This window comes from Lytechinus pictus, chromosome 3 (genome assembly GCF_037042905.1).
Source record: "Lytechinus pictus isolate F3 Inbred chromosome 3, Lp3.0, whole genome shotgun sequence".
In the NCBI taxonomy this organism is placed as follows: domain Eukaryota; kingdom Metazoa; phylum Echinodermata; class Echinoidea; order Temnopleuroida; family Toxopneustidae; genus Lytechinus; species Lytechinus pictus.
In genome coordinates, this window is record NC_087247.1 from 44,049,481 (window position 1) to 44,155,425 (window position 105,945).

The 105,945-nt window shown below is 34.9% G+C and overlaps 3 protein-coding genes across 3 annotated transcripts in view; 1 reads left to right on the plus strand and 2 right to left on the minus strand.

The window, feature by feature from the left end:
* The window catches only part of LOC129256294 (homeobox protein Hox-A5-like), a 19,450-nt gene extending 6,412 nt beyond the window's left edge, over nt 1-13,038 (plus strand). Inside the window, exon 2 of the mRNA XM_054894539.2 lies at nt 12,740-13,038. Coding sequence (XP_054750514.2) covers nt 12,740-13,038 — 299 coding nt within the window. The remainder of the gene's footprint in view (nt 1-12,739) is intronic.
* Nucleotides 13,039-28,839: 15,801 nt separating this feature from the next.
* On the minus strand, nt 28,840-82,110 carry LOC129256293 (homeobox protein Hox-A7-like). Its single transcript, XM_054894537.2, has 3 exons — nt 81,416-82,110; nt 59,274-59,498; nt 28,840-28,976 (listed from the first exon to the last, which is right to left on the minus strand). Exons 1-3 carry the CDS (start codon nt 81,966-81,968, stop codon nt 28,840-28,842), a joined length of 915 nt encoding a protein of 304 aa, XP_054750512.2. The 5' UTR covers nt 81,969-82,110.
* A 4-nt stretch (nt 82,111-82,114) lies between these two features.
* Nucleotides 82,115-100,592, minus strand: LOC135153430 (loricrin-like). The gene is made up of 2 exons (XM_064095984.1): nt 99,887-100,592; nt 82,115-82,350 (listed from the first exon to the last, which is right to left on the minus strand). The coding sequence occupies exons 1-2, from the start codon at nt 100,590-100,592 to the stop codon at nt 82,115-82,117; spliced, it is 942 nt and encodes a 313-aa protein (XP_063952054.1).
* Between the last annotated feature and the right edge of the window lie 5,353 nt (nt 100,593-105,945).

The window sequence follows — 105,945 nt, forward strand, 5'->3', positions numbered from 1 at the left end:
AACTTTGTATACAAAATGCCAATATTACGCTGTTTAACACTACGTAGACTAATTCCTCTGTCTGGGGGAAATTTGTATACACAAAAGGGGATACCATAACCTGGTCTCTATTTCTGCAATGAAACCATTTATATTCAGGCTCAAGGCTGCATGTAAGCTCATCCTTTCCAATTTCATTAGGAGATCAAATTACCCTATTTCCCCTGTTTGTGAATCAAAATGGCAGATGTAAGTCAGAAATGATTAGGAGACCTCGGAAATCCCTCTGCTAAAAATGCTCGTAAATGACTCTCTATTGTAATGGGATAAAGGCGTTTAAAATGTTATCCGTTAAACGTCCGTTTGAATCGGCCAGTGACATGGAGTTACTCTTGGTTACTGGAGTATCTTCAGTAAAAAGATAGACATACCAAACGTACACCTTAATGATATTTAACTCACAAAAAAAAATGATATTTAACTCACTAAAATTTACGTAGTCTAGTGACAGGAGAGTCGAATTCGGGATTACTACAAATCTGTATAAATTGTTTGATATAAATAGCTTCTTGTTAGATCTTTTTGATCTCTTTATTTATTAAATTATCATTGTTCAGTCATTAATAAGAATAATTAAGTAATAAATATCATTACCAGAGGCCATCGATCATTGCGATCATATGACAAGAAATAACTTGAACATGTTGAACATTGCTATGGTGCATTTTTCCATAATATGATCATGACCAGAAGACATTCGTAATAATGAAATAAGAAAGCTCAGCCGAAGCTGTTTTTATTGCTTTATTTGCATAACCTTTTAGCAAATGTTTTATTTTTTAAGGGAGATAATATGTGTCCATCTAATCCAAACAATAAGATCTCATCCTATGTTTCGAAATGGACATGTATACGCTAATTTCGTGAACTTTCATTATTCTGTGCGGTTGACTAAAATCATCAATTATCAAGTTAGAAAAATTGAACAACGAATTCTACTTTCATTTTTGGTAAAGGAAATTTCCTAAATAAATTTATGAAACTTTGCCACAGACAAAATATGATAAAACAAATGAGGGGGTAAAGTGTTATAAAGAGTTCATTGCTTAAAGTGACGACGAAAATGAAAAGGAAAATAAAATTTGCATAATACGTCACAAATGATACGATGAAATACTTCGCGATATGCATACCAAGAGTGCATTCAGGTCTCACATACGAATTATGAATCAATTTAAATTGCTAACCAATATTTGCATTGGTAACGCATGTTCATACCTGAAACAAAACAGCCCATTTTAATGCTCTGATTAATTCCAATGATACGTTTCCTTTGAAACAAAGGTAGGAATCACATTTTGTTTGTCTCTTGGAATGGGTAGATCAAAACGAGTTATGCATGACCCAATAACACGATTAATGTACTATATCGCTCTCAAATTGCCTTCTTATCAGTGAGAATGGCAAACAAGAGAGCGGAAGAGATGGAGGAAATGCAGAAAAAGTGTGTTATACCTGAAAGAGAATAGATAAATTTGAATATGAATCTCCTTAAAATAAGATAAATAAATACACATGCAATGCTTATAGTCTGCTTTTGGAAGTCACGCGATTTGCGATATACATGTATCTATTATATATATATGTATATGTATATAAACGAAACCTCCCACATGCATTTTTAACATGTTTCAAGAGGAGATCATTCCCAAAGTCCATCCTTAATGAAGAAACTTTAGCATGTGTCAATTCTATAATGCTCATAGGATTGTACCGTGGTAAGCTAAAATACAACTTGTGCTCACTTTTCAACTGCGGGCATCAGTTACATTCCAGATTTGTTCCAAATGAAAATGAAATAAGCTCAATTATGTTGATTGGAATGTATATCAAGTAGTTTTTCGTATGAAATAAAATCTTCTTGAATTTGGATTGTAATAAGATTTTAGAATAGTTTTAAGAATTTAACATTTAATTGCCGTTATAAATACTTCATAGTGTGTGTAATCAGCTAATACGGGTTAATAATATTGCTAGAAACTGCAATAATTATGGAATTATCCTTGTTAATATAATGTCACAAAAGTGACCAAATCATTTGTCAGTTTCTTCATGCTCATATTCACACAATTTCAAAATTCAAATGTGCCAATAAAAGCGAGAAGAAAGAAACTGAGATTGAAACGACTTACGTCTGTTCTTTTATGTTCTTTTATTTGGATGTGGGTTGAAAAAGGGAGTATTTAAAGAGGAAAAATGCATTCTGGCAAAATGTATCTGTTTGTAGGTGATGCTTCTTTGGCATGCATTAAAAACTCGGGAGTAGTGAAGAGTCGTTGCTGATCCCTCTTATGAATCCCAACTGACTAACAAGATCCCCAAAATTTAGCTAACCACGGAACATAATTAACTTTATCAAAACCTTATTTCATTCAAATTGGCTGCTGATTCCACCATAAATCACTGTCTTCTCATAATCTTTTAATGGAAGCTTCTGTATTGTGTCACGCATCTTGGATAGTGCATGAATGAGATTTTCATATGTAAGTCTTGTAGTCCCATTGAAAGGCTTTCTCGTAGTTCTTTCTTGTTTTGTGCATCTCGAATCACTAATAGATTTTAAATTTTTATGTGTGGGTTTTAGATTTTCCCCCCACAAATTTGGTTGTTTTGTCTTTCGAAGTGTTTTTACATTAAACAAAAAACGAGAAGGATTAGAATTAGTCACAAGACAGAAGAGAACAATACAATATTTTTATTGCTATGTTGGCAAATGTAAAAAAAAATATTAAGTTAATCGACTAAAAATAGCAGAAGCTTTCTAGAGAAAGAGTCTCAAATACTGCTGTTGCTGTTACTAGTGCTACTATTTCGACTTCGCGTACTTCTACTACTACAAGTAAAATCATTTTTATAGGGTATGAAACACTAGTGCGCCTAAAAGAAAATAATATCATAGATGAGGTGTTACCATCATCATCAAGACCGTTACCGAATATATGAGAACATGAATATCCATCACCTGATTTTATCAAGATGGGTCATCATGATGAATGTGGACGCCATGTTCATTTTACGAAGAAATTATCGGGGAGGATTTTCTGATGTTTGTAATCCAAAAAAAAAATATTGGGCTGTGGACGAGAAATACAAAGCAAATTTCTTAATATCATCTGATACCTTTGTAATTTAATAATACATATTCATGAATTTGACGAAGTTTTAAATATTGTCATAATTGTCGGCTCTTTCCATTTATTTCTTTCCCGTTTCTAATTCCATGATGTTTGCTGTACAATACAAGCTAGAAAAGTCTAATGTTGACCAATACATTGGGTAGTGATAGGAAGTAACCGATATTCTTGCGATGTAATTAATGTTAAAAAGGATATTGCCAAAAAATAGTTATGAATGGAAAATGATGTTTCTTGTCCAATCGTATAATAAGATAGTTTTCAAAGGGTCATGGGCGATAATTTCAAATTTCGTGTTTATATAAGTAAAGACAGATTTAAAAATTGTTTAACATGTTTGAAGAGGCACATATTTTCATAGATCATGTATATTAGTGTTTAATGTCTGCATGGGGAATAGATAATCAAAAGCCTAATAAAAACATCGAAATCATTTCCAATATTTTATCAAAGAAGAACTATTGAATACAGAATATTCACAGAAAATGTTATAGAGAATATCGATAACAAAGAATAAACATTTTTTCCCATTATTCCTAAACTTAACTTCATGGATCAGGCGGATGAATACATACAAGGTCTTACAAAATATTCTGATATACAAAAAACAATGATTATATAGTGTATTGATAGCCGCCGTTCCATGCTCGTTGACATTATTATTTGGGTATTGATCGGAGCCTACTCTTGAAAGAAGGGAGTTTCACAGAACGGTGCGCAAGAGCGCGGGCATGTGATGGTCCCAACACATCAACAATATGGCAAGCTCACGACAAAGGTCAAAGATCAACATGGGAAGCTGCACTTGGCATGCTTGGTATAGAGAGAGAGAGAGAGAGAGAGAGAGGGGGGGGGGGGTGTAGCCAACGATGAAAACTGAACTACCCATGGTAGCCACTACAGCCGTAAGCTGTCGGGGCCCTGATAACGATTTTAACAGTGGCTGCTATTTTAAATTTGACATTTAAAAAAAAAAAAAAGGGGGGGGGGGTTCACCACAGAATGAAGGTCAGTCATTTTGGTCACGAGAAATTTGACAAGCAAAAAAAAAGTTTTCACAAGATGAAGGTGAGTTCGCTTACGTTTCTGCCAAAGCATACCTGTCAGATTTTCAGGGGGTGTTGCCTATGGTAAATAACACACGCAGCACCCAACCCCAGGTATATCTTAGGAAAGCACCCTCGCTTCCCAGGGCCATGTAAGCTGTTCTTCCAGCGGTACCTGCATAGCAAAACATGTTAGTATCATACGCTTCTATATTCTATGTTCTCTTACGTCGAGCTCCTGACAAAGAAAGCAGGGATCCGAACCCACAACCTCCTGTTCATGGGGCGGATGCCCTACCACTGAGCCACCATTCTCGGTTAGATAATGTTTGCTTTAATGTATGCGAACTATATTACCATGATTACTGTATATTATCAGATCGGTGTGTTTGCTTATGTCCGCCATATAGCAATGATAGCTACATGTATATAAGACATTCATTTCACTTAAATATGAATTGAGTATGATTGTTTATCATCACATCAAATGGAATGGAATAAAATGAAGGAATCTCTATTCACTAATAATTTGTAAACTTATAAAGTTATGTATTCCATACCTGTAATTGTCATGATCTTACTAACATTTTCGGTGGATGACCTTCCACACGGATTGCACCAAATAAATCAATAAGATTAATTTCATAGTTTGCATACTTTTTCATCTTGTCTTTAAATGTAAACATTATTTTTGGACCTTTCATCAGTTTTACCCTGTGATAAATAAAACCCCGTTTTACTTGGTTAATTAGAAAATAATTTACAGTATCTATCTTTATGAAATATGAATATGGTCTGCATTAGAATATCCCATGACACATTAAATCAATTCTATGAAATTACAATCCATGTCGTTCAAGCATTTTAATATTTAACATATTAAATTCTTGTCAGAATGGTGATGGAATTTCCGAGGATGTGATATTAGAAATAAACCAATCTACCTGCCCGTCTTAGTTTTCTTGCTAATATTGCGTGTCCAGAATCAAATAACCAGCACTTGTGTTCTAATTGAAAGAGAAAACCACTTTCGATCAATTCCCTGATTTGTCCAAAGGCATTCCTTAGGAACCCCAGCAGCATTACACCCAATCCCCTATCCTGGGATGCTCAAAGAAGACGCTGAAAGAAGAAATTACTTAAGTGTTTCCCTTTTCATTTCAACATTCCCCTCACGTCGAAGTGAGTCTACATGAGATAACCGCCAGCGACTTAGGCGCGATAAAGGGAAGTTTTTTTTTTCTTTTTCCCGAAGACAAGTATTAGCGGGTTAGGAAATGAAAAAGACATCTTCGGAGCAATTTCATCCAGTTAGAACTTTCGCCAGGAAGGTTGGAAAGGGATTGTCGTCTCCTTTCTAGTTTAGAAAAAGAGAAATTGATCAAAAGCTTGTGAACCCCAATCGTGGGAATGCATTCCTTCTCGCCGATGTAATAGGCGACCAGATACCCCCGACGTGTGGTGGTCATGGCATTAAATTCGAGGAAGACTCCTCGCGACGTAGATCCTCTTATATGCGATGAGGAGAGGACGAGAAAAAATGTAGATTTTTATTTTTTGTGGCAGGAGATTGTTCGCTAGGAATATCACGCTGTCTTCATTAGTCAGTCCATGGGCATCTCACTCGTATAAAGAGAGGAAAATATTATGTCAAGAGGGAATTTCCTTAAATTAATACCTCATCCGTGGATGAAATGGCCGTAAACGGGGTAACGATGCTCGAAAGACAATATTTTTAAGAATAATATTTTTGTGGATAGAATTGTAATTTTATACAAAGTGTACACACTAAATGATATTCCGGGGAGGAGGGCCAAATCAAAAGGCCGATACAAACATGAAATATTCAAGATTTGGGGAAGGTTGGCGGATATTTGAGAATTATGGTACATGTTTTATTCCTGCTAATCTCTTTCCTCTACCGTTATCTTTGTTTGAATTGCCATGTAAGATACAATGTTCAGATCTTCAATGTTTTTTTTTTTTAATATAGCCCAACTCCATTTTATAGTCAGGAAGTATTACCTTTGTACACCAAATGGAAAATAGTGAAGCGCTCTTGCTTACAGAAGAAAATAATAATTTGACCTGCGACCGTAGACCCATCTATTACATCTCTTGTATGTCATTAAGCCCCTCCTGACAGGTATCCCGATTAGGCTCAATGAACAGGAAGTCTATACTAATATCATTATTTAGTCGCCGAGTTAACTCTGAATGTCAATGTAGCATATTGACATTACAAAACGATGTCAATCAGTGCTTTTTATTGTATTGGAATTTGGAATATCCCCAGCGAAACAAGAATTCAATGGCAGTATTCACGGCAATGAGTTACCACTTCCACGCACTTTGTTTGTGTCTCCCCCTTCTGCTGTGGTTGTTGTTGTTTCCAATAAAGTCACATTCTCTTGTACCTCAATCCCCGATTATATCCACCATGAGATAGTATAGGCCTACATCAAACCATGTACCTCCACACGCACACACACAGATCTTATTTGACACCTATCTCAGATTTGAATTTCCCCTATAAAGAAACTGTAAATTATCCCGATCCGGTTTGGAAAGGAACGGAAAACACTTAAAATGGTGTACTTTCAATATAGTAGTTTGATCTAGTAAAAATTATTCCCTAAAATATCAAAATATATCCGTGTAATGGATTTTCATTTCATATCATTTTAATGCAAGTCATGAGAGGCTTACATTAATGTTGAATCAAAAATAGTCTTAATTTATTCATACAGCCTTACTAGGCATGTAACTGTATGATATCAAATAAAATACTCTTTATAAATACATAAATGGCAATGTATTAAAAAAACCGATCTGATGTACAGCAAACACACATGACTTTTGGGCCCATACATTTTCAAGTATTACCCCGTATTGCAAATATTACTTGCAGATAAATTATAAAGCAATTAAAATTTTGACAAATGACTTTGCGGTTTTCTCATTCAAGCTGGTTTTATCATCAGGCAGTGCTGGATGCCTTGCTGTTCTTGCTAACAACAATCATCACAACTCAAATAATAATGCAGTATTTTGTCATTTGTCTTGCACACATTGCGCCACACTGCTCTTAGGGTGTGAATAATAATAATAATAATAATAATAATAATAATAATAATAGTAATAATTATAATGATAATAATAGTAATAATAATAATCATTAATGAAATATAAGATACCTGAAATTGTTGTATAAACATGATAGTAACATGTAATAGCTCTGATCCAAATAAGTAAATGCAGTATGCCAACCCTTCTTCGAGACAACTATTAAAACGCATAGTACAGACATTTAGTAATGTGAGCCTTTAATATCAATCATAATAATTATTCCACTTTTATCGTCGCGCCCAATACATCGGGTCGATATCTCCGTGGCTTCTAAAAGAGTTATGCGAAATCATTGAAAATTGAGAAGAAAATATATAGGGTTAAATAACGAGTGTTCGAGTTAAATTCTGAAAGCAAATCATAATTGAAAAAAAAAATACGAAAATAGATTAAATGCTAAACATTTCCTCTTCATGTGAAAATAGAAAGTCGTCTGTTGACATACATATATAGCGATGACACTATAGGTATAGCGCAGTGAATGATACATGCTAAATAATTGATAATCCAAAACGCAAACATTACAAAATCACAGACATTGTAATATTAAAAGAAGGATGGCAAACTGTCATTTTAAAAACAAATAATGCTGTTTTATTTCGAAGTAAACTAACTTTTCTCTTGTTTAGTGTAAAAAGTATTTATCATAGCTATAAAATGATATAGGTGAGTCAATGCGCTTAGAAACGCTTGGTTTATATAATTCTCATGAATGAAATTTGTTCCTATATTATGCGGAAATCAGCACAAGCATGTGACAACAACGTATAAACGTGGATCATGTTAAGATTAACAAAACCCCCAACCTTATTGGTAACTATTTCATACCACATGGGTTGCAATAGATAGCTGCCTACAAAAAAATCAACGTAGGAAATACAAACAAAGGGGAAAAGGACTAGACATGTCCATGGATGCTAAGGCTAGAAAAGCAATCTATTTCCTAATTTATCATGCTTCTCTCTATCAACGCAAAAAGTGCGTTTCCCTTTTTTCCCTCCTTCTTCTTGTGTACACGCGCTTTCCCCTTTCTCTTTTGTAGGCAGACCAATTTATTTGCCAATATTCTGTTGACATCTTAAAGATTTCATTGGAATTTGACTTAAACAATCTTCTGATACAAGACGTGTGGATTTCATATTTCTTCCTTAGTCGAAAAAGATCACTTTTGATTTCACCTCGGTGTATTTTTTGCAGAAGGCATGCACTTTCTGTTGTGATTGAGTCTGATTAGATAAAAGAGGTTTCGAAAACTGGTCCGGAGAACGTAGGTTTAGAAGCATATGAAGAGAGAGAGAGAGAGAGGGTGGGGGGGGGGGGGGAGGGGGTGCGCTGTATTTAAAGTCAAATTAAACCTGACAAAAACATCTTTTTAAACGTAAAAAAAGGTTGAATTAATTGCTATACATGTATATAAATTATGTAAAAAAATAATACTGAAAGATTTTGGTGAAGAAGGAACATTATGTAAATGGAGGTTTTATAATGTAAAACGTTTTTTTTTCTGATTTGAAATAACAGATTAAAAAATAAGATCGAAATAGAAATTGAAGTCTGGATATCCATTTTTTCTCACTTTATATGGACATGTGACTAAAGGTACCTCAGGATTAAAACAAAAATGAATCAAATGTATATTTCATTCAATTTCGAATCAATTCATTTATAAAATATATTGATGGGAAGAATCACATGCTGTGTAATGTTCATATTATCCAATCTCTTGATTTCATTGATGATGGTCGATTTCAGCTCGAATTTTAATTATAATTCAGTAAGAACTAATTTTGAAAACAAATTTTGGAGTCGGAAGGTAAGTCAACTGATGACAAATGGACAGTAGCTCACAAACGAAACGAATCGAGTAAAAAAAAATATATTTTTTCTATTCTTTTTCTTGCTTTCAAGAGAGTTCTAAAATTTACGAATTTCACCATTGCATGAGTTCGCGTGCTTCTGGAGCATAAAAGCTTGATCGGTTCGCAGTGGCCAAACCACGGAGGATCATCGGCCCAGCAACCCACTGACTTGCGGTGAGTGATCATCACACGCAGCAAGGGGAGCGGCATGGTCGCGTGTGCCTTTTATGTTGGTGCATCAAATTAGCTGCTTGAGCTCCTTCGTCGTTTCCCAAAAAACCATTATCGTTCTTCCCTAGGCAACCGATGACATAATATTCATTAAGCACCAGATATGGATCCTGTAGATCAATAATACCTCTGCAATAATCAATCAAAGTGCTTATTTTCTACCTCGATTTTTTCTTGTCAGTTTTGAGTGTAAAATGGTTAACTTTCATCCATCCATCCATCTCTCCTCCTTCCCTTTTTACTCTTCAAATAATGTATTTCATAGAATTTTCCCTAGTTTTATCATTTTTTTGCGGGGAGGGGGTACATATCACACTGAAAAGGAGAGAGTGAAGGATAGTAAAGTGGAGTTTTTTCATTCATATTGAAACAAATTATCCGTGCAGTTCTATGTATATTTTCCATTCGCGTAATGAAATAAAACGAAATTAAATGAGATAAATGAGTGCCTTGGGGGTGATTATTCCAGGACAACCCCCAGTGGGGAGGCATTGTGAAAATTGATCTGATCGGCTGAATTGAGAACAGTCATTCCAATATCGTTAAGTTATTCAAGTCAACATGTTATAATACAGTGAACAATTCTGTCTATATACCTTACACTGCTATGGCAATAAGTCACTTTAAATTCCTTTATAAAGATAATCAAACATTGAAGGTCAGACAAGTCGGCTAAATTTAGTTAGAAAATGTCCATCATTCTAAATAGTAGTAATGTTGACAGCATTGATGTCCAATTCGTGTCTTGTCTGCATGTTATATCCACTGACATACCAGCATACCGTCGCATTAGAATTACCCGAGTATCATGCTACCTGCTCACAACTACCTGTGGTAATTCTAGGAATTCTCGAAACTACTTTTCTGTTTCTTATATTGTGACAAGTGAATTAAGCCAAACATTTTATAATCAAGAATTTACCATCCAAAATTAAATTGTGTATACTATTAAGCACCATTTATTTATTTCATTTTTTTAGAAATGCAGTTTCCTATCCAAACTTAAATTGATATAAATTTGTTGCTAAATAGTAAGGCCTGCCTAGAGCTGATATTGTTTTTTTTCCAGTTATTTTCATATTGGCGATAAACTTTTTTTTGTAGTTTGATGCAGAAAGAGCAATATTGTTTATCACATTGAGGTCCAGTCGCAAACATTTATGATCAGCTACCATCAATATCAAAACAAATTATCTGATTTAGTGCGTAGCTTATTGTTGAATAAATTCCCCCATTAATATTTGAACATGTTAGAATTGTCTTCATCAAAACAGACACACACCCAAATAAACCGTATACGACAAGAACATGCTTTACCATTACCTTGGTACCTTGAAGAGCTATCATTATTTGTTTTGTTGTAATGTTACTTTCCAACAAGGATCAGTCTCCGGAAAAGGTATAAATCCAAACTATAATATGCAAAAAAAATAATGAATAAAGTTCTATTCCGGTTTGTTGATAAATAACAATCAGGTTGAAATAGAAACACAGCAAAATATAACTTCTACTGACGTTTTGCTCAAAGACCTTTATCGAAGTCTTCTGAAAAGTCTTTGAAAGAATTGTCAGTAAATTGCAGTATCCTTATTTTTTTTATAACTCATTTATATATGGCCAATATCTATTGCGTCAGGTGCCCGTTAGTAACTACATCAGAGACCAAGAGTTGAATGTGACTTGAAGTCATACCTACACAGAGCCCATCCACTGAGCATGATATCGGACCATAATGGCCTATAACACACTTACATAATATGGGAATTTTTAAGTGCGACTTGAAGTCAAACTTAACTCGTTGTTACACACTCGTAACGTCTTTGGTTGGAATTATTTGCTTCTGTGAACAACCATGGCAGCGATTGGGAGACTGCATAGACCCCCACCCCCAAAAAAAAATACTGACGAGGGCCAAGTGAGCCCCACAATCAAACTCGCTGATTCTAAGTGTGATTTAAGATGCACTCCACCATACTATTACATAATTATACTTGACATATACATTTTGCCCCAAATATAGCACGAGGTCCAGTAAACAGATGAGTGGAATATTGATTACTTAATTGCGAACATCCATATTTTAACACATTTATAAAGGTTGCTTAAGTATATAAGGGTCCAGATTCCCAAAACAATCGATCATCAAATTGGACATAAATGTTTAAGTCACTAATTATTATTTGTCTTAATCAAATCACCTTTATTTCATAATATCTTTCGATCACACATAACAAAACATATACTATTTAGTTTTAAATGTATAACATATGCATTAACAAAACAAAAATAATAATTCGAATATAATCAGAACATAGTGATACAACTAAATCAAAATCAGCGTTGTGATCTCCTATCAGCTATCAAATGATTCAAATTTGCTATTTTCAACAGAGCGATTCTAATTTAACATAATTATGCGCCATCATTACGACCATAACATTAATTTTGTTAGAAAATGTATTAAACATAAGATAATCAAAGTAGATTTAACCCTACGATTCCTCAAAATCCAAACAGAAAATCATTGTAACTTAAAAGTTTCTTATTCTTTAAAAGTTAAATGTCTTACGTCCACGATAAAACTCTGTAGTAATCGGACATTTGCGTAATGAGCCAACATTTTTGAGGGGGCTCGATAAGGCGTATCGCGTAAAATGAATTGTTAAAAATGCGAGCGAGCGAAGCAAACGAGCAAAAATTTAGATATTCCTATTACAAAAAATCTAAGTTTGTGATAGATTTTAACATAATATTCAGAAAGTAATATTATATTTCACCCGTATCCCTTTCCTTTTGTTTCCTTTTCTCTTTTTTTTCTTAGTCATGAAAATTGGGCATTCAAAAAATTGCTTTAAAAATCTTCGATTTCATAAATTCTACCAGAATACATGGCCACTGTCAACAACACAATATATCATACATTGCATATTCATAATTCCCCAAGATGCGTGTTTCTATATCGACAATATTTTCACCAGGGAGAGAAAATGATAATTGAGCAATGCCGAAAAAATATGTTTCCTACCAAAGAAATGTTCGAAATCAACAAAGATTTTGGTTGGAGCCAACAATTCATTTTCTTAGAGGAAGCTATTAAAATGGTTTAAGATTGTCGGTATTAACATGCTTTAAGATGGTCAGTCAAAAGCATGCTAAGGCATTGAATACTGTTGGACTTCTAAAAAGAACAATAACAATGTTGGTCGAAATGCCGTTATCATCCAATGTCATTAAATCATGTTATATCACCTTTTAAAAAATAATATGAAAAGTCTTCCTTTTTGTTGTCTATATTTTTCAGCAGCGGCGGCGGTGAACGGTACAGAGCCCAGTAAACGATCTCGCACAGCCTACACCCGTTACCAGACGCTTGAACTTGAGAAGGAATTCCATTTCAACAGGTACCTCACACGTCGACGTCGAATCGAAATCGCACACGCACTCGGTCTGACGGAACGACAAATCAAAATCTGGTTCCAGAATAGGAGGATGAAGTGGAAAAAAGAGCACAATGTCAAGAGTATCTCACAGCTGATCAGCCAAGAGGCAGCAGCAAACCTCGCCGGTGCGACGGTGACGCCGCCCTCGGGTATGCGCTGATACCTCGCAGGTACGTCGCTTTCAGAACTTGAAATTATGACGTTGCACCGCCGTTGACATTCGGCTTGATTATGGTGAAATCGTCGGACTTAATATGAGTACAGCACAGAGTGACTTTTGACCATGACAATTACTTGTATGATAATGTTGGTAGACATACTTTTTTTTCTGTCCATCATGTGCTGATAATGAATTAAGTTATAATTATAGAAGACATTGTACATTGATTAAAAAGAATAAAGATGATTGAAAGGGAAAGTTAAGTAACGCAGTGATTACATGTGCATTGCATTGTTCAGCAGAAATGTTTTGATGGCGGAGACTTTGTGATATTGAGAAAAAAAGTTCAGAAAATGCCACGAGTTGAGAGTCATGGGTGATGAATACCCAAAACGTTCTTGCACGTCAGCCCGACTGTTTGATCTCATCGCGTGGTAGACTAACACAAGATAAAGGGGCTTGATGTTTGATGAATAATAAAGATTCTTCAATAAAACAAATGGCCCATTAAAATGAAAGGAGAGTGGAATGGCAACGGGTACATAGACTGATCGGCAAGGTAGCGACAGTTACTGCAGCCAGGGTGCAACTAAAACGACGGTAAAAGGCGACTACTTCGCCGCGTTGAGCACGATGCCGAAATGTGGCAAGAGGCAGAAGGGGACAAGGCGACGTATCCACGAGACACCAACACCCTTAGGCGGTCACATGCAAAGGAAAATATTGCCCAAAATGGTGGCTGAATGATGGATTATTTGTCCGCGGGCGGTTTGTGTCCACAGACTGGCTATTTCTCACCGACAGTTTTGTGACTGTTAGCTGAAATGAATAATAATCCGTAGTTTCCCGTTTCTTTAGCACCATTTCGCACCATTTACATTGATTTGTTATATTTTCATGCCGTGTACATAATAATGTAATTCAATCAATATTCATGTCACAAACTGCATTCTTTGCAGTCTCCTATCGCAACCGTTGAAATTGCAGCTTTGTTTGTTAGAAAGCGAGGAATAATCGAAAATGCTTTCCAACACATTGAGCGTGAAAATCTTTCTATTCACACTGAAAGGGGCATGGCCGTATGTTTACAGGTACTTTTATTTTATTTTTTTAACCTAGCTGATTACAATTTGTATAGTACTTGAAATATATTTGTGATAAAATGAAATTTAAAGGAATACTTACAAAATAGGTATTTAAGCGGATCAAGAAAAATTAGTAAATGATAAAACACAATTTAAGAAGTAAAAAAATAATGAAGTTAAAAATCAAATTGTTGTTGTTCGATGTCTCAATTTCAATGTTAATCATTGGATATTCCACCAAAGAACATTTGCACACACTGTAAAAATATCACTTTTATTCTAAAAAGGAGAATCTGTGAAAATATTCATGGTTATTTTAATTCAATGTGTGTTATAAATATACATAATATATATATATATATATATATATATATTTATATATGGCAAATTGGATTTGAAACCATGCATCCACTTCGTCGTGTTCGTAAAATTCCGAAATACATAGCGCAAATAATCAGTAGGCCCTATAATAGTTTACTGTACGCAATGCGATAAAAGACACCGCCAATTATTGTCAAATTTTGCCAAATGTATTCATTCTTAATACATTGTAATACGGGAGTCGACTGTTTTTTTTTTTGGTTTCCTATGCGAGATCCCAGTTCTTCGAATTCCTTTCGCAACTCTTTGATATAACTATGACTTCGTATAATAATATTGAATAGAAATGAATAACGTGTTTCGTTGATTTGGTTTGTAGTAAGATTCAGGTATTATCATTTTCGTTAAGATGAAAATGCATTGAAATTAGTAATAATTGTGATTAATATTTACGTCATGACATTTTACATACTTATTTTACATACAGTCCTACGAAGTTTAGAAAACTAGTAAAATTTTCTTTCGCTCATTAAATTAAAATTAGGTTCCGGGTATTGGTAATTGCCATTTACTCGCGAATTAATTAAAAGCAAAAAAGGGGATATTTTCATTATTCCTTACACAATGAAATTATTTACTTTGGAAAAAATCTAAGAAATCCAGTGCGAATGTATACAATTTTCTAAAATACTCCAAACTGGTTTGCTCTCTTTATTGCATACATGAGATTCATTTGATAATCAAATGCAAACCTCAAAAAATCAGAAGCGAAATGTTGAAATGTGTAAAAATGAAACCTAGGCAGTTTAGATTGCATTTCAAATGAGAAAACACTATTATATCGGCGAACAAAAAATGGCCTTCAGAAAGTACGGTGTGAGGTAACAAACCAATCACTATTTATCTTCATTCCTTCAATCTTTCTTTTGCGTTTGACATGTTTGAAGATCACCAAACTTTCTTCTCATACGTCCGTCAGTTTATACAGATTCGGGATGATTTAAGCAGAAAGAAGGAGAAACTGGCGAAAGAAATTGATAAATCCCAAACCGACAAGTTATAAAAGAAATAGTCTGTATTGCGGTAACAATATGGAGGGTTTACGCGTGTGGGTGTGGGTGTCGGTGTGTGTAAGTTAGCGCGCGTATGCGTTTAGAGATGTGCGTGCGTGAGAAAGTCCTGCTCAAATTGTTCTAAATTGCAGTCGACAGTTTAATGGGCATATTGGGTCGGGCTGTTGACACACAGTATAGATGATAATGGTGACTCAAAGGAAGTATACATTAGATAATGGTGTAAGGGTATTATGTTTGAGGCAGGCGACGAAAACATTTGAAATGCTTGGGCGAAACGGTTCCAAATACTAGGGCATGGCCCGTATGGGTATGTTTCGGAATGGTTAGGCTGGGATGTATAAAGAGTGTTTGAATCGGTACAAGATATTGAAGCTATCTCCATTGTATCATCATAAAATTGTTTTTTTTATTGTTGAATGCCGCTTGATCGGTTTGTTCTCGCGGTTCATAGAATGTGTTAAATAACTCGAAGATAAATAGGTTTATATAACATTGTGGTGCATCATTTGAAGAAAAAAACGTTACTTTTCAAAAATTATATAATCCTGCAGTCAGCCTGAGTTAAAGAAAATGAAATCTTCTCTTTCGCTTAGAATTGTATCTATTTGTTTTCCATGGTCATAAACTGATAAAATTATAATTGAAATCAATTTTTGCAATTGTAAAATTGCATTTTTAGATACTAAACCTATATGTCATGTACAAGAACTTTACCTTCTACGCATATAGTCAAACAAATGAAATGCCCGAATGAAATTTATGATGGTAATGACAGAAATGCTGACAGATTAATATAAAGATTTCAAATGGTATAATATCTTTCTTTGCCCCATTTGGTACGAGTAATGCCATGTATGCTAATGATGTTACTTGGAAGGAAGAAAAGAAAGGATTGACATTAACAATTCTACTCCAAACGAGAATCGATCAAAAGCCCTAAATCTATTTACTCTCGATTGACCTGAAATAACCCACCTAGATATCCAATACAATGTTATGAAATATAAAATAGCATCCGTTTCCCCCTCCTCCCTTAACGCTCACGTCGGTCTAGCTATGTGCAATTAAGGATCCGGCTCGCAAAATGCAGGGCAATGCGTTTCCCCACGGCTCTATGTCCCAAAGTGGAGATTCGAAATGGAATTCAATTTAGGGATCTTCCGCATTTCTTGATTATTTTGATTTGGTAAACCAATTCGTATTCTTCGCTCGAGTCACCCCATGGTGAATGTTTTTAATCAGCATTATTTGTGTTGTGTTACTTTCTACCGTAGATATGAAATAACCGTCTATTTTCATGTCTTAATTCTTTTCGTCAGTTTGGGACATATACTCAGTTTATCATTTGGTTTCATCAAAATTCTATCTACTTTGAACTCCGAATAACAAATCATTGTTCTCATTAGTTCAGAAGACGCCTTGGATATTGTCTTATCTAATGTCATGGTGTTTCAAACCACTTTGAATTTTTGTTTGCTCCGTACAATTTGGTTGAGGAATTTTTAATCAACCTTTAAATATTTGTAGATGGCAAACATCTCTTTTAAGGACATTTGTCTGATTTGTAAATGGAATTAGTGGCAACATTACACGTTGTGGAAGAAGTTTATGGTGGCTATGGATGAGAGAGTAGAGTTATAAAACCAGCAATGTCACTCTGAACAGGACATGTATTTCTAGCCATCTCTGACATTTTGCAAATTTTTTTTTAGGTCGTTTTCTTTTTCCCTTCTTTTCGTTCACAAGCGTATTTTTTTTCAAGTTGTTGAGTATATTTCAATTTTAAACTATATTCTAAATTGATGGCGTTCCTGTAACACCGATAAGGGTTGGGAATGCATTTATAATACTAAAACTGCAAATCAAATTAGAAACAAAAAATCAGGGGAATCAGTGACCAAAGGCAAAATGTTCATTAAAACATACAGCCCTTTATTCTTTTCATGAATATGCATTGTGGTTTGCTTCATAGTAATGATTTCGAACAGTAAGGCCAAAACATTCAAAGCGAGAGGACAACAAATCCACGAAGAATTCATTTAATGTTTAAGGATATCATACAATCCTATACGTGGAATGAATGTATTCCGAATAAATGCGTCAATCAGCTAAAATGCATACATTGGAATACACGGATTTTATCCGTGACAATGTAATATACTCTGATATTATCTAAAATATTATTTCAGATACTTCAATAATGTAATTGTTGTTTTGGTTTCCCAGGCCTTACTCTGTAATTCATAAAATCACGACAAAAGTATAACCATGATGTTGAGAAAGATTGAAATTACCTGTGCATTTTCTTATAGTTGATTATCTGTTTGTACAGTCTGTAAGATATTGTAAACTTTCTTATCGTTTGATTGTTCGGCGATGAAGTTTAGTACTTTGAATGGAACACTATGTAATAAAAAAGAAAATACGTCGATACATATTTATTATTGACACGAATTATCGGCCGTTAAAAACAGCCTGACTTTGTTTTTTATTTTGTATTTGTAATGACTTGTTTACCTGTTGTGATTTTTCTTTAAGAAAAAAAATATATAAGAGTTTATAGAGTATTTAAAATAAGTGATGTGCTCAAAGAGAGGAAGGGGGTGTAAATGGGAGGAGGCGAGAGAAAAAAAGGGAGAAAGTGTGTTTTTATTGGTGCGCGTGCTTTATAATAAAAGAGAGACAGAGAGACTGAAAAAAACACAATGTATTAAAGTTGGAAAGGGTGAAAGAGATATAAAATTTACATGATCGAAGAAGAGGAACTAGAAAAAAAAACCAGAATGAGAGATTGATAAGTTGAGAAAAATAAGAAATAGTGAGAAAGATAGCAAGGGCGTAAGAGATAGAGAGAGAGAGAGAGGGGGGGGGGGGGGAGATAGAGAGAGGGGAGGGATAAACAGTTGTGCTAAAAAATTAGTGAACCCCACCACAAAATGCTCTCGTACATGCTGATTGCACAATGCAAACAACTATGACAACACTGCAATGTTCGGCGAGACCATGGAAAGAAACTTAATTGAATGTAATATTTTATCACCTGACTTCACAATTTTATATATATTTATATTTGAAAATGAGCAGAACTTAACACTTTAAATCTGTTCATTTTCTGGTGGGATTCACTAATGGTTTAGTACCAATACAGTGATGCTCAAAAGTTAGTAAACCCCACCAGCAGATGATCATATTTTAAAGTGTTAAATTTATGTCATGCTTTATATATGTAATTGTGAAGCCAAATGATAAAATATAACACTAAATAAAGTTTGCTTCTCTTGGCTCACCAAATATTGCAGTGTTGTTGTTTATACGTTTGACAATCAATAATCATGGAGGGGTGCATTTTGTGAAGGAGTTCACTAATTATTTAGCACAACTGTATAAATGGATATATATGGGGTATAGAAAGTGGACAGACAAAGGTCAAACCACAAGAGGAAAATGTTAAAATGCACATCATAATTATCGACGATTGATGTAAATAAAAATAAAAATGAAATAACAAATGGTCCTACCATTGAAAAGAACCTTTCTTGCTTATATATATTTTGCCTTGAAGCGCGACTATCATGGGCCTACAAGGGTAGGATGACGTAGTATTGATAAAAATGAAAGTTATTGTCCAACACCATATCGACGTCATAAAAACAGTGTGCTCCAATTTCAACACTTATTTTTAAGCACCTCGCATTGGCATATGCCGCTAAAATGAAGAACAAGAGTCATGCTAGGGTCAGGCCGACCCACGCCAGTGTACGTTTATAATAGCTGTTCAGATAGTATCGGGTGCGGGTACCTGGTTTCACGGTCATGACGGTGAGACGTAAAATCAGGCATAGAAAACGCTGTTGATAAATACTAGGATTACACATGTATGCAGATTTAGAGGGGGAGGCGTTTACTTATACAAATAGTGACAAATTTAGAATTGTAAATATAATTAGGAATTCATTTAATTTTTTATGGACCTAAAAATGTAAAAAGATTTGGTTGAAGATCACTAAGGAGATAGTATCAAATAAATAGGTTAAAAAACACATTAAAAACGACTCTCTACCAAGGGTCGTGATCAGGTAATGCTCGCTCCAAAAGGGCACATTGAAACCCAGTGTCCTTAAAATGATACGCTACGAATTTATTCGAAGAAATATACAAACATTTTGGCAAATGAATATCAAACTCTGAAGAATTCAGAATACCGATTTGTATAATTGTAACTCATCAATTAATGTGTAGTAAATAATACTGTCATGGTGTTTAAGAAGCGATCACTTAGACACAATAGATATTCAAATATAGATGAATATCACTGAAAAATAGTCTCGGTTCAGTTGATGATTATGTGTACTAAGAATGAATTCAGACACAAAAAAACAGTAATGATACGGTACAAAAATAGCATAGTAAGAAAAATGCACACTCTGATATATTTAACCTAAAATGTACCTAGAAATTATTGTAAATCGATTAATAATAAGAATGGCTTTAGTTGAAAAATTTAAGAAACATTAATCTTTGAGTTTACATACATATATGTTGTTTTTCTAAGCTAAGTCGATAGGTTGGATTGACCTGTAAGATCAGGCGATGTTCTATCAAGGATTGAATTAACTTCACAAACCGCCTCACCAGACTAACCGCAAATAAATTATTTTCCTATTTATTTTTTGCCCCGAGAAACATCCATGAAAAATTGTTACAGGTCGTACAATTGTGGTCTGTATACAACTTCTGTCTGGTTCAGAAGCTTTTGAAAAAAAAGCTGGTCAGCACTATTTTGAACAGAGAGAGGATTTTAATGGAAGGGACTCGTGATTTTGTTCTATCAATCGACTTTTAGTCGACTAATCTTCAACCTCTTCCCTGCTTGAAACTGAAGCATAAATTTCTAATGAGATAAATGTTTGTTTCTGACATAAAAAATAGTAGCGCTTCATCTATTAACTTTTAGTCTGCATTTCTATGTCCTGTTATTCAATTGTCTTGACAGTCATTTACAAAACATTCACTAGGTATCAATTTATACTGATATCAATATATATATCTTTTACACATTCGAACCAAAAGTGTTATAAGTTGACATATTTCACTTGAGGATTGAAACAATCTTTATTTGCAAACGAGCACTCTATAAAAAGTATGCTGTATTGAGTAAATCTATAGTCTATTGGCAGATTGGGCACATTTGATCAATACTATAAACACAAATTTATTTTTTAAAGATTGTTCACATTTTAATCATCCCATCTAAAATGATAGCAAACCAACAGATAATACACCAATGCCACGATTAGAAAAAAGGTAGAATGTTAGTTTCTTGTTCCTCATATTAAAAATATAGATTACCAAGGCCAGGGAGAATAAAACAAAGCTGTAACTTGTACGTGGTCGTGGAAGACATCACAGGGCATACTATCACGTGACATCGATGGCAGCTCACAGAGGTCGTGCTTTACATACAGGTATAAATAAACAGAGTGGTAGCTAATAAACATTATACTCTGACGCAGACAGTGAACTAGTCATCACTAAACTATGCCAACTCATCAATTAATGAACTGGTACTAACTGACATAGCACATGAGTAATAGATATGGAAATATTAAAATCACATTATCCCGAACGTTTTTCCCTACCAAACTCTAGAGAAAGAGAGCGCGAAAACAAGTCCAGAACAACAAAATAGAAAAAAAAATCGTCATGGCGGGTAAAAATAGAATCAAACATCGAGGTTGAACTGAATTCCATATTCGGAACTATCAAGTTTCATGATGTAAATTCAATTGTCAATTTTGCATTGAAATGAGTGGTGTCTGTTTCATAATTTTCAAACTAATTGTGAATCAATTTCTAACTGATCAACAAAGTTTCCATCATCCTATGAATCTTTAAACAATGTTTTACATTATGAATGATATTACACATGGGGTTTAAATCCAGACCAATCATAAATTCTATTCCACAGTTTTACAGAATGATATAGGTTCGATCTATTCGGGGGTATTTAATTCCGTGCTTCGATCCTCATAATTCAATATTCAGGAACGTATATTTGCCTAACACTATTCATCTGAATTCATTATTTGTTTTTATTTTCATTACATCAAACTCCGAAAGATATGTTTTATTTCCTATCTTTTTATTGAAGAATGAAAATAATTGATATTTGTTGTATGATATGGCATGTTGCATAAAATGAATTATGGGAAGAATAATTGCCATACTCTAACCTGTCCACCCTAACCATTAATTGGCACCATAGTCGTACCATAACTATCAGTATGATTATCATATAATCGTTTGATCTACAAATCAGTTCTTCATATCATTCAATTGCTTTTAGCATGCGTTATGAAAGGATGGGAGAGAGACATCGCGGAGGGGAGGGGGTCTATGCTCAGCCTCTAAAAGATAATAATAAAAGGGATATGATAATCAGCATTTACACAATCAAGAAACATTAGATTTGCCATCGATCTTTTAATGTACATTAAGTAAGCTACACAGCAAATGATATTAACTTGTACTCCACCTCATTGATGATCCAACCTTGTATGTATCTTTGCCTGTTCCAAAATATCAATATTCCCCTTACTACATGATATGATTTACAATCCCGAATCCGGTCTTATTAAATTTTCGCAATTACTGCACTCTGCTGTCAGCTTGGGATTTCGTTCTTTTCTCGCGTTGTATGCTGCCGTTAGAAGACCCCTTTCCTTTGGTAGTTGTCCGAGATGAGCTTGAATCATTTACATTTCTTCATTGTTCGAGATCATCTCGCCTCTGACAGGGGAAGATAAGGTGATTGATGCCCTCAGCTATCAAACTGCTCTCCTTTTACGAGCCAAAAGTCCCGGTGGTTTCCACAACCATTTCGAGGCTTAACGAAAGAAAGGCCGACTAATTCGGGGACGTCTTCACGCTGGAGCGCCCCCTTCTACGGTGTCTACCAAGCTTTTGGATAAGAGCAGGTCTTTCTCATGACGATGCAGCGTCAACTCCGGGCTGTGTTTTTCGGGCTGATACCATGGACATGCGCCCACTGCAGTGCTGGGCTAATTAATTTTTTTTTCATGCAACCCTGGTCTCATTTGCCAATTATATGCAATTATAACTTGTTCAGAAAGGAGAATATTCGCTTAAATTTTGTCATTCTTTTGACTACTGGAGTCAAATTAAAATCTAGAGTTTACAATGGAAACGTCATTGGGTTCAGTAACAGACGAGGACAGTAAGAGGGGAAATAGAAGGGGCTTCGAGTAAGAAAAGAGAAGGGAACAAAATAGTCAAAAAATAGAAAAAGAAAATGAAAAGAAAATAATTATGATCTAAAATGCATTTTCTTTTCTTTTTGTTGGTGGTTACTGGCCAAAAAAAAAAAAATCCCAATAAAGAGAAAAGACTGCAATAAAAAATAACATTTAAAAAAAGGCTCGAAATTGATAATGCAAACCGCATTAAAAATTATGATCAACACAAAACATAAAGAAATATCCATATATTAAAAGAGAATTGAGGAGATTGGGAATTGGGCGAAAATGGCTTAAATTTAAAAAAAATATGAGAGATAAGAGGAAAAAATAATGCAATAAATTATATCACTCTCTGCTTGATGCTCTTGGAGAAGTGGCCACAAAACTAATTTCAACGAGAAAGGCGATGAGAAAGCATTGCATCGCTTTAATATTAAAAACTAATAATAACTAGTACTATAAAACAACAGTTTTCCTTATGCGAAGTACGTTCTCCTTTGAAAAAATTATGATAAGCTTTTCGAACGAAATTGTAATATGAGATTCGAGATTTTCAAACTCCTGTAATTATTATAACGTGAATTACACCTACCACCTCACATATAATTTTCACCAAAATTTGAGATACTCTATGATGTTTTACAGCATAAAGCTGGAAATACAAAGTAATGAAATCAATAATTGTACATCTTTGCTGTAAATAACAAAGTGTCGCAGTGTGATTACAGTCTGTTTACACTTTGGACTATGTGTAAATATAATTCACACATTTATGTCGGAAATAAAACAAACAAACAGTGTGTTCACATAGTAGACTATGTGGACATGTTATTCACACAATTACAATGCTCAAATGTAACAGTGTTGAGGTGATTTCACTCTGTTTCCAAACTGTGAACTCGCTGTGGCACATACCGTGGGCAGGGTGTTCTTCCCAGTAAGGACGATATTATGTAACCATACTCACATGACACAGTGGATATAATAATAAACACATCATTTATTATGCGCCATCTATCTAGTAAACTATTCCGAGGCGAAGAGGGATGTGGTTCTATGGTCAGATCAAATTACATTAACATATTCAACAAAAGTAAGAAGAAATCAGTTTGGATCCTCAGTGGAAGAGCATTCCAGACAGATGGAGCTGAAGAGGCAAAGGCCTTTTCTCCTATAGGGTTAGGGTTAAATTTGTTATATGTACATTTAGCTGTTTGTTAGTGGAGGAACGGAGATTTCTTGCGGGAGTGTATTCTGAGATGAGGCCTTGAAGGTATATAGGGGACTGACAATGCAATGCTTTACATGTGTGGAGTAAGATTTGGAATTTTATTCTTTTAGATACCGGTAACCAGTGAAGACTTGTAAGAATTTGGGTGATACGAGTGAAACGAGATGTTCCACAGAGGACCCGAGCAGCAGAATTCTGAGCACGTTGCAGCTTGGCAAGTTGTTATAACACTTTAAAGTAAAGGCATGTACGTATAGAGGGCCAAAACAATCGGGTCAACTCTAAGTTAGGGAGTGAGGCGATCAAGCGAGAGCTATTGCAGTATTGGGGTTTAAACTTGATCTAATTAAAACAAAAATATCGCCATTCAAAGGCGAATCCACATGACTTTTAGAATAATATCAGTTTCTTAGCACGAAAAGGTATCGTCTCTCCCAGATAAAATGTGTGTGGATGGGGTGGGTGTGCAATACATCCCCGGCATTTGCGCCAGTGGTGAATGTGATAAAAGTTATTCTAAACTGTATATTATTTCATGTGTCTAGTCAGACATAACTCGACCACGTCACCACCTCACACGCTCAAACATACCATCACGCATACACACAGAAAGCGCACACAACGCATATCCAACCATGCGCGTGAGCTAAAGTTGTGTAATAATTCATTGAATATCCTTATATGATGGCGTAAAAACTGACGTGTAATAGTAACGCAGGTTTTATAGACGTAATAATGAAAGTTGCTTCTATGAATACGACGTTATATTCAACTTTTTGAAAGGGTGAAATCCTAAGTGTGTTGATTGGCATCCATAACCCCCCCCCCCCATGAATGTTTATCATATGTATATTAAACCGTTTAAAAGTAACTCAACTTACTTATCGGTCTTTCCTTTTCTGTATCTTCATTATCTCTTCTTCCAATTAAGAATCACATTGTCTATTCTCCCACCTCTCTCGTTCTATCTTCCTCCATCTACCAACTACCAGTATCCCAGCTCCTTTCTCTCTCCCTTTCTTTCACTCGTTTGCTCCTCTAGCTCCTTCTAAAAGTATCAATTTCCAGCAAGGCCTACCCTGGATGAAGAGTGCCACGTGCCCATGAATGATCGGGTTAATAATACTTGATTGAGTTACCCCGTGTGAAAGAGGAAACACTTAATAATACCCACCTCGGGCGAGAGAACCTGGTAATGACCGGCCTCAGATCCCCGCTATCCCCTTGAACTAGACCGACGGCGATGGCTAATACGGAGCACCCTTTTCATACATGAAATCAAATCATAGGGGTTATTCATTACTTTCCCCAATTGTCCTGTATTATCCTCACCTTGTTGGTAAACCGTAACATCTAACTAATCGGAGTCACATTGAGTCTGCTCTAGGAAAACATAATTGAACTCTCTGCATTTTTTCCTTTCTTCTGAAAAGTGGCTGGGAGAGTCAAGCTTTTTAATATTTGGGTATTGACTCCATTTAAAGAAATTTCACCATGATAGTTTTGATAACGCACTGGAAATTCCGCGAGCAAGAAAAACAAAACTCCTTCCACTTTTGAGCATATTTCAAGCAACTGACATTTGATTAAATTTTAATGGGTAGTATATAAAATACACATTATTAATTCATCTTTTTAATCATTTTATTGAAAATATCTTTGTCATCATAACATTATAATCATTGGTATCTCTATAAGTCAAGATGTGCACAAAATGTGCTTTGAATTATACATTTTGTGCTACATTCGTCATATTAGTAACATAACATTGGCTGCATTGTATGACTGCGAGATAATGCTCTCACCTAAACGATTGGTTAGATTCCTGTAACTTTGAACTTTCTCTAAGTCCTGTACTGATAAGTGGTGCATGCTAACAATGTTCATGATGTTACCGTTGTGAAATATACCACAAAGTTTGTGTTCACATATATATTTTATCTTGTGAATAAGATTACACCTCGGCTTACGGCGTCGGTAAAAATAATCCACTCGAAAATTATAAATATATAAATACCTATATTGTGGTATATTTAACTCTAGAGCATGCACTCTAATAAAAATTATGGAATGATAAGCTTTTCAAGCTCTAATACTTTAGTTTACATTCGAAATTTTTTACATGACATATTTTGTAATTTGTTTCGTTTATTAACAAATGTCCTGTACACAAAAGTGTTGTGATGATACAATATGTTTTAAATAATGACTGTCGTCTGTTACTACATAATATATCGGGAATTCTGAGGGTAATTGAACTTACATTGAACTTACAACTAAATAATGCTAAAAAAATCAATGTTGTATACACAGCTGTAATAAACAACCTTACCCTAGTTATTAAAAGGTAATAAAGAAAGGGTTAAATTATTTAATATATTAAATTTTGCTAAAAACAAATTATTTTTTAGTTTTAAGTAAATTGTTACTGTTTTTTTCACAGCCCTTTTACTCAATTATATTGTAATATATCAAATTAAAGAAACTGAATGAGTAAATAAATAGTGCAATGTTCTTTTAGCAGTTCACTTTTTTTTACATCCTCACAATTCTCTGGTGTATTTGACGGGATGAAATTATGTAAATGGGAATTAAAAATACCTATTTTTATTGTTTGATATGCTCCACAAAATATGCAATATTACACTGTTTTCAGTTTTGCCAAACATTCATGACGGTTTTTTATTTAATTTGTTTTGTATTTTATGTGGAAACTACACTCTTCGAATGAGAGATGACACAAGATTGGAGAGGTAGGCCCTAGGCCTCTAACATTCATTATCATTCATCTTACACTACCTAAACCATTTAAATCTACATATGGTCCATCACGAAATAAACAAGTCATTCAAGCGACATACCCATAGTTGGCATAAAATGTACAAGAAAAACATTACTTTGAATTACAACATGCCTTCATTGGCTATTTCGAAATTTAAAACTATTTAAGAAAGTACAAATTGCACGCACTATGTTCTTACCAGTACCACCAGTGGCGTACCTAGGATTTTCCACAGGGGGGGCAAAATCGACCGCCCAAAAATTTGACAAGCAAAAAAAAAAAAAAAAAAAAAAAAAAAAGGTCTTCAGGCTCTTCAGGGGGGGGGGGGGGCATTAAAGGTCTTCAAGTTCGTCAGGGGGGCAAAAAAGGTCTTTTAAGCTCGTCAGGGGGGGGGGGCAGGTATATGTATTTTGTATGGGTTGTGGCTCGTCAGGGGGGCAGAGTGTCCCCTCTGCCCCCCCCCCGTAGGTACGCTAGTGAGTACCACTGACAGTGGATATACCATGTTAGTTGCAGGTTCAAACCCCCTCTTGTTTCACATTCTTCTTGATTTGTTCATTACGGTTTAAACGCTGCATTCTATCACTTGTGGGGGGGGGGGCTTTACTTATTCTCTGATAATTTGGTGACATTCTCATCCTTTTCACCCATTTTAAGTGTACATAATGATAGATGAGAGGGAGGGGTGGACTCTCGAGTCGCTATATAACGGCTCAAGTTTAGTACGCTACTAATTTTTCATTCGTCAAGACAGGGAGTTGGGAGTACAACTCTCTGGTGATGAAGAACTCTCCAGAACCACCAGACGTGTCTTTTAACGTGACTGCTTGAATAATTGATTGGTTCAAGTCTTATTATTCTTTTCTTCACCCATTTATTTATCTAAGATCCACCTTAAGTTTATCCGCCGCACGACATCCGATTCAGAAATAAAAGTTGTGAGCGCGTTGTGTAATGGAAAAAGCTTACACTTCGAACAAATCTTTTTACTGCCTGATATGGAAGAATATCATCGCTAATGCTGAGTGTATCTTTTGTTAATTTGTTATTCGAGAATGAAAAATTCGTTACACTAGTAAATTATGTTGTTGAGTGTTCATAACAGGACGACACTATATGCTGAAAAACACAGTAGTGGGTCGTGTGAAGAAGTGATTCATACTGTTTAAAGGACAAGTCCACCCCAACACAAATTTGATCTGAATAAAAGGTGAAAAATCCAACAAGTATACCAATAATCTTGGTTCGAAACAAAGTCTGTATATTTCAATGTACGTTTGTAAGACATTGGTCTGAAGATACTTAAAGGGATGGTCCGGGCTGAAAATGTTTATATCTAAATGAATAGAGTAAAATTCACAGAGTAAAATGCTGAAAATTTCATCAAAATCGGATGACAAATAACGAAGTTATATTTGGTGAAAACAGTTACATGCACATCGTCATGAATATTCATTCGGTGGGCTGATGATGTCACATCCCCACTTTCCTTTTTCTTATGTTATTACAGGAAATCATAAATGTTTCATGTTTTCATACATGTGTAAATGATGTGTCTCCATTATGATGTAATAAGTTGTAGCAATGAATAACTAATGGACTCAATAAATTGTAAATCCAATTGTTTTAGTTCTTGGTATACAATTTTTGAATAAACCTGATTTCATATAACAAAATACAAAAGAACAAGTGGGGATATGACATCATCAGCCCACCTAATGAATATTCATAAAGACATGCCTAGAACTGTTTGACCGGAATAATGCAAATCATTAAAATTCAATAACGTTGAATTTTACTCTATTTATTGAGATATAAATATCTCCAGCCCGGACCATCCCTTTAATAATATATTTTTTTAATCATTGATTATTTCTTCTCTTGATCCCTATTCCCTGCTAAAAGCACAATTTCAATATATGTACATATACATGAGCATGTATATCTTTTCAGGTAACCGTGGCAGAAATGTGTGACAGTAGAGCGCCATCACCACTATCTCATCACCACCACCACCACCACCATCATCATCTTCCTCCTCCTCCTCCTAATCATCATCATCGTCATCTACATCATCATCATTATCATCATCCTCCTCGTCGTCGTCGTCCTCCTCCTCATTATCATCATTATCATCATCAGCATCATCATCATCATCATTATTATCATCATCATCTTCCGATGCTATTATCATAATCAAGAGGTTCCTTGGAAATGACCTGAAAGCGTTTGGTTCTCTGACCGCATATCATGTTATGTTCTGTTACTTAGTCGTATCTACTTCATTTGTATTCTTGACTTTCTTAGTAGGTACGACTTTAACCGTCACAGCCGTATTGCCGAATTATCATACCTGTTGCACAATACAGTTTTTATTTGTAGTAAATACAAACAATAGTTTGGTAACAGCAGATGTTCTAATTATACACGTGGATAAAAATATCACAGGCCAGTATATAGACAGGAGTGGATCCAGAATTTTCCAAGGAGGGGATTTTTTACTGGAAAAAAAAAAAAAAAAAAAAGGTCTTGACTATCCCCCCCAAAAAAAACATGTGACAAGGAAAAAAACAAAGATCCTCACTTGCCTTTGCATGATATATTCCACTAAAAAGAAATATTCTTCTGCATCCTGTATTTTTTTGATGCGTTTTGTTTGTTAGGAAGAGATATTAATTTCCTTAAAGCATAACTGTGTGGGTATAGACGGTAAATATTGTGAAAAAATAAAGAATACTTGATCAATCACAATGAAAAGACAAGAAGGACTTTTAGGCGACTCCAAGATACTACCCATATTATGAAATGCGAATTGTCTGTTAATATACAAGTATATGTTTTGTTTCATAATAAAAAAAAGGAAAAACAAACTTTTTGCCCACATGAAACGAGATGGAACATAAATATCAATATATACATACGCACTAAATAGTTTTGATTTATTTTCTACGGACTCTCCTGGAAAAGGAAACTACGTATACTCAATGGCTCTGCTGATGAATCCTCATTCTATCTATAATGGTTCTGATACTTAAGTTGAATAAAACCTCTGTTTATAAGATTTGGTCAAAACGGAAGTCCAATGTCACTGACCAGGTCCTAAGCGAAGGAAATTGTCCGTCCCTCCGCCTTCTACATTAAACGTACTGCGCTACAATCTAGCTGGCCATACAACTATGCCAACTACCAGTAATGCAACTTTCTTGGGAATTGAATTCAATTTTGGTGGATGTGTAGTTACGTTAAGTGGGAATAATTATCGAAAATAGGTTAACATTGAAATGGAGTAAAGCATAGACGATGATTCGATAGAAAAGCCTGGTAAGATTCGCTCCGTTCAGTGTTCCCGTTTTCCTCCGCTTTCTTCTAATTCCACCATTGTACAGCCAAGATCTCTATTTTCTGCTCAAACGGATTTAAGTCAGTTTTCGCCGTCTTCATTGTAAGCCATCAAATACTTTAATCCATGCCTTTTATCTGTTCGACGAAGACGCATAAGTAGGGAATATTTTTGGCGGGATTTCGCCAAGATTTTGCTCGTCGGCTGCAGCACCTGAATAAAAATGCAAAGGATACAAACGCGGGGGTTTTAACGTTCTTGGGCAAGAGATCTCAAGCATCTATTGGTAAGCGTAGAAAAGGCTTAGACTCACCGGCTCCTATGGATTCGATGAAAGAAAGAGTAACCGTCTCATCGACCGGAAACTCTCCTCATCACGAGTTTCTTTATTTTTTTATATTTTCATCTTCTAAAAAAAATTGATATAAGCAGTTTAGCTGATCTTTTACCCTGTATAGATTTTTTTTAATATTCATAGAATAAAATAAATACATTTAATTGTTGAAATATTTACCGTCTTCATGGCGTACTGCAAACAGTCCTTAACATGTTCCTTATCGATCAGGCTCGAAAGTAAACAATTTCTGCTCGCGCTTCGCGCTCGCAGTAATTATCTAGTTAAATACGCATCTTCTTCAGGATCACAAACATTGCCCGGAATGTTCAATTTTCAGAACAAAATACATAAAATTTTCTAAAATTTTGGTTCGCGCTCGCAATATTCAAATAGGGTATATGGGATGAAATATATTTATGTTGTTTCAACAGATTAAAGCTGAGAAGTCATTATTAGGGCTACCCCTTCAAATAAAACAAAATCAACTTTGAGCGGCCGATCGGGGTAAATGGGAGAAAAAATTCTCCCCCACCCCATATTGGCGAAAACTGGATCCACCCCTGCATAACATCCATTTTCTCTGCTTATCCCATTCTTTTCTCCCCACTAGTATTTATCTTTTTTGTCTTTTTATCTGTATTTCTTCCAGTTACATTATCATGATTATCATGATTATGATTTGCTTCACTTTGATAAAGTCTGGTTTATGATATTTTTTAAACTAAATTCCCCCCTTTTATTTACTTTCTTTTCTATTCTGATGTGCTTGTGGGTGTGTGCGCGCGTAAAATTGATTAGGGCTCGAATCAGGAATCTCAGCATTAATATGTCAATTGATTATTAAAATAATTTGATTTATCGAAGAAGAAAAACCACAGAATTCTAAAAAAAATTGGCAAATAAATATAAAATAATTTAAACTCCTGAAATAACCAACTTTTTTGTGAAACCTTTTGTCATCTTAACTTTGAATTCGATAACAATATACGTGTCAATTTTGATAAGAATAGTTTCCATGCCCTTCTTTTGATCCGTTAGTCTATGCAATCAAATGGATTCCTAGAATCTGGTAACTTTTAGGACCTACATGACCTACTAGAATTTATCAAAGCTATGCATAGTTATTTATATACCTATATATATGTATATATATATATATATATATATATATAATTGGTAAATAAAATTGGCACACACACACACAAAATATACAAATCATGATAAATCATGATGATATATATATATATATATATTTGCATTTGAATGAATGAATGTTTCTTTTCACTCATGTGCAATTAATCATGAACACGAAATTAATTCAAATTCAAAATTTATGTTTTCCTCTTAAGAGCAAGGTATCTAGATTTTGTATAGCAGATATGTGTATGAATACATGCAATTATTGCTATAGGGCTGCGTTCAATAATCATGTATGGTATATAAGATAGACAATGATGGAACTAGTCGATTCACGGTTGTCATAGCTGTACAAACCAACCAAGCCAGGGACCAGACTTTAGATCAGACTGCACCCCTATTAATTGATGAGGAGTTTTGTTCTTTCAATACAAGATTTCTAGGGCGGGTAACCACAATTACTACGAGATAGCACCATCCACTGTCTCTCCCCTCGCTCTCTCTATCTTCAAAAGAATTGACTTTGATGAGTATCAGATATCACAATATTTGAAGAATTGGATTATTAGCAAAAACGATGGTTAGTACTTTGACCCAATGTATTTCAATAGTGGTTTCTGCACGATCTTTCGCTCTTTTTTAAGTCTCTTGTTAAAAATGTAAAGAGTTGAATTTCCCCACGGGCGAAATGTCAGTGTTGGCAGGCGCTCAGAACAGCTTTGAGACCTGAGAAAACGCGCCAACGTATTTCCACTGTCAAGAGGCCAACGGGCTTCGGGCGGTTCAGGATGCCGTGTGCAGCCGACCAGAACTTCCCCATTTGAATGGGGCGAGTCGCACAAACTCGCACAGCCAGCAAACCTGTAATTCTGCACGCCAGAAAAGAGCCTCGAGGTATATCTGGTAGAGATCGTACCATTTACAACTGTTACAATTGTGAAGTCAAGGTTTGAGCTTAATTGAAAAAAAAAGGGGGGGGGGCGAAATTTCAATAAATGGGTAATGAAACACGTTACATTTTTGTCCAGTTTTTTTTTCTCGAATAGAATGGAAAAGTCACCATCAACTAAACACGGTTACCCTTACTATTGTAAGCCAAACTCAGCACAGTTCCGGCTGTTTGGCCAGCAAAGTCACTAAAACAGAAAATGATCTTAATATTTCTCCCTTTTCTGATGATTGTTTCCGCGAGATGTTTATCAAAACACCTTTCTGGTGATTAATCTTTGATAAAAATAAACCTCGATTCTTATTTGCGCCGTGATTGAGTCTTTGTTTTGGCACTGGGTTCGTTGTATGCAGAACCAAGGAAGCGAGAAATTACCATTCGTCAAGAAAAGCATGCCGTTTCATTCGTAACGCCATTCTGTTTCGGCACGTCCATTGTGCAGTGATAAGACAGACAAACTGGCGGCGATCAACCGTGTCAAAATCATTTCAATATTTGCATTGTTTTTTCACGGTTTGGAGATTAAAATTCAAATACACAGGTGCGCTGATCAAGATGGATTGGCCATGGTAATCTAAAACTTTCTGAAATATTTTTTCTCCCAATGAAATATTGGGGTAACCACGTCTGAAACTGAATGTGAGCAATCCCGAAAGAATAGTCACTGCTATTTTGCAGTTAAAACTGTTTTAGGTATAAATTGCTCGATAAGATTAATGAACGAAAGTCTACGGGATAAAATGCCTCGTGTACATCCACAAAGTCCTAGGGCAAGATGAACCATAATGCCATGAACTTAATAAATTTGATTTTTTGCACTCTTACTTCTAACACATTATGTCTTTTTGATTTCCAAACTGGATGTAATACTATTCAGCGCAACCGATCCACTTTTCCAAATATCCTGCTTATTATCACTATTGAGTGGAGGAAGCCCTTTACTAAGCTAATCAACTTTCGAATTGGAATGATAAAAAAAACTTGACTATTATTATAAAATGATTAAAACAGAACTATGTGAAAATGCACTTAACTGAGTGAACTGCAGCCCCGTGGTTCTAATTGATAATTTCTCCTTAAAATCATTTCATCATCTCATTTTGAATCATGAAATTCCTCTTCGAGACCAACACACAAATGTCTCAAAAACACAAAGACAACACCCATGATTTCCTCTTGTTTCACGATAAATACTCTCCACATCAAAACATCACTCAATCAGTTGTAGTTTACCCCACCCCCATGTTTAAAGGATAGATCATAAGAATTAATGAAGAAAAAATAAACTTTGCCTAATCGAATTCAATTTTGTTAGGTCACATACACAATCTTCGCGCACATGAACACCCCGCTACTTTACCTTTCTCCCTCCCTCGTGAACACAAATATCGTACACGCCTCTAATTTAAAAAGGGTGTATTCTATTTTTCTCATTCTTTCTCTCTCTCACACCCAAACATACATACACACAACACATAAACACACACACCCTCAAACAACCCTCAGGTGCGCACACAAGCACAATACACGTTTTGTGCTTTAAACACCTGTACACACACCCCCACCCATACCCACCCACACACATTCGCGCCAACACACACCCACACACTCATCCCACACGTATACTCACTCTCTTCTCATCCACACATGGTTATTATCCTATTATGTTAGAAGTTCACAAAGTCAAAGGCCAATAATACAATACAAATTGAGGGTATCGTTCAATTATTTCTACAAAATTGAATGTCTGTTTTGAGGAATTTACAACGTTTATTTTCGGTTTTAAATGAATCTCTTGCTACTTCCGATAGCAAAAGTATGATTGACATGACAATGATGTTTTGACACGAAAGGATGATCCTTTGGTATTACACAAAATATCTATGGGAAGTCTCATCTTCTATTTACTCTTCATTACAATTATATCCTTTCCTTTATTTCAGTGTTTTGCCATACAATGCTGTACTCTGTTGCGTGTATCATCACCTTGTACAGAAACCTAGCCATGGGTGCTCTACTTCTATTCATCGAGTTAGATTCTTGGCTTAACATCTCTTGTTTGAACAAATGATGTGGTTTCGCACTAACTTAGCCACATTGTGGAATGGAAGCTGATTCTCACTCCATTGCACAGTAATTGTAAAAACCATAGTCCACAGTGCGCTCAAATACAATTAAGTTCATCAGCACGAATTTGATGGACAGCTTTGAAAGAATCCACCACTCACTGAAATAAAATAAAAACATTTGACTTGCTGGTAGGGAGTTATGGAATCTCGTGAACAACATAGCTGCACCCTGTATTCATTTTAAAGACGGTACAATATCAATTTAAAATATAGACTTGGACAAAAGCGGCAAATGAATGATTACCTTTAGCAAACAAAATTTATTTTGAATGTCATTGAAATCATGCAATTTCCAATTGCTAAAAAATTAAGTAGGGAAGTTGAAGCTCGATTACTTATTCAGAGTAGAGGCATTCAGTTTGCAAAATTTCTTTGCAAGAGAGTGAACCAAGTCAGTCCATCCTCCCAAACTCATTCTAAATATAGTTGTTTTTGTTTTTTTTACAGAAATATCGTTTAAAAGAAGCAAAACACGCCTAAAACCTATTCCGTTACAATTTTGATTAAAAAAATACTCAATATTGGGTAAAATGGGAACATGCATGTTGGTTGGGTATAAAGATACAAAATATTTTGTAAATTTTACACAATGTTATGTTGAAATGTACCCTTAAAACATGCATTTTGCCCAATATGGGGTAAAAACAGAAAAATACTCAGCAAACATGTATGTTCCCTTTTTACCCAATATTGGGTAAAATTTTACTCATTGGTTTTAGCGTGTAGATTCAAAGTTTTAGTAAAACCTGTAAAGTGATCAGATTTCCCGTCAGATAAAAAAAAAATTAGGATTCAGTAATGATTATCATCCATACATTCCAATCTATATGTATATCATAATATTGATTGTTACTGATTAATTTTAAATTTTGATTTTAGCAGTTACTCCGATTAAGCGGTAGCAATGTTATATTTTCTTAATAATATTTAATAATATAACTATATACAAAAATATTTGAATTTAAAATATGAGTACAAGGAAGATGTTGTCTTTTTCCATGTTCAATTAATTGTGGTAGAAATTATAGCCACTTCAAAGAAAACAGTGTGACATAATGCAAACACACTTGTGTAGTTAGATGACTGATAGATGAGTTAAAGGAGATGTCCACCCCAACAAAAAGTTGGTTTGAATAAAAAGAGAAAATCCAACAAGCATAACACTAAAAATTTCATCAAAATCGGATTTAAAATAAGAAAGTTTTTAAAGTTTTGCTTAATTTCACAAAACAGTTATATGCACATCCTGGTCGGTATGCAAATGAGGAGACTGATGACGTCATCCACTCACTATTTATTTTGTATTTTATTACATGAAATAGGGAATATTCTATTTTTCTCCTCATTGTCAAGTGAAACAACGATTGATTCTTCCCTGAACATGTGGAATGACCATTGTTTAATACTATAATTTTTATGATACAGTCAAGTTGGTCCTTATTGTGAAATCTATAAAAATGAAATATTGTATAATTCAAACAATAAAAAACAAAAGAAATAGTGAGTGAGGGACATCATCGACTTTCTCATTTGAGTTGTGCGTATCACTGTTTTGTGAAAAATAAGCAAAACTATCAAATGTCATAACTTTCTTATTTTACATCTGATTTTGATGAAATTTTCAGCGTTTTGCTAGTTGGATTTGTCTTTATTTATTCAAATTAACATTTTTCTGAGGTGGACTTGACCTTTAACGAATTTACTTCATTAAACAATTTAAACAGAATTGCAAAGTAAAGCGAATTTTGGGAAATGTCCCAGTTTAACACAAGTTGTGAAAACTTAAAAGAAATAGGCCTAATATTATGAATGTTTGAAAGATTAGATCAGATTCGCCGGCATCTGTTTTCACGGGCAATTATCAAACTACATCATGGATGCAATAAACCTGATGTAGATAACTCATAAGATGAAATAACTCTGAATTATTTTTTAGGATTTTATTTTTAGTAATTTTAGAGCAATAGAGCAATCTAATATCTCCTACTCTTATTATAATATCTCTTATTTCCGAATTACTTGCCACTTGGCAAGTTAATATGTTAGTTAAAACATATCTTATTTGACAATATATCTTTGTTTATTGTATACGTGTGCGCGAGTTTTGTTTAATTAATTGAAGAATAAGGAGACACATTCCTGGAAAATTTAATCATTTCATTGGCATATCATTTTGTTTTTGTCATTTCATTCTTTCATAGTTTTTTTTGTATTAAGTAGTTTTTATTGACAACTTCAGTTCATATACAAAATAAAATATATATAACAAATAGAAGTTTGATGTCTTTACAAATTGATAAATACCTTGACAACTTATACATTTAACATCATTTTTTTTCTTGAATGTTACAATAAAACACAATCATGTCAGACATCTTCTAAAACATAATTATAAATAACATTGATAATAATAATATGCATTAAGAATAAACTTCTACAATAAATTCAACATATTGAATTTTTTTCAGTGTCAAATACACAAAAAATAAATCATTAATAAAACCTAACGAATTGAAGCCATCAGCATATTTTTTTTTTTAACCCATCGCCTCGGCCTCTTCACTCAAATAAAATCAATCTCAACAACAAACTCAGCCCTGGACCCTACCCCCTCCCCCCGACCCTCCCTGAAACACCCCCATCCCCTATCCGGTGGAGAGCTGGCTCTGGGCTTCAATACATGGTCTAATAATTAAGTTTTCCCATTTAGAGAAATGGATTGTAAGAGTCCCCCTCTTTGTTGCTAAATTATTTTCTTCTCTTTGATCCCCCTAATATTATTTTTTATTTCATTCAATGAAGGAGGTTTTTTTAATTCTCGGTTTTTGTAAATAAGATATTTAACTAAAATCAAAACATGATTAATTAATTGATATTTACCTTTACTTTTCTCCTGCTTCCCGAAAAGAATTTCCTGCCAACTAAATTTATTTATTTCAAAATTTAAACTTCTTGCACACAGATCCCAAAGTGATTTTGAAAATTCAAAAAAAATAAAATAGATGTTCATACGTTTCTTCTTCCTTTTCACAAAATGAGCATAAATTGGTCGAAACAAGACCAAAACGGAAAAGGTGGTGGTTAGTGTATATAATATTATGAAACTCCCTTAATCGACTATTTAGTGTGCAATATCTTAGTCTTAAAAATATACTTTCTACTTCCTTATTGGTAAGATCATAATTCGTTCTAATTTTGTCGAAAATAGAAGGTTTAATGTCATTTTTATTCAACAGCTGTTCGTATATTTCTTTTGATTTTAAAATCATTAAATTAGTTGTTTTCTTACCCAAATTGAAATCGATTCCAGAGTTATGCTTTGCATTTATTTCGATATTGTTCTTCCAACTATTAAACGGGTAAACGGGCATATATATGCTTGATCTTTTCAACATCTTTTGCATCTTAATTCAAATTAAGAAAATGTGTATCACATTTTAGTTTACCATTATTATCCAAAATATGATGCAATATATAAACCTTTTTATAGTCTAAATGTCAATCGATTAAGTTTTAAGAAAAACAAAATGTTTTATTGTTTAATAAAAAAAAATTATGTGCACATATAATTGGTACAAATTATTCTTCTTACATTTCGATTCCTTTATGATAAAACAGTAGTGGATTGAAATTCCTTGTTCACGTCACCGTGATCCGACCTCCATGTGTGGAGTATAGGGCCATGGACCCTTAGGGCAGGACCACTTGGCCACTGCACCTCCATGGAAGTGATACAATGCGATAAAAAAATACGCCCTCATTCGACTATAATAAGGAAAATTATAAGTTACACATTAATTTGTTATCAAACCGAAATTCAACACTTGAATAATGACGGATTATCTATTCGCAATTAAAGGAAGCAGTTTTAATCAATACGAAGTGAGGTTCCTAAGGTAAACATCCCTTGTCTGTGACTCTTTTAACAATTTTGATGTTAAAAGTTGGACTTTCCTAATTTTCATTCATGAAGGGCTATGTTCATACCTACCATGCTCGCAAAAAAAGGAAATAATTTTCGGTCATTCTTAATTTATAAATTCATCATTTCCATACGTCTGCTCTTTAATAATTCGTTGATTGAAATGAAGAACTTCGAACAAAGATGGTGAGGACCTTCTTTCTTTTCTTTTGTTTGTAAGGTCAACATACAATCAGAACTTCATTTTTTTCCAAAGAAAAGATACTCCAAAGTGAGTAATGTTTATGAAAAGGTTTTGGAAGCCTGTGATGATTAATGAAGGCCTTTGAGACGAGTGAAACACCGCTCATTCATCACTGCTGTTACACATAGCCAAGGCAGAAGTTAGCTACTCATCTCAGGTGAACTTTGAACGTTCCTTCGTTGTTGCCAATTGTGGAAGGGGTCAAGAATAAACAAATACGGTTCACAGAAGCATGCGTTTTATAAGTTATGCTTTCCGCTCCCATGCGCTCATTGAAGCTTCCGTAACGCTTGGCAATTCAACATTTTTCATTCTTCATAATTCACATGACAAGGTTTTTCTCCCTTCTATCTTTCTTTCATTATCCTCAAAGAATGGGCGTAAAATCGTCAAAATAAATTAGTATAGGTTAGCATAATGGCGATTTCATATTTCCTTAGCACAGTCGAGAGTAATTCCTGGCTTTATCTGTGCTCACGGCGAAAAATTGCTTTTCTGTGGCGGTGTTTACTCGCTGTCAAAATTAAACTTATATTGCAATATCTTTCAGACTTGAAGCATGATGACATTAAAAAATGCACTTCCTCATGAAAAATAATGGAAAAATACAAATTAATTCAGGAAACCATTTCAATAAAAAAAAATGTGAGTAGGTCTAGTTGCAGTGAGTTTAAATAATTGTCTAATCTTGATTGGAACTTACTGCTCGGTTACCTAGACTCGATTATTTTCTATCATTCTCATGCAAATACTATAGACACTATAGGCTATTAAGAAGTGAAGAGTGACGTCGGTTTTGAAGGGTTGTGATGGGAATGGAGGGGTGGTGGTGCAGGTTAGTGGTTGTGACTTGTGATGGTGCTTGGTGTTATGGTGGTGGTGATCGTATGGTAGTGGTAGTGATTTATAGTGTCGAGATAGACACGGTGGTTAAGGTTGTTTGGTGGTAGCGGTTTGTTGATCATGGTGATGGTAGTGATGGTAATCATGGGACGATGGTGATTGCGACAGTGATAATTTTTCTTCTTGAACTCCGTGTTACGTGTTGGTAAATGATCTTTCAATTAAATGTAAATTCAGGGTTACTTGCCGGTATTAGGCCTACAACTTTGCCACATTTCGATATACATACATGGGGGCGTCGCGTCGTGGTCTAGTGGTTACGAATCCCGTTTTTCAATGAGAGGGACGTGGGATCGAATCCAAGCCATGCCGTTTTTTCCTTCAGCAAGAAATGTATTCACATTTACTGCACTCAACCCAGGTGAGGTGAGTGGGTACCCGACAGGATTAATTCATTGAATGCATCGAGCGCGCCTTTAGCAGCTGGAGCTACAGCTGGGGTAATATATAGTGCGCCATTAAATAGGAAACTAGATAAATCGGCGCCTTATAAATGCTATAATATTACTACATTTATCAGTGTTGACTTTACCACCAATGGTAAATTCCACGTAAAGTGTTTTGATATTGATTGGCTGATGAGAAATGTTACCATGGTAATTCGCATTAATAGCGGAGTTGCAATCATGCATACATTCATATTTTCGTACAGCTCCATGTTTTTACTGCATTGTGTCGATCAGTTCTACAATCGTCCCACACCACCTATGCCACTTGTTACGTGTTGAAAATGAACGATATTAGACGGGCTGATACTTGTTTGCTGGAAATTATACAATAACGAGAATAATCAGATATTATATCGTGTTTGTCACACTTAATCTATTATGACAAAAATGTTATTTTAATGTTCTTTAATAGTTATCCTGAGCTATCAAAACCCAACTCCCTAAACTTGACTCCCTGCCTTCTTCATCATCACCATTAATATCATAGTCACCACCACACCACCACCATACCTTCTTCCACCATTGTGACCAGCATGACGATGACTATAATGACCAACACCACTACAACCACCACCTCCACCACCACCACCACCACCATCATCATCATCATCATCATCATCATCATCATCATCATCATCATCATCATCATCATCATCATCATCATTATCATCACTATCGTCATGAGCATTTCCATCATACAATTTCCATCTTATAATCTGCACCACACCCAAATTCACCACCATCACTACCACTACCTCTACCAACGAAAATCTACCACCATCACTACCTCGGCCCGACCACCATCATCATATGATTACCATCCAGTGTTCTCCACCACCACCAAACTTTATCACCTCAACCACCAACACTATCATCTGGGATAGAAAGTCTACTCTCATCATCATCTTCTGAAAAAGAAAATGACATCAGAGGAGTATCATCATCATCGTTATCCCTACGATGAAAGATGGGCACCTTGTCGCGGGACAGGTTAAGACAAACAATGCTCGTTTTGAGCGGCACTTCCAACCTGGTCTGCCACAGACCGTATGCTATTCTGATATTATCCAAGCAAACATTCTGACAGCAATGTTTCGAGAAGAGCGCGATCAGATAGACAATTCTCTTCCTCTCCCTCAAAGATATGGAGAGAGAGAGAGATAAAAAAAGAGAAAGCAGAGAAGGGGGTGGGGCATGAGAGAGATATATGGAAAAAAGGAGAAGATGCAACAAGAATGAATATGAAGAACACATAATAAAAGAAGGAAGGAATTTCAAATAAAATAATTAGCAGTAGCAAAGGAAAGACAAACACATATTCAACTTGTGTGTCATATACTGTGTTAATCATTCAATCATGTATTGTCAAAAATATTTATTATAGTGATTTCAATAAAGGACCCCTGTGGAAGGGTTTAAAAAAAAATAGAAGAGTGAATTTTGGTGAAGATGGGGTAAGATGAAAAATTGCTAAGTGGAAAGGAAAGTAAGATATAGAGTTTAATGCACGAAGACAGTGGAAGAGAGAGAGAGAGAGAGAGAGAGGGAGGGGTGAGGGGGATGGATGCTAAAAAACATATTGAGACATGTGGAAGAAGAAAATTTTCTGAAGAAATAGGAGACGTGTGTTTAGCACGGTGCTGGAAATACAGACACAGAGCATATGTCCACGTGATGAGTTACAGAAGGATTTTTAACTTAAAAAATGAAATTGAAACCATTTTGGGGTTTTTTCAAAATTATAACAAACAGTCTGTCATAATCAGACAGCTGGATATGAATAAGTATAATATTTTTATCAAAACATTAAGAAAACTATCTAATCCAAACGTTCTAAAAAAACACTATATAATCTAGAAAAAAATAACTAATGTCATTGCAAGGAATATAGCCTGTTTACAAGTTTTTAGAATATTTTATATAAAAACTTCATCACTTTTATCCTAACTGAATAAGTACATATTGACGTACTTTTTCAGTGCAATAATGTATATCTTTATAATTAAGAAAATAAATGAACACCGTATGTGATCCGAAATGTTAACAAAAGTATAGCGATTACTATCTACTGAAGATGTTTACACACACTCAAAAAGAATATACTAAATATTGGACAGAGAGGGAATATAATATGATAATTTTTAATCTTTATCATTTTACCATTATTTTTTTATTATTATTATTGTGTATTATTATTATTATTATTATTATTGTTATATTAATGGACTATGAAACTCCTTTGCCGTAAATGATAATTTCCATATCTATAAACTAGCAAGTGCAGTTATCCGTTTAGGGCTTTAGAAACCTATCAAATCGCGAAGATATAAACAAATTTTATATATTATTATTTGGAAAATCAGATAAAGCAACATACCTCGAAGGCATATGATGGATCAAGGAGATGATATCTCCTTGGATGGATCAAAACAGAAAATAATTACAAGTTTTCTCTTTTCAAGGACGCTGAGAGCTGTCGGTTTACCTTCGACATACGAGCGCGTGCGTTGAATGCCAGCTGTGAGGTGACCCGATCGCTATAAGGATAACACGAAACTGACAATGTCTGCTGAAGATGGGACCGACCTAACCCCCTTGGGGAGAAGATCTGCACCCATTCACTGCAGATCAACTATCCCGGGACAGAGAAAAGACATGGATCGTTCCCTCTTCAGAAAGCGACGGCATCTCCTCGGGCTAAGATCAGACGGAATCAACATCTTTTCGCTAGTGTTTGGAATGGAAGAAGAAATTAAAAAATAAAAAATAAAGAAGAGATGGAGTGAAAGGGGCATGTTAATAAGATGAAGAAAGAAAAAAAAGAGAGAGAGACAGTGATAGAGGGAGAAAGAGAGAGAGAGGGGGGGGGGGGAGGGTGAGAGAGAGCGGGGGAGAGAGGAAGGGTGTGAGAGATTCCGGGTGTGGATAAGAAACTTGAGGGTGAAAGAAAACGAAAAATGCAGAACGCGTGATAAGATACAATTTGAAAAAAAGATGTTCCAGTCTTTTCATATTCATTTTCCTCTTTTTATATTAGCAATCCATCTATCTTTCTTCAGAGATTCAAGTTCATTGTCTACAGGAAAAATCAATTTAGCAATTTGTAAAGAGAGAGTCATTTACTTTTCAACAGCCCCCAAACATTGCTCGGGGTGTTTTACATTCATGGTGCTAAATAGTTGTTGAATCAACTAGTTAAGATAAGAGTAACTGCTCTGAAATTGAATTTTTTTTCCCGAGTAAGGTTGAAGTACATGTACACATGTTTTTGGATGTGAGCTCGGGGCATGTCAGGTAATAAAACTGTTTAAAATCACCCGTAAAATGCCTCGAATTCATCTGTCACAGCCGTTAGTACCAAATTCATCATATCATGTAAATGCATGGTCCGTTGCACTAGGTGTCAAAGAAGAGTAAAATAGAAATTACTTGGAGGAAATTGCAGAAAATTACCTAAACAATCTCCTTCTTTCCATGCAATATACTCATATAACTTTTTGATCATAAATCACAATACGACTGCGAATTTCAGTGTCGAAGACTGTAAAATATTGACTCGAACACTTACCAAAGCTCTAGACTTATGTGAATCTAATCACTCAAACATTAACTTCGCCACGTCATAAATGCAAATTACCTGCCTTAAAGATTTATGTATTTGAGTTGGTATCTTCCTTTGAAATATATAATAGTCGACTAAACATTGAAGAAACGTTTACGATCCATTCAGCAGCAACGACAATGTTTTGTATCGTCTTCATTGCAGCTGAGATAGTTGAATTAGGCTGTAGATCAATACGGTACTGTTTGGCGGTTGGGAAAGCCCATAGTAATTCGTTTAAAATTTAAATGAAAATCAAATCAAGGTAACACCAAAATGTGTATTGCGTATTTTCAAAATATTCAAATTTGATAAAAAAAAAAAAACAGCTGTCTTTAATTCTGGGGGGGGGGGGTACAAACGCGATAATGTATTATCTTAGCAAGATCGAAATCGAAATTCCAGAAAACGAAATCAGCCTATTGTTTAGATATGCATGAAATCAAAGAAAGGAGACTCTGCATGACGATGGGTAGAAAATACTGGAATGCCTCAAGACGCTTCACAACAGAGACCCAAATGGGAAATCATACGATACAAACATATTAATATCTATGTACATTGAACTTGTCTAGTTTTTATTTCAATTGAAAAAAAAGGTATATGAATGCATGTAGGAGTGTCCTAAAACTAAGTCAATATAGTACTACTCCAGTTAGGTCTAATAAAAAAGGATTCGAAGGAGTGGTGAGGTTCTTTCCCACCGTCAATCTCTATCTGAATGTGAAAGATGGCTCTGCAATCAGTAAACCTATAGGCCTGTGATATACACATGTAGACCTACTACTTTGAGTGAACCTGAACAGCGCCATCTATTATACTTCACTCGAGTCTAAAACAGAGACGGTCAGAAAGTTTGAGTAAATAAATTTTGATGTTACATTCATTTGACATACATGACAAAAGTGACATGAAAAGTTTACGTTACTACGAATGAGTGGAACCAGTTACTACCACAACCAATGACTCAGGCCAACCTCCATGACCAAATTTCCACCACGGAAAGGGGGCCTGTCATCAAGAAAAAACTGGAAAAGGGGACGATATACGATGCCGAGATTCATATAAATTTAACAAACTTGACTTAAGAAAGTAACGGATGAGACACAAATGAAAGAAAGATTGATGGATCGAAAGATATGACGTTTCTGAGAAACAAATTTATGACTGGTAAGAGTGAGAGGAAGATCTCAGCCTGGCAACAAATCTTTTCGAACGGTTTCTGTTTATCATTACGTTTGAAACATACGCAAACAATACGATAACAGCCTTCAACGGCGTATCTTAAATCATTTTCGTATTGTATGTTTCCTGAGGAAATAAGATGTATGATTTGTCGAGGAACAGAGATGCCGTTGACGTATCGAAGGTCAATTTATTAAGTGCTAACGCGATTGCTTTCTTTAAAAAGGATATATTTTATAGGCCTATAAATTGAAGTATGGTGAGATTCGAACCTAAGTTAGAAGATCTGATATTCGTTTAAATCGATGCAAGTTTACTACAAATATGAGAAATGGTTTGAATATCAAAATGCTATGAATAGAAGACTAAGTCTTGTTTTATATGAACATTTCCCATTCTCGTATTGGAATTTGGAATCGAGTGTGTCTCTTTAACATGTTTAATGCAGGGTATATGATTCGTAAGGGTTTACTGTATTAAAGAGTGATTGTCTGATAGAAACAAATATAATTTTGACTGGACCAATAGAACAAAAGGCCAATCTTGTTAATTTGAAAACAGTTACTGAACTTAAACCTATATTAAATTCATAATTTTATTTTCTGCAAAAAACACAGTAAGGAAGGATTGTTTTGACAATCCCACCGACAAGACTTTTACACATGATAGTTGTGACCTCAGACAGGCATCGTTAATGAGATCCAATTCTAAAAAAAAATGCAGACTTAAACGACCTCTCTCATTCATTTAAGAATGTATTTAGTATACCGTTTGTCATTATTGCGACGATGAGATCTCACAGTTAAATATGAAAAAAAAATATTGTCAAAATACTTTGTTTTAAAGATAATCAGATAATTATCTAACATAAACACACCAATCATTATTCAGTTTTTGATACTGAATATTATGTTGATCACGTTGAAATTAAACACACACACACACCCCACACACACACATACACATGACATGAAATAAATTCAACTTAGAATGACAAAAGGAAAGCTGGCGGCGAAAATGGCATGACTTAATGGATCATGCGTTGATTTCGAGGAACGGGATACTATTTGACGACGAACTTTGAAGACTGATGAATTAATTCCAGTGTGTGAAAGCGAATAGATCGGGATCATAGTATGTGGATTTATGACATTGAAATCAAGAAGTTCATGAGAAACCATCTGCTGGATCTCCGTTACAAAACCTTTAACATTGCTGGAAGGTATTCTCGGAGAAAGTGTGAATCGACGGTGACCAATGTCAGACACGTTGAATGTCAGTTACCATTGTAATCATGAAAGGAGCTTCAAATCTTTTGGGCCGGTAGATGCCCACTGATGACGAATAATGATATATTAATAAAAATCAACACACGATCATGATCTATAATCGCACTATACCGTAGATCATTCTTGTTACCAAAGTGAATACAGAACTATGTTTAAATACATTCTTTGCGAATAATGAATGTATTTTTTTAAGGAATCATAAAGTACTTATAGCAAACTTAAATAAAAAAATATCAGCCATACGAAGAATTTATATTAACCTCTAACCTTGTGATATTTGATCGAATTACAGAGAAACATATTCTTAATAGGCTTCTAAAGGTCAGTGATGTGAATCATACTCGAGTATCATTATTCCGATCTCAAAAAAAGTTTAGAAGCAGTTGCTCATTCTTTGAGAAAATGAAATACCCTTTCGGCAATATTTGTTTTAGTTTCTTTTAAAAGGACCCTTTGAAGTCCTATCTTGCATAATTAGAAATTGGATATCAAAAAGTGACAGACATAAGCTACAAATTATATATGGATATGTTCGTCCCGTTCCATGTTTGAAAAAAAAATGGTTTGATATAGAAAATAACAACAAAAACGCACGTATTATCTTTATTTCATCAGACAGCCCAGTGTCTAAAATAAATGTTCATACAATATTTATTTTTGTTTTCTATAACACATATTGTTTTAGGGCACACGCATTCGTATAATCTATATCTGGAAATTCAATAGTGACAATAATTTTTGCGGGGGTTTACCTTAATTCAAATAATCGTGAAAAGCAACTTGTTTTTTTTTTCATTATGCCAGTTTTCTTTAAAGAAGAAATGTATGCATTGAATATTGTGAATATGAAAAAAAAGCACTTTTCCTAAATCTTCACCAGATTTCATTTTCTACAAAATAGTGTATAGAAAGTGCACTTAGCTAAACTCAATTAACTCAGTATACAACATCGACGCTATTGCTAAGTGAACACTGCTGCTGGCTAAAAATATGATCCATCTCATTAGGAGAACTCTGAAATAGTTCCATCTTTCGTGATTTTATGGCGAGCGACGCCCACGCCAGCATCATTATGTCACGTTACACAGACGTCACCGTCGGAATGAAGGATGGGGGTAGGCGACCCACGTCGGTCTAGGCGATGCCCGCAGTTGAAAACGTCTCAGGCGTCGGTTTATTTATAAATCCGCCTTGGAGCTACGCCGAGGGCGCTTAAAGGGAGGGGCCGGTGTGCAGCCCATATCACTTATTGATCTGTAGAACTCTTCTTACTACAGAAAATGATTTTTAAAATGACAATTCGGCCTTGCCTGTAGACCTGTCCATGCACATGCCCTTCCATCTTTTGACTTTTACTTTTACCTGTTCCAGCTCTCCTTCATTTGCCTAACTAATACAATCTGACTGTTTTATGAAGTTATCTTAATTTTTGTGACTCATTCATTCTAAGTTTTGATGATTTGGTAAGAGTATTTTGTGTATCTGCATGCCCCAGCAAATAAAACTCCACAATCGTCTCCACTTTCGTTTTTAACTATTGTATTTGTTTTCTTACTTTTATTATATTTTCTATATCTGTTTCCCTATGATTTTTTTTTCATTTAATCATTTATTTTTTAATTTAATTTATTAGTTTATTTGTTTATTCATCATTTACCTTTTCATTTATTCATTTTTTGTGCGGAGGAGGGGGGATGAGCAAACAGCAATTTCCTTGACTGCATATACATGTATGTTCATATCTATTTCTTGTTCACTGTATTCTTATTCTCATTTTCTCCTTTATATTCTCCTCTGAATCCCCTTCAACGTTTATTTTAACAATGTTTAACCCGCTAGAATCTAGTTGAACCTGTATATAACATACATGTATTTTCCATGACCCAACCATGCTTTAAAAAGGGGTCTGGGTCTCAAATGAGGTAATTATTGAATAAACTTACTTATTTGAATGAAACAAAACATTTATCAGAAATATCAATAATCTGATTGAATTTTTCATCTGCTGTTTGATAAATGGTCATGTGAGTCGTTTATAATTTGTGACTGAACAATCATTCTTGAAAATTGTATTTTTTACCATATAGTATTAGAAACAGATAATTATTGATGTTATTTCTTTTTAATTTAAATTACGCTGATGTATAGCATCTTGTAACTATTAAATTGAGACTTATGTCACTTTGCTTTAAATTGGAGATGTTTGTCACGTCTCTACGATCTTCACTATCGAAACATTGTTGAGATTTAAATAAAGAAAATACAAACTTTCAAGCCTACTTAACAAAAAAAAATCAATCAGGATGGAATAAGAGATATGAAAGCAGTCAAACATACGAACATTTCAAACTACTGGTAATATGCGGTTGAATAATAAAGGAAATCCAAGTTCTGTTTTTATGCGTGCATTTCTATTCCACCTAAAATATTTTATACTTTTATTTCCACGAACAAATGTCATGAATACGTGGGCAATGGGTAATTACTTACACATGCGTTGGTGTTAGATTGTTAAGTGGTGCATGAATATTGCATATCTGTAAAATGTAATGATATTTTTTTTTTCATTTACTAATTTTGGTTAAATTTTGAATTATTTGCTTGCTATTTTTTTCTATATCGGCTTGGGAAAAACAAAACAACAAAAAACAAGGTGGGCATGTAACCTATATCCGTATTAAACATGCATCCTAATATAGTACGAATAGAAGTATATCGTGATCATTGATTGTTTGTTTCACCCGGGTGCGAAATACAATTATGATTGAGAGACTTGCAAACTTACGTCCTAACCAAGGGACTTGAAAATAATGATTTATTTGTAATCAAGGTAGTGGCAAGTCATTTTGGCTTGGTGAAGTATGTGTATTCATGTGTGTTATATTGATTTCCGATAGTTTTATAATTTTATTTACTTATTTTTTAATATAAATATTTCGCTTTTTGGAAAGATGATTAAATCGTAAATGATCTATATACAGATGAAAGATATACATAAACCTGAGTGAACAAATTCCTTTTCAGCCGAGAATAAGGCATATATGCTCTCATAATGTAAATTGCACGATATTAATCAGCCATATACCCTCTATGAATCCATATTAAAGCCTTCGAAGAGTATCCCCTCTCTTCATGATATCGTACAACTCCTTTTCTGGAAAATCATACGAAAGAGCTACTTGCATATCGTATACAACTCGTTGACAGACTGTAAGGCTTAAATAATACTACATAAAATAGAAAAGTGAAAGAAAAGGAGTATGCAAACTAGTTGTCACAAACGTGCATAGAGTAGTGAATTATCCTTCAACGTATATCATCCCCATTCGTTTGTCAAAAGATCCATATTAATTGGTTTTCATGTAAAATAGTTTCGCATGGGCAAGCACGAACGCATCTTCACCATTTCAATCGTTGACCGTCTGTTGCCAGCCGATGTCCCCGGGGAAAGCGGGGTCGGGACGAGTTTGCGGAGCCGGTCGCGTTTAATGGAGGGGTGTCAGCTTGTGACTGCATGGGTCGAATTTTGGCAGACGTGGAGGGGGATCTCAGGACAGCGCGAATTTCAATTGTATTGTGTTCCCAATTATGTTGTATATCGCCGCTTTCCTTCTTGATGAGTTGATTAAAAAGTAGATAGACAGGAGAAGAGAGAGAAAGGGAATCAATGCTAAAATATGTATTTTTTGTGGAAAATAAAAAAGCATGCGAATGTAATAAAACTGATGTAAATTACATCATAAAACATGTTAAATAAAAATATCAGTAGACATACGATGAAAGCAATTAGGCTAAACCTTAACAACATATGCCTGTAAGGATCTAAATATTTATGAAAGAATGTAGACATAAACTTAATGATAAAGAAAATTAAATTATCTATAAGGAGAAATGCGAGGAAAGCTAATGTCAAGCATGAAAAGGATCTTCTCACGGGGCCGTGGATTACGTTTGTAGGCGAGACATCAAGATTATATATTTTTTTAAGCCTCACCTTAAACAAAAAATGCTTTCATTTTCAAAACGTTAAAATTACAACATTTTCTATATAGAGTGTATATTTCAGTTTATATTGAATATATGCACGTAACCTGCAAAAGCGTATTTTAGAAGTACACCCTCAAGGGTTTAAATGTGGTATATAAAATTATAGAGCTGCTCCTGCTATATTATTTTTTTTTGTAAATTAAATTGTCTGGCCCCATGTATAACTAAAATAAAATGAATTGAAACAAGAAGTAAAAATCATTACGAATCAAATTCCTGATTGAGTGTTTAAAGTCCCCTCAACATCGAATAACGATTTCTTTCATCACATCCCACATTTTCAAACATTCCCTTCCCATGTTGCTTACAGGGAGGGCTATTTAAAGGAGAATGAAACTCTTGGAGCAAGTTAGCTTTTGTGAAAGCAGAAAAATCAAAGAATAAGATCAACAAAACTTTGAGTAAAATAGGACTAGCAATAAAAGAGTTATGAGCATTTGAATGTCGAGATCACTAATGCTATGGAGATCCTCCCATTGGCAATGCGACCAAGATCTGTGATGTCACACACGTACAACTCTCCCATTCGGACACTGAAAATATACCCCAAAACATCTCTTTTTGCTCATTCTAATCATATGACAAACGATTCATCAATGATATAATGTTGTGAAACCTCTGTACTTGTCATCTCATAAAGAAAACACCTAACCTTGTGATAGACTCTATAAAAGTGAGAATATAAGTGAAATAAGTACTAAAGTAATGAGGGAGTTGTACGTGTGTGATATCACAGATCTTGGTCGCATTGCCGATGGGAGGATCTACATGGCACTAGTGATCTCAATATTCAAATGCTCATAACTTTCTTATTATTCATTCAATCTTCCTCAAACTTTCAACAATATGTTTCTTTGATTTTTCTCTTTGATATGGATTCAGCTAGTTTCAAGGGTTTCATTCTCCTTTAACCCACCTATATGATTGTGATGTTGCATATGTAAATCATGCTAGGTCTTGGTACTCTATCAATGGATTTATCGTACATTTTTTCCTATTCTTTTTTATTCCCAAGGTCAAAAATATCCACAAATTTGGTTGCGTAAAATTTGTGGCTCCCGTGACCTCTTCGGTCAGTGACCGAGTCAATTTATGGCGAGTTGGTGTTAGACCACTCGGACAAGATGACTATTATTATTTATTTAGGGAGGTAGTAACCTCAATTTTTATGATTTATTTGACTTTTTCCTTTAGCGAATGTTCAGATCAAGGATGGACATGGTCGCTTTTTTCCGGCGGAAGGTGGGAGGAGGGGGGGGGGGGGGTCATGGTAGCTTTTCCAATTTATCGTGTAAAATTTTTAAAACTAAACAAATCCCATGTTATATAAGCTAACAGAATATTTATCTGCATGACCACTAATTCTATGAGGTTGAACACACCCGTGGCCAAGAAAAGGGCAGGCTTCCGCTTATTATATACATTTTCTTCTAATTCAGAAACGGAAAGTGCATATAGGATTTGTAGGGTGCCAAAACACAATGAAATAAGGAAAATGTAGGGTATATACTTCATATATATTCATTTATATATACTTGAATATATTTGTCATGTTTGCTGGGTGAGAAAGATTGAATGTAGTATTTGAAAATAAAAATACGTGTTTAGGGACGTTAGCATCCACAGTACTGAAATTTGCCTTTCCATTGGATTAAATGTTTACAAACAACAAATGTAAAACTTACATAAAATGGAATTTGAGAAAAAAAAACAAAGCGATAAAGCCAAGGGTAAAAAAAACATATGTGTGAAATAAAAGTGAACAATATTAATCAATAAGATATTAGCTTCAGAAGCTACCCTCCCCCCTCTATCTTGGTGTGGAACTATTGTACAGAATTTTATGAATAACATTATTATATAGGGACAGAAGGAAAGGATGTGTGTACAGCGATAAACATTAATGTGACCCGCCCCCCCTTGGTTGGAAAAAAAAAATCCGCGTTATTTGCAAACACTACTTATACTATTACTATTACTACTACTACTACTACTACTAGTACTGCTACTACTACTACTACTACTACTACTACTACTACTAATACTATACTACAACTTCTACAACTCCATCTATAACAACAACAACAACAACTACTACTACTACTACTACTACTACTACTACTACTACTACTACTACTACTACTACTACTACTACTACTACTACTACTACTTCTACTACTACTACTACTACTACCACTACTACTACTACTTCTACTACTACTACTACTACTACTACTACTACTACTACTACTACTGCTACTACTACTGTACTACTACTTCTACCACTACATCTACCACTACTACTACTACTACTATTACTACTACTACTACTACTACTACTACTACTACTACTACTACTTCTACTACTACTGCTACTACTACTACTACTTCTACTACTACTACTACTACTACTACTACTACTACTACTACTACTAATACTACTACTTCTACTACAATAAAAATAATAATGATAAATATGATAAAAAGGGCTGCTTTTACAGATGTGTATCATGACCAGGGCTCTAATCTCGAACCTCTGCATCAATTTATTTATAACCCCCCACCTCCATGTAATCTAGATTTCTGGATTACAGGCAGTGCACATTGCAACGCCTATACCGATAGATGGCGTTGTCATTGTTGCTCTGCAATTTTGCATTGATCAGACTGACTATCGCATGCCTTTTTTTCTCTCCACTCATCAACCACCTACACTCACTTCAAATGCCTCTTCCCCTCTCTAAATCCCACCGTATATTTTTTTCTCTTTCCCTCTTGATGTTTCTCTTATTGGAAAAATGAATTTATCTTTCGGTCGGCCTACCTATACCATGACATACACACGCATCAACTTCGCCAATTTGGCTTCAATCAAACCGTCCGTAACTGGGACAAATTCAGACAACGATATTTTTAAAATTAAACATGCAGTTTGGTATTTCGTCCACTGAGTCCCCCTCCCACCGCCATTAACGAAATGTGAGAGCTCTTTAATCTCCTAGTCCTTTTAGAGAATTTGTCACTTCTCGACAGCCTCATTATGCTTCAACTTGCATTCGATGGAATTTAATATTATGGGCCGTTAAAAAGCAAAATCGTTGACAACAACAAGTTCTTTGAATAAAAAGATGAAAAATTAAATCCAGACACTGTTTCAAATTTTCATTTAGTTTTGCTTATTTTCACAGAGCACGCACATCCCGGTCTTTATGCAAATGTAGGAGCTGATGATGTCATACACTCACTATTTCTTTTGTAATTAATCATAATCAATATCATTTCAATTTGTGTAGCTGTGATGATAAAAAAGCTCTTCGTAGTTTCAGAATACACTGCATGATGATAACTTAGCATATTCTATTAGGAATCAAACCAAGTTTAATATTGTTCGATAAAAAATGAAAATATTGGTATTTCAAATGGTATAATTCAAAGATGTAGAAAGTACGTGACATCAACAGCTTTCTCATTTTTACCGGCAATGATGCATATCACCGTTTCTTTAAACTATAAGCGAAAATAAAAACATAATTACTTTCATATTTTACATCCAATTTGTATCAAAGTTCTGAGTTATCCTTTAGTTTTCCCGATTTTTTTCGACGTAAATTTGTATGGAGGTGGATTTTTATATTATTTATATTTTTAAGTGGTCGCCTCCCTTTCTGTGACTCCAATATCAGTTTAGAAGGTGATCTTTAAAGTTATTTCATTAAAAAGCTTAACCCATTCAAATATGTTTTTTACCCATACAAAATGTGTTTTTTACCGAACTTAAAAAACCATGTTGCTAATCGAACCCGTATAGCATGTAAAATAAGATAAGACAAGATAAGATATGGGGAGATAAAATAAGCATTTATTGTCTCCATAAAACAGTGAGACATTGATTTGACAAATTGGTTGTAAAAAATCATCAAGAACAGAAACGTATCAATACACAGTATAAAACAGACACAAAAAAAACCAATAACGTCAGTTAAAGTAAAAAAGAAATACATATACAGTGGAGGCAAAAACAGGTGAGATTGAACAGAATAGTATAAGAAGGAAAAGGAACAGCGTAAGAAATCTACAGAAAGAAAATAGTGTACTGCATGGTCTATTAAATCAAAACCTTGATTAAATGTTCTAAAAATTATTGAAAGTCATAATGTAAGTTCATAAGTAACAATGTTCCTGCCTTAAAGTTATATTCTTAATTAATAAATGTAATATGCTACGGTAAGCGATATTTGCCTGTATTAAAGGAGAATGAAACTCTTGGAGCAAGTTAGCTTTTGTGAAAGCAGAAAAATCAAAGAATAAGATCAACAAAAGTTTGAGTAAAATAGGACTAGCAATAGAAGAGTTATGAGCATTTGAATGTCGAGATCACTAATGCTATTGAGATCCTCCATTGGCAATGCGACCAAGATCTATGATGTCACAGAACAACTCTCCCCTTTTGGACACTGAAAATATACCCCAAAACATCTCTTTTTGCTCATTCTAATCATATGACAAACGATTCATCAATGATATAATGTTGTGAAACCTCTGTACTTGTCCTCTCATATAAAGAGAACACCTCACCTTGTGATAGACTCTATAAAAGTGAGAATATAAGTGAAATAAGTACTAAAGTAATGAGGGAGTTGTACGTGTGTGACATCACAGATCTTGGTCGCGTTGCCAATGGGAAGATCTACTGGCATTAGTGATCTCAATATTCAAATGCTCATAACTTTCTTATTATTCATTCAATCTTCCTCAAACTTTCAACAATATGTTTCTTTGATTTTTCTCTTTGATATGGATTCAGCTGGTTTCAAGTGTTTCATTCTCCTTTAAGAAGAGGGACGGACTCCTGATCAATTCGTCACAGCAATGGGGAGTACGCCCTCTAGTGTCAACATGATGTACCTCTGTACGAACTGCTTTCCCATGTATCATGATTATTTTTTTAGCTTTCACTCGAAACACATTTCCATTCAGCATGATCAAGTAGCTACATATTGTTACATGCCTTTACAAAAGAAAACATCTTCCTGTTGAAACGATTACATTTTAGTCATTTTGGGTATTTGATCAAATGGAGGAGTTGTATCTATCCCAGGGGTGGATCCGGCATTGACTAGTGGGGGGGGGGGGGCAGTGGTACCCTTGCCCTACCCTGCATCAGACTGACATCCCATACGCAGTCAATTTGAAATCACCCAAAACACTTTTAAACATTCTTGAAGTTGTTATTTCCAAATTTGTTCAAATTATTCCTATCTGCTTCACTTACTTTCAAAAACTACAGTAACTTTTCATTTGGATTAAAATCCTCTATGTTTGTGTGTGTGTGTTTAAACTGTGTGTTGATTTGGAATTGATATTGTATTTCGACCCTGTTTCTCATGGCATTGGGTGTTTTATTAACATAATGCTTTTAACATGTTTAAGGGTAGTGATGGGATTGTTAACCGGTCAGATAATACCATATAATTAGAAGGTAAATGCTTTCAAAGTCATTTATTTGTGTTTTTGGAATATGGAGTGAGTTTCAGCCCTTTCCTCTCATTTCAAGTCCATACCACCCGACCCCTTTATTGGCAGAACATTATTATGTTTTGAGAAACGAGCTATCACTATTGCCCCTCTTACAATGACAAATCACAAATAATTCCCCAAAAGTTAATTGCTTTCATGCAATTGCCACTTGGTCTAAAGACCTTTGTCTGCGTATGGTGTAATCCTAGTTCGTCTACAAACTACACATATTTGACCTGTTTGCCATTTATCTTATTTTTTGTACGATTTCCTGTTAGGCTATAATAGGCCTAACCATTTCGCCTAATATCCACTTGGTCCAACATCATTTGCTCTATCAAAGATGAAATTTTTATGAACCGTTTTATTAGCAAAGTACAAAATGTTAAGTAGACGAATTGGATATGAGTACATTATAGAATTACAGACTAATAATTGTGAGACCAAGACTTGATGATTGGACCTAATAAATTAGACCATATATCGATACTAGATCAAGTGGGTTTAGACGATCTGAGAATTAGATCACCTGCTTGGAGTCTAAGTTGGATTCAAACCCATATATGTTTCATTCACTTTCCATCTCACATACGCACATCCTTACACACACACACACTCACGCACCCTCACGCCCTCTCCCTCACACCCACCGCCACACTCACCGCGTACGCACACACACACGCTCGCACACGGACATACTGTCTGTTTCTCCCACTTTTCATTCGTTCTTCGTTCGTTCAGCAAAATATCTGCTTCTATATATGTTTATTTTCTTCATCCTCCTCCTCCTCCTCTTCTTCTTCTTCATCCTTTCTCCTCCAGTTAAGATACCCATTGTCACATTTCTATTTTTGTTTTCATTTTCACTCCCATTGTACCTTTGGCTATATCATAAATTTTATGTGCTCCTTACGTTTCACTTGTCTATATCATTATGAATTTTATAAGTACTTATCTTTTAATCAATCACATTATTATTTAGGATCTTATAAGAAAATAAAGTTTAACACAACAAACAAGAAAAACTCATTTCAACCCATTTCATATACAAAAAGCCTCTTTTATTCAGATATTATATTTTACATCACACAATAATACACATAACAAAGCAATGTAGCATTTATTTATCTATTGTAAAGTTGTTACACGATCACGTCTGAATATCAATAAAGTCAGACAAATGAGAAAAAATGGAGGAAAATTCAGTTTCAACAGTCGACTAATTCATTATGAATTGTTTGATAACACTTACGTTACTTAGATTTAACTGAGGTATACAGATTGATTCTCTTTCACCAAACGTGATTTTTTTTTAAAATGTTATTTCAAACAAATCCTCTAACTATTGAATAACACTAATAACAATAAAATCTTATTTACACGGAAAAAGATATGTCAGTGTTAGTTGTGTCACTACAAGAGACAGGAGACAACCTCCATATACATGATATACGTATTCAAGAAAGAGGAGAAAAAAGAAGAAGAAACGAAGAGAGAAAGAAGAATTTAAATGATCGGTCGTGTAACACTATGATACCCCTGTAGTTAAACTGGAAAGATCTCGTCTCGTCTTGCCCCACCCCCGTCATGGTCAAATAATTGCTTTCTCTTCATCTGTGTAATAACTTAAATTAGGAAAATGATATGCTCTATAGTTTAATCGAAATTATTTGAAATATACCTACATAAATATTTGTTAAATTATGAGGTAAACTTGTGGGTTCACATTCTTGGAATTTTATTTTACAGTAAAATACAAACGAAAATAGTTTAATAAAACGTTCAATAAAGGCTACTAAAGGTTATTTAAAAATTACATTCTCAATAAAAACAAAACAAAACCAAAAACGAGAAAAGTGTGATAATTAACAAATTTTCTTTCTTTATCACTGTTTATATCTCTAATCCCTAAAATATCCCGTTATTGACGCTCCGCCTCTATTACTTACACCCATCCACACTATTTTTCTCCGGTTGTTTTCACTTTGACATCTGGAATAAAAATTAGTGCCACTTTTCAATTATTTGTTGTTAAACATCTTCACACAAATTGATAAAGAAGATATAACCATGACCACATATCCCTCTTCAAAATTATTCAGATGATGATACTTCTCTGAAGACAGACCCATCCCAGTCATTTCAGTATTACAACAGCTATTACACCGGTATTTTAATGAATAAGAAAATAATGAAAATGAATATTGTTTCTGTCAACATGGTCAACTGATATCTCTAACTGAGTATAAGATTTTTGTATTAGATATATATTTTATCACAATTTGTGCAATTAAGGAAGTTCATTTTACCAACATGACCAAGGACTATATTTGTGTTACACTTTTAATGATCATAATACTAAGTTATTTACACGTCCTATAAATAATATCCAGGCAGCGTATTTTTTTCCAAGCCGTCATGTAGGCCAATAAAAGTATTTAACAATAAAACAAATAATAAGGTATTTTTGTATCTGCTATACTGTTTTAAAAACGATACCCAAATTTTGCCATCAACCATCCCAAAGCATTCGTTGACCAACATCAGTTACAATTTTTACCCAATGAGATAAAACGAAAATATCAAACGTTTTGGACTTAACGAATGCGTTTTCATGGTAATTTAATCATGGTCATATTTTACATTACTTATATTATACTTACATTTTCATTTTTTTATGAAAATCATAATAAACTTTCACGTAATGTAAAGAATCTCTCCAAAGGTAGATATGCTTTCTATTCAATAAATAAAAGTCAACATCATGCGTGCTGTACATGATTCAAAGTACCTCAGCTTTGATGCTTTAAATATGCAGCATCATTTGGCAGTAGCAGATTTTTGCTCATCAATTATCATTGTTTGAAATTATGGAACTATTAGTAAACATCTGTTTAATGTTTTTGTTTCTTTGGTAACTTTGTTGAAGAAATGTTTGATAAAAAATAAATAGGTTTCGATGAATAAATATAAAAAATATGCCATGAGTTGAAACGATTTATTAACAAAATTGTATGACAAAATTCTACTTCTCATTAAACATACAGCATATAATACGCTTTGTACAAAACCACTTCCTTTGAGCATGATGAGGGAAAGACCATCTGACGTTTGTAATGAATACCATTTCTAATATATTTGGAACTGATGAAGTGGATTTGGTTTAGGATATATTGTATTACCAGGGAGATGATGATATTGTGCACCCTGGTAGTAAATGCACATTTTACAAAGTTGTCAAATTGATGGTTTTACAGTGACAATTGAGATTATCCAGCTGACCAAACTAATTAATTTCATATAAATATATATTTTAATTGGTTCATAACTAACAATCCGAATTCTATGGAAAAGCATTTACGTAATAATGTTCATTTTCCGTTTTTAAATTTGACATGATCGCAGTCTACGACCCAATGAAATCAGCCATACTGGGCATTTGATCCTGCTGGTTTGTCATACTACAGTTTGATCCATGTTCCCTCTTCCATTTCATTCTCCGGTTCTGGAACCAGATCTTGATCTGTCTTTCGCTGAGCCCGAGACTCTGGGCGATCTCGAAGCGACGACGTCTTGTCACGTAGCGGCTGAAGTGGAACTCCTTCTCCAACTCCAGTGTTTGCTGTCGAGTGTATGTCTGTCGCCCTCTTTTGCCATCTACAAGATACGAAATTTGAAAGACGAGATATGATCATCAATTTTTTTATTATTTTATTTAACATTGGTTTTATGAATGTATAAAGTGGGTTTGATTGGGAAAGAAAACAAAGATAGATGAATGGTGAAACCGAAAAAAAAACAGAGAAAGAGAGAGAGAGGGGGGGGGGGGGAGAGACACAATAGACAGAGAGACAGTGAGACAGAAAAGTAGACAAGCCTATCATAGGCCTGGATAATTACCACTTTTCATTTTTTTGTTCAAGATCACGAGCGCGATTAAAAAACAAGTACCAAACTGAAGTCTTGGCTAAGAAAGTATGATATGAAAATGAATTTTGATTGACATAATTAATAACAGTAATTCAATATTTTAATCATGAAAAGCAAAACCACTTAAAATCGTCAGCCACAACCCGACTTTCAAATTGGATTAAAAATAGCCAGAAACCCAGGCTCATATACGACTTCATCATAATTATGATAATCTTAAACAAAATGTTTAATAAATAAATGCTTAAAATGTACGTATGTAATTTTATATTCGAAAATCGATATTGTGAGTCTCATTTTAAGAAATCTTTTCCGGAGCGAACAGTTTCAGGTCCCCTTATACAGACCATCAGAAACAAAAACATCTGTAACTACTCCACTCCATGTCAAGTATTAGTATTAAAATGCCCAAGATCTTATTACCTCATCCAAGTGGTTTTGTTTGTCTGTAGATCCCCTTACAATAACGTTTCTTTTGACTTTCAACTTTCATAAACTTGTATCCAATATATACATTTATTCCCAATATGCTGTAATTTGTTCGTTAAAAGTGCACTCATTTCCAGGATCGCGTTAATATAAACATTAAATTTCTTCCATTTGACATCAAGACAGTGAAACCAAGAGAAAAGGGCCACTTGCATCACTAATTTCATGCAAGTACGAATCCATAGAGAACACGATTCAAAATGGATTGTGATGTGTCACAAAGGTCATAACCATTCCCTAAAAGGATCATGTATATAACAATATCTGAATCCAAGCTTCAGAATTAAGAATGTGGAGGTGTACATTGCCCTTCAACATGATGAAAGAGACATTTGTTGATGGGAAGCATCAACATTATCAAAGATGAGCAAATTCAATTGGTGCGAAGAGCTATGTCAGTATACATGGTGGGTCAATGGTAGGGCGTCCGGCTCATGAAATTGTGAGGGGGGTGTGTAGCGGCAGATTGGTTCCACCGGCGGATACGGTATCCGCCGGCAGGTATCAGCGGCAGATATCTTTCATTACTCGGAACCATATCTGACGGGTTGAAGCGGTTTAATTTTCTTATTACTTATTTTCCTATTCAAATAGATAAATAATAATGGTAGGTCCAATATAATTTTGAAGGAAATGTACAAGGTGTGCATGCAGATCGAGAAACGATAGCAAGAACGATATCTGCCGAAAAGAAATTTGTTCTGAATCCGCCGGGGTACTGTTGGAACACGATCCGCCGGCAGATAGTGTTCCTAGAACCATATCTGCCTAGCACCGGATCCGCCGCTACAGAGGCAGTGGGTTCGATCCATGAACGAGTTATACCGAAGACTGCACTATTTAGATAACTGATTTAATAGTCAGTCATCATGACTTTGCTATGCACTGTTGGGTGCATCCATTAAATCACAAAGCACAAAGAGCCAAAATTCTACTGGAGAGATTATACGTCATACGTAAAAGCGATGAACTCAACATAATCAACGTATACAAGGTAAATAAAAAAGAATGAAAAAAAAGGCGTTTTGTCTCAGCCGTCTTAACTGGACACGGTTATAGGGAATTTTAATAGCATTTTTATCCTAGCAAATTCAGCACTTATGTGTTTTTACTCGTCGGTGCATGTTTGATGTTTTATCTCGAACGGCTTCAAAATAAGAATCATAGAGGTATTAACGATAATGCCTGTTGCGGTATTGATTAGTCAATAGAAATCAGACACTTTGACGAGTTTTTTGTTGACCTCTTGAAATATTGACACTATGATTATCATAGATGGGCATATTCCGTGTTTTGAGGTAATTCCTAATTTCTTAACAACCAATCATAAGTCTTAATCTTGTTATAGACTGGTCTATATATCGAGAGTTAAATTCATCAGCTGTAGTCAAAATGGTTCTTGATTATTTTCCTTTTGATGAATGCACGTTTACTCTAATATACATGTACAGCGCTTTGAAGTAAAATTCGGCCTAATTCGCAGAAGGTCAGACATGTCAGATAAGAAAAGCAAAACTCGCCTTTTCATAAACAATGTTATATATATATATATATATTGTGCTTGCTCTAGAGTGTGAAAAATGCTTTGTCATGCAACTTTATATTAAATCCTTAGCTGTATTTATTGGTATATTGTAGACCAAGGGGAAAACAAAAATTACTTTAAAACTCATGGACAATTATTTATTTTTCTCCCGAAAAAAAATCCACACTCTTATTATGAAAAAAATTAGGAAGATAGCAAATTGCCACAAATATGAAAAACACGCAACTCTTTCCTTTATTGTCAAATACAAGCCCCTTCCCAGAAATTTATCAGCGTCATCGCATTCACTCCAAACTATACCAGTGATACGCGTCTGGGCCTCAGTCTACGAGTAACACACAGTACATTATATATCGGTCTCTATTAGCAACGGGTGCTTCCTCTGATAACACAGGCATCCCCTTGATACAAGAGGCATCCCCAAAGCGCGCGAAATGATACACACCCATTGGCCTAATCGACGGGTAACACGATCTCGAAGAGATAAGCAACGTGTCCCATATCGTCGTTGGTCAGGTTGATGAGACGGACTGTGAGCTAGTGTCGGGGTAGGATGATGACAGACAGACTAATGATAAAATTAATTTGCTTGATGGATATGTAGGAGACAATCGATGGATTTATAAGAGCAAAAATCGCTCCTTAAGTGTTTGAATAGGTCAAGAACAGCTTTGCCCCCTTACACGACGTTTCAAACGTTTGTTTTCAACCCAAATATATCACTTGTTTCCCGAACACTCAAAATGTCTTTGATTAAAAAACAGTCTGAGTGTTTTCTATTGGAGACCAATCCAAGATAAGATTAAGAGTTTTAATCAATAAGATTTATTTCCCATTCTATGATATTTAGATTTTCAATGTAATTTTGGTTTGCTCCCTAATAGCACTCAAAACAGGTTCCACATTCATTAGATGCATGAATTGAGACATAAATAAGAAATTGGAAAAAATATCAATCCGACTTTATTTATTTGTTTGCCATATTTACATCTAATAAAATAGGCATTGAGATTGACGGATATGTAACAATGGCCCGGCAATCGATATCTATCGGCGTTCATCAGAACATGGATCTACTAACGTAACAATGAAACATAATTATGTTTATCAGATTAATCAACTATACGGCAAAGCTTGATAGGGTGAAAACGGATACAAATACTATTATATAACTTGTATCAACCCTAAAATAAAAATGATGCCGAAATAATAAAGGTGATGTTATATTCAATCAGGCTTTCATTTGTATACATACCATGCATACTGTATATAGGCCTACTCATAAATTCTTCCTAATGTACTTGTGCTAGAATATAAAATAAAACCCAGGAAGGGGAAACTACGATAAAATCTCCTCAATGGACATTTTCGGAAAAAAAGGGAAGGCGCACGAGGCTGCAAAAGACAGCTAATGGTGGGTATCGTATGATACATTTCAGACATTAATAATAATTTCATTTCACGTATGAGCAACCATGGAGGCCCAAGAGGGAATCGGGAGATGACCTACGCCGAAGACTCGGCGAAACATCTCGCTTACAATGCGCTAAATGATCAAAGAGTGATTGCTGGTATGTACGGAAGGAGATGGGAAAGATGTAGGCATGTTGCATAGGATTTGAAAATGAATTATAAAGGTTCAAAATTATGTGAGAAAAAAAAATCGGCGTTTATTTTTAATATTACAAAATTTATATAATGAATAAAATGCAGGACTCTATTAAACATTGTTTTCATTTATCACACACAATCTATATAAGATATTTGCATCAAATTGCATTGAATGCAAACCTGGTATAATATCATGGTATTAAACTAATGACATTTAAGGGCACAAAAGAAGATTATTAATGATAACAGGCGACTATATATCGGTATTATTTAACACAAATTAGAAAAAAAACGATATTATGATCGAGCAATTAGATTCAAACTGAACGGAATATAGCGTACATGAGATACCATAAATAACAATAAATATATCTGCTGTTATCACGGGTTGATGTCGTATAGGGATGATTCTTAGCCTATATCAAAATTGCAATGATTGGATGGTTGTTATACAATGAGATGAGCATAATTAATAATCATTATTTGCAGCTACCAATTTGATATTCAATCATTATGCTCATATCTAATGGAATAATATTCTCTCTTATTTCTTTGTTTGTACGGATGAGAGTCATCCAAAATACGACTGGAAAATGTGACAAGATGGGGGAAATACCACGAGGAAATTAGACCTAGAATCGGGGCAAGAATATAACCCCAGTCAGATGCAGCGCTTCAATGAAGCTGAACTATCAAGTATTCATACCCGCCGGGTAACCGCCTCAAGAACTATACGACCATGCATGGGGAGCAAAATAAGAACAAATTATTTAAAAAATTGTTCAGATGTGGAATTTTCTACAAAGAATTTTGATTGAAAGGGACTTTCTACGTGATAAATCAAATGAAATTTGTTAGCAGAAAGCGTTATCCCATCATTTAGCAAAAAAATATCGAATGATTGGAAATTATTTCTTTTGAATGACTTGTGACATGAAATATTAAGATTCTAAGAAACGATATTAACAAAGGTGTGTTCAAAGAATCTTACAGCTTTGCACTAAATTTCAAATTAAGTTGCCATGACACTGTCATCGACAAAGGAAAAACTAGTTAAATTTATTTCCTATTCACTAATTTATCAATTTACCTATCTGTTTATGTCATATATGCACAGGCAGAATGGGATCCAGGGGTCGAGGGACCCGCCCCCCCCCCCCCATTGGCGGAGCAAAAAAAAAAAGGGGGGGGGGGGAAAGAAAGAAAAAAAAAGGAGGGAAAGAAGAGGAGAAAAAAATAGGAGGAAGACAAGTAAATAAAACAAGATATAGCTCAACATATATAGCTCAATATGGAGCTTAGAATATCAAGTTTGGAAGTCAATAAATAAACTATATTTCAGCTCGGAAATCGAACTTTCATTACTTTGTTTGATTTTTCTATCTAAAAAAATTCCCTATTCAGGTCTGGTTGTCAAAATGTATCAGCTAGCGCTGCACGCTCGCATTTTGATTGGTGAGTTATGTATATCTCAATATTAATTCTATCAAAAACTACTTAAAGTCCCCATTTCATGACAGATTATCAGAAATTTCGGCTCGCGATTTGCGCTTGCATTAATTGTTAAAAATATATTAACTCATGCATCCTATTCATAATTACAAAAATGCTTGAAATGTCCAGTTTTCAGGCCATAATATTAACAGATTTCGCGCTCTCATTAGGCTTATTAGATTAATAAAAAATATATCAATATAATAATTAAATTGTTCCTTTTTCAGAATGGAATGTCGACAAGTTTCATCTCGCGGTTATATCATATGATGACATGAAGTCCTTAGAATGTCTCGGCCCTGTGTTAAAACTCAAAGTAATAATAATGAAAAATATCGGCTCTTTATGCAATCTATATCCACCTCACAATTTTCCTACAAAGTGCTTGAAATATAGAGCTTAAATTGACCCTTTACAGATCGGAATATTAAATATTTCAAGCTCGCGCTTCGCGCTCGCTTTATTGATTTTCATGATAAAAATGTATTTAGAATGCCCAGATTCTAGGTCTAAATCTGAAACAGGTGCGCACATGATTATTCAGATACGCAGCTTGTTTTCTATTCAAATCATTATCCAGACTCAGATCAGAATATCTAAAATTTTCTGCTCGCGCTTTGCGCTCACATTACCAATGTAGGAAGATCCCCAATTACTCATCCTTTTTCAAGATTTAAAAACATGAATAGAGTGTTTCGTTTTAGGTCTAAATCTCGAATTTTTCCGCTCGCGCTTCGCGCTCGCATCAATATGTTTAGTTATATACCTATCCTGTTAACGATTATAAAAAATTCTTTAGGTAGAAATGCCAAAATAAAAATCAGCTCGCCCTTCGCGCTCGCATTATTCAATTATAGAAAGATGTAGCGCATTCATGGTTAACTGCAAGCAGTCCGTAACCATGTTAACAGGTACCTTTCCGATCAGTTTAAAACGTATATAAAAAAATTCTGGTCGCGCTTCGCACTCGCAGTAATTATTTAGTTGCATACACATCTTGTTCAGGATTACAAACATTGCCCAAAATGTTTAAATTTTAGGACAAAATGCAAAAAAATAAAAATGCAAAAATTAGCTCGCGCTTCGCGCTGGCACTATTTAAGTACAGATTATAATATTATTATATATTTATGTTGATTTATAAGAATAAAGCGAAAAAATGACTTTTGGGTACTAAAAGAAAGAAATAAAAATCAACTTTGAGCGGCCGATCGAGGAAAATATGGCTGAAAAAAAATTCCCCCCCCCCCTATTGGCGAAGGCTAGATCATCCCCTGATATAAGTACTTATATTGAGTTTCTCATTCATTTATCATCTATATTAACCTACACATGTATATTTCAACATGTTAATAAACATTTTTTTTTTTTGGGGGGGGGGAATGGAATGAAAATTATGAGAACCCGATAACAAAGCAACAATGAAACCGTGACACTATCAAAAAAGCTTTGGAATTCAATCAACTTAATTCGCGTAACTTTATACAGAAAAACTCTATTTCCACTCCCGTGCAGCCTGATTTCATAAATATTAATTTATCAATTGATAAGTTATTCTTTTGTTAAATCTGTCAGACCTGAATATGGTTTGATTTCTAAATAATTGCCTCGGTTTTGAAACACATGCTTACATCAACAGTTTGTCAAAATTAGTATAAATAACAACAACAAAACATTTCCAACCAGTTCACTCTGAAAACAATTTTTTTTTAATTATTAGATTAGTAGTCAGCTAGGTAATAAGCTTTACAGAAATGACCGTCCTGGTCGAATTTGAGTAAATAGTATTCAAATATACCTTAAACAGTCATCATCCCGAGCTCCATCAAGTAATATTAACCAGTTTTATTTGAGAGATTATGGTGCTCTCTTAATATCTGACACAATGTTACTAAACATTGATAGACTGTGGTAGATAATTTTATCAAAGCACAAGTTCACATGGTAACCTAATATGGTAATCAAACTTTGATTGACCTTTTTGAAAATTATTTACCCATTAATAATTCATGGACCCCAAAAATGTTCACGATCAAGAAAAAAAAAGAGAAAAGGAAAGGGAAAATGGCGAAAATATAATACTAACTTACTTTCGAATATGATGTAAATTTTTATCACAAAATAAGATTTTTGTATTAAAATGGCCAAATATTTGCTCGTTCGTTTCGCTCTCTCATAGATTTTTATAATTTATGTCCCCTCCCGAAAAAATAGCTCATTACTCTTATTTACTGATACACATTAACACACAATTAACACGCATACATTAAGAGTTTGATCAAAATTGATTTACCTGGAAAGAATTAATCAATGTAAAGGTAAATTTTGTCCAACATCAATTGAATTGTTAGCAAGTATTGAATATTGTTAACATATATATATATATATATATATATATATATATATATATATATATATATATATATATATATATATATATAAAGATTTTCATAAACAAATATTGGTAGATTCATCTTGTCCTCGTCTGTGCATAGTTTACGCAGTTTTAGATTCTAACCAACGTAATTTATCATTTTTTTTAAAGAGAAAGTCAAAAAGGGGCCTAAGCTTTCGATCTTAGCAGAATCTTCGTCGGAGGCAAAATGATAAACATATAAAGTGGAACAACCATAATATAGACCACAAACAAGCTACAGCAACACTAGAAACAAGGAGACAAAAGGGGCATTAGTGAGTAGAGAAGACCAATCAGGTTAGTGAAGGGGATGAAAGAAAAGGAGTAGGCAGACACAAAGGGAAATTAGTGTAAGTAAGGCCAAGAGGGATTAAGATAATGAGGCAGGCAACATCAGACAGGATCTGGAACAAAACAGTGATAGAGGGATGAATAACAAGAGAATTAGTGAGAGGTGGGTCAAACAGGTTACAAAGAAAGGCATAATAAACTGGTGCATAAGAGTGGGGGAAAAAAGGAAAAGAATGGGGAACAACTGGTAATGTGCAAAAGACATATAAGTATACATGTATATGATAAAGCATTAAACAAACTAAGAGAATAAGGTAAGTGTAAATATGTATCTATAAGTGATATGTATATTAATACATCCAAAAAAAGAAATGTATATGAAAAAATATAAAAATATAAATACAAAGAGTAAGATTATAAGGAAATCGTTTGATCGAGTGACCTAATCAACTTTTCATCCTGTTCATACTGCGTATTATCACGAGCAAATTAATTACGCTTTTGACTACATGATAAAGATTTCTTTGATTTTTTTCTGGTAGTGATTTTTGTACTAACATTGATACTTTTTAAGTTACTGGCCGTGACTGTCTCATTTTTAGAACCACAAAATAGTATTTGTCAGTAAAACTTTACACAATATCAGGCTGCTATACCAAGTACCATGGAGTCGCATTATTATACATAAGGACAAAGATGCTCGGTAAAATGTGATTCGGCTTCTTCGGGTAAGATAGGAGAGATATCGGATTGACAGTAGAGAGGAGAGTTGGATATAAAAATAAATCCCCATCATGGGAAATAAATAAGAGAGAGAAATAGGAAAGAGAGCAAAAAGAAAGGTTAGAAGATGGGAGCGGACATAAAAAGACGAAAGAGAAATTCCATAGATTAAGAAATAATGTTAGGTAAAGAAAAAGAGAGCGAAAGGGAGAATGGGACAACTATATATGTAGAGAGAAAAGAGGGAGGTAAGATGAAAAAAAATATCCATTTGAAATCTTGAAAAAAATGAAGAAAAAAATCAGCAAGTCGAGTCCACGCATGGCGCCAAAATTGGAGACATCTTTCTCTTTATCTCCTCCCCCAGCTCGTGGACCCGATGAAGCCTGTGCATGTATTTAACATCCATTTTCATGCATCTCTGAGTTTCGTGTTTTTCGTCTGCCAAATCGCCGGCAAGGGAACAAACTCCTTCATTTGTATGGAAATTGAGACACTCCGCGCTTTAAACCAAGGCAAAAAAGAATGAAGGAACCGCACAAGAAACAAAGTCAAGAATAAAAAAATAGAAATATAAAAAAGAAAAGAAAATACGCATTCTCCATTTTCCCTTAGAAACTGTCTATTTAGTCATTTATTTGTAATATGGATGCATTCCTTTTCTGTTCATGATTTGAAAAAGGAATTGAGCTCCCAATAGACCTCAAATAAATCAAACTGTCAGAGATCAAAAAGTTACTCGAAGTGTACTCGATTACTGTCTTACGAATTAGTTGGTAAACCTTTTCCCCAAAAAATATAATGTTGTTGGTTTTTAGGCATACTGAACTTCATATATGTAGTAAACCCCTGTCATCATCCATAAAATGATAGCATGGTATTCTTACACTATTAAAATGGGGGAGCCATGATCTAGTGGTTATGAATCTCCCTTTTTTCAGTCTGAGGAACGTAAGTTCGATTCCAAGCCACGGTGTGTTTTTCTTCACCTTCACCAAGGAATTGACGCACATTGTGCTGCACTTACCCCATGTGAGGTAAAATGGTACCTGGCATGAATTTATTGAGAAAGCTAGGGTAATTATGATGCACAATACTGTAGAGGGCTTAAGGATTACTGATAAAGTAAGTGTTAAGCGTTATATATTAAGAAAGTATGATTATTAATGTAAAGAAAAATTATTTAAAGCGGTATGTCCAAAACGGTACAGCTGAAAACCCTGTTAACATTATTTGGACACTATATACAGATCAGTTCACCTCGTAGTGATTTCGTGGCTCGAGATTATAGAAAATACAATTTCTTGGAGAAAAACAAAAATAAAATATCTTAATGGACAAATATATTGATTATTTTTTCGCAATGTGTTTGTGTACTGGCAACAGAGGTCAGATCTAGCATCGTGATCATGTATACATTAAAAAAATGAATTGTGAATCATGGTGAGCAATGGGATACACAACATGTTTTGAAACGTTAATAATAAAAAAGAGCAAAACAAACGCACTATGAATAGAGAACATTAGATGTAAAATGTTATTGAACTTGTCGGGACGAGGTCGAGTCGATACAGTGAACCGGGATAGCCTGTGAGAACACGGGGTTCGAATCGGCGCTGGGGAATAAAGGAGAAGGGGTTAGGGAGATGGCCAGACGCTGGCTGCTCCTAACATCAAATGCACCGCTCTACACTCCATTCAGGAGCGCTTATGTTTTATGATACCTACGAACATCCAAACCAAAACAAACACCATTCCATCTCTATTTCCGTGCACTTGGCACGAATAGCCCGATCCTGACACATACAAAATGATAGATGGCATGTTTAGTGACCAAACTTAGTATATTTTGAGCAGGCCTGCTGCCACGGTATACGTGAGCGGAACGGCCAAGTTTGCCCGACGAGATGCTTTCCCTGGCGTATTCCCCCTATAACCCATTTCAATATACCTACTCGCCATCACATCCATGGTCCTTCTGCATTGCTCTCTCTCTTTTTCCATCCACCCTCTTTCTGTCCCTCTCTCCACCATTCCATCATGGAGATCATCTCCCCAATTCGCCTTCATTATTTTTTTAAGACCACCTTTTAAACCTGATCATTCCAAAACCACAAATTTCCCCATATCCATGCTTAAATGATTTTTACCCTTCTTCTCTGATTGTCATCATTCTTTCCTCTTTCTGTTTTTTTTTATTCATTCTTTTAGGTAAGAGGCGAAATCCATTGAACTCGATACTTTTCTTCACGGTAGTCCCCATCCCCATTTTTTCCATCCATCTCCTCCCCCCCCCCCCCATCTCTCCCTTTTTTTCATATCCGTGCGTCATTCCCTTTTCTAGCTATGAAAAAAAAAATCTATTTTATTTACTTCCCTTTCTTCTCTCTCTTTTCGCTCAACAATCGTTCTCTCTTGCAATCACACACCACTCCACACACCCGCCTCTAATTCAACACCCCTTCCCTTGATCCCCTTTCTCATTCTCACTTTCTTTGTGTGCAAGCGCGCGTGCGCGCTCGCCTGTGTGCAATTCTGCGAGGGAATATCTCCTTTATAAATAATGCAAAATTGGTAAATATGGCGAGACTTGTTTTCTAGTCGCGTCAATTCACGCGGCGCGTGCTAGAATAATAATTAGCAGTAGAAACGATAACAAGCGGGAATTAATTCGAGCCCATTTTTTGCTGATGGCATTTCATATCTCTCCCCCTCACTTCCTCTGACGGTTATGCTTGAGCTCCTGGTGGGATCTGGAGACTCCACGTCAAACGTAAGGGGAACTAGCAGGAGCCATTCAACAGAAAGAAAGGTACACTTTCCTATGAATTCTTAATCAATATGGTATCAAAATCCAAATGATATCTTCAGCGATGACTGTAGAACAAATGATGTCACTCTGCAACCACACATGGTGAAGTCACCCCTCCCGTTTCTCTCTTCTTTTTCACAAAGTACCATACTGAGAATTTAAAGGGGAAGTTCGCCCTGATGAAATGTTTTTTTGTTTGTAAAAAAAAATAGCAGAAAAAATAATGAAAAATATTGATCAAGGTTTGAGAAAAATCCATTAAAGATTAAGAAAGTTATTAGAATCTAAAGTTTTGGATTTGGGACGTCATAAACGAGGAGCTACCCCTTATATTATGTAGTACAAAACGCATGATTTTCATGACCTATTTTTGTTTTCTATTCATGATCGGGTGTGGAATTATTTGTCTATGGATATACAACATGTACAGTAAAAACCATTTTCAATTTTCTGAGAAAATTACATTTTATTGATTGTTTTACCATTCGCTATGTAGGAATGCTGCTCGCATATGACGTCACAAATCAAATAATTAAAATTCGAGTAACTTTTTAATATATTCTTTGATGGATTTTTCTGAAACCTTCGGTAATGGTTTTTATTTTTTTGCTATTTTCACAATAAACTTTTTGTCAGGTGAACTTCCCGGCCTTTAATCACTATATGCTGTGTGTGAAAATATAAGAATACTAATTTTCGACGAGCATTTTCGTAAATTATTACACTTAAGTATTCAAACAAATCTATAAAATGGGAGTGCCACCCTCAAACTGCAATAATGGTTATGCTGGGGCAACGGTGATATTAAAAACAAATAATATTTTATATTAATTTGTACCAAATGGAGAGATACGGGAATGTTTCCGAGATTTAGATAAGATTAGTTTATCCAGAATTTATTTCTTATTAAAACATAGTTTTGGCCTTTTCGATCAACATGGATTAAATGTAACAACAGTGTGTATGTTTGTTTTGTTCATGTAGTCTATCAATAAATTGAATAAAAAATATATAAACATATTCAACGCACTGTTTTTTAAATTGATCATGAATAACGAAAACATTTAAATCATGAAATCTCGATCCAATCTCTTGAATGAATGGGAAGCATTTTCATAGGATGACGCAAGCATCAAGGTTATTGGTCATGGTAAATTCATCATTTGCATGTGGATCTTGCACTTCTTCAACAATAAACAAAATAGCCAAGTCCAACCAAACAAAAGGTTGTATTGAATAACAGAAGGAAAATCGAACAAGCATGACCCCGAAAAACCCAAATAATCAAAATCGGATTAAAAAGAAATGTATGGTTATCTTGAATATTATACATATAGATTTTCCTTGTTTTATTGATCATGTATTAAGATGTATGGAACAAAACTTATTGTAAATGATTGTTGGAAATGGAAAAGAATAAAATGAAATGATATAAAAAGAAAGAAAGTTTGATTTCCATATAACAGTGATGCACATTCTCCTCAGTATGCAAATGAGAGGACCTAAGACTTCAAGTTTTTTGTATTTTATTACACGTGAAAATTAATGAAATCTTAATTATTTTTTTCATTATAATTATGAACAAAATTTGATTCCTCCTTGAACATGTGGGATTGCTATTGTTCTAAACTATTGTGAATCAATTAAGAAGTTCCTATTTGGCAATTATGCAAAAATTAGTTTGTATAATTCCTACAATGATTTTGTGAATGTGTGACATCTAATTTGAATGTAACCGTTTTGTGCAAAATAAGATATTTTTTGAAAAACCTTATTTCACATCCGACTTTGATGAAATATCAGCGTTATGTTTGTTTTATTTTTTTTCCTTTTAAATACATATTTTGTTTGGAATGCGATTCCCTTCAAAAATCATTGAAGCTTTGAAGTTTTTAACTTAATTCCATTTGCACTAGTCCAACATATTCTCGAAGCTATATCGCTATCGAGTATAAACTATCTGACTTGACAAGATTAACAACCGGTCTCTGCCGCCACTAATAACACAATTGGTCACTACTCATTACTCTTCACATTCATCAAATTATATTCCCTTTTGGCCAGTAGTAATGGAGAACATTATCTTTCACGGGGAATTCTAAGCTATGTGACACGGATGGGGGGGGGGTCATTTTTTAAGGGGGAGGGGCGCTATAAGCTCAACATGCATGGATAGTCAGAATATAAGAAGTAATTTTTGTTCATTATAACTGAGACATTCATGAATGTCTTCATTTGAATATTTTTGGTGATGTTTTTTTTTATTGATTTTCTTTATTCGTATACGTCATGGGTGGTAAGCAAACTAAAGAACCAATGATGCACACTAACTATTTCTTTTTATTACATTGCATGCAATATCAAATACTTGAATACTTCACTACGATGATGACAATCTTGAGTCCTTATATGGAAAATAAATTAAAAAAACATTATAATTTGATATGATTCGGCATAAATCATATGTATAATCAAATCTATAAAATGAAAAAGATGATTTTGAAGATACAATAATTACAACACAATATGATGAAGGTATGCCATCATCGACTTCAACATATACTGTTTATGATGTGCATATATGATTGCTTTGCCAAAATAAGCCACATTCACCCCAACAACACCCCCCCCCCCCCATTGGCGGCGGAGCAGAGGATTATCTTTTGTGTTTGCGTTTAGTTGCGTCCCCCCCAAACACAAAAGATAATCCTCTGCTCCGCCGCCAATGCCCCCCCCCCTCTCTCTCTCTCTCTCTTTCTCTCTTTCTTTCATTTTTTTTTATTCCAGAGGGGGGAAAACTGTTATTTTAATGACAAATACCAAATTTCAGGAAAAATCAACCATAGAAATTATAATTTTTTTTCGATATCGGATGTAAAACACGAAAGTGGCTTATCTTGCCAAAGCAATATGCACATCATAATCAATACTGGCGTAATTTCGCCACTCATTAATTAATGAGTGGCGAAATAACGCCAGTGGTTTCATGACGAAATCTAATATTTATGAAATAGTTAATTCATTACCCATAAGGAAATCAAATAATCAGTTATTTTATATTTAATAGAAAGTAGGCCTTTTCACCATATGTCGCAATATATCATTAAAAACAATTCGTCTTGTACAAGCATTTAGTTTTTATAGGTTACAGTTACAGTGACTGGTTATGATCAGGACGAAAAAGGGAACAACAATAATAATTGATATAATAAACAAAAGATATTTATAGTAACAGACTGCTTTTGTTTTCGGTTTAATAAATGAAATTACCCTTTTTAACTGCGTGTGATGAACAATGCATGGCAATATCACCTGATCATATTCAGTAAAATACATAAAAGGCCCCTTTCGATGGCATATTAACAATTTCATTTTATTTTGATTATGCATGTCAAGAAAAGGAAAGTTTTAAAATCGATATCTGGCTATCTTGATCCCCTATTATTTTGTTTTTGTTCTGTTTTTTCCTCAACTAAATATAAATGCTATATAACATCAACAGTATCTGCCAGTGTCTTAAGCATGTTAGGCAGCAACCCCGGGCCCATCGCCCTCTTGTTAAAAGTGGATTAGGCCTACTCCAGGGCATGGTAAGGACAATTTCAACATGTTCACTAGTAAAGACTGGCACGGACATACTGGAAAGCCACATTGCATCACGTTGTACCCTAGTCATGCTATTAGTACCGTCGTACAGGTCACAGTCGTTCATAGAAAACGAAATTTCTCTACTATTCCTTAGTTAGGAGATTAACTGGAAACAGGTGTCATTAGCTTCCAAAGGCTTGCCATTAATCATAAAAATATATATTAATTCCTCTGATTGTTGAAATACGTGCGATATATAACGTTTACATGGTTTATACGGCATGACTTTCATGCGTGTTGTGTTGAAGTGTAACGGTTAAAATCTTGAAGTATTGAGTAAATTTTAAAACCCGTTTTCTAAATTTTCATTGTCATTGTCATGGTTAGCCGACATACAATATTTCAATTGAGTGATTAATTGATGATTAATAATTCACTTTAGAAAAAATTAGCATGTTATAATGATAATGTCTAAATCCACCATCAAAGGTATATGGGCCAAACTGTCGTCAATACCTTTACACCTGACGCGAAAGAGCAGTGGGAATACGATATAAAATGATTTATTTAGTCAGTATACGCCTCATTAATATTCATAGACACGAAAAGTTAACTTGTATCGTAATTTTCGACCCATCGAACAGTTCGATTGGTGTGGCTCAATCAGTAAGCAAATCCTACAGACGAGTTCACGGACGCAAGTTTTAGTGTCGCTTAGATCGATTTATCAAAGATATTTTTTGAATTAAAAATTACGGCAAGACTCTGAAAAAAAATACAAGTCCAAGAATTGTAATCTGATTCAAAACCTCCAAAACAGCCTATTATGTCGTCGTTCCCACTGTCATCTCGCGTCGGGCGCACAAATAATGACATAACCAAAAAAAATAATCGCGTCCTGGCATGCATGAAGAGTGTTTCATCAACACTTGCATCCGACACTGGCAACTTTGGTTCTGATTGGCTGAAAAGCGCCGTTACTATGGCGACTGTCGGATAAAACAGACGATCGGATAAAATATCCGACAACTAATTTCATGAAACACTTCGCTGGATAGAGCCCAACTTTCCAAAGCGAAACCAGTGAGAAATTCTTTATCTTGTTCGTAAGAAAAAAAGGTTAAGATGTACCTAAAATTTCAATGTGGATTCAAATATTTCCGCCTCCCTCCTATTGAGGAAAGCTAAATCCGCCCCTGGAAGTAAAGGAAAGGATCATAGGTACGGGCCTAATAACGAACTAGAAAGGTCCACGTTTTAGAATTCAGAACCCCGCCGCAAAAAAATCGTGGCCACGGGCTTCGAAAATGCGACAATGCTCCCTAAACAAATTCTGAAAAATATCATTTTTTTTCTTTAATTTACCCGATGCATGTGGATCTTAAACTTACATATTGAGTAAAATTTTGGTTAAGTTTCATCCAATATTTTTTTGTAACAAACATCGCTACATGTTTTAAAGAATTTAACTAATCGTATTCCATCTAACACTGTTTGATTTAAACCATTTTTCTTGCGAACACGTTTGGCAACTTTTCCGACTTAATAATCATACATATATGACATTTACGATTGAATTAACGATTCTCGTAACCAAAACTTGGAATTTAAAGACCATTATTTGGATCTTCAACGGCAGACAACACAGAAATTTCTTTTATGATTCTTTGATTGGACTCATTGTAAAGGGATCGAGTCGAAAGTGACATTCTTGGGGGATTTTCTCATCTGTCAGTAACTCAGTTTATGAAACTTTACGAGAGTTGCTGCTATTACAACAGATGTTCTCTCAGAAGCCGAAAATTATTTTGTTTAAGTAAAATATGAAAACGTTGTAATAATTATTTTACCAACTTGTCGGAATACTTATAAGATTTTCAAATCGGATCCGCATCCTTGTCGTTGGGTGCAGGTATCAGAGGTGGCCGGATTTAGCGTCTTAAAAGAAGGGGGGCATCAACAGCAATAGGCACCATTTTAGAAAAAAAATCACCTCTAAAATAAAGAGTAAAAGCAAGGAAGAAACATAATTGTTTGGCATAGATACAGTATGTATGCAGACATCATGTACATGTAACGCTAATATTTGTGATTCTATCCGGAAGGATGAATAATGACAACAGCAAAAAAAAAATGCGTTTCAGTTCATATCGACTGTAATGTAATGAGGACTGACCGACCATTCACGAGGGCATGAAGCGAGCGAGTAAAAATAGTACTTACTGAAGCATATAGTGTTGTGAATAAATTCCTTATTTGATGAGAAGATTATGCAGCATCGCATAAGTGTGACCACCCTTGACACCTTTACATTTTTTTCTTATTTTATCATATTCATAGTAATTTTCATGATTAAGGGTAGAGGGTGCGATGACCCATCTGATACTACCCTTGTTTTGTTGCTTCACTTCACCGGAAATACCTTTTTATGAAGCCCTTTTTTTTTTTTTACTGATGAGAGATATAGATAATACTCCTATTTTATTTATTATTGACATGTCAGGCCGAAATGTATAAACGATGCACGTTGGAATATTAAAATAGAAAAGCGAGGCGGATGTCTAAATATAAGGGGAGAATGTATATTAAAAAAAAAGCATGATAAGATATGAAATCGATTAATGGTTAAACATTGGAATGGCCTTAAAATGTTTTATATAATCTATTTTTATCAAAAGGAAACAATTGCTTGAATGTTGCGGTGGAATTCGAACCCCCGACCTCGTGGTTCATAGTCTGGAGACAATTCCACTTACCCCCAACACCGTGACCCGAATGAGACATATGATTGGAGGGGCTCCTCCGGGTCACGGTCCGCCACCGCCTTTAACACATATTCAATTATAAGGTGAATGGATCACTGTGAGAGGACATGTTTATCAGTAGCCGGGAATAAAGCAGTGTTCAATTGAGCAATAAATAGGGGGAAAATATATTAAGGGCAATTATTGCAATCAAATAGGATTTTCATCTCAGCTTAACGGCAAATTAATTAGAATTTGAATGTTGCATCATATGGACAGGTGGTAGACATAAAAAACAGAGAATTTCGACGTTAGACCCGAAACTCAGCAGAAATCAAAGGTGGTACATATCGGATTATTAATTAACGTTGCTTTGCAGATAATCTTACCAGAATATAAAGAACACACTTCTAAACGACAGATTTATTGGTATTGGTAATGGTGCTCATCGATATGATTGGTTGACTGATTGATTGATTGATTGATTGAAAGGAATTTAGTTTAATTCAAATTTTCACAAATAAAATAACCAATCATGGAATGGAAATTAAAAGAAAGATACATTTAATATCACACCATCAAATGGATAATTTGCGCGAATAAAAAGAACATAAAGGGGCATCATCGCGCAAAGTTAAAAGTGCCACTAATCAGAACGTGAAATGGAATACTTTTGATAAAAAAGGACACTTTCGGTGTTGTGTAAAAACACGGGTGTTTTCCTGCCCCTCTTTGAATTCTCTGCCACGGTCCAATGATTGTGCTGGCGAAGAACAGCATATATCGCGCCATTTATCCTTAGATAGGAACTCAATAATGGTCTGTGCATTTCATGAGTAAAATAGTCCGGGTTTCTTTACTCACTATTTGATATATATAAGCTAATGAAATTCTTTCATTTGATTGACTCCGATAATTTTTTTTAGACTAAATATCTGACAGAATGCTGTATGAAACACTTCCCCGATCCACCAACGATAATGACCACGTGGCTACCTTTGGTGTACAAATATTTAAGAAAGGGTCCCTTGTTATATAAACTGGGTGTTGTGGCGTGCGCTTGTAATCCAAGCTGTGGGGAAGTTGCAAACTGATGCAGAGGTTCGAGGTTCGAGCCCTGGTCACGTCTTTCGGATGGTGACGTTAAAGGTCAGTCCCAGACGTAAATAATCATATCTGATTGATACACGTCTGACAAAACTCAAATACACACACACTTGTTATATAATAAGTTATAGGAAGAAATAAAAATAAAGATAGCAATCTCTCTCATATTTGGGTATTTATCTATATGGGATACAAAGATATGGATATTTTTAAGTAAATTTGTATTTAAATACTACACATCTTTTTTTAATATATCCCTATATTCACAATGAAAAAAAAAAAGAACAGTTGACCATGTTCACACAAATCAGATCAGGCTTCTTTAAATGGTATATTTCTTTTTTGTTAATAACTATATTTCATACACAAATATGCTGTAAACTTAAGATTTATGAAAGTGTTACTACATTTATTCGAGAATAACCAAAAAACGAAACCCAGTGATTATATTTCTATTTCTTTGCATATGTTATTTTTAAAATGTAATTTTGTTATTAAAGGGAAATTCAAAAATAATAAATATTGATACCGCTTAGTCAATCAATAATTTATCAACCAATTATTAATCGGTAAATGTACGGATTTGGTAAAGGGCATAGACGAAGCAATAAACATCAATGAAATTTTACAGTATAAATATAATCTGAAGAATACAAATAGGAATATAAGAACCGAAATATTTGAAAAGACATTGGAGTATGCTCTATTTACCCTACTCTTGGCAAATCGTTTGAACGTAGTTGTCTTCTTTTTTTTATATAAAGAAAATATGAATGATGTCACCACAGATCTATTCAAGATAGTCTAAGCAATCCTGCACCGCAATCAATAAATCTAATTGTTTGATTGTATTTACCAAATATGCATTACCATGATTACAACAGTGACGTAATGAGACAAACTTACTAAGGTGTTGAGTTTTGCATCTAGTGCATTGTTTTGACAAATTTGCGAGCGACCAAAGCGAGTGGGCCGAAGATCGAACATTTTGAATTAATTTATCAATTTTGACAAGAAATTAGACGAGATTCTATAACAATTTTCGCGTAGGAAATGTAATATCATGCATGGTTTAGACCCCCCCCCCCCCATGTTCTGATGTAGGGGGCGGCAGCACCCAAACTCCTATCAGTACACCCATGATTAGATAAAGAAAAACGTTGAAAATGCACCATAAAAATTATAACATCCAAAAAAGAATTAATGCACGCTGGGAATGCTCTTCTGCCATAAATGAATGGATGTTGATTTATTGTGTGGTAATAATCTTAAGTGACACCTCACCACATCCCAATTCAACGTCAGAATATTCAATACGTAACGCCAGATGAGTAAGAATCTTAACACACATTATAACTTATTACGTGGTCTCTTCGGCTTGAAACACATTGAAATAAAACAAAAGAGAGTTGCTAATGAGTTGTCTGTATACATGGTGTGTCATTGTTGTGTAGTAGGCCTATAAATTTAAAGGCGAAGTATTCTGAATTTAAAGTCATCTACTTCGATGTACATAGTTTCAAATGTTGGTCTTGATTCGTGCACTTAGCAACTTCAAACACTTTGTTTAGTTTTCTTTTTTGTTCTTTTTCCTCTTTTTCTTCATCTTCTTTTCTTGCTCTTTTTTCGTTTAAATCTATATATTATGAGTTCCACCTAGAAATTGTCCTTTCTTCTAACAATACATATTGTTTATGACTCGCCTTTGTTTAGATGGATTGGCTGAAATACTGTGTTAACTTGTGGTTACAGATGCAATTAAACTTATACTTTGCATCGTTCATGGTTCCAAGTGAAAATACATATTTTCTGTTTTCAAAATGAATTTAAAAACTACGCATCGAATGTGTGATGAGTGTTCATCTTTTTGTATCGTTCAAATCTTATTGCTGCATACTGCAATACTTTTTTCCGATTATCGAGCATTAAGAAATGTAAAAATAATAATTAATAAAACTCAGGTAAGATATTTGGTCCTTGTAATAAATGTATAAAGTTTGTACGTAGTCATTAATCATAATTTCAATTTAGTTGTAATTCAATGTGTTTAAAACACAAAAACAAAACCTTTTAATGCATTTCAACTATTATATTGACACCCCCTGAATTTCGTTGTCATAATCATAACGTAAAACGAAAACAAAGAGTGGTAAAGCCTTCAATTTGTTATGAAGTTACAAAAGCCAATGGTAGTGGCCTGTCAGCTCATCTATTTTTACTTTGAAGAGAGAGGAAAATCAGAAAAAAAAAAAATAAGCATGATAAATGAATACTATATATTGTTTCAGAACTTTTGATATATCATATCAATATTTCAAAAAATACGAAGAACTGGTCGACCCGTGCTCTATGTCTTATTCTGCCAAGGAACATTTTTATTATAATGATTGGTTTCTAGTGTTTAAAAGGGAGGGAGTTGCACCGTCATACTTTCCTCATAGTTAGGTCCATTTAAAGCTTTATATTGCATTTGGAAAGGTGTTGCTTCACATTCCTACAAAAGAGGCAAGGTTTTATTTCTATCTCACGATAATTATTGACAGTGCCCAGTCTATAGCCATTTATCATCATAACATGTTTTTTCCCATAAAGTGTGTAAAACAACGGATACATTCCTTGATGAAACATTAACATTAGCAGATTAGATTCCAGAATTGTGGTCAACGAATTGTAATGCCCCCTATACTTTGTTCGAGACTAAAGTGCTCCAAGAATGGTTTCCAAACTTAATTGGCATCATAATGAAACGGCACTGAGTGTATCTCTATCATCACCCATGGCAACACCATACTAGATAATTTAGAAAGGTAATGATTTCCTCACCGGAAGTTGGACTGATACTTTTCATCCAAGGGTAGAAAGCCATCTTCTCTCCATCTTGTTCCTTACTACATCTCACTGCTGATATATCTCGAATCTCCCTGTCTGCAGAAGCATCTAGATCTTGCTTTTGAAAGTCTGTTGCCTTGAAAGCGAGGTATGAGGAGCCGAGATCGTTTTGTTTGCACGGATCGAAGAGCGTTGACGAGTACGGGGTGACGACGGGGTGTTGACCGCTCGATGATGCCGAGGACGAACCGAGACTGCAGGAGCTATATGACTTCCCAGGTTGGGGTGGGTAGGAGTCCGAGGTGTGGTGAGGGTAAAACTGATGAGGCATGAAAAATGGGAAAGTACTGTCGAGGTTGCTTTGAGGAAAATGTTGTGAATTTTGATGGTGGCCCGATGATGTGGTGAGTTCATTGAGCGGGGTAAGGATGGGCGAGGCATCGACGGGAGCTCGGCTCACCGCGGCGTTGGCGATCCAGCTTTCGCCGGTCGCTCGACTATTCATTCCCACTGTTTGGTGGTGGTAGTCCGCGTAATACACGCTCATGCTTTAGATTGTTATATCACTCACTATTTTTAAAAACCTCTGTTATTTCCCGCGTTGAAGCTGCAGCCCTGCGGGTGATTGAGCCCCAAAGTCACCGTTTAATACTGTGATATCAGTACGACATCCATGGATTATGTCCATATCTATCATAAGAGCAGCGCGATGACGGATTGCCCGACGATGAAGCTTGAGACGGTCTCACGTTTAGACCACTGAGTCGGAACGGTCGGACGCAGCCCAACTCCGTCGGAGCGGGGCCCCGAGGCGAGGGGTATCAGGGGACTGTAATCAGATCCGGAAGCATCGGGATTCGAGAGAGAAGTCGACTCCGTGATTGCCGAAGAGACGACACCAGCCGGACAGACGACCAGGCGGATGAAGACTGAATAATAAAACTTGCAAAAACTGAAATAAATTTCATGACCCCTTCTTCCTTTCGTTCCTCTTCGCCCATCTCAAAGGAGAAATCATTTACACAGCATCAAATTTTGACAATCATGAATTTAAGATGGTATACTTACTTCCATCCTGGCTCCGTTTTATTATTTATTCATTTATTTTCTTTAAATGTCCAAACAATATTTTTGACAGAGAGATAGAAAAGATTTTTCAACTGTTTGTTTTACATATTGTCATCATTTAAAAAAGAAACCCGCACTAAACTTCTAAAGTAGTGTCGTGTTTCAAATCATAAGTGTGTAAAAACGTTGGGTTTCGAGCTTTGTAGACATCAAAATTAAATGAAATAATTTTACATTAAATATCCATATTTTTGTCGATGAAGCCTATGGGCAATTGAAGGGATTTTAAAATTACTATTATGCTCTATAATAAAGATAATGTTTTTGAAATATTGTTTTATTTTGTAGATAATTTTGTAAATCGATAAAAGAAATTCATAAAGAACTGTCTTTAAGTTTAAAGATGGGGCAAGTGTGACGTTTCATTTGTTGGTTAGAAAAGTCGTTAATTTCAAATACGATTTGGCATTATACATCACAACGTTGACCACTAAGAGTTCACCGCAGGACAACCTCTCTCACAACTAATCATGCTAATACTTCCTGTCCATCCTATATTTCGTATTGCATGTATTGGGGACGATGTCAAATCAGACTTTAATCTAGGTACGTCAAATGTCACAACTAAACAATCAGCAACAAATCATTGTCATTATACTCACCCATTGCTGGGCAATCACTGGCCAATTAAATGCCCAGGACAACATGTCGCTTTTATCAACATGAAAAGATGATTTTTGTCCTGAAAAGGTTACTTACGTTTTCTTAGCTATTACATTTAAATGTCTTACTAAATGGTGAGATAAATGCTACAATTTGTACGACTACTGTAATATTTGAAATTTGTGTTTTTTGCTTTATACGCTAACCTAACAATCACACCAAAGGAATGCCTATCTGATAACACTTTAACTCTTATAAAGAGTTAATAAGTTAAAAGATAATCATGTTAATTATTTTTCCACCCTTTGCAACTAAGAAAGCATGATTTCTTCCTATCATACCATATGGCTGATTACCTTAGCTCATATCCAAGGGACTAGTCATTAGGGGCGAATGCCTTATGAAAATCAATGTCATAAATCATAGTGATACGTTTGGTTTCGAACCTGGATCTCCGGATTTCGAGGCCAGCGATATCAACCTCCTCTAATTAAAATGAGTTATGTATCATGTATACTGTACGTGTACTATGGTCATGATAGTAGAACTACGATAACAAGAGTTTGGAATAAATCGACAAATCGACAAGTTGAAATGAAAGTTCTCAAGAGGAAGGTATAGTAACCATTTATCACTTTCCATCCATTTGCCGTGTACAAATTCCTTTAATTATTGATTTATTTATCAGATTGTCATATATGTCAAGAATAGGCAATAATGCGTTATGCATTCAAAATTTACTGTTTTGAATCAAATGTTTATTATAATTATTATTTCAAACAATATTGAGCATTAGAATAGTTTGCCTTTGATTAATTGTGCAAGATTAGTGTTTTGCATTCTATCTTCTAATACTTCCGAACTGAGTATTGACAATCATTGATAACACTCGGTAATGTAAGGTCATTCATTCAAATCACCATGGTGTTGTTAATATGGCACGAAGCTACCCACTTCGGTTATGTGACCCTTCCTTACTTATCCTATCTATTCGTTGGCTGTCCTAAATCGGTGTTTACTGCAGCCAATTGATGGCAATGTGAATTATCTATGGCCGCTGATTTGTTTTTTATTTTCTTAGACCAAGAGAGGAGGCAAGAATAGCAAAATTTGGATGGAGAGGCAGGGGGTGGGGAGGTCTTTGTCGTCAATTAAAAAAAAACATGAATTCAACCTAGCCAGAAGAAAAAATAAGGAAAATATACATTTTCAAACTTATGAGGATCTCTTTATTGCAACGGAGGGAGTTTATGACGTCACCCCTCCCAAATATTATTGTTTACAAGACAGTGTAGTCAACGTGCTAGGAAACTTAGGAAAGTGGTGCACTTATCTGCTTATCAAGCTTATTGAAATGATTTTTACTGCATTTATCTCGTTAATATAAATGGACAACTTGAACAAAATTTTAGAAATGATTAGGCCTATTTCTCTCAACTGTATCATATTTATGTTAGACTTTAACACTATCTACAGTCATTTTATTTTAAGTGAATAAACAAAGAGAAACAGGCGATTATGGATTCCCGGCCATATTTTACTTTCTCTAAAGATATTGCAATACAAGAGATACTAACTTTAATTATTCATAGCATTTCATGCTTAAGGGTATTATAAATTAATAATGTCACGGATCTCAAATTCTGCTCCAAGTCGGCCTGTCTACGCATTTGCATACCAGTCTTGCGTTGCGTGATTTATAAGGAGAGAGAAAAATGGAACTTGAAACGTTTTCCTATGTTTGCTAAACCAATGAATATATATTTATAAGACGGAAATATAACTACTTCAAAGAAACCTTGAGAGTTTTTGTTTTGTTAGCAAACTTGTATATCATAACCAATATACAAATGAAAATAAAAAAATAAAAAATCATGAAAACTACGGGGAAAGAACGAACAAAAAAAATTGACGTTGTCATGTATGTCCTGATTATTTTGATCAGTCGGCACACAACTATTCAAATCATATTATTGGATGACTGACTATTACAGTAAAAGGGATAGTCCGGGCTGAAAATATTTATATCTAAATAAATAGAGTAAAATTCACAGAACAAAATGTTGAAAATTTCATCAAATCGGAAAACAAATAACGAAGTTATTGAAATAATTAAAGTTATATCAATATTTTGTGAAAACAGTTATGTGCACATGGTAATGAATATTCATTAGGTGGGCTGATGATGTCACATCCCCACTTTCCTTTTTTTTATGTTATTACATGAAATCATAAATGTTTCATTTTTTTCATACGTGTGTAAATGATGAGTCTCCATTATGATAAAATAAGTTACAGCAATAAATAAATAATGCACTTAATCAGTTGTCAATCAAATTGTTTTAGTCCTTGGTAGAATTTTTTTTGAATAAAACTAACTTCATATATTAAAATACAAAAAAAGCAAGTGGGGATATGACATCATCAGCCCATCTAATGAATATTCATAAAGACATGCCTAGAACTGCACCGGAATAATGCAAATCTTTAAAATTCAATGACTTCTATATTTGTTACCCAATTTTGATCAAATTTTCAACATTTTGCTTTGTGAATTTTACTCTATTTATTGAGATATAAATATCTCCAGCCTGGATCATCCCATTAACTATCATAACCCAACGACCTAATATCTTTTCTCAAACAAGTAAGCTTTATGTACATGTTGTACAGAAGTTGTAAATGATTGTAAGTTCAAGAAAGGTGTCATCTGCTGAAAATAATTATCCTATTTAAGTATAAAAGCGTATTATACATCAAAATAGTGTGTGGTTTGGGCTTTATCATGTTATGCAGATTGAAGTTTAACCAGGTCAAACCAGTGTATTCGTGGTATTGTCGAATACGAGTACCAGAGTATTGCAAATTCACCAGATTTTATCACACCATTTGAACACTGAACTTCCATTGATAGTCAACAAAATTGAAAATATTTTCAATTTTCTAATATTATTTTCAGATATGCTTTTATTTCCCTAATTAAAGAAGAACAATCTCAACAAAAGGCAGTGCATGGTATAAGCCTACTTAATAAAATTTAACGTTAACTTACCTTTAAAGAAAAACGTGATGTATTACCCTATTATGTTATTATGCTCATAATGATAGCTTTCTAAATGACCCTTTCAAGATCATAATCAAAATTTCGTCCTCTCGATTGTCAAGAATATATAAAGTCACAATCAGCTCATAAAATGACTTATTAGCATAGAACACAACTCAAAATTACCGACATGTGCTAGTTAACGCGTTCTCTGTGTCGTAAAAGCCATTTCTAGCACCATAAGACACACAGTTATGATTACGGCCGGTAACAAACCGGATAAATTAGGCAGATAAAAACTTATTAATGCGTCGGATAATGGCCCCTAAATTGAAGATAATATGGTGTCCCCTGCTAGCTGGACTATTTTCATGCAACCCAGCTGCATTATAACATGTCGACAGACATGATACATTCACATTTTGTTAATCCTGCTTGTTGATTTTTCTATCAGTTTTTTACTTGATTATAATGGAGGAATTCTTCGTGAAGGAACAGTTTACATGATTTACTTAGCAACACAATGCGCGAATAAAGGAATTATGCAGCCTTTAAATGCTCCTCGACAATGTAAGGGGATATACGTCAGAGGTAAGGTACTAAACTATAGAATGTACAATGTTTTGTGAACTGAATTAATGATTAAATAAAAAATAGTCTTGAAAAAGTCTTGAACGCGACATAAATATCATGTTATTAATGATCTGTCAGTCTTCATTTTCTTGTCACATGGGTTCGTGGAACGTGATGAAATGATATACGAAGCACCATCGCTTGGTGAATATAAATACTGAAATCTATCAGTCTTTGCAAATATATTACGAAGGAAAATGATTTAATTTCTCAATATGAGAAGATGACAATCACTGAGATATTTTGTGCAAAAAAGAACTTCGTCGAAAAATTATAAAATAAGTATAATGATAAAAGACAAAGCGAAATCGTATGTTTTAAATTTGAAGATATCTAAACATTTCATAAATTCTATTTTTTACTGTTTTTCTTTAAAATAGAAATCCATCAATTTGTATCTGATTTTTATTACTTTTATTATTTCGTATTATGTCTGAATGAAAATGAAATAAAGAACTGAATTGAATTGAATTGAAAAATGTAAAATCACAATGAATGAAACGTATTATTGTTACTGGTGTGGGTTTTATTCTAAGGTAAATTTATTCGGAACACATGATATAATTGCTTAAATAACAAGATATAGGTTACTAATCAATGATTCGAAAGACAACTGATGATATTCCGCTATAATTATAGCCTATGAATCAGCTCCGGTCATCAGATTATGCCTGCGCTCTCGACAATCCTTGTGGAGTATTCCAACAAAACTTTTGTTCCAGCACTCAAACTGCGAAGCTACCAACAATGATGTACTTCACTATGATCGTGCAAATTCAACTAGTCTTCTATATTTATTAAAATGATAACTTTGATCGAGGTAAAAATTAATGAAAATGAAGAATTCTTTGACGAGTTTATTTCAATACTGAATCCAATTTTCTTTATAATTAACATGACTTGTTTAGTATAAGAGATATCAAAGAGTAAAAGTAGTCGAGAACAACCAAATGTAATAATGATATTTTTACGAATGCATGTTCTGATGTGAAAGTATCTTTGATCAAAAGCTACAAAAGCATGCCTGCGTGTACTTAACACATTTTGTGAATTCTTTCAAATAAGCAGGGTTCCGTATCACAAAGGTTATCGATTAATCGTACGCTTGATTTTTATGATTGATTGTACATTGTAGTCAATGGAATCAATCGTAGAGAAATGTTCTACGATAGATCGCTAATCTTTGTGTTACGGGCCCATGAATAAGATAAGTAACGGAATTATTATCTCAGATAGACTTGCTCGCAGATATGTTTTGTTATCTCACATCATTCTAATTGAATTATTTTTGTTAAAGTCCTCATAACATTGTTTTGTGAAAATGGTGTATCACTGTGACAGAGCAACTCCCAAATTCTAAGAGCTATATCATGGATCTGCTTGAGAGGGTCTAGAGTTGTAAGAAGATAAGATGAAATCTCATTTACATAAACCACGTGAGCACCACGGTAACATGTAAATGTTCTCTCATCGAGTCAAAACAGCAGAACAAAAATTGTCGAACCTGTTTAACTGCAGAGGAGAGGTGGAATATTCATTTATATCCGAATTGACATTGGTGTCAATGGGATGAGTGGTCGTAATGGCAGCGTTTATGCGTGCTTCATTGACACGTACCGTTTTCAGTGTGGTTATGGAAAATGAATTACTCTAAAGCCCCTTTCACAATTGACGTACGACCTGTTTACGACCACCTGCAACAGTTTTTTCTTGTTGTTGCACGATCGATCCCTTGGTGTCTTGCGAGCACTCGCAGTCGTTGTAGACGATCGCACAAACTCGAGGTGGTCGGAGGTGATCGTGACTGGTCGCATCTGAACTTTGAACATGTTCAAAATCCAAACGCGATCAAATACGATTGATTCACTCGCAACAGGTCGTACCATCGGTCGGGCGATCATCGTGTGAGTGTTGTTCAACGTTGTACGACTTGGTGCGAGAGGTGGCACAACTAAGTATAGTCGCATTTAGTAGACTAGAGGTCGTACAACACTTGCACATGTGCTGGAGACCTACAGAGACCAGTCTTGCGACTGGGTGCGATAATATGAGACTGTTGCAGGACCGATCGAAATTACGGCTTACTACATTCCACTACCGTTGCATTCGCATGTATGCGACCGTTCAGCCCCTTTCACAATTGACGTCCGACCAGTTTACGACCGCCTGCAACAGTTTTTTCTTGTTGTTGCACGATCGATCTCTTGGTGTCTTGCGAGCACTCGCAGTCGTTGTAGACGGTCGCACGAACTCGAGGTGGTCGTGACTGGTCACATCTGAACTTTGAACATGTTCAAAATCCGAACGCGATCAAATACGATCGATTCACTCGCATCAGGCCGTACCCGGGGTCGTACCATCGGTCGGGCGATCATCGTGCGAGTGTTGTAGAACGTTGTACGACTTGGTGCGAGAGGTGGCACAACTAAGTAGTCGCATTTACTTGACTGGAGGTCGTACAACACTTGCACATGTGCAAGCGACCTACATGTACAGAGACCTGTCTTGCGACTGGTTGCGATAATAATATGGGCCATAAGACTGTTGCAAGACCGATCGCAACGGCTTACAACATTGCACTACCGTTTCATTCGCATGTATGCGACCGTTCCACTCGCAATCCCTCGTGCAACACTCGCATGTGATCGCACGAGCACAATAAGAGCATATGCGACTTACTCGTGCAACGGGGTTTACTGGTTGTTTTTGTTGTACGACAGCTGTTGCAACTGTGAAAGCCTCTGTGCGATCTTATGAGATGACTAGCGATTGATGCCTGTTGCAGCCTGTCGCACGACCAAAAGGTCGCAAATGGTCGTACGTCAATTGTGAAAGGGGCTTTACGCAGAAGCCTTCGGCGGCTTATGGGTGACAAGTTCCGATATCGTCACGTATACTATTCCATTGAATGTACAATGACTGCAATAATTGCAATATATTTCAGCTGGTTCACTAAGAAACCTATTTTATAAAATATAATCAACATTTGATTGTTGATATGTAATTATGTTGAATGTTCGTTGGATATGTTCCATAATCATTATTGAAAATTAAAATTTTGATATTGAAGTATGCACTGTAAAAAATGAAGTGCTAATTTAGCACTTAAAGCGCTTGTATAGTGACTGCACTACGCGTGCTTATTTTCTAGTTCAAATTTGAACTAGAAAATCAGCTCTCGTAGCGCAGTCACTATACAAGCACTGTAAGTGCTAAATTAGCACTTCATTTTTTACAGTATGTGTATATGTAAATACGACTCGACTGTGTGATAACATAATAACATGACTGTGTGAAACATAACCATGTTCTTGGATTTATATGATAAAGGAGACATCTTTGGCGTTGAACATACATTATCGTTTAGTGAAGAATAATTAAGCATAATCTGAAGAGAATCTTAGCCATTGAATAGGATTATAAATATAATAAAGGAAGCTCGTTGTATAATAGAGCCGTTCATTGACATTTGGCCTCTGTTTTACGTGACTGATACTTTTAAAGGACAAGTCCACCCCAACAAAAACTTGATTTGAATAAAAAGAGAAAAATTCAACAAGCATAACGCTGAAAATTTCATCAAAATCAGATGTAAAATAAGAAAGATATGACATTTTAAAGTTTCGCTTCATTTCACAAAACAGTTATATGCACATCTCGGTGGGTATGCAAATGAGGGAACTGATGACATCACTCACTCACTATTTCTTTTGTATTTTGTTATATGATATATGAATTATTTTGATTTTCTCGTCATTGTCATGTGAAATGAAGTTTCATTCCTCCCTGAACACGTGGAATTCCATTATTTTAACATTTTGTGCTTCAGGCAAGGAGGTTCTAATCATCAAATTCGTAAAAATTGAAATATTGTATAGTTCAAACAATAAAAAACAAAAGAAATAGTGAGTGAGTGACATCATCAACTCTCTCATTAGGATGTAACTGGCTCGTTCATATAACTATTTTGTTAAAAATAAGCGAAACTTTGAAATGTCATAACTTTCTTATTTTACATCCGATTTTGATGAAATTTTCAGCATTGTGCTTGTCTGATTTTCTCTATTGATTCAAATCAAAATTTTTCTGAGGTGGACTTGACCTTTAATTATGGCTTTGATTCCTGATTTTGATTTGAGACCTTCAAGCGTAAACTAATCTATGATTATTTGATTTTGGTGTTTTTTTTTTTTCTTATTTTCATGACACGATACTTGGCTAGTGAATCGTAGATTGAAAGACCATTCCGAAAAAAATCATACACACGTTAATAAAATCAATATCGGCTGAACATGAACGACTAATGTTTGGATGGGACAGCTTTTGGGGAGCAACGCCATGCAGGATTGAGGATGACCCACTGAATTTCGAAACGTTCTGGGACGGGCGCCAGCTATAGCATCGTCAAAGACCTATTACATTAGTTTAAAAAAATGTGTTTCCATGATCCCTCGTCAATTTGGCAACCTGTCACGTCTCTCAAAGCAATACATTGAACTTAGATGTTTAGAACAAGCAAATAACAATGTGACATAATTATCAAGAAATGTAAATAGAATGATCTAATGTGTCAAAACCTTTCACGCCTTTCGATCTTTCTTTGACTTAATTACTGTTTTAAAATAGACCATCCTAGTGACTTGCAAATATCTTATTATCACTCCCCGGTCCGGAGGTTGATAGCAACCTAGTTTCCATTCAGGTGGAAGTCGTCCCCATTCTCAAGGATTCCCTTGATTTTATCGGTGAATGACTTCATGTTCTAAACCCTCGTTATGTCTGAAATTGCAGGTCGTGGCTGACTACCTGATTTCTTGTAGATTCAAATTCATCATCATTGCAAAAGTAAACAAAGGATAAAACAACAAGAAAATGTTATCATTGTTACGTAATCATTTTGATGGCATTGGGGCATCAGGCATGCCTGCTAAGGAAGTCTGTCTGCAAAATCTGGAGAAGATGAGGAAATGTAGTTCCTCTTCAAAGATAACCATGCCACAAAAATGTTGCAGGTTAACGACCGGTTTAACTTCTTTGAGCTAATTGAAATAGGTTATTGTGGAATGTTCAATTATTCAAATTATTGTTAGTCATTAGATACGCCTGCAAGCAGTTGAAACGAATTCATATTAGCAATCAAGTAAGCTGTACAAATATTCAACAGAGGGCAGCAAACAGGTTTTCTCTTTTTGGAGATGCAACTCGACTGAATGATTTTTTTATTTTTTTATTTGAAATCAGGCATAATGGAATTAGTGTGATAGTCTACGTCTACTATAGCTTTTATAATTATCGCAATTTTTATATTTTATTCATGCGTTTATTAAAGGAGTTATATACATATATATTCCTGAATGTTAGTTTATATATATATATATATATATATATATATATATATTGTGTGAAAGAAATGGATGAAGAGAACAATCTGTCTATCTGACGGTCAATTGGATCGGGGTCGCCCTAGCCACTAACCCGTCTCTGTGGTCTAGTGGTTAAGGCACCGGCGTTCAAAGCTGGGGGCCCGGGTTCGATTCCCGGCAGAGACATTTTTTCGGCATCACCAATTTTTCCAAAAAGGGTAGATAGCTCTGGGGAACCTTGATTTAAGCTACGTCTACCATTGTTCTCTTCATCCATTTCTTTCACACAATATTTAAATATAAAAGAGTTGCCAAAGCTGTACTACATGTATACCTTCACACATTTATATATATATATATATATATATAAATATATTACAAGTCCCTATTTGTCAATAATACCTCGGTCACATTTGCTCTACGGCGGCCGTACGACGAGTCGAAAACAGCTGTTTTATTCATTTTTTTGTTCAAACCACCTGGTACAAAAATATGTTAAAACGGCTGTTTTCGACTCGCCGTACGGCCGCCGCGGCGCGCCGTAGAGCAAATGTGACCGATGTATTAATCACCAATGGATAAAATGAGTCTAGCGTATTAACAAACAGTACATTTATATTGGAAGCAATAAGCATGCAGTGGCATAATGTTTGATATAGATAAATTGTATCTGAGGGAGAGTGAAAAGTGTAACTGTGTAAGGGGATGATTTATAAAATAACACTCCACAAAATAATAATAACAACAATGATAATGAAATAGATAGAATAAAATGAAATAAAATATGATAAAGAAAAATTAAAACAGTGAATCATGTGGACATCTTTTTTTTTTCACTGCCCATGAGCTCAAAAACAAAACACGAAAACAAAGTTTATAGCTCTATAAAAGAAGTGAGGTGGAAGGGAGGGGGATACTTTCTGTCTTCGAATTAGCTGCAATATATTCTTATTTGTTTCAGCTTGTTGACTTTTCCCCTTTCTTTAGCAAATCCATTATGCACCTTGTTAAAGGTTAGGATTCCGTGTTTGCCCGTGGTGGTGAATATCTCCTCTCATTTGCGGACAAGAATTTAACAAAAGGGAAAATTCTGAATTAAACATTGGCCAAGGGATATGGAAAATGAATTGAATCTCCTTTACCGACCCTTGCAATCCCCTTCTCTCGTTCGGCTTAATTTCTGTTTTAAGCGAACAAATCTCGTTCGGATCAAAAAGGGCGGGAATGCATAGATGCACTTTTCTCTTTCCCAAGAGATCGAAGCGAAAAAACGCGCGATCGATCACTTAAGGCAGTAGTGCTTAACTAGCTTGAGAATTTTCAGAAAAAATATATATTATTTCTTTTCCTACTGAAAGTAGAAAGGAAAAGAGAGAAATACATAACGATTATAAATGCATGTCGATATCTCAAAAGGGTGATGTCGCAATTCAATATGGCTCGAAATTTATAAAGTCGAAGACCAAACTGATCATGCTGATGAGACACAAGCATATTTGCGTAGGCCTTAATATCAACAATGTAAATAGTATACACTTTGAATTAAATTTAGGAATAGGCCTTTATATTCCATCGAATATTATCTCACCTGCTTTTTATCTTAGATTTTTTATCAAACATTGAAATGTCATCGTGTCAACCGAAGAACGATTGAAGAACGCTGGAATCATGGATCCGAAACGATTTCTATTTGAAAATGGTATAAAAATTTGGACAGTCAAATTATCTCAAAGCAATTTGTTAAATCTTGCTTTGTTATTTCCGTGGTATACCATGTATACAGTGACTTGAAGACAAAATGGTTTATTCATGCAGCATGCACTTCGAATCGATTTAAGATTTTTTTTTTTGGTCACAGTCAGAAAATGTCTATCGGCTCTTCTTCGCCGTTTTTATTTTAAACACCCATAAAACCATGTAAAAGGTTTATGTGTCTGACATCAAATCCACATTCTTCTCTTCGTCTTTTTATTCTTTCTTTCATATTATGCATCCAAATGTCAGCTTTGGGATGGTAATAACCATGATATCATGGATGTGAGCCTGAGGCTTTTTCATCCAAGACAAAAAATGGAAATGATGTTCAGAAAATCTCGCAAAGCTGCAACCACTTCCCCCGTGCAGCATGGCGATCTTGATCGGTAATTACCCAGTTGAGGTAGCCCGGAGCTACCCAGTCAAGAACTCGGGTGATTAAGGTATCTTCGACTAGCGACGATCCTCCCTCTTCTTGTTTTACTTTTTGCTTATCATTGTCTCAGAACGCTCCAAGATGTTTTTATGCCGAGATGAAGAAGTCACCAAATGGCCTCTGAAGCTCGTAACAATGTTTAATTGCAGTAATCTCCACGAATCGGAAGAAACAAGTAGTGGAAAAATATAGGTATGTCAAAGGCAATCGTTTTGTTAATTTGCATGGTAACGATGAGAGCTTAAGAAGTCGTTTGTAAACATAAATTCTAATTTAATTCATCCTTTCAAGGAATTATGTGATTTCAAGAGACTTGGCTGGTACTTGAATAAAACTTTATATCTCGAGAATGGAAAGTTGATTTTCTGCTGTATATAAAGAAGTTGTGTATAAAGAAGTGCTGTGTATAAAGAAGTATAAAGAAGAACGTAGTCATGATAGTGATGTATGCATGCTGTTTCAGGGGATAATTATGTATTTATTCACATGGTTTATATTTAAAAATCATAATTGTCATGAATAATATTTGAACGTACTCGTTCTTTTTATTTTGCCTTGATTTTGTGTTCGGAGAAAGATAACATTAATTAATTAAAAGAGCGTATGCCAAATTGTCGTACAGATATATATATCTTTGTTAGATTGCTAAAATGACATGGTAAATGTTTGATTTATACATAGCTTTCTTTAATACACATTTAGCATGAAAGGTTACAATTTGAACAGTGAACGTGGCTCAAAGTAACATATTAAGTATCTTAGTACTACGTGCAGCATTCATGTTGTTGTTTTTTCTATGTATAAAGGTGTCTTCCTTTTGATAGGATACCGAACAAGTTATTTTGGTCCTGAGTTCCTTCCGCGTGTCAAAATCTATGATTTCTTTCTCTCACTCCCTCTAGCTTTATATTCCACTCGCTCTTGTCTTTATTCTGATGGTATAAGTGGCAGGAAGTTTTTGGTATAAATCCTCAGCTTTGCAGACAACCTGTTATGATAAGGAGCCGTCTCAAACGCTTGGCTGTACCATCAAACATAAACGATGTTGCCAAAACAGACAATATCGCTTCCTTTAATTGATTGTCATTTTTGTGTTTCATGGGTTTTTTTCAGTTTGGACTTCAACAGTATTGTCTAAATTATTAGGATGGACTTGAAAGTTTCAAGTCAACTCGATTTCAATAGAGATTATCACGGTATTTAGATATAACTGAAATGAATGATGACTAAAAGACTTGAAGACAAGTGTGGAAGATAATAATTTGGATTTCATCTGATTTATCAGTCTAAATCTATACATTTTGCGAGAAAACGTCCATCATGCATCACGATCACATATGCATCATAATACATGGTCACTGTGAGGATTTAAACATAAAATAAATCTTTGTTAGCAAAGATAACACAAATGGAGAATATAAAAGATCCAGCGACTTTATTGGTCCAATATTAATATGGGTTGTAAATTCAGCATCAATTATGGTTTCAGATCAGTGTCGATATTAAGGAACTTTTACATTCCTCAGTACTTTACCCATTCATATATTTCATTAATGTACATGTATATATTCCTTACATCACCATGATTATTGTACCATCATTTGGTAAAAGTTGTTAGGTAGTTATTCGATATGAGCTTTTACATTCCACATTATTTACCATACACAAATATGATTTATGTATTCAGTGGTACAACTGTTTCATAAAAAGTTCTGACAATGGCAGTGAATTAAGTGGTTTTGATTTTTTAGATGCATGGTGAAAAAAGTGTTTTGGTGTCTTCACTTTTCTGGCATGAGTGAAGTCTATAGCCTATATAGCACTATCCATTTAAATGGTCATACTTTCGTTTAGCACCAACCCTTTGTTCAACATTTTCAACATACAATATATTCATTACCAATTCGTCAAAATTGAAGAACTTTGAATCCGTAATTGTCGGTAAAACTTTAGATGTACTATAAATACCTTTTTCCGAGTGAACTTAAATGGCTCTGGTATGGACGTAAAATGCATTTTTTTCTCTCCATTTTTGGGCACCTGTCTGAGAGCATTCTAAAGTACACTTTCGAAAAAAAGGTTAAAAAACTTTGTACCTGTTTTGAAGGTGCAACCCAATACCAAACCCAGAGCATCTATACAGGTATAATTTTGCACCTTCCTGATTTGGAGCACCTTTATCATGTTTATGGTATTGATCCCATTTTTTGTTTGCCTGTCAGACAAAAAGACGGGTATATTACTCCGAATTTTATGATGACCTCCTTTTGACGTGTAAGGATATGTTTACTCCCTGACAAGATTTGAGAGGTATGTCACCCAAATAAAAGTATTATATTAAATAAACAACGACAATAACCTTATTTTTCACAAGTGTCTTCGGAAAAATACGTACTAGCATTAAAAATTACATGTATTTCATAAAACCTCTGAAATGACAGTATGATAAACTAGTAAAAGACAGATTGAAAGGCAAAGGATGTACTAACAATTAATTTTCATTTCAGGTGGGTTTTAAGATTTGAAGTTCATTGTTCTGTCTGTTTCTAGAAATACAACAATTAATGATATCCACATTGTCGACCCTGTCTCAATCAGTTCGTGCCTGCCTTTGTGCAAGGAATTGCCTCTTACCATAATTAACTAGTCCCTCTGAATTGACTCATAACAATATGTCATCTAGTCACTGTGAGCTTGAAAGTTGTAATTGTTTTATATCAATAGGATTTAACAAATCTCACAAACAATTTAACCAATCTCACAAATAATTTAACCACTAAGAATAACAGTGGACGCCATATTGGAAATTCAATTTGACACACTGTTTGCTTTTCATATTGACAAATAATGTGAGTTGACCTACCAGTTTTTAAATACAGTAAGCAGCCTTTTGAATTTGATATTCTCTCGTCCCAAGACAGGGCCGTAACTAGGTGGGTTCTGAGGATAAGGTTTGATCTCCTTGAAGCAAGTTTAGGTATATTATAACGCAGGGGCGTCGATCCATTTTTCAGATTGGAGGGGCAAGATCATGAATCAACGTTTGAAAGGCGCTCGATCACACAAAACAAACGAACTCACCCACACACACACACACACACACATAGGCCTATATATATATTGCTTGTCATTGTTCGAAACCCACCTTCACCCGACAAAGGAAATTATAATTGGTATAGTGTCGAAAATCTGTCTATCTGACGGTCAATCGGATCGGGGTCGCCCTAGCCACTAACCCGTCTCTGTGGTCTAGTGGTTAAGGCACCGGCGTTCAAAGCTGGGGACCCGGGTTCGATTCCCGGCAGATACATTTTTTCGGCATCACCAATTTTTCCAAAGGGTAGATAGCTCTGGGGAACCTTGATTTAAGCTACGCCTACCATTTTCATCCATTTCTTTACAATATTTAAATAAAAGAGTTGCCAAAGCTGTTGTACATGTATAACTTTACACACACACACACATATATATATATATATATATTATATGACTCATGAGAAAGAGACACATATCTCACCAACAAATTAATGCGAGCGCGAAGTGCGAGCTGAAATTTTTTAGCATTTACTGACCTGAAAACAGGAAAAATGTACCTGTTTAATTAGGACTGTTTGTAGTAACTCATGAGGACTACACAGATAATGCGAGTGCCGAGAGCGAGCTGAAATTTCTTTATATTCTTACCTGAAAGCTAAATATTCTAAGAATTTTTGGTACCAATGATTAAGATGGGTAACTAAAAGAACAATAGATGCGAACGCGAAGCGCGAGCTGAAAAGTTTGATATTTAGATCTGAAAAAATTGACAGTATAATTGACGTTTTTAATAAAGAACAAGATATATATCCAACAAAAGATTATTGCAAATCGATGCGGGAGTTCTTTTGAGGTTTAGAACTGAAAACAGGACATTCTATTCACCTATTTAATTATGAAAATTATGGGTTTTTTGCTACAGAAATTATGCGAGCGCGAAGCGCGAGCTGATTTTTTTAAATATTCCAATCTGAAAAACGGACATTGTGAGCACGATTTTAAATAAAGAACGAGTTGTGAATCTCAATCTCGCTTGCTGATTTCTGTGTAACATAACAATCTTATTTTATTTTTGCACATGTGGAATTACTGGGGGGGGGGGTGCAAAACGATATGTTTCCCCCAAAATATTTTAATTGGTGGGGCAATCGCCCCCCCCCCCAGGATCGACGCCTCTGTTATAATGTTATGTTTTCTTCATTATTTTTGTACTCAAATAACAATATATATCTATTGTAAATGTCGAAATAGGTGACCAAAATCGGGGAATCATGTAGTAACAATTCCACAAAGCCAACAACAAAATCGAATGGTGATATGGTGGACATAAACATTTTGGCTGGTAGCCTACCGGGAGGATGTTTATTCCACCATCCCCTGGAAGTGCTTCGGAAGCTAGGAGCCCTACTTCACCGGAATCTTGGGACCTGTCTGTGTTTAAGACCTGGGCCGGATCTCTGGATAGGTTCAGACCGGTAGTTGTTCAACCTGCTAAATGATATACCACTTACCATACCATATAATCCCAGACACTGAAAGAGAGGGTGAACCATATGTCATTCCTTGTCTTATTCAAGATTGACTTCAATTCAAACAGTCAATGGTCAGGAATGAATTTACCTGATTCTTTGAGATACAACTCTTTATATGGATTTTAAAAAATGCAATTACTGTTTTCATGCCTTATCATGGCGTATCAAGGCAAATCGATGACCAGAGTAAATCGCACTCATTTCAAACTTTTTGACGCATGCTGCTTCTACCTTTGTTTATTCGATTATTCTTTATATTTTTTAATTCCTTTATCTTTATTTTCTTTATATTTTATTGTTTGTGAGAGCCCCGAAACTTGCACCTATGTCCAAAGCATACGTCAGAGGTCTTTTTCACCCATCAAGTACCACTACCATTAGCAACATCACTTACCAACTTAACTTCGACTTCAACGGCACGTTCATCGTGCATTGAAAATACTATCATAAAACAAGCATCACTCCTTTTTCTTGACTAGATTACCATACCCGCCACACATACACGACCACACAACGTGCAATACCATCGTGACCATACTGAAATAAGTATGTAATGTTGTTCATTGTTTATATTATTACTTGGAAGCAAACCAGTATCAGTAACGTGGTCACTCCCACGACTATCTCTCCCGCCACCGCTACGATCACAATCACGTCTACCACCAGCATCACCACCACCACCACGTGTATCATAACCACCACCATCATCAACACCACCACCACCAGTATCATAACCACCACCATCATCAACACCACCACCAGTATCAGAACCACCACCATCATCAACATCACCACCACCACCAGTATCAGAACCACCACCATCATCAACACCATCACCACCAGTATCATAATCACCACTATGACAATCACAACTACTACTGCCACAACAACAACAACTGCTACTACTACTACTACTACTACTACCGCCACCGGTACGATCACAATCACGTCTACCACCAGCATCACCACCATCATCAACACCACCATCACCACCAGTATCAGAACCACCACTATCATCAACACCACCACCACCACCAGTATCAGAACCACCACCATCATCAACACCATCACCACCAGTATCATAATCACCACTATGACAATCACAACTACTACTGCCACAACAACAACAACTGCTACTACTACTACTACTACTACTACTACCGCCACCGGTACGATCACAATCACGTCTACCACCAGCATCACCACCATCATCAACACCACCATCACCACCAGTATCAGAACCACCACTATCATCAACACCACCATCACCACCACCATCATCAACATCACCACCACCACAAGTATCAGAACCACCACCATCATCAACACCATCACCACCAGTATCATAATCACCACTATGACAATCACAACTACTACTGCCACAACAACAACAACTGCTACTACTACTACTACTACCGCCACCGGTACGATCACAATCACGTCTACCACCAGCATCACCACCATCATCAACACCACCATCACCACCAGTATCAGAACCACCACTATTATCAACACCACCATCACCACAACCATCATCGACACCACCATCACCAGTATCAGAACCACCACCATCATCAACACCATCCTCACCACCACCATCATCAACACCACCATCACCACCAGTAATCAGAACCACCACCATCATCAACACCATCACCACCAGTATCATAACCACCACTATGACAATCACCACTACTACTCCACAGAAACAACAACAACTACTACTACTATTACTACTTCTACTACTACTACTACTACTACTACTACTACTACTACTACTACTACTACTACTACTACTACTACTACTACTACTACTACTACTACTACTACTACTACTATGCACTCTCTTCAACAATACGCAATGCTAAGTCTATTGAATCATTTAAAGCCAACCTCAAGTCCTATCTATTTTCATCATATTTAACACCCCTACTGTGTAATAATCTCTCTGCTCCTCTGATTGGAAAACTAGACAGAAAGCGCAATCTAAATGCTATTATTGTTGCTACTACTATTAATACTACTACTACTACTACTACTACTACTACTACTACTACTACTACTACTACTACTACTACTACTACTACTACTACTACTACTACTACTACCTCTTCTACCACTACTACCACTACTGCCAATACTTCTATTACTACTACTACTACTACTACTACTACTACTACTACATCTACTACTACTACTACTACTACTTATAATAATAATACTATTCTACTACTACTACTACTACTACTCCTGCTGCTGCTGCTGCTGCTGCTAGTACTACTACTACTACTACTACTACTACAACTACTACTACTACTACTACTACTACTACTGCTACTGCTACTATTACTACGACTACTACGATTTCTACGACTACTCTTATTACTTCTACTACTACTACTACTGCTGCTGCTGCTGCTACTACTACTACTGCTGCTGCTGCTACTACTACTACTACTACTACTACTACTACTACTACTACTACTACTACTACTACCACTACCACTACTACTACTACTACTACTGCTGCTACTACTACTACTACTACTACTACTACCACTACTACTACTACTACTGCTGCTACTACTACTACTACTACTACTACTACTACTACTACTGCTGCTGCTGCTGCTGCTGCTACTGCTGCTGCTACTACTACTACTGCTAATACTACTACTTCTACGACGACTACTACTACATTTCCTATTACTTCTACTATACTACTTCTACTACTACGTCTACTACTACATTTCCTATTACTTCTACTACTACTACTTCTGCTGCTGCTGCTGCTCCTGCCGATGCTATTACTAATACTACTGCAACTATACTTCTACTACTATTGCTGCTGCTGCTACTACTACTATACTACTACTACTACTACTACTACTACTACTACTACTTCTACTACTACTACTACTACTACTACTACTACTACTACTACTACTGCTACTACTACTACTACACTACTTCTACCACTACTACATCGACTTCTACTACTATAGGCCTACTTCATGTACTTCAAATCGATAAATGAATATCGAGTTCGATATTTCTCACATCGGAGAAAAATTGGATGGATTAGATTTAGATGTTTTCGTCTTGTTGACATATTTGGACCAACATGAAATAATTTGACGGACAAATGAGTGCATGTATGAAAAAAAACATTATACTATTACAAATCTAAGTTGATAATGGTTTGATCCATGAACGATGATTTTTAATAAAATGTAAACCTAAGCCAACGGTACTGCTAAAATTGTAGATATAATTCTTATTCACACTGTCTAACTACGTTAAGAGAAAATCTGAATTGGGACAATTTGCAAATACAAAGTCATGGTGAGAATTTTCTTTAAAAGGATAACATTCAGACATTGATGGGAGTTGTAGGGAAAGTTGTATCAAATGCATAGTAGAACATATCTGGGGTAAAATTTCGTTTTGGTAATAAAGAAATCAGTAACGAATGGCTTCAAAATCTGTTGTTAAGTATTTGTAAACTGACAAATATCTGAATATTATCTCGCTCTTTACAACTGCAACATTTCATTCAGTAATTGTTAGTAATTGATACAAACATTGTGCCCGAGGGGGTCATGATGTGTTCGACTTAAATGTATCATTTCGATATCAACTCGTTGAACCCATCTCTCTTTCTTTCTGAATGTCTTTGTTCATTTCTTGTTTTCCCCACTTGAAATATTTGTTTTGAAATTATTTTGTTCATATTCAGCTTCATGCTATGCCTAAGAGAGTGATTTACTTTCGCCTCGCCCTTTCTAATTAACGCACCTATCAAGATTCGCCCACATATCACTGTCATCTCGCTTCAGGAGGCAAGCCATATTTACTATCAGTTAACGTCTGAGGTACTCAGATGAATTTCGATGAGATTTAAACGGATCGAGTGGAGTTAAAAATGAGTGGATAGTACAGGGTAGACTAAACTATAATACAATTGTATATTAATTCAATATGAAATCCGATATAACGAGTACCGTTTACAATAATGTTCGATAATTGAACACATGTATATTAAAAAAGTTAGCATTTTAAATGGCGAATACTAAGTAAAGTATTTTTAAAAATAAGGAAAAAAAGTATCCCTAATATTTTTGCTGGTATAAATACCACGTCTCATGCATGAAATGTGGCGAATATTTCAAAATGTAGTCCTCGAAGACAACATACGAATTGAACGAAGCTTGTAGTTTGTTTCCACTCATTTGCGCAAAATATGTCAAATTAACAAAAGTCTATTAAGATATCTTAATGCTAAGAAGAAATCAAACTTATAGCATACTCCCGGTCAAATAACTGAAATCCAAGGAAAAACGACAAAAATCAATGAAACAAAAATAATTGTATACCAAGTTTAGCTTCATTGGAACTTGGAAGAAAAGATGAAAGCATTTTTTAAAAAGTTTTATGGAAGGACGTCATGGTAAAGAATGTCATTGTAAAATATCGATCTCTGATCTCCTAACATTCAAAATATGATCCCAACAAAAACAAGAACGAAAAACCAGCTGCAAGGCAAACATTTGTAAGCTTTTCCCATACTTGTATGTATTTCTACTTGTAATGCATTATACATTTATATATGTACTGTTTATTCAACTGCGCATTATAATAGTGTTATTACTATTTGCCCGACTATAGCAGTGCTGCCTACAAGCACTCTGGCATGTGAGGAATTTCTTCATACCTGGTACCCGTTCACGTCACATGGGTTAAGTGCAACACAATGTGGGTAAATTTCTTGCAGAAGGAAAACACACCATGGCTGGGAAACGAACCCACGTCCCTCAGATTGAAAGACAAGAGTCAAACCACTAGACCACGACTTCTCATAATTATGATAATAATATTAAAGTCAACGTTTCCCAAAGCTTTGAAATAGTTTCTTCCATATTTCCCATGTCACCATGCTCAGAAATTACGTTTATAAGCGATGTAGATGGGATTGAAAATGATGATAAAAACAACGCAATATTTATTGAATCTGTGATTCTTTGTAGTATTTTTTAAAGAGTATCGTGCTAATTTTGACTAAAATCTTGCAATGAAAATACTCAGAGAAGTTCACTGCATAAATCAAATTAGATATGGCACTTTCCTCCATTTTCTTCGGAACACAACATACATGATTTTATTCAAACCCTCAATGTGTTAAATGAGATCAACACAAGCAATGGAACAGACAATAATTACTTGCCGGCACGGTCATGGTATCTAATTCTACTCATTTACTCAATTCGTCATTCCGACTTTAAAAATTAAGCACAGTATGTACAAATCAATTCAAAATCCGCAATATGAATTCACGGTCATGTAAAATATTGGAACGCAAGGAAAAACAGTTGAATTATGCTAATGCCGCTGAAAAGGGCTATCCGCAATATTTCTTTTATAAAACATTTACATTTGAGTGTTTTTCTCTTGTATATAAATAAATAAAATCAATTAACAATTAAATACAAGCTTAGACAAATTTGGTGTATCATAACTCTCTGTAAAGTTATAACTTTTTATCCAAATTCTATTAATTTGTTGCCCAAACGACAACTAATCAAAAGGGCCATTCTTTCTTTACAAGGAAAAAATAATTATTAATATAATTTTGAACAGTTTCTGGTTGCGTGCGTAGTTATCAAAGGTACTTGTTTTTATGAATGCAAAATACAAATACAAAGATACTATGCAAACTTTTGATATGGTGACATGGTCTAGAAAAGAAATGAGGTACTCATCCGGCACTTATACCTTTATTGGCTTTTTACCTATTCACTCTTTTCATTTTATCGAAACTTCATTCTCGCAATAGCCAACGTCTAAGGGTGATTTACAAGCCTCACGTAGGTGATAAGAATTTGAATTAATCCTTTTGTTTTATTTATTGCAGAATCGTTTTCGATTTCCCATTAATCTATAACGTCAATAGATCATGAAACACGTGAAAGTATACGGGTTTCTGATCCTAAATTTCATACAATATAGTGTTATTTCAAGATATAACAAGTTAATGAGGTTATTAATTGATTGCAAATCAAAACTCCTCCGGCTTAGATGGAAACTTTCGTGCTCAGTGGAGTCCCTGATAATGAATAATCGTAACCCTTGAATTTGATTTGAGGAGCTAATGTAGACAAATATACATGTAGGCCTAGTTACTCACCAATTGATTGATTATGCCTGCTTTATGATACTGACATGAATGAGGAAATGTTGTCCTCATATTTAATATGGGATTTCCATAGAAATAAAACCAATGTTCACCTTTGTACCCAAGAATGAAAAAAAAAAGAAAATCAAAGAATTCATAGTAATAAAATTAGCAAAATAAAAACCTTTAAAATTGATTGAAGATAATTTCCGGAATCGTAGGAGATGATTGTGGTCATTGACAATACGCTGCCTGAACACGATGATGGCGCCTTGACCTTCACGAATTTGTGGAGAAATTGCCTTTATATCCAACGGTCATGATATTTCATCATTAATATGTTCCATATTCTTGATTTATAGTGCATCCGTACAGATTTATAATTTATCAAGTGGATATATGCGTTATGATATTATTTCAAAGAGAAATTTCATATTCATAAATGCACATCATTTTTTTACGACTATGCACTATGTCATGTTTGTGTGTTAAGGTCAGTCTAGATATTTGGTAGATGTAACGCCAACCTTCTCTCGAAAACACATCAAATTTACAAAAGTTTATGGAATATTTCAATCAAATGAAATAATATAAGCTCGATTACTGAATTGATTTTCATACCCTCAATGTTGATGATAATTGTTTAAAACAGAGAAACGAAGGGAATATGGCATTTGATTTGATTTGATTTGATTTATTGTTTTTTTCTGCATTCATAACATTCGTATATAATACATTTTTCATTACATAACAAACATAACATATTGGTAACTCGTTTTTGGCATCAATCATTAAGAAAACAAAAGACTAAATGAAATAGTCA

What these genes read in the sequence shown, in the direction of transcription:
- LOC129256293 (XM_054894537.2), bottom strand. Translation starts at nt 81,968, where the DNA reads ATGAGCGTGTATTACGCGGACTACCACCACCAAACAGTGGGAATGAAT. An exon ending in AAGTATCAGTCCAACTTCCG is followed by an intron (nt 59,499 to 81,415) that starts GTGAGGAAATCA and finishes CGTATCTTGTAG; the next exon opens with ATGGCAAAAGAGGGCGACAG. An exon ending in CCAGCAGGATCAAATGCCCA is followed by an intron (nt 28,977 to 59,273) that starts GTATGGCTGATT and finishes TTATGATAATAG; the next exon opens with CATCGGAAGATGATGATGAT.
- LOC135153430 (XM_064095984.1), bottom strand. Translation starts at nt 100,592, where the DNA reads ATGGTGGTGGTTCTGATTACTGGTGGTGATGGTGGTGTTGATGATGGT. An exon ending in TGGTAGACGTGATTGTGATC is followed by an intron (nt 82,351 to 99,886) that starts GTACCGGTGGCG and finishes TTTATTATTCAG; the next exon opens with TCTTCATCCGCCTGGTCGTC.